General features: G+C 35.5%; 1 long non-coding RNA gene and 1 pseudogene across 9 annotated transcripts; one reads left to right on the top strand and one right to left on the bottom strand.

Moving 5' to 3' along the window:
- Positions 1–7,727: 7,727 nt before the first annotated feature.
- On the bottom strand, positions 7,728–115,812 carry LOC144305908 (uncharacterized). Of its 9 annotated transcripts, XR_013372932.1 has the most exons (10): positions 115,549–115,811; positions 108,495–108,568; positions 106,295–106,394; positions 103,124–103,361; positions 99,256–99,366; positions 88,830–89,006; positions 75,356–75,439; positions 72,915–73,203; positions 72,449–72,588; positions 7,731–7,867 (listed from the first exon to the last, which is right to left on the bottom strand). It is a non-coding gene; the product is annotated as an uncharacterized LOC144305908 (long non-coding RNA). The 9 variants fall into 9 exon arrangements; XR_013372937.1 differs by lacking the exon at positions 88,830–89,006 and having other exon boundaries at positions 7,728–7,867; positions 115,549–115,812; XR_013372934.1 differs by lacking the exon at positions 103,124–103,361 and having other exon boundaries at positions 7,732–7,867; positions 115,549–115,810.
- Positions 97,977–98,732, top strand: LOC144306254 (acidic leucine-rich nuclear phosphoprotein 32 family member B-like; annotated as a pseudogene).
- Positions 115,813–144,179: the final 28,367 nt, after the last annotated feature.

A 144,179-nucleotide genomic window follows, 5' to 3' on the forward strand; every position in this document is an offset into this window, starting at 1 on the left:
TGCAAACAGATTATAAATAATTATTTCTGTAAATGTAATTCATACACATTGCCAAGTCAAATAGATTTTGTAACCCGATGTTATAGGGTACACTGTTCACAAGTGTGAAATCTATATCACAGCTCTTTGGGCTTCAGAATTCACAAGATGACTTTAGAAGTTTAGGACAAGCATGTGCCTTACAGATCTGTATCTTAAGTAGGAGTTTTACAGATCAAACATCCTGCCTAAAGAGACATAATTCCCATATCTCAGAGCAATAGTATAAACTCCCATATCATTCATAAAATCAATTAATATTGCTATGTCTGGTGGTATTTTTTATCTTTACATGTGTCAAAATAACTCACTCAATGAAACATTGATAAAGTTAACCAAGGAAGGAAAAAAATCTGTGTAATTAAATGAATAAGAATTTGATAAAAGAAATTGATGAAGAGAGAAATGAATGTAAAGATATCCCATGTTCATGGATTGGAATAATTAATATAGACTATAAGAACAGAATGGAGAGCCCATGAGTAAACTGTATATGGTCAATTAATGTTTGATAAGAGAGCCAAGAATATTCAATGGAGAAAGAACAGTCTCTTTAATAAATGATTTTAGGAAAATCTGGTTAACCACATGCAGAAAAATGAAATTGGAGATCTGTCTTACATCACTGAAGTAGATTAAGGATTTAACTAGAAAATCTGAAACCACAGAACTCCTAGAAGAAATACAGGAAGAAAATAAGAAAAAAAACTTCTTGACATTAGTCTTGGCAACAATTTTTGTCTGTGACATCAAAGCACAACCAACAAAAGCAAAAATAAATAAGTAGGACTATATAAAAAAATACTTATCCACAGCAAGAGAAACAGCTAATGAAATAATAAGGCAACTTACAGAATGAGAGAAAATATTTGCAAACCCTTATCTGATAAGGGGTTAATATAAGATATATAAATAATTCATACAACTTAATAACAAATTATACAATCTGATTAAGAAATGGGAATCGAATAGACATTTTTCCAAAAAAATACCTCCAAATAGCCAATTGGTACATGAAAAGATGCTCAACATCACTTAACCATTAGAGAAATATAAATGAAAACCATAATTAAATAGCACCTCACCCTAATTAGGATGTTATTATCAAGAAGACAAGAAATAACAAGTGTAGTGAGGATGCCGAGAAAAGGGAACCCTTGTCCACTGTTAGTGGAATATAAATTGTTGCAGCCACTGTGGATGGTCCTCAAAAAAATTAAAAGGAGAACCACCATATGATCAAGCAATCCTACTTCTGGTATATCCAAAGGAAATTATATCAAAAAGAATATGGCTTCTCATGTTTATTGTAGCATTAGTCACAATAGCCAAAATATGGAAATAACCTAAGTGTTCTGTCAGTAGATGAATGGGTAAAGCACACACACACACACACACACACACACACACACACACACACAATGGAGTATTGTTTGGCAACAAGAAAAAAAAGAAAATCCTTCCATTTGTGACAACATGGATGAACCCTAAGTGAGATGTCAGATAGAGAAAGATAAATACTGCATGGTATCCCTGATATATGGAATCTTAAAAAACTGGATTCATAGAAATAGGGTTACATGCTGGTTGGCAGAGGTCAGGGGAGTGGAGAAGTGGGGAGATTATGGCCAACATGCATAAACTTTCAGTTAGAATATGAATAAACTTTGGAGATCTAATGTACAACATTGTGATTATAGTCAACGGTACTGTATTATGTACTTCAAAGTTACTAAGAGACTAGATCTTAAATGTTCTCATCATACACATAAAATTGAATAATAATGAAGGAATAACAATAATGAAGGAATAACAAAGAAAATAGATAATTAAAACATTCTGTATCATCAGATGCTAAAATTACAGACAATAGCTGGTGTTTTAAAAGGATATTTGTGAAATTAAAGATTTTTAAAAATCTATAAACTTGAAATACATATCCTTCTAAAACATGATAGGACAGGGAGAGGTAAATAGATAATTATTTATTCTAATCTCTAGTGTACACTCTAAAATATACTTATGTATACTTTACATATTTGAAAAGTCAGGAGTTTCCATGGGTATTTGTTTTTGGAAGATTTTTCATTGGCAGTTTACAGGTTCTCTACTAAGGATCCATCTTTTAAAAACATTCATGATCCTTTATTTCTTGGACCCTAAGCCACCAAGGAAGCAGGTTTATTTAGTGTACTCTCCACCGAACCCAAAAATAAGCCTAACTGCATTTAAAAAGCTTTTAATGTGTGTTGAAATACACATCTAGGACCATCCTCAATGGCCAGCCACTTCATCTTCTTCTTGTTACCTGAGTAGGTGCAGCTTCTTGTACTTAATGCAACTTTGATACATTGTTTTAAATCAGTTTATTTATACCTAATATTGTATAGAATAATATTATGTACATTATTTCTGTCTCTATATTCATGTCTTGATAGACGCAACATGTATATGTCCTGTACCTCCAAAAATAAAAAAAATGAATATTTTACTATTACCACCTCCTCCTCCATTATACCAAACATTCTTATTGATGACTCAGTGTACGCTGTTTAATTTTTAAAAATAATAAAAATAGTTTATAAATTTGCCTTAATTTAAGCAGAAAATAAATGGAATCAGAATATCCTATTCTGATTGTGTAGCATTCTGGCTACACAAGATTTTGTTATCTCTAAAGCCAAGAAATTTGAGAGTGCCATATCTGATAATTATTTTTTCACCCTAAACTTAGTCTCACTTCTATGACTCATCTGTGGTGAGTTCTCAAACTCCTTAGGGTTAAGCTCAGGTCTGTTCATGGAGGCATGACTGAGTTTCAGGTAGAAAAAGTGACAACCAAATGTGATACATTCTAATTAGATTTTGCTGTCATCCAGGCTAGGACCTCTAGTAGTAATATATACACAAGAAGTGGAAAGTTGAGCACAAAAGGCTAATGAAGGTATCTTAGTAAAAATTAATAAACACTTTCAAAGTGAGTGCAAATTAAGGCTGTTGGGCTCTATTTAATTTTATAGGTACAACATTTTCTTAAACTCCTGCTGCCTTACAATCTGATAATATCATATTTTAAGATAAAAGGACTGTTAACCAATTTAAGATTATAAAATTCCTAGGGTTTCATTTTATATAAAAACCCTATATTCTTCTACATGTTTATTAAAATACCTCCAAACTGTGCCTCGTTAGATTTTCATTTCTGTTATTGTTCTTTAAAAAAATGAGCCAATTAGGCTAGAGTAGGTTAATCTACAAAAGTTTTTAGTAACGTTTCAGAAGCTTTATGCCAATTTGCTTATAATTCTGCCAAAGTGTGAGTCACCTGAAGTATAGGTAATGACTACACCCATTCTTCAGAACAATTTAAGAATGGATAATGGATATTCTGAGGACTCTTTAAAGCAAAGCATACAGCAGCAGAGTTGATGAGAAATGTACTTGAAAATCCCCCAATGTCATGTTTGGCCCATACATTGTCCTTAGATTGTCAGCTCTTAAGATGGACTTCATTTTTCAGTTATTATTTACTTTGCTATTTTTAATGTTTTTCTACTTTTGTCTAGCTCTATTCACATGTCTTTGCTTGCCATAATTTTCATAATGGCCCTACCATTTTGCTAACATTTCTAGAATGTTGAAGTACAATATACTTTTATATAACTACTAAGACTTTTTAAGCTTGATCTTGTAAAAATTTTCTTATAACATACAAATGCATCTTTTTATCAATATTTATAAACTAGGACCCAACTATATTAGCTACTCTAGAATCTCCAGCTTTATAAATTCTTCTAGGATATTCTAATATAAGAATAACTCTAAAGATATCTATCATATCTTGGTATCTGTGCATTTATAAGGTACCACCATCTCAAGTCAAATCTTGAACATTGACATTTGCTTGAAGGATTTTGAATGATTAATCTTAAGTACTATGATGGTTGATTTATGTGCCACTTTGGGCTAAGGAAAGCTCAGATAGCTGGTAAAACATAACATCTGGATGTTTCTGTGAAAATATATTGTGCTAGAGGTTAGGATTTGAATCAGCAGAATGAGTTAGAAGATTTCCCTCACCAGTGCAGTGGGCGTCATCAAATCCATTGAAGGCCTGAATAGAATGAAAGTGGGGAGGAAGGGTGAATGTGCTCTCTGCTTGAGGTGAGACATCCATAGTCTCTGGTACTTGGGCATTCCTCCTCTTGGTTCTTAGATCTTCAGACTCGGACTGGGCCTTACAACTTTTTGTTCCCTGGTTCTTAGACCTTCAGATTTGGGCTATAACTGGCTTTCCTGGGCCTCCAGATTTCAGAAAACAGATGATAGAACTCCTCAGCCCCTATAATTGTATATCTTACTCATTATAATAAATCACTTTCTATGTATTTATATATCTATCTCTATTTTTCTATCGTTTCTTATTGGTTCTGTCTCGTATCTTTGTATCTATCACTTATCTCCAATTGGTTCCAGTAGTAATCCTATCTTTGTTAGGTCCTTCAGTGACACATTTTTATTTCCAGTCTCTCATGTCTTCTATCATTTGACCCTACAAAAGCAAGGACAGCATATATGTTATTAGGCTAATGGTCATAGGTAAATAGAAGTGCTTATCAAAAATTGTAATTAATCCTTAAACAATACAAGAAAAAATAAATGTCTAGGCCTCCCTAGAAAGGAGTCTCCTGTTACATATATTTAGTCTAGGCAAGCTGATGAGAAGCCTAAGTTCTATGTAAAGTAATGGTCTGGGGGCAAATTTCTTATTTAGTAATCGGTGTGCACTGTACTTTTCCTTTGTATATGATTATCACCTTTCAGAATGTCAAGGGGTTGGCTATGGATAGGCAACTTATAAAGAAAGCTAATGCTCAGAGACTCAGATTCTACCAATTTCTATAATTTTTTTTCCAAACAGACACATGACCAACCTGTAAAATAGTTTTGCAGTAAATATTTCTTTAATAAATAAATAGTGTAAAACCTGCAAATCAATTATATCTCTAAGATAACAGATATGCATGTGTCTTGAATAACATATGAGAAATTTAAGCAGAATTGCAAGGAATGGTTTTGCTCATTGTATTTTTCTAGTTTAGTTGGGTTTTTGTCTTTAACCATAGCATATGTGTTTCGGTCATGATGTCACCTAATTTACAGTAAGGCTGATCTTTGTGTTTTCTGATCTTATCACTCCTACATTATGAGGATATGAACAAAGTTCATCCTTAATGAATATTAACTAAAGACACAAAGTCATTTATTAACAATGCATGAAATCAGTATCCTCTATTTCCTTGATCTTATGCATGCATAAAAATATATTCTTGTAGGTTTTTATTAGCATAGGATATATGCATTCAATTAATAAGAATCCAATTATCTAAACTTCCTGAAAAAAGTCATTCTTGTTACATTTAGAGTGCAATATAATGTAAAGTTATCATATAAAGTCTATTCTGTTTCCTGGTCACATTTGCTTTGCTTTTAGGCTGAAACATTTCCGAACTCTTTGATGAAAGGTTTGCATTTTAAACTGAATTTAATTCTGGAACCACTACAGAGTACTCTGTGATGGAACATTGCCAATAAAATATCCACATATGTTGACACAATATAGATACTCCAAAAAAAGTGTAAGCCGCTGTTCCATCATTCTGGTATGTAGTCTTTAGGTGGCACTGTGGTTCTAGTAGTAAATCTAATATTAGAGCCTTTTGTTAGGTTTATGAATAAAGAACTCTATCACTATTTTTGCATTTATTTTTCATAATTATGCCTTGTATTATAGGAATCATCCTGACTTATAGAACTTTTTTCATATATTATTTCACATTATTGTAAGCTTAAGAACAAAGCAAAATATTCATTTTATTCCCCTTTGACAGATGGCAAAAATAAGGTTCAGAGAAGTTAAATGGTGTTTACGGGCTTCCTCATGCCCTGCAGTATATTTTGAAAGAGAAGATATTTTACCTTTCTTCCTGGGCTGCGTCTGCTTCAGTATCAAGCACTTTCCCAAGTCCCCCAGCTCCTATGTGACTGATGCTGACCTTGGTGATGTTTAGCACCTGAAGGTGTTGGGCAGGATACACTCATTTCGATGATTTTTCTGTTAAATAGAGAGCAGAGAAGGTTTCAATATGCCACGGTCCTCTTAATTTTTTCATCTCTTTGTTCATCTTTATATCTCTATTCTAAAAAGGACAGCAGAGTTGAGTAGTAATTAATGAACATAGGACGTAAAATTTAGAACTATATGCTAAATGGGACTTTTCACACAGTACAAAAGAAACATAGCTAACAAGATAAATCTTTCCCTTAATGTTCCTCTGAAAGGATTCCTCTGTATATGTCCAGTTCCTAAATTTATGACTCTGTTTCCAACTTTTGCATTTCTGTTGAAAATATCTTCTTCCTCCAAACTTGAATGCACAGTTTAGATCCAACTGTTGGGAAAACCTAACACCTACCTGTGTAGTTGGTACCCCCACTTCTCTAGAAACGTATTTCTCCAATTTGACATCTCCAACCAATAAAGCATGTCTGGGGGTTTGGTTAGAAATTCTGTAGGTAGTCCCCAGAGCAGTCCATTAGAGGGCTAAGCATTTTTCAAGTTCATGCTCTTTACTGGTTATTCTCTTGCTCTTTCTTGGTTATTCTCAAGTTCTTGGTGTCTCTTGGTTATTTTATCAGAGATAGGTACAGACATGTCTCTGTGATTTCCTCTTTTCTGAGTTCATAACTTAAATAAGAGTCATACACACACATACATCCCTATATTCCAGGACAAGGCAGGTATTAATTCCTAGACAGAGTATCATCTAATCTCCCTCAGAATGAGAGAACTATTTTCCTAATTACCCCCACAACTTTCCAGACTCTCTTTCTTCAATGGAGTTAGTATGTCATCATTTGGCAGAGCATCACCTTACTTTCAAATTGTGCTTTTTGGACTTTTGCTTAGGAAAAGATTTGGGTCTATGTTAATCCATATGATCTTACTCACCCCTGCTTTGACTATACCAAGATCTGACTAATGTTTCCTACTTCCATTTGCAAGTACTCGACTAAATTCTTAGTGAAAGACTCTCCTCTTCCCTAGTCTGGAGAGAAAGGAGATAAAGAAGGTACATTGCTTCAATCTGAGCTGGAACTGATTGATTGCAAACATGAATTATGGAAAAAGAATCCAATGTCAATTTTCTTAATGGTGCTGTCTAGCTCCTCTTCATTCTGGTATCCAAACTTCACTTTTCTCTGAGTTTATGCTATGTGACTCAAAATACTTTCCAAAGTGTCGATTACTTACTGTGGAATGGCAAACAGAAGGCAGAGCCTGTAATCACAGAAAATTCTGGATAGAGGGAACGGTAGAGCCAGACCATTGGAAAAATCTGTCTGACTGATAGTAACTTGCATGTCAATTTTGCAATACCCAGTCAGGTTTCAAAAGTTATATTTGAGTGATCTCTAATTTCTTAGTGCTTTGCTTGTAATTTTCTTAGTGGTTTTAATGTCATGTCATTTTTGGGTCACAATTATATTGTATTAAAATACTTCAGTAAAAGGATAGAATTTTTTATTTTTATCTTTTTTATCATAAAGTCTTTTGTGTTTACACTTACAGTATCTTACTAGTCTAGAATTAGACAGACAAATTTACTTATTTCCACAGTATTTCTCAGATGACTGTACCACAAAGCTTGAATTAAGTCTTACAACAATAACTTTAGATTTCAATGCTCCTTCTCGAAGTTCCTACGAGCACATATGTATATATGTGGCAAAGTGAGCAATTAATAGATGTGAATTTGTTGGATTCCTGTAATGACCAAAAAGAAAGAAATATAAGTAAAGGAATAAGAATGCACATAAATTGTCTTATGAAAGACAGAGATGATACCCATTTTATAGATGAGGAACTTGCCTTTCATGTAAGAAGGACAATCATTTCCATAACTTTCACTACATTTCTAATACAAAAGTCACAGTATAAGAAATTGAAGTAGAACTATTTTCAGTTGTAAGTAAGAAGAGACAAGATTCCTATTTTTCTTTTAGAGAATCTAAACACTTGTGCACATCAGAATTATACAGACAAAAAAATTTCAAAAAAAAGAATTATACAGACATACAGGAGACCTTAATATACTGACATGATTAAAATATGTTGCTTTTTTTTATATTGCCACGGAACATATATTGTTTTGACAAGATGAGACATGTAGTTACCGCACTGTATATAAACCCAGACTTCAGTTTTAAGTTTCTACTATGATCAAAATAGCCATTTCTTTTTCTTTCTTTTTTAAATAGCCATTTCTTAAGAACTGTGAAATTGTGTTCAGAATATGGGGCACCAAGACCTGAAAGGTAAGTGGAAATTTACTTGAGACAATTGCATTAATGCCAAATAACCTAGAGAAAGATTAAAGAACACATGTATACACCTATATACACGTATAATAGTTAATATGCACACATATAAATACATAATGCACATTATTATTTTTAAATTATTGGAATTTTTTCTAGGTTATTATTTTAAACTAATGAAGTAAAAGCCTGTTTATACTCTTAGTGTCAAAGAAAATGAGATTTAGGTTCATAGAGGACTAAATTTCAATCAAGGCTGTGATACTTTCCAGCTAAGTCTTTTTAAACAGTTTCTTAATCTCTTAAAACTCATTTAATTATTCTTATAATGAGTTTTGTACCTGGCTCATGGAGTTGCTCTGAGGGTGCGATGCATAACACATGTAAAATGTTTAACCAGGTGGCATTGTAATGCATAGGAACAACGTAAAAAATGTTAGCTGCTACTTTGAGCTACTATGGTAACACCTTATATCACAGATCTCAAATCAGTTTTTGACATATTCTAAACACATGACAGTTGCAAAGATAAAATATGGTAAATTTGGTTAATGATTAAAATATATACTTTAAGAAGTGCACTGAGAAAGAAGTTGCTTTGTGTTTTAATTTTGTAGTGTTCCATACTAGTTATTTTATTTTATTACACACTTATTACAGACAGTGTGCATTTTGCACACATTCTAAATTTCCTTTAGGATCTACAAGAAGTTCTGATTAATATGTACTTGAACTGTGGAGAGGTGATTTTCATGAACTGCACTGTGAAAATTAAATATGATTCATTTAAAAAGAGTCACGTTTAACATATTCAGTTGAAATCATCAATAGTAACATTGTCTACTTCTTTGCTTGAGTTTAGCATTGCTAACTTTGTTATAGCAACAATTTGAGTAATTCTTTGGTAAACTTCCTACTTCTAGGATCGTTGATGTGTATTCTTTCTCTGTATCCTATTTTCAACAAGGCAGTTTTGGGGACTTTTGCAAAATTGGACAATTTTTGACTTTATGCAAATTCAACATTATGTTTATATTTACATACTGATTAGATGCTCTTAGTAAATTTTCTTACTCTTCTAATTTTACCAATGACCATACCAAAAATTTCAGAGAGTGTACCTAAATGTTTGACCTATTTTTACATGATAAAAGTAAGTTATTTTGATATATCTCTGGACTAATACTAAGATTCTTTAACTTAAGAAGTAGAGTGAGGTTTGCCATCATGTTGAACGCTTATGACAGGCATCAACATGGCCCATGATTTTCAGCTATTTGCACTTAAGACCTGAGATCACATTATCAAAACACAGTGAAAGAAGTAGTATTAGAGCCTCTGGTGTTGTTAGCCCCCCTTCAATATAATCTCTAAAGCCCTGTCTCCACTCCTTCTTGGGCAATCTCACTCCACGCATTACAAGTAATCATGCCCTTTCATCTGTTATTCTAACACACAGTGCACATGACTGCTATGGATTGGGGGCTGAGGATTTGGTGAGTCTATGTTAATATGTGAATTAATTAGTGAAAGATGGTACAGTGAACCCATAAACTAGAAAAATACAATAAATATATTTTATCAGCACCTGCTTGTGGTTGTTGTATTAGAAAAAAGAAATTGACTGCTTGGAAAGTTAGACTGGGTACAGTTAAGAGACATATATGGTAGGAATCTGAGAATCACTTCCACATCCATTTTCTGCCAAGTTTAACATACCTAAAGTTCCCATAGAGGAGGAAAAAGTCTCCTAAGATGATTTGATAATGCAATTCTCTCAGGAGGTTTGGTGATTGGGGTTGTAATGATTGTGACTGTCAAAGTTGTAGGGCACTTCTGCTAGGATGTGAACTGTCACTCTGTCCATTTAAATCCTGTACATCAAGAAAAATCTCTTCGTCATGCAAGTCTTGGGTTGAATGCTCTCCCTCACATGCAAGTCCCTTTCAAAGCTCCGCTGCCCTTACCAAATATGTGTAGTCTCCTCTCCATACAGCTCAGGTGCTCAGTGCTCCAGTCTGTCCCCATAAGTCAGGGCTTCTAATTCCCCTACCATCCTTTTTTGAGTGATTGGGAAGACTGATCATCGAAATTTCCTGTCTCCTCTTGTGACTTCCAGGGAAAATCCTATAGCAGTTTATCTTGGTTGAGATTATTCATTCTAGCATGTATTTCTGGACTTGTTTCTCTCTCTTTCTCTCTCACTCTCTTTTGCCTCAGCACCTACATGAACAGTCTTTACTTCAACCTGTACAGAGAGTAGACTTTAGAGTTTTCCTACCTCCTGGTGTTTTCTTCGACCTCCTCTCCTTCCCAGAAGTCTTACAGGTTCTCCTTTAAGATTGTCAACAAAAACAAGTTGATTAGCCCTTTCTCTCACTCCCAAGTGTTACTTGTCTTCCCTGGAAAATGGGCAGCTGTCGTTTCTTTCAGAATTCCCTAATTCCTTTTCTTGAAAAAGTTAAAATTCTTAGTAAATGATCCTCTTTCTCCTACAACCAAACCACCAGTCCAGCCAACCAAACAAAACACCTTCACCGGGGTATCTCATAACTTCCTCCTCATTTGAGACATATTAGTTCAAATAATACTTTGTATGTGTTGAACTGCCTAGTTTTAAAATTTCTTGACTACAGAAATTAAACCATATAATTATTTGCTTTATTTGTGTGATCGTAACTATTTGTTTTAGAACAGCATAAGTGTAAAAAAAGTCTCTGTATTTTTTGTTTGTTTGTTTGTCTTGGTTTTGTTTTTTATGAAAACACACGACCTGGCTAGACTCAGGTACCAAAGCTATAGAGAACTGATGAAATGAGAGTAAGCAACACACATCTGTGTCCTCTAAAAGTTACAGAGCTCTCCTTGAACTGTGATTCTGGATGAATATGTAAACACACTATGTCAGCGTAACTCAGTCAAGCTATTATATTGTATAAGGTAAGATGAGAGAATTTCATAGGAGACAATTTCCACATTATTTCAAGTAAAATATTTACCTTCTCTTCTTAATTCCTCACACTACACATAACTTCTCTTGAACTATATAGCTTTCGGTACTACTGAAAGAAAGCAAAATTCCCTTTTAATCATGATCATATTTCCTCTCTCTAGGCTTCCAACAAGACAGACTTTCTTTTCTATAAAGATGTTTAAATCCTCAAAATGTCCTTTGTGCCTCTGGTTTCTTAATTTCCAAAGTGCTCTTTACAGACTAAAAGACACTGTTATTTAGCAATAACATAGATGCTAACCATAATAAGATGTAGTTGAGAGCTGACAAAGCATTCTGGGTAATGGTATAAAAATTAGCACATTAAGCATTTTTTATACTTGCATTCTGATTAAAGCTTATAGAGTAAATCAGTGGTGCTCCTCGTCATTAAATTGAGGCTACTAATAAAATGATAAATTGAAAAGAAAAAGAAAAATCGTTAATAGTGCTTGATGGTGTGATTTCTCATACATAACCAGTTCATTGCCAAAGAGGTGTAATAAAAGTCCTACCATTTGTGCTGGGAGAGTGAAAAACTTGAGTTATAAGCAATTAAACAAATTCCAGTTTAAAATAAGTATACCAGCAAGTTGCATATTTACATGCCTGTTGTTTTTCATGACATGATTAGAAAAGAGAAAAGAAATATTTTATGTTTATTTCTGATGCAATAGTAGCATCTGCTCTTACTGCTGCTCTATGTTTATAGAATTTCTTTCTGATATCTATTTACTCCTGGGCATTTCAATCATTTTGAGGAAAATAAGCGTTTGGCTTCCCCCCATCTCTCCCATATGATGCTTGAATGAATTGTATATGAAAAAAAAACAGTTAGTTTTATTTAAGAACTTATTTTTAACTAATTATACTTTTCACAAAAATTACTTTTAGAGAATAGATGCAGTTACCAATTATTGGTCATATTTAGTAGGTACTTTGTTTTTTTGTTTTTTTTTTTAATTTTTTAAAATTTATTATTATTTTTTTTATGATAGTCACAGAGAGAGAGAGAGAGAGGCAGAGACACAGGCAGAGGGAGAAGCAGGCTCCATGCACCGGGAGCCCGTTGTGGGATTCGATCCCAGGTCTCCAGGATCGCGCCCTGGGCCAAAGGCAGGCGCCAAACCGCTGTGCCACCCAGGGATCCCTAGTAGGTACTTTGTATTTGATTTCTTTCTCAAGAACTTTCATATTTTAAAATCTCATCTCCAATCCACATAATTTGACTTTTAATACCACTTGCTCTGCATTCTTAAAAGTTATTGAAGGATAATGATGATTATGGAGCCTATATTTAACCTACCTGGATGCATTTCAATGTCATCATCTGCACTCAGTATAGACTCTAACTGGGTTTATTAAAAAACAAACAAACAAAACCTTGCTGAGATACTCTGTTCCAGCCAGGGTTTAACGCTTCCATGCATGTATATTTCTTTGCCTGTAGTAGCTACTTCTCTACACATTCATGACATTTACTGCCTTTAAGCACTGATTGGATATCACCTCCTCTGTGAGGTCTTTTCTGAGCAACCCTGTTTTTCCTCAGCGTATTCACTTAACATCCCATTAACATTTAGGCATATAATTTCATAAGACCATTAATTGATTATGTTCATGTTTCTTGTACATATTCATTGGGCTTTATCTTGTGTTAGTCCTGTTATTTTCATTAGGAATATGGATTTTCAGATATTGTATGACAATAAGTTTTGAGGAATCAGTGGTTTACCCCCCAGATCTTCTACCTACTGATCCATAAGTCATTATTTTTTCTGTAATTAGTGTCTTGGATGCTGTCATAATTTTTTATTAGAAGTATTAAGCTTGGGATCCCTGGGTGGCGGTGCAGGTTAGCGCCTGCCTCTGGCCCAGGGTGTGATCCTGGAGACCCGGGATCGAATCCCACATCGGGCTCTCGGTGCATGGAGCCTGCTTCTCCCTCTGCCTGTGTCTCTGCCTCTCTCTCTCTTTCTCTCTCTGTGACTATCATAAATAAATAAAAATTCAAAAAAAAAAAAAAAAAGAAGTATTAAGCTTGAGGGGTGCCTGGGTAGCTCAGAAGGCTAAACATCTGACTCTTGATTTTGGCTCAGGTCTTGATATTAGGGTCATGAGTTTGAGCTCCACATCGGGCTCTGTGCTCAGCAGGGAAGTCTGCTCTGCTTAAGATTCTCTAACCCCTTCTCCTTCTGCCTCATTCCCTGCAAACACTTTCTCTAAAATAAGTAAATAAATAAATATTTTTTAAAATTATGAATCTTGAAGGATTCCATATGGAATTTAGCATATATGTTTTATATACTCTGCCTTAAGTAGCTTGTCTCATATCCTAAAAGATATGTATGTTGACATGAAGTAGAAATTCGAAAAGTGAATACTTCATAAGTATTTTATAATACTTAAATGCCTAATCATTTATTTTTAATCACTAATGAATTTATTAACTCAAATGATTTTAAAACAGGACATAGTTTAAAACTCATTCCAATGCCTCATTTACAGTTGAGAAAAATTGAAATCTAGCAAATGTTAGGTGACTTACTTAAGACCATTTATAGGAGGCAATAGTTAACTATCCTACTTCAAAAGTTCATACTTTTCTTATAACCCAGTATTGTATGAGTGCAAGTTATTTTTCTTTAAAGTAAGACACGGAAAAAAAATCTACAAAATCTCATTATTAACTGGTATATATTTTTTCAAGATTTTATTTATTTGTTTGAGACAGAGAGAAAGCAAGCATGGGGGGAGGAGCAGAGGGAAAGGGACAAGCAGACTCTCCACTGAGTATAGTGCCTGACATAGGGCTTGATTCCATGACCCTGAGATCATGACCTGAATCAAAATCAAGAATCAAATGCTTAATTGACTGAGCCACCCATGTGCCCCTAGTATGTGTGTGTGTGTGTGTGTGTGTGTGTTTTGCTTTTGCCCCTAGTATATTTTTAATGAATGAATGAATGAATGAATGAATGAATGAATGAATGAATAAAATAATTACTACTCATCTTTAGGTCCTAAATGAATGCATATTTTGAGATATGTCAATAAGGGTGTCCACATTTATGAAAATAATTACTATTTTTTCAAAATAGTAATTTATAACACTTTGTGAAAGAAAACTTATGGCATATCTAAATTATGTTGCATAAGTGGAAAAATATTGAATGTGGTCCCCAGATAGTTGTTTAGTGTTTTTATTAGGAAATATTTTATTGGCATCACTTGGAAAATGTATATACCTTTATAAATCTCAATCAGTCAAGAAATCAGAAAAAAAGAGAACGTATTATAATCTTCTTGTGGAGTGTAAATCTGAACAATCAACATAAAAATGTTACTGGTTAGGGACACCTGGGTGGCTCAGCAGTTGAGCATCTGCCTTTGGCTCAGGGCCTAATACCAGGTCCGGGGATTGAGTCCCACATCGGGCTCCTTGCATGGAGCCTGCTTCTCCCTCTGCCTCTGTCTCTGCCTCTCTTTCTGTGTCTCTCATTGGTAAATAAATAAAATCTTTTTTTAAAAAGTTACTGGTTAAAAGGAATTAATGGAAGTCAAGTTAAAAATAAGATCAGAGAATGTCAACATGCAGTCACAGGGTAAAATCAACAATTCCAAGAATGTGAGATTTAGTCAAGATCTATTCTCATCAGTCAATCTTGTTTGTAGCTCTTGCCATGTTATAAGTGTGTGTTCTGAGGTCTATCAGCTGATAATGCTAAGTCAATCTTGGAAAGAAAATAAATATTAATTAGTTCATGTGTACATTTTAGTGTATTTACATAGCATAATATATTTCACATAGATCACATGAGGCTATTCCAAAAAATACGTTTGGAAGCAAAATAAACATTTAGCAATTTAATACATAATTGATTCTGCATAGCACTGTTGAACTCATTAGTAGGTCCTAATGCTATATTTTTCAAATAATAGCCAATAGTGTTCTCTGGTATTTTTCAGTGTTTCATTATTTGCTATAGGATACAAGAATTATACATATTGCTAGATCCTGTAGCAAATAATCAAACACTGAAATATATATATTTAATTTCAGGAATTCTCAGTAATTTCAAGAATTCAAACATCTTGCTTCCAAATCCCAAAGATTAATATTTGTAAGGGATCTGGCAACATTAGTGTTGTTTATAAATAGTTAATCACTTCCAGGACTAATTGTACTATTAAATTAGTTTGTGCTCAGAGTTTTAATCAGGGATTTTAGACTAGGGCAGGGTATATATTTTCAGCACTTGCTCTTGATCTCAAATGTATTCAATATCTTAGTCAGTGTAGTGTCAGGTTGTAATTTTATAAAGTGTGAAGATGAAGAGTAGATGGTCAAAATATCAATTCAATTTAACATGATAATTATTAATTAGTCATCTTCCATCTGTAAGATCCTGAGGGATATTCACAGATAGTCAAGGAATTATTCTATTCTGTGATAAGTGTGTAACATAATGAGGGAAGTGAACACATAAATAATCATAATGCATCAGTAATAGATGTATAAATAATCTGCTCAGGCTCATGCTCTTGGCTGAATATTTTAGAACTGGGAAACAATTTTGAGTGTCTAGAAATGGCACAGGCTCCTTATTAAGTGCTTAGGTGTCTTGTATTTTTAATATTTCCCATTATATATATACATTTTATTCTTTACACTATGCAGGTAGTAGCAGAGTGTAAAGACCTGAATAACTACCTCTATAACTATCTCCATAATAACTACCTCTAACTACCCTCTACTGAATAACGCCTCTGGGGTAGGCATTATAATATGTGATTTATGTTTATTATTACTACTCATAAGACAAACCTGCAAAATATATATCATTATCCCTATTATTATTTTATAGAGGAGGAAACAGATTCAGAGAATTTAAATGACTAATGACTTACCTAAGGGCTCAAAGCTCTCAGCTGGGGAAGTCTCAGTCATACGTGTGTACTCTGAAATTTATTCGAAGCATTATGTAAGACCTAGAGTCTCTGTTGCAAACATGGGGTGTGAGCTTGTAATGGCGGAAAAATCCGTTAATAGTCCTATAATTCTGTGTTTGAATTTCTAGTGTGTCTAATCCTAACTGCATGACTTAATTTGAGTGTTATATATATAATCTATAAAATGAATTTAATTGGAAGAAGAAAATTGATTGATGTTCATGGAAACAGACAGAAGCAGGAAGTGTAAGAGAACTATAGTGTTTGAGTAAAGATAAAGTATAAAACATATGAAAAAGTATTCCTTCCACTAAGTACAACTAAAACTCCTGGGCATTATATATTAATTGAATCTAAGAAAACTTTCAAAGATGTAGAGAAGAAGGCCAACTGGCTGGGAACATCAGTCCTGAAGCAATGATATAATGGTAAGTTCCTTGAGTTTTTTTGTTTGTTTGTTTTGTTTTTCATTTTTTGTTTTGCCACATATATCTCTTATTTAGAGCTGAAGAAACTAACAACCAAGAAATCTTGTCTTCAAGACTTCTAGATACGAAGATCAGTGAAACAATAGAAAAACTAGAATTAGATTCACACAAATATACTCTACTGATTTTTGACAAAGATGAAAGACAATTCAGTGGAGGAAAGATTGGACGTCAGTAGACAGAAAAATAAACTTCAGTCTAAGTCTCACACCCTATATAAATTAACATGAATCACAGACTTAAATGTAAAATGCAAAACCATAAAAGTTTTAGAAAAATAATATAGGGAAAAATCTGGATCTGGGGCAAGGCAAAGAGTTCTTAGGCTTAAAGTCAAAGCAAATTCACAAAAGGAAAAAAAATGAAATTATCAAAATTTTAAAAATTTACTTTGTGAGAGATTCTGTTAAGAGCATGTAAGGACAAATAACTGACTGAGAGAAAATATTTACAAAGCTTAATTATGACACAGAACTAGTATCTAGAAAATATTTTTTAAATCTGAAAAAAAAAATCTGAGAATGCAGTAATAAAAAAAACAATCTAATTAAACATGGGCAAAAGTCATAGAGATTTCACTGAAGAAGATATATAAATGACAAGCACATGAAAAGATGTCCATCATTATGAAAAGATGTCCATCATTAGCCATTAGGGAAAGGAATATTAAAAACACAATGAGATATCACTACACATGGTTAAATGGTTAACGTAGAAAGGTTTAAGTAGAATGGTTAACGTAGAAAATAATGACAACACCAAATGGTGGTTGTCTTGCAGAGAAACTAGATCACCCATGCATTGCTAGTGGGAATGTAAGACGGTACATCCACTCTGGAACTGCAACTAACATACAAACCTGCCATTGCACCACTAGGCTTTTATCTCAGAAAAATGAAGACTCATGTTCATGCAGAAATCTGTACATGAATGTTTATAGCAGCTTTATTTGGAATAGCTAAAAATCTCGAAACTACCCAGATGTTTCTCAGCGGGTGAATAACAAATCCAACTGTGGTACATCCCTACCATAGGATACTGCTCAACAATAAAAGAGAGTAGTTTATATATACATACAGCGACTTGAATGAATCTCCCAAGAATTATGCCAAATGCACAAAGCAAATCCCAAAAGGTTCTATACTGTATGACTCCATTTATACAACATTCTTGAAATGACAACACTATAGAAATGGAGAACAGAATAGTTGGCTGCTAGGGTTAAGGAGATTATGGGGATGCGAGCGACCTGTGTGAGGCTACAGAAAGGCAACATGAGAGATCCTTGTGTCAATGGAAGCATCCTGTGCGGTGAACATATCAATATTAATACCCTGCTTGTGATGTGGTGCTATAGTTTGCAAGAAACTTCCATTGAGGAAATCTGGATAAAGAGTAGAGATGATCTCTGTATTTTTTCTTATAACTGCTTGTGAATCTACAGTTGTCTCAAAGTAAAAAAAGCTTCAGTTAAAAACATGTGAGAGAGAATTACAGTAGATAAAACTAAATGCACATGGAACCAGATTATTAATCATTTTGAATGCAGTGCCTCAAAACGTCTAGACTTTAGACTTGGTTTTATAGATGAGGAGGCATCATCAAAATATTCAAGATACAGAGTATTAATAATTTGGGAATGCACTACCTCTCTTGGTAGTAATACAATGCAGTAATAATGTAGTAATTATTAGGACATTGTTTCACTTTATTTGGAGAGAGTAAAATATCAATAGAAAGACAAACATTTTTTCTCCTGAGTACAAGAGTAAAAATATTTAGACTGATTGGAAGTCTAATTGGTGAGGAAGGGTATCGAGAATGTAAAATCAAACCTGACTTTATAATTTCTAGCCTGAGTGGCTGGGTGAATAGTAATGTCATTAACTGAAATGGGCAAAGCAGGCAAAGCAGCAGGCTTGTGAAAGGGAGCATGAGTGATGAAGGTAATAGAGATTTGGTGTTGGATTTTAATTTCAGGTATGCTGCATTTAAGATGAAGGTAGGAGATCCAAGTGAGATATATAGGAAGCAGGGGGGGGTATGGTCTGGATTTCTGGGGAGACAGTCCATAAAAGTCTTTCTCAGGCATTGACATACAGGTATGAATTAAAACCATGGAATGCAAGAAATAATTAATTTCCTTAAGAAATAAAGGAAACTTAGATGTCAGCAATGTTTACAGAGCAGTTGAAGAAAAGGGAAACAACATGAGAAATTGAGGACAATTATCAGAGATAAAGGATAATCAGAATTGTGTAGTTTCCTGGAAGCCAATGAAGGAATTGTTCAAGAAGAGAATGATCAATAAAATCATATATTGCTTAAGATTTTTGGAATCTACTGTTCAGTTTGCAATGAGGAGATGACTTAAGAACTTTTGAGTGCTACTTGAATTTATAGCAGTAAGAATGAAAACCATTATGACAGTGACAACGAAAGCAAGGGGTTGGGAATAAGCAAAAAGAGGAAAAGAGGCAGGAAGGCTAGTTGTTAGAGCTGGAACAAGAAATAGGAAAGAATGGGAGAGAAGATACGAGATATAAGATAATTGGAGTGATTTAGAGATATAAGGAGACTTCTTAGAGGAAACAAATGCAAGATTGGGGGCTAGGATGACCATCAATCTCCCAGCTTAGTTACAAAACACACCCATTTTAGCCCTGAGCTCTCAAATGACTTTTTCTGCTGAAGATTTGAATATAAAAGCAATAGGCTTACAAGGCAAGGCAGGCTGTTGATGAAAGTTTTCATTGAAATTGGCAGGCACCTTGGGAATCAGCTGTTGGTTATAGGTGGATCATTTTAAAGTAGTTTAAAAATCTAATGGTTGATTCTAAGTTTTTGTGCTTCAGACCATGAGAATTCCCTAAGTACTTGATCCAAGAATATTACACATATTTCAGATATAGAATTACCAGCTGCTGTGTAGCTATTCTTCATGATGTATTTTGTTAGTGAATTGAAAAAAAAAATGTGCATTATGCAGTTGGTTACTATAATGATTGTTCAATATGTAGAACATGGAAAAGGGGAATCCTGACATTTTACTAGCTATTTCACTTAGCAAGTTGGTAGAAACCCATTGTACTGTAATTCCATGTTATATTGTTATTATAAAGCCCCAAACTTAGAGGAGACAATATCCTTCCTTAGATGTAAGGATAGAACTCACTTGGATCGCAAGCAGTTATCTGAGGATCCTTGCAGAACTCTTCAGTAAAAACCAGGCCTCTGCAATATCGCCTCCAGGTGTTTTCACTTCCATGGACAGTCCATTGGAGCTCTTAAGTTCCTTTGTACCGGTGGCTTCACCTCAAGAACACCAATGACAGCACTTTGCATATTTGGGGCACTTTGACATGAAGAGTTGGGTTCTGGAATCAGACCCCTTGGGTTAAGGTTCTGCTTCCAGTATCTAAGCTGCATGATTTGGGGCAAATCATTGAAACTCTCTGTACCACAAGTTCAAAATAGAGATGCTACACATATAGAGATGCTTTGAGGATTAAATTAGGAGAGCCTGAGGTAACGCATAGAGCACTTAAAATGACTCACAGAACTTTATGAATTATAGTCACTATTTAGTGGTACGCTTATACGTCTTACTCTTGTAGATAATACTTTCTAATATCTTAACTGGATATTAAGTAAATGATTTTAAGATATAAATACATAGTGTTCATACATTGTCTACTTGTATGAGATGGAAGAAATCTGAACTGTTTTGGTGCTTTGTCAAGAGATCTAACCAATTTCTAAGAAGAAAAGGAATTATCAGCTGGGATTTTGACCGACCTCAACATTTTTTTTCCCCTTAAATTACACGGAATAATTACCTGATAACTGCAATGTCATGATTTTTTCATTTGCACATATTTGAAATTTGAAAATATAGAATTATTTAAAGTTCCTCATCTTCTAAATGATTTTAATCCTTAAACAAGGTGAGGATTTTCTGGTTCCCATTTTGAACCATCTTGCAGGCTCCTAGGAATTCACACAGAATATCCCTACCATACTTTGCAGCAAGAAGACAGAATTTCTAGTGTCAAGAATGACAGAATGGCATTCGGACTGGGAAACCCTCTGGGTAATTTCATTTTCATTTACTAGTGAAGCAGAAAAGTCAACATGTTGTGTGTCAGAGTACAATGAGAGATTCTCCTTGGCAGTTTGAATTTTAGCCATTGGTGAGTGGAGAAATGTCTAGAGCTGGCTGCCAAGGTGTAAGTTCACATAGATAAGTCTGGTTTAAAGTAGGCGAGTAGTGTGCATTTTGATATTATCAGAAATAGAAAAGGCCCTTTAGCTTGAGCCAAATGCTGTAGGGAATTCTAGCCCCTGTGAAATCTGATGCTCTGATGGTTGATCGTCAACTCTGAAATGACATCAAGGCTTAGTCTTTCCTTCGAACATTTCTACCTGGCTTGGACTTTATAAAGATAGAAAAAGGAAACTGTGAAGGGAGAAGAGTAGCTATTCTAGAATTTCACACGGAAGTAGAGAATTTTTCAATTAAAAATACTTTATTATATGACATGACAATTCTAAAATTTAGTAGGTTGACTCTTTTTTGACCTGGGAATATTGTTTTGCATATGTATTTTACTGAATGATAAGCTAGGACAACTTAAAATAGATCTCCTAAATGCTAAAGTCAAACAGCTTATCCTTTCTGTACTGTTTTATATTGTTTATACTTTTGCAGAGCAGGATTCGTTACATAATGATGAATGTAAATAAAATAATTCACGGTGAAAAATGTTATGATATTAAATGAAAGTATATTTCCATCATCCCTGGGAATCCCACTCCCCAGAGCTAACCACAAATAGACGGTTTGGTGTGTATTCTATAATGAACAAATATTTAACAATACCTGTACACACACACACACACACATAAACATGCGGAAAACAGACTTTGTTGGCAAAAATGGTACGAAGAATCTGTACAGAGTATTAGGTGAATTGTTATTTAAGATAAAATTACATTTTATATTAACATGTGGAAATGACATATTTACATTAGAGAGTATTACACTAATTAAACAGTAATTTTAATTAAGCTTACATATTGCTAACTTTTCTAGGAGAGAGACACGTATTATTGCTGCAGTGAACATGGATAGTTCATGTGTGTAGGGAAAATCTATAGCATTGAAATCGTTGGAGCAAAAGGAAGCATACTTTTAAAGTTTTTATTTAAATTCCAGTTAGTTAACATACAATGTAATGTTAGTTCCAGGTGTACAATTTAGTGATTCAACACTTCCATACAATGTTCATCACAACTGTGCCCTCCTTAATCCCCAGCACCTGTTTAACCTACCCCAACCCCGTCCACTTCCCTCCTGGTAACCACCAGTTTGTTCTCTATAGTTAAGAGACTGTTTCTTGGTCTGCCTCCCGCTCTCTTTTTTCCCCTACGACTTTTTTAAAAATATTTTTAAAAAATATTTAATTTATTTAATAGTACTAATAGGTTAAGTACTCTTTTTACTCATGTTTGTCTCTTCAATAAACAGCATATACTTAGTTACATAGCAGGTGTTTCCCTAATGTTGTATGTGGAATTAATGATTAAATGGTGGGTTAACAACAAAAAAAGTGATATGTAGTTTGAAAATCAAGAAAGACTTCATTCGGGGATCCCTGGGAGGCTTAGAGGTTTGGCACCTGCCTTCGGCCCAGGGCATGATCCTGGAGACACGGGATCAAGTCCCGTGTCAGGATCCCTGTATGGAGCCTGCTTCTCCCTCTGCTTCTCCCTCTGCCTGTGTCTCTGCCTCTCTCTTTCTCTGTCTGTGTGTGTCTCATGAATAAATGAATAAAATCTCAAAAAAAAAAAAAAAAAGACTTAATGAAATAGAAAGCAGAAAGCATTTGACATGGAGCCTAGTCAAGAAGGCACTATTTTTGATACTTTACCTTTGCTGGGCAGGGATTGCTTATAGTAGAGAGAAAAGAATGTATGAATGAATGGCAACTGTTAAGTCTAAGGGTATCTGGGGAAAAAAGTAGTAGTTAGATTGTTTTGAGCTTAGAGCACCAGCACAGTAGAAGCATCCTCCCAAAAGGAAAATTACTTTTTAAATAACTGATATTTTTAAAAATAAAAATATTCTGGAAAAATTGGCATCTTCTGGGCCATTATGTCAAACTCTGTTGCTTGCCTTCAGTGCAGACCTTCCTGCTCCACCTTGCTGATAGAGTTAAGTCCTTCACTTTCTTCAAGTCTTTATTCAACTGGCTTGATGACATGGTCATCCCATTAGTATTTGCAACACCCCCACCAAGCACCCTCAATCCTTCTTATCCTAGTCTTTCCCTAACACGTATCTTTCTTCCTCCATTACATTTAATCATTTTAAATATACTTTATTCTTTATTATTTAACCCATATTTACTTTATTTCTCACATCAGAAAGTAAACTCCATGAGGGGTGTATTTGTTACCTGTGTTCAAAAGATATTTACCAAGAGACCAGAACAGTATCTAACCCATGGTAGACATTCAGGAAATATTTTGGTGAATCTCCATTTAACGTATGAAGAAATTGAGACTCATAATAAATTATTTTTTCTTATTTTCATACCGAAGAATTTTCATGCTGAATATGGGCTCAGCCCTGATTTTTATGTCTTCAGAAACTCAGTTTTTTAGTGCCATCTGTACAGCCTTCTTTTGAGAAAATCATCATCTCCGAGCTGTCTTTATTCATAAGCCATAAATTGAATCCATTACCCTAATATAGTTGTTTAGCTTCAATCAATGACCCATCAAAAGGAAGTCTATGGCTTAGCTGGTGGCCAGTGATGTGCACAGATTAAGAAATAGATAATTCTTTACTGGGTGATGACTTACCGACCAGTTAGGTATATTCTTTTGTGAAATTTGCAAAAAAAAAAAAAAAAAAACAGAAAACAAACCCAAGTTGGAGTTTGTGATGGCAACCAAAAAAACTGATAAAGGAAAAGATATCTGAATTGTCATTATAATGGGTAGTTGAATAAAGAACAGATTGTACTTGCTGCTGCTGTTGTAAAGGCAGGACAAGACCACTTGTTCTGTGTGTTGAAAAACCATTTACTTCACTCAAGCTGGGCTGCTCCTCTTCTGGAACGCATTCATTTGTTCTTACAATAACCCACAATTGGCTTTGGAAATCATCACGTCTATTTGTTCTTTGTAACTCCAATGAACAGTACAATCCAAAAAATCATCTTAGATGTCAGTTATTTAAGGATAGGCAAGGTCATCTTTACCTACTGTGTCTTTCTTCTGTCCTGTTCAACTGTTTAGTGAAATTAGTCCTTCACAAAAATCTTACGGGAGCTATAAAATAGTTATGATATTTTCTCTTTATCTTGGAAATAAATTTCGCATTCTACATTCAAAGAACAATACATTTTTGTTTTTACTTTTCTGAAGTCAATTTACCACACAAAAACTTATTTTATGCCCATTATGCTACAAAATATAATTACTTATTCCTCTAAGTGGCTAAGAAAAACACAAATGTATAAGCATATAAAAATAGATCGTTATTGCCATCGGTTTTTATTTTTGTTGAAAATCTATTCTGTAATTTTTCATCATTGAAGTTATTGTGATTGCTTTCATTTATTATTTGATTAAATCTATCAGGATTTGATTTTTTATCCCTTACTCGTCATTCAAAGCATTTATCTATTTTCTGCATGGATTTAAAGACATTCACATTTCAGATCCTTATACATCATTAAATTGCTTACTATTCTTCATTATGGATTCCATCACAATGATACAAATATATTTCTTCTTTTGCATATCATTTTACCAGCTCCAAATAGATTCTTAACATTTTCTTCTCAAATGATCATGTAAATTTTATCTGTTAAATGTATAAATTAGGATAATTTTTATACTAAAAGATAATTTCAGAAGTCATTATGTTACTTTGTTTTCTTTAAAAATTGTTTCAGTCTCTTTTATTAGGGAAGAAATACTAAATGCATGAGGAGTTGGAAAAGGAAAAAAAATAATTGGAGTTTGTGCCTTTAGTAGTATTAATATGGTGACATTCATGCATATACAGCATATAAAATTATTTTCTGATTGCCTTCTCTTTAGGACACAATGCATGAAATCTTTTAATCATGTTAGAAACTAGACCAGACACTAGAGATATGATTGCAAATGCTTTTTTCCCTCCACCCTTAGTATTAAGAGTAAACAGTTGGGAGACCTTCCGCTTGCAAGCCTGTGCCATTTATGGTGATTTGCATTTACATTAATTCATAGTTGATGTTCCTATGGTACTTTTCCACTATTTCAATGAGGAGATTATGAAGAATGATATAAATGCTGCTATTGTCATTTTTTGTAAAGAAAGTTCTTCATTTTAGGAAGGCCTTGAAAAACAAGGAAGATAGTAAGTACAACAAAGAAGCATCTTTTGTTTTTCATTGTGGAAAAAATATAATATTTACTGAGGTATGTATTTGTGGTTGTCCTTGTATTTTTCCCTTTCCCTATTTCAGCAGGTAATTAATATCAGCGCTGCATTCACTGTCTTGTGGAACATCTATAGAGGCAAGCATGGAAGCTGAGTTTGCATGAAGTTCTTTCTCAGCCCTCGTTCTTTCTCCATTTCTCTCTTACTCTTTTCTCCTCTTTCAATCCTAAAATGATTGAAGAGATAACATTAACTGTCAAAGATAGGAGAGTGACCGAAGATCAAAAAAGGAAGACAGGAAAGGTCTTCCACAGATTTATATAATGAAAATAAAATTTTATGACTCTTTAATCCCACATATTGCAGATGATTCTGTTACAGCCTGGAAAGTACAGCATTGGTTCTTAGTCTCCTCTCACAGCAAAGAGTTCAGGCAAGAGACCAGAAAGATTATTGAGTACTCTGACAAGAGAGGTGAGTGGGCAGCTTGAGAGAGGCTCAAGTGTTCAGAACGGAATTGATCCCAGGGTTTTTGTTGACTAGGAGGTGAAATATTCATTACTTGGGGAAAAAGCAGGGTCTTTTCTTCCTAATTTGTGTCTATTTGGTTTGATCTGGTTTCTTGAGGAGCTCCGTCTGGCCTCTCACCTTCCCCATAGCTGACCATGAAGGGAGGTCTTGGCAAGCCTGTGTGAAGCTCTTTTGTCTTTTACCTAGCATCCCTGAAGAAAGGCTGTCGGGGGGAGTTTTGGCAAACCACAACGCTAACGTGCATCCTGTGGGCTCTATATTAGAATTCTCCTTGGCCATCTGGGCAGGATATGCCTAATTGCAGGTCTCTGACATCTCCCTCCCAACATCTGCACTCCTTCCCCACCCCTTCCTGCGGGACCCAGGCCTCACACAACAATCTAACTGCCCACCACACTTCCACCCTGTTATTTTGGTTCAAAATGACATCTAAGATCAGCATTTATTATCTATAGTATTTATTTGAAACTCTATTTCAAGATCTTTGAGTGCAAGTACTCTTGTCTTACATTTTGAGTCTTCAGCAGTCAGGCTAGTATTAATAAAAGTTTTAGCAGTGATGAAAATATTCTATACCTGTGCTGTCAAATATGACAGCTACTAACCACATGTAACCATTGAGTCCTTGAAACGTGGCTAATATGAATGACAAACTGACTTTTAAATATTATTTAATTTTTATTAATTTGAATTTAAATAGACACATGGAGTTCTGTACTATATTGGATAGCAGAGACCTAGACCAGTGTTCTTACATGCAATATTTTTTTAATAAGTGATCAGTGATAGTGATAGAAATTTGTTCTTATTTTAATAGTAAAATACATCATTCTCTCATATTTTTCTTGTATGGCATTAGTAAGGGCATCTGTAAAAAAAGAATTGTTAATATTTTATATAAATTTGTAAGTGAACTGATACTAATACATCTGGGTTTCCTCTTATCTCATGCATCACTATTAAAAGGGATAAAACACACAAGAAACATGAATATATTTTTCTGAAAAAAAACTATTTTTCCTGAAAAAAAGCATGCTTAGGGCACATTGTTTAATGTTTAATTATAGTATTTGTCATGTCTATTTGAAAATAATAATAAAATACTGGCCTATATATTACACATGGAATAGAATCCTATAGATTAAGCATAAGTTATGAGTTGCACTATTATGTCAATGCATTTCATTTCCATGTGCTAATTAATTACTATTTTATACCGTCAACTTTTGGGACTGAAGGCTTTATTAGCTAAAAGGAGTTCTTCTATAATCTGAAACTAAATAATGAACAAATTTAATGAAGGTCACATAGTTTTCTTCATGTTATAATAGGTTAATTGTAAAATTAATTAGATCCATTTGTAACTTTGATATGAGCAATATAGATTCATTTAGAGTTGACATAAAATTTGGAATTTTGAATGGTAATGTATGTGGTAAATTTTAAATATATTTCTATAATATTTCAATAAATATATAGTTCTGAAAATTCAATTTGGCAATCTCTGGGGAAAATAATATTTTCATTACATGTGTAATGATACAATTTCTCTTAGTTTTTAAATCTTGTTCTTTTTAAATATTGTATTTTTAATAAAACATACAGCATAAATAAGAAGAAAGTCCAGCTTAAATAAAAAATGACATTTCCACTTGTAATCGATAATAAAGTCCTTTTCAGATATATAATCTATGTATATTTTAAAAGTTGATCAATCATTAACATTTTTAACCTCAAAATATACATATAAATCGAAATTAAATTGTATTTCAATGGGGAAAGCTTCTTCCCCATTCTTGATATTACCTTCCTAGGAAAGGATATTAGTCAACATTATCCCAGGTCTCTGTTTTTTTTTTTTTTCTCCCTTGAAAGAATAATCATTTATTGATAGGTAAATATGCAGAGAAGAACAAGACTTCCTATGCTTTCTTTGCCTGTTCTCTTATTTCTTTGCAGCTGCCTGAATATGTGCTCCCTCTTCAATGGGCTTGTGCACTCCTTAGGATCTTGCCCTCCTTTAGAATTTTCTGGATGTGGGTGAACAAATCTGCTCATTAATGTCATTCTCTAATATATTAGTTTTCTATTGCTGCTATAACAAATTACTACAATTTTAAACCAATAGTTTTTTTGTTTGTTTGTTTGTTTTTCCAGTTTCTGTTGATTGGAGGGTTGTCTGGTTTGGCTTGGCTGGTTTCTCTGCTCCTTATTTCCCAAAGCCAATATGAAGGTAGTGGGCCAGTGGGCTCTTACGTGGCAGCTCTGGGAAGAATCCTCTTCTAAACTCATTGAGGTTGTTTGCAGAATCTAGTTCCTGTGGGACTGAGATCAGTTTCCTCACTGTCATTCAGAGACAGTCTTTGTTCAGAGAGGTTGCCTGTATCTCTCCTTATGTATTCCATGTGGGCTCCAATCAGTGGCTTAGGTTCCTCTCAGGCTTCAAATTTTCCAAATTGTTTATCTTGCCTCATCTCTCATTCTAGCTGGAAAAAGTTCTCTGCTTTTATGAACTCACGGGATTTAGTTGGGCCCACATGGAAAATTCAGAATAACCTCTCTATATGAAGATATATGGCCTTAAGCATACCTACAGTGTCCCTTTTGTCACATACTGTAACTTATTCAGAGGTTCTGGGAATGACAGTATGGATATCATTGGGGAAACTTTTTCACCCATCACTAGTATTATCAGGCCCACTCAGCCAAAACACATAGAGCCACATTTCTTCATCTTCTATAGCAATAAATGTAATGGATTGGTTGCCATATTAACTCTTTCATCTCCTCAGTTGTTGAGAACTCAGGAGGGAGAGAGGTTTCATATTTATTGGGCTTCTTCAAGGACTCAAACACTTTCAGTGAAATTTTATTATAGAACTTCTTCAAGGGAGAAAACAAAAATCTTTCACTTTACATTTTAAAACTATGTCTCAATAAGAAATTTCTCTGGTGCTCTGTGCTCTATTACTCTCTTTGTATGCTCTATTACTCTATTACTGTGCTTTCAAAATAGTGAATAGGTGTTACAATAAGAGGTCTCATTCATACCAATATAAAGCATAGTCAAAGTTTCTGATGATGCCAAATTTTTAAGTAAATTTGAATGTTTTCTTGGAGATTGTTTGCTATTCCATTTCATAGGATATAAACAAGAGAAAAGAGACATGAATGCTTAAAGGTCCATCAATAGATGTGTACAATCAGCTTAGAAATATTGAATAGCTATGATATGATTCGGGAGGAAAAATCTTAGGAATATAATAACATAAAGGGAATTTTCCTTTGTTGAGTAAGATCCGTATTCATATGTCAACCTCAAGTACATTTTATTTCTCTTTGTTGTCTTGAAATGCTCCCACTTTGCTATTGAAAAGAAGTCTCAGAGAGATTTAAAAATTATTGAGCATTTTATTGCATTAGAGCAGATAATCATAAAGAGTGTTTGAGGGCTAACAGACATTAGAAAATCATTGAGGTTATCTCTCTCTCTCTTTCCCAGTGATATTTTCACTCTTTTGATGATTTTCTTAATTCCCTAAAATGTATGGCTAAATCAGGAGATCCAGCTGAAGACAATTCATATTTATGACCCACAGAAATAACCAGCAAGGAGAATCTGATTCTAAATATGGGAACATGTGCATGCACATGTGTGACATATATTATATATATCTAATATATATAATATATATCTACCACCTGAAAGAGATGAGTTTATGGAATCTCTCCCATTGGAACAGAAATCATTTTGTTCTGGGTATTTTCTAGAAAGAATTTATATTCACACTTATTCAAAGGTAGAAGGTATTTTTAAAAGAGACTTTAGAGTACGCACTTGTACTTTTGTAGCTTAGGACAATCATTGTAACAGTTTGAATATAGCAAAACAAGTACAGAAATAATTAAAATAACAAAGAGGTAATAAATTCTGTAAATAGAGCTAAGGTCAAATACACACTGAACACAGAAGATCTTTTTTTTTTGCTTATGGCTGAGTAAACATTAGGACAAATAGATCTTTCAAATAATATTGAAGAACAAGAGAAAAGAACAGTTACAAAGGAAATACTTGAATTAATATTCAGAAAAAAGGAAAGCTCTTGACATTTAGTCAAAAAGATGAAAAGAAACTTTTAGAAGACATGCTTGACGTTCCTGGGACAAGTATATAATTTATCATATCAAGTGGGACACCTGTGAGAATGAAAAGGGGCACTGTTGATAATTACATAGGATAGCATCCAGAATCTAGGTCTATACTGGGCAAACCGAGATGTATGGCCATCCTAGCAAATAGAATATCAGAAAATGTGTGTGTATGTCACATAGACAGCCAAGATGACAGAATAAGAAAAGGAGAACAAGTAGTACAGACAAGAAACTGAGATTTTTAAGAAGGATGGCCTGAGATAAGAAAGAGTTGCAAAGAACCTTTAGTGATACCTGAAGTATAGGGGAGGAGAACATTTTCCTCAACCCTCTTAGGGTTCTTGGCTGGTTCTGAAAAAAACTGGCAAAGACAGATCAAGAGGGGAAAAGCATACACATTTATTTAATATAGGATTTACATGACATAGGAGATTCTATTCGGAAATGAAGACCCAGGGGATCCCTGGGTGGCTCAGCGATTTAGCGCCTGCCTTTGGGCCAGGACATGATTCTGGAGTCCCAGAATCGAGTCCTGTGTCGGGCTCCCGGCATGGAGCCTGCTTCTCCTTCCTCCTGCCTCTCTCTCTCTCTCTCTCTCTCTCTATGTCTATCATAAATAAATAAATAAATCTTAAAAAAAAAAAAAAAAAAGGAAATGAAGACCCAAAGAAACAGTTGTGTATTTTCATGCTAGGTTTGATGAAAAGTGGACAATTGTAGAGGAGTATGAGGTAATTGTAGTAAAGTAGAGGAAACTTAGCAAGCCCTTCATGTTAAGATTCTTCCTTGTGTCCCTTTGTTTTCAGAGATGGAGATGTTTTTTCCTGTGAGTATAGGGAGGGCACCTTTCAAATGAGGATTTTATGGCCTGTTCCAGAGGAAAAGGCCGAAGGGGAAGGAAATCGGAGTGACCTTTCTGTTTCTGTCATTTTCTCAAACTCTTTCAGCTTAATATATTCAGTATACCAAGGTGCTATATTTTGGGGTAGCACGTCCTGAACCCCATCAGTAAAATTGAAATCTCTGCAGGAAAGGTTAAAAGCAAAAGTGACATAGATCAAAATTGAATCAGTGTGGTTGAGAAAGCTTGAATAACATTCCCAGAATGCTGACCAAAGGGAGCAAGTAATGAGCATGATATATGTTATCTGAGGAATGTGGAGATTAAACCTTAGAAGAAGATTAAACCTTAGAATTACAAGTATTCATGAGAAAGAAACAGTCATGATTTGGACAAAAACTTTAAATTAAAAGTACTTAAAGAAAACTTTCTGCAGCAAAGAAACAGACACGTACAAAAGTGAAAGGGCTTCTCTGGGATGCAAGGAAATTAAAGAAAAGAGATTCACAGCTGTTCAAATTTTATCTTTGTTTGATTATTAAATGAGTGCAAGAGGTGTAGGAGTTTTTTTGGATGGAATTTCAAAACTAAAACATAAAACAAATCAAAAATTAAAAAAAAAAAAATCTTGCCCAAGAAGTAAAAATATTAAGCTGGACTCCAACCTCTAAGTAATGCTAATCATCAGGTAAAAATGAAATGTATAAAGAATGAATTTGAAGAGTGAAAGTTGTATCCCAACATTAATAAGAAGATGCTTTATTATTCAAACACTCAGAAAATAAAATATACCTTTGTATAACTCTTAAAGTATCATTTCAATATATACCCTGGCCTCTTTATACAGATTGAAAAAATCAGAGCTAGAGATAGGGAAAGTTTCATAGTCATCATGTACAAAACACTGTGCAGAAGCAAAGATGAAGAAGATGAAGACATTGCTTTCAAAGTAGTTTAGACTATCCAGAACAAGCTAATTGCAATCAATTCAGAACAAAAATAGCACAATAGTAAGTAACATAGTTGTGTGACTTAGAATGAAGCCATGCTTATTGTGTACTATGGGCAGGAGGAAAGTCTACTGAGCTAGTAGCATGCTGGACCTTAAAAAAAATTTACAAGTATCAAAAGTTAGAACGGTTATTCCTTTTTGTTTGTTTTTTTAGTTTCCAACATCATTTTATTTTCTTTTATTTTTTCTTTTCTTTTTTTTTTTAATTGAAGTTCAATTTGCCAAGATATAGCATATCACCCAGTGTCATCTGTCAACTGCCCCCCTCAGGGCCCGTCACCCAGTCACCCCAACCCCCTGCCCACCTCCCCTTCCACGACCCCTTGTTTGTTTCCTACAGTTAGGAGTCTCTCATGTTCTGTCTCCCTCTCTGATATTTCCCACTCATTTTCTCTCCTTTCCCCTTTATTGCTTTTCACTATTTTTTATATTCCCCAATGAATGAGATCATATAATGTTAGTCATTCTCCGATTGACTTACTTCACTCAGCATAATACCCTCCAGTTCCATCCACGTTGAAGCAAATGGTGGGTATTTGTCGTTTCTAATGGCTGAGGAATATTCCATTGTATACATAAACCACATCTGCTTTATCCATCACCTTTCGATGGACACCCAGGCTCCTTCCACAGTTTGGCTATTGTGACATTGCTGCTAGAAACATCCGGGTGCAGGTGTCCCGGCGTTTCATTGCATCTGTATCTTTGGGGTAAATCCCCAACAGTGCAACTGCTGGGTCGTAGGGCAGGTCTATTTTTAACTCTTTGAGGAACCTCCACACAGTTTTCCAGAGTGGCTGCACCAGTTCACATTCCCACCAACAGTGTAAGAAGGTTCCCTTTTCTCCGCATCCTCTCCAACATTTGTTGTTTCCTGCCTTGTTAATTTTCCCCATTCTCACTGGTGTGAGGTAGGATCTCATGGTGGCTTTGATTTGTATTTCCCTGATGGCCAGTGATGCGGAGCATTTCCTCATGTGCGTGTTGGCCATGTCTATGTCTTCCTCTGTGAGATTTCTGTTCATGTCTTTTGCCCATTTCATGATTGGATTGTTTGTTTCTTTGCTGTTGAGTTTAAGAAGTTCGTTATAGATCTTGGAAACTAGCCCTTTATCTGATATGTCATTTGCAAATATCTTCTCCCATTCTGTAGGTTGTCTTTGAGTTTTGTTGACTGTATCCTTTGCTGTGCAAAAGCTTCTTATCTTGATGAAGTCCCAATAGTTCAATTTTGCTTTTGTTTCCCTTGCCTTCATGGATGTATCTTGCAAGAAGTTACTGTGGCCAAGTTCACAAAGGATGTTGCCTGTGTTCTCCTCTAGGATTTTAATGGATTCTTGTCTCACATTTAGTTCTGTCATCCATTTTGAGTTTATCTTTGTGTATGGTGTCAGAGAATGGTCTAGCTTCATACTTCTGCATGTGGCTGTCCAATTTTCCCAGCACCATTTATTGAAGAGACTGTCCTTTTTCCAGTGGACATTCTTTCCTGCTTTGTCGAATATCAGTTGACCATAGAGTTGAGGGCCTATTTTTGGATTCTCTATTCTGTTCCATTGTTCTATGTGTCTGTTTTTGTGCCAGTACCACACTGTCTTGATGATCACAGCTTTGTAGTACAATCTGAAATCCGGCATTGTGATGCCCCCCAGCTCTGGTTTTCTTTTTTTTTAATATTCCCCTGGCTATTTGGGGTCTTTTCTGATTCCACACAAATCTTAAGATGATTTGTTTCAACTCTGTGAAGAAAGTCCATGGTATTTTGATAGGAATTTCATTCAACATGTACATTGCCCTGGGTATTATTGACATTTTCACAATATTAATTCTTCCAATCCATGAGCATGGAATATTTTTCCATCTCTTTGTGTCTTCTTCCATTTCTTTTAGAAGTGTTCTGTAGTTTTTAGGGTATAGATCCTTTACCTCTTTGGTTAGGTTTATTTCTAGGTATCTTATGTTTTTGGGTGCAATTGTAAATGGGATTGACTCCTTAATTTCTCTAGAAAGGTTCTTTTTTTTTTTTAAGATTTTTTTTTTTTCATGAGAGACACAGAGAGAAACAGAGGCAGAGACACAGGCAAAGGAGAGGGAGAAGCAGGCTCCATGACGGGAGCCTGACATGGGACTCGATCCCAGGTCTCCAGGATCACACCCCAGGCTGAAGGCAGCACTAGATCGCTGAGCCATCAGGGCTGCCTCTAGAAAGGTTATTCTGAAGAAAACATACAAGAAGAAAATGTGCAAAAAGTTTTGGGAGGCTGAAGAAAAGCACTGAAAATTTAAATATCAATGAATTAAGAGTAAGATTACGGAGACATTGAGGGTAACACTGGGGAGCCACCGTGGAACCACTGAAGTAGAGTGATTTACTATTATTCATGACTTCAGAAGATAAATCTGTTGAAAGTATTAATGATATAGCTGTTATAAAACTAGGAGATCTGTTAGCGAGTTGTAGATTTCTGGAGAAGAGACCATAAGAAACTGAACTCAGTCATGCCCAAAGAAATTATTTTTAAGAATAGAATATATTGGAGAAAAGTGATAGAGGCAGAATTGACAAGGTTTAGTGATTGATTGATTGATTGGTTGTAGAGATACAGGAGATGGATGACTGTGATGTTTATATTGGGAATATGCTATTAATATGTAAAATAAAGAGCTAACAAGCAGTCATAGTTCTAAGAACTTTATGAATATTACAATTAATCACACAGGAATTAATGATAAAGGTATTATTATTACTACTACTATTTTACTGATGAGGACATTGAATCAAAGAGATGACAAAGCTTGGTCAAGGTCACAGAGAGGTGATAGATGGTCTTTGAAACTAGACAGTGTAACTCCAGAGCCTGTATTTGCCACTTTTAATCAACAAAGTATAATTTGAAAGAATTTTAAATGACCAAGCTAATTTCAAATCCAAGTAATATCCAGAGGGATATGTGAATCAGGTGTACATCAGACTCATTAACGATCTCAGAGCTCATGGTATGATATGGATGAAATTAGTATTATACATATGGTATTTGGAATTATGTAAATAGATAATGCTATCTAGCAGACAACATTTTTTTTAGGCAGAGAGTAGATATAGGATAGAAATCATGCAAATCTCTTCAGTTAATATTCAGTGCACCTTAAAGCAATAATGGTATTTTTAGATTGCTGTTTGAATTTTCCAACTTTGTAAACTTTTTATTTTTAGAAAGGAGTATGTAATAAATAGTTGTTTACAGGAAACTTTTCTTGTAAAATGAATAATTTAGCACCTTACTGTTGAGGATTTCTTCAAAGATTTGTGAAGGATATTGCTTATTTATGTCTTGTCTTTCTGTTAACCATAACTAGGAGTCATATGTCATAATAATGTATACAGTATAACTTCTTTGCTACACAAGAATGCCACATTGACTACATAATATGTATATCTATATATCTAGCTTACATGCTTTCATTATTGTTTATAATTGATAATTTAGGAAATCACACACACTAAATGCATTTTTATATTTATATTCATGAAAAGACACTTGCTACATGTTTGCACTCTTAATGAGCATGGAGTGAAGTGGAAGTGACTAAAAAAGGAGCAGAAACGTGGCACTAGTCCTCTGGTTACTGATTATATTTTGAGATCCATGTCTGGGAAGTTTCGACTGTAGTGGTAGCGCTGCCTGGGGTGTGGGAACAGGGGAAGGAAACAGCTTATCACAGCTTTTCTTTTCCTTCCTTTACAACACACCCCACTTTTTAATCCACTCTCCAACACTCTTTTATTTCAATTAATATTAATTATAGTTCAGCTTTAAAGTGTTAAGATATCAATTCACTTGCTCTTTAAATTAAAGGAAATATTGAGGTTCTTTTGAATTTTTAAATGATAGCTGTAGTTTTTGGATGCATTGATGGTTTCTCCATTTCACCCATTATATGAAGGTAATTTCTCAGAGATTCTGAAGAGGGATAATATGTCATGCAGAAGATAAAATGGGACATGCTAACTTAAAAAAAAAAAAAAAGAAAGGGAAAGAAAGGACATTGTAAAGGTACCTCACAATATTTCTCTTTTGATAAAATATATAATATCTCAGCAGTACAAACATAAGAACAATATTAAAGTGGAGGAAATAAGTAATGGAAATATAAGTTTAGTCGAGATCTTACTTGACCATGTGCTGCAAGAAAGAATAGGATTCTCATTTTTATTGTCTGAGAAAATGTGTCCAGAAATTGTATGCTCTATTGGAGAGTTGGAAAGCTAACCCAGGCAGTCCTTTCTGCTCTAAATTTATGCTTCAAATTACATTGTGTTTGTAATTATAATTTTTTTTCTCATTTAATTGAAGTTGACTTTAATTTCTGACTATGTTGAGTTAGATAAGGACTTTCAGTGTTATTATCCAAAGAAGAGATATTTGGGTGGGAGTACCAAATGCATCACAGTTGGTGAGATACTACATGTTAGACAAAACCTATCTAAAGCAAATGATCTCAATGATAGCTGAGCCCTCTTAAAGGCAGGTGGCAGGAAATTAGCAGATCATTTTCTTCTTCTTCTAGTAAAATTTGATGATAAATGTCCTTTGTACAGAGGTATAGAGGCTAAAATAGCCTTGAACCTTAGAACCAAGCTTGAACCTTACAATCAAGCTTGTGTGACAAAAGCTAAAATAGTTCTATAGTAGAGCAGTGAATTAAGAGAGCAGCTAGGCTGATTTTATGTTACTGTGAAAGGAATGCAACTCACCACTGTTTTGTACTCTCTAGTGCTTTTGGTTTACTTAAAACCAACTCCTTGACCCTTTGGTAACTGGTGTTTTATTGTTGCAAGGCTTTATATCACTGTTCAGTGTTAACTGGCAAAGACTTAAAAATTAATCTTTCCATTGGAGTTTACAGTCATTTTTGAAAACCAAACTCATGGTCCAAAGAATTGATCATGCTGCAATTTGAATTCTGTGAGAAAAGGAGGAGATATGAAGTCCTGTAGGGCTCTGAGCCTGCATTGTGTATTAAATTAAATTGAATTAAAATAATAATAATAATAAATTAAATAAGAAAGATAATTTTTATTTATGCCAACAACTTTATTTAACCATCAGAGTGCCAGGTTAATATAGTCTTGTGAATTAATGTCATTGTATTATGAAAAAAAGTTTGTTGAATTTTTATTTTTTTCTCCTGCTATTAACTCTGCACTTTTGTCAGTAACTTATAGTGGGTATTATTTGTACAGAGAATAAAGTATAATTGCAGTTATTAAATAATATATTTCCCTTGTATACTTTTCTCAGTCACTTAGAATGGCAAACTTTACAATACCAAGGACATATTTAAAATGCAAGAAAGGAATAGAGTAGTGTGTGTGTGTGTGTGTGTGTGTGTGTGTGTGTGTATAACTATATTTATGCATTATAGATAAAAGGACAGACAAAGAATATTTTACATCTGGACAGAAAACTCAATAAAAGTTTTTAAGATTTATTAAAAGTAGACCTTCTCCTTCCACCTAAGATGAAATAATAGGGACTGAATTTAACCTCCTACCTAAAACAAATGCTCAGCAGCAGTGATAACAAAACTAATGACATGATTCCTATGGTTCTGCAGCTTATGGCCTTGAGTGAATTTTGAGTCAGTGGCACAAGAAGGGAAAACCCACATGAAAACTAGTGGACTCTGATTGAGGGTGTCTAGGGAAACTAAAGCAGCTACAGTTCACAGCACAGAGTACTAGAAAGGAGAGTGATACCCAAGGCTGTAATTCTGGGGATGGGCAAAAGGTCACTCTAGATAACTGGGTTCAGTACTTATCAGCATATGCATAATATGAGGAACCACTCAAGGATGGGGAAAGGTCAACCCAACAAGTTTAGAGGTTAAATTCCTGGTTCTTACAAAGGATGATTATAGTTGGTTTCCATAAGCAGACTGGAAACAGAGCATCGTATAGAGTACACAGAAGCATTTTATCTAACTCTTGGAGAAAAATGAGTTTTAGAATGAATATGTTCCAGTTTTACCTAACAAATTTTATTTTATTTTTTAAAAATATTTTATTTACTTATTCATGAGAGACAGAGAGAGAGAGAGAGAGGCAGAGACATAGGCAGAGGGAGAAGCAGGCTCCCTCACAGGGAGCCCAATGCGGGACTTGATCTCAGGATCCTGGAATCACGACTTGAGCCAAAGGCAGATGCTCAACCACTGAGCCACCCAGGTGTCCTATCTAACAAATTTTAAAAATAAGATCTCCCCTCCCCCAATTCACATCGTTTCCAACTATATCCCAGAACAAATACTTGAGTTTAGAGGGAAACAAATATGCTGTACCCAAGAGAGTAAAATTCAAAATGTCTGATGTTCAGTAAAAAATTGGCAGTCATGCAAAGAAGCCAGAAAATGCAACCCACAATGAAAAGAAAAATTAGTCAAATGAAACTGACTCAGAACCGACACAGGTATTAAACTTACCAGCCAAGGTCATTTTACACCATATTATCTATATTTCATATGTTCACAAAGTTAGATAAAGACGGTGGGGAATATGTATATATAAACCCTAAGCAGTAATTAGTGGTAAATTTACAGCACTAACACCTGTAGCAAAAAGAGATGAAAAGTCTTAAATCAGTGTTTTCAGCATCCACCTTGAGAAAATAGAAAAAGAAGAGCAAATTAAACCCAGAGTAAAAAGAAGAAAAAATATTAACGATCAACGTGAAAATAAGTGAAATAGAATACAGAAAAATGATGGAGGAAATTAGTAAAAATGCAAGGTAGTTTTTTTGAGAAGATTAAGGAATTTGTTAGCCATTAGCCAGAATGATCAAGAAGAAACTCAAAAAGATTCAAGTTAATATTATAAATAGAATACGTTGTGCATTGTGACTCTTAAAATGTACTTATAGAAGCAAATAGAAAATAAAATAAATTTCACCACACTAGAGGAACTACAGTAAGTAAGGTTAGAACGGCATTGGAGAGAAACAACATAGAAATATATGCTATAGCTTAAAAATAAAGAATCAAAGAAAGATGAAAAAAATGAAAGCAAACAAACAAAAAAATTTGAACCTGAAACATAGGCTGTTAGTAGAGTTTAAAAAATAAGTATAAGAGAACTACTTAAGAGTAAGCTGTTGTTTGTTTAAATTGTTAGGGAATGACTTGTAGTTTTCTCAGTAGCTAATTAACTATAAAAGGAAATAGTTCAATTAGCTAATTATTTAAAAACAGAGAAGGAAGCATTTTATAGGGGAACAAAACTACAAGCCACATGACTAATTGTCTCCCCAAAGCCACATTATAGGCAGGAAGGCAACGGAATGATATCTTGATAGAGCGCTGAGAACATAGAATTCTCTACTCAGATAATCACTCCTTTGAGGATTAAATTATGATAATTACAGTTTCACGAAAAGATACCTGGAACATACCACACAAGGACCTTCACCCAAAGGACTACATGAAGATATTCTTTATGACAAATGGCATTGGCCCCTACAGCTCTCACGTAGAACAAGAAGCAGTGGTGAAGGATCCACCAATAAACCTGGACCCTACATTTAAGTTGAGCAAGGGGAGCATAGTGGGTGCCAGGATGGGAATGGGGATTGTTATAGAATAAATGTTGGTTTGTTAGTTTATGACTGTTGTTGTAATAAATTACTACAAATTTAGTGGCTTTAAGGCAACACGAATTTATTATCTTAGAGTTCTGAAGTTCAGAAATCCAAAAGGGACATCATTGGGCTAAAATCCAGGTGTCAGGAGGGTGGCATTCCTTCTGGAGCCTCCAGATAAGAATGTTTCCTTCCCATTTCCTCCTTCTAGAGGCTGCCCGCATTTTTTGGTTCCTGCCTTCCTTGTGGCAATCTTATCATTTTGATCTATTCTTCAATCAGCATCTCCTTCTCTCACTCTCCTGCCTCCCTCTTTCACATATAAGCACTCCTCTGATACTTTGGGCTCACTCCAGTAATCCAGGATAATCTTCCCATCTCAAGATGTTTAATCACATCTGCAAAATCCCTTTTGCCACATAAGGTAACACATTCACAGGTTCTGGGAATTAGGATGTGAACATCTTTGGGGATGGGAGGAGCATTACTGTACTGCAAGAGGCATTAAAATTCAAAACCACACAAGTAAGATGGGAAGGGGAGGACAGGAATAAAATTGTTTTGAAGTTCCTTGCTTATATTCCTTGAAAAGAGAAAATTAATTTTAAATATTGGTGAATCAATTTTTTTGAGAAGTATTTATGTTAAAAATGCAGTACATGTCATGAAAACCAGTGAAAGGAATAAAGGGGTTTTAAAAAAATTGAGTTATCCAATATTTAAGGAAATAAGAATATTAAAAAAAAGGAAAAACATGATGAAGCATGTCATGAAAACCAGTGAAAGGAATAAAGTGATCTTTAAAAAAATGAGTTATCCAATATTTAAGAAAATAAATAAGAATACTAAAAAAAAAAAAAAAAAGAAAAGAAAAACATGATGAATTTGAATTAATATGTAAAAGGACAAAATCACTGGTGTTTGGACAGGTATATTCAGGTAAAATTTAAAATAAAATGATACATATCTAAAATATAAGGGTATTGAAAGTTTAAAAATAAAATCATGGTAAAAGATATAGCAAGTAGGCTCTAGAAAAGACAAAAGAAAAAGCTGATGTTTTTTATACCTTAGTTGGTTTGCTGTTTATTTCGTCCTAAATGACTGTTAGGAGTGAAAAAAAAATTTTTTTTTTTTTTTTGAAATAAAGTTAGGTCATGAATCTAAATTCAGATTTGAATATTGAAGAATCTATCTCTTCCTATCTCCTTAAAACACTAGTTAATAGCATTTTTCTAGACTTGTGCATTGAAAACCAAAGGGAAGCAACAGCCTAGTATGATGAGCATGGAGAATTTGTCCACTTGCACGCAACCTCCCTTCCTAACAATTCCAAACAGCAGGAATGACTATCCCTGTCAGAAAGGATACACAATGAAATTCTTAGAAAGAATCAGAGGAATCAGCTTCTACTTTTCCTCTAGCTCCTTCTCGGTCAGTGTCCATTTCTGTTCTAGAACTGTAATGCAGATTTGATTTGGGGCATTTGCAGGTTGCCAGGGTGCCCGATTGACTCTCGTGGTCTTCACTTATTTGTCATGGACAGCATCTCTGGCTTTCTGTTTCCTTTCTTTATTTTTTTAATGTTATTTATTTATTCATGAGAGACCCAGAGAGAAGCAGAGACACAGGCAGAGGGAGACACAGACTCCATGCAGGCCTCGATCCCAGGACCCCAGGATCATGCCCTGAGCCAAACGCAGACGCTCAACCTCTGAGCCACCCAGGTGTCCCCCTGTTTCCTTTCTGATAAAGTAGCTTCAATAGAATCTTAGCTCATTTGAAGAATCTCACTGAGGGCTGCAAGAGGGGGCCAAAAATACCCCCAACGTTGGGCAGTTTTCTTTTGAGTCCTCCCAAACTGAACTGAAAAGCACACAAGGTGTGAGAAGCATCATCCGCATCACTGCCAGCTGCGGGGGGACTTTGAGCACATGTGTCTCTGTGACTCCACCGTCCTTCCACCAGCAGGCTCCCACCTCAAGTCACTTTTCCATTGGGCTCCAAATGAAAACTTTACATTTCTGTTGAATTAACTACAACGGCCTCCCCTGTTCTAGGCTGGATGTTGGTGTTGTAACCGTGGAGGGACCTCCAGCTGCCCGGGTAGCTCAGGGCCTCCTGCTCGTGCCCTCAGTTTCTGTGATAAGCTGAAGACAGGGCAGTCATCCCGAGGAGAAGAATGGAGGGCAAGTGCTCTGGGAATAAATTTACAAGTGCTCCTGCTAGAATTATGGATGTTTTAAGGACAAGCAGCCAAATGTGTTCCTAAGGGCACCTAGAGTTTGTCAGGCCCTTAGAAGCTGGAATCCTGGGATAGAGGCTGGAGAAAATCAGGGTTGGAGTTAGGAGCTTCTGATCCTGGGGAGCAGGTGGATTTCTGCTGCACATCTTCCACTCACTGGGAAATAAATGGGGAAATAGTCTTTCATTTTGACTGAGACAGGAAGCTCACGGGGCTACCCACCTTCGCAGGCGGTGTTGTTCGGAGGCCTTGAGCGTGAGGGTGCCTTCTCTTGTTGGGCATTTATTGTCACAGATATTCCAGGTGGATTTTCATGCCAGAAGGATTATCATAAGCTCCAGAGAGCAAACGGGACTGTTTTAGGCTTGGCTGCGCACGAGTGACATATATGACTACTTTTAAAGTATTAATTTACAAATATTTTCTCATATAAAAAAAATGGTTCTCACTAATTACCCTGTCACTGAACTGATGCCTGCACAGGAGCTGGTAGCTAGTGGCTGATTCTGCACAGGAGAAAGTGTGAAAGGAGAGACGAGTGCTATAATCAGAGATCTTTTGCAAAAAAAAAAAAAAAAAAAAGTTAAAAAAAAATTCTGAACTATCCATTTTTTTCATCTATGATGTTGATGATATATAGTGTGAGCATTCATAATTGGCAGCCTACATAGTTCAGTGTCTTAAGACCTCAACATTCGTATCTTGTGAAAATTAAAAGACTTTTGCAAATCCTGCAGCAAGACGAGTCTAGCAAGAGACTGAATAGACAGAGTAGAAGGATTTACTGAGAGATGGGACAATGGTCAGACCATCTATAGAAATAGAACTCTGACCCACAATCCATCCAGGAAGCCAATCTCTTCTCTGTGGTCACCAGCCCAAGAAGCCAGTCTCCCTAAAGTCAGACTTGGAGGAAGTCCTGCTGCTATCTCTACGTCAACCTACAATGCAAACAATGGCCCCTGTCACACTTGGCCTCAAATAGCCAGGACCTAATTAATAACTGGCAGCTTCCTTGATTTTTGTACCTGCTTCTAACTCCCGACCAACTAGAATGAGCCAAAGATGTACCCTTAACCAATCACATAAAATGCCCCATTTCTATAGCGTGCCTACAGCTTCTCTGTACCCCAGCCTTTGATGAGCGCAGGCCTGGAGGCTTCTTCTTGCCCACTCTAAACCTTTCCCACTTCTCTGCCTCCCTTTGAGGCTCCTCCAAAATGCAAATGGTAGTGGCTGACATCTATAGCAAGTCTTGATAAATATTCTTTGCTTGTTCTTATTTGGCTGGTCATTATTTATTACCACACCGGTATATCTCAGACCCCTTTATTTATTTTTTTTTTTCATTTTTTTTCAGACCCCTTTAGAGCACTTTTACAAAGTGAATATAAACCTCCATTTCACATCAAAACTGCAGGTATGCTCTAATATTTAAATTTTTATCCTTTGCTTTCATACAATCTATTGTTTATCTCCATCTGTTTGGTGTTTCAAGTGCTTATTTTAATGATTGCAGTTTTTATTTTTTGGACGTTCAGTTGGCTCCTTGTCATATTTACCTATATTTGATTCTCACGTGCCACGATCCCTTATCTGCGTTATAGATTTGGGATTTTATTTTATAGATGCGCTTTCTACTCTACATATTTGAGAATTTAAAATTATAATTTTAAGGCACTTACAGATTCCTGTGTTATTTCGTTTTCTGTATCATAAAATCCTCCATCTTTCAGGTTTATTGAAAAACTTTTAGTTATTCGTTTCTTGATACACTTTGATCGGGTTTTGAGAGCTTATTGTCTCTTTAGGGAGCTTTTATTTTCTCTCATCTCCTTTTTCTGTTTTGTGAGTCCATGACTGTCTCATACAGAGACTTTCAGATTCCAGAGACAGTATTAGGTTAGCTCAGACTTTCACTCTGAGATGCTGTTGTACTATAATCCCATCAACCCGCATAAGCAACAATCCACTTTCTAGTTCCCAGTTAATGTCCTACACCATGAAAACCCTGTCAGTAGTTGCTAGTTCTTCTGTATTCATTGATGAGCAGGTGAGCAGGATTCTAGTTACTGGCTTCACATAGAAAAGTTGGGTCTAGGGACACCCGGGTGGCTCAGTGGTTGAGTGTCTGCCAATGGCTCAGGACGTGACCCCGGAGTCCCTGGATGGAGTCCTGTATTGAACTCCCTGCATAGAGCCTCTTCTCTTCCCTATGCCTGTGTCTCCGCCTCTCTCTCTGTGTCTCTCATGAATAAATAAAATCTTAAAAACAAAACAAGAAAAGTTGGTTCTAGGTCTTCATTTCAATCATGAGGTGTAATTAGTTTCATTTTTCACATACGCATAAGCTCTATGCTGCTTGCTTTTGGGCTCTGAATCCTTCTGTCACAGTCTTACTCCGTAAGTCGCGGCTTCACTCTGTGGGTTTCTTATTCTATTTCTGTTTGAGATGTTTTTCTTTGTGTTAGAAAGTGGATATGTGTTATTTATTTTTTAAAGTTTATTATTTGAATATAGTTATATGCATTAATATGTGTTAGGTGCACAACATAGTGATTCAACAGTTCTCTATGCTGGGCAATGCTCAGCACGATAAGTATAGTTACCATCTGTCAGCACAGAATATTACATTATTATTAACTATATTCATTGTCCTGTACTTTCCATCTCTGTGACTTATTTATTTTATAATAAGAAGTTTGTGCCTTTTAATCTCCTTTACCTATTTTGTCCATTCTCCAATCTCCCTGTCCTCAGGCACCCACCACTCTGTTTTCTATATTTATGGGTCTACTTACATTCTGTTGGCTCATTTGCTTTGTGTGTGTGTTTTTTTTTAATTACACAATAAGTGAAATAATATAGTATTTGTCTTTCTCTGTTTCACATTTTCTTTATCCGTTCATCTATTGATGGACCCTTAAGTTACTTCCGTATCTCAGCTATTGTAAATAATGCTGCAGTGAACATAGGGGTGCAGATATGTTTTCTAATTACTGTTTTCCTTTTCTTTGGGTAAATATCCACTAATAGAATTAGTAGATCATATGATAATTCTGTTTTTAATTTTTTGAGGAAACTCCATACTGTTTTCCACAATAGCAGCATTGATTTACATTCCCACCAACCGTACACAAAGGTTTTCTTTTCTCCCCATCCTTGCCAACACTTGTTATTCCTTGTCTTTTTGATAGTAGCCATCCTGACTGGTGTGAGGTGATAACTTACCGTGATTTTGATGTGCATGTCCCTGATGATTAGTGACGTTGAACGTCTTAATTGTTATAATTTATTTTCATTTGGATCAGATAAAAGTCATTATAAACTGCATGCTGTAACAATTCACCAACTATTTTATTGTCTATATCAAGTCAGCTTTATTGAGCTACTCTTGACAAATAACAATTATATATCCTAAAGATGTCTTTTGACTGGAGAATGATCTCAAAATAATTGTATGCATTTAAGTGTATCTACTTTGTCTTAAAGTGTACTACTTTCTGGCTGCTAAGTGTAGCTTAGCAGGTTATGATAGGCTTTGGAGTCTCATCTAAGTTTGAGTCCTGGTAATACTGCTTATTAGTGATCTGACATTTGACAAGTTATTAGTCCTTTTCAACCCTCAGCTCCCTTATATGTAAAGTAAGAATAACAACGTCACCCATTTCATAAGATTCAGAGTTAAATAACAAGTATATAGCACTTTCTATGGTACCTGGTACATAGCAAACACTAGATACTACTGCTATTGCTATAAGTGTTGTTCTCAAGCTGAGACCAAAATACGTTCAGTTGGTCTCTATCATCTATCTACCATCTATCTATCTATCTATCATCTATCATCTATCATCTATCTATCATCTATCTATCATCTATCTAAACCAACAGTTGTATTTATCAATTTCCTATCTACTGCTTTGTGTTATCAATGTGGTCATTTCAATCTGGTTATGAAATTGGTATATTCAAAACTTCACTTATAGTTCAAAGTTTTTTTTTTTCCTTTTAAACAAAGGACTACTAATTTAATGTACAATAATTGTTGAAAACAAGGAAATATTTATTTATAAACCAAATTATGTTTTGGTCATCAGGGATATGCATTATAGAAATAAATATTGATGCATACATGTCACATCATTAATATTAGAGGGCGACAGTTTGGAAAATAATACACACCCAAGACCATATTTACAATGGGACTTGATAAATACTCATTTTTCAAAAAGCACTTATTTGATAGAGAGAGAGTGTGTGCACACAAGCACATGCAGTGAGAGGGGCAGAGTGAGAGGGAGAGAGAGATTCTCAGGCAGACTCTGCGCACTGAGTGCAGAGCCCAATGGGGGGTTCAATCTCAGGACCTTGAGGTCACAATGTGAGCTGAAAACAAGAGTTGGATGTTCGACCAACTGCACCAGCCAGGCACCCTGATAAATACTCAATTAATAAATATTATTGTGCTATAGTTTTCCATGAGACTTTTATCTTGGTGAGCAATAGATGACACATGCAATTAATGAAAGGAATTTATATTCCAAGTGATAGAATAATCCAAGTTTAAATCTCATCTTTCGATTGTGAATCTATAAAAAACACAAAAATTATAGCATTACAGGGATATTTGATTTCCTTTTAGCTAATCAAAATCAGAGTTACTGCAGGATTGACATTTGCATTTTTGATTTTATTATAAAATGCTATACTTTTAATTAAATGCTGTAACAGCCTTTGGAAGGATACATTTTAATAAGACTCTAATAGTATCCTGTTACTGCAGGATCTTATGCAATGTTGTAAAATCATGTTACCAAACAGTCTATAAAGTAAAGCACACACATGCACATACACAAACACTCTCTGTCCTTTAGGTTGAGTCTTATTATTGTATTTTCCAGATAAGCATTTGAAAGGGAGTCTACTGATACTATATTTTATTTCCGATTTCAAATGCATTCACCATTTGCTGGTGTTTCATCTTAAACTAAATTGTCATTATTCTGCACAAATAATGATTTTTTTTTTTTTTTTTTTTTTTTTTTTTACTTCATGAGAGTTCATTCAGAGCGAACATATGCTTTTTCTTAAAAACAGGAAAAAACATCTCTCCACACTTTATTTATAAATCATACAAACTATATATTTTTTGCATTTAGATTTATAAAGTAGACAGAAAACACTTTATATATACTCTGTAGGTTCTGCATGTTTTGATTATGTATACTTGTAGCTGTTTAAAAACTTGATTTTAATAATTGTGGTTTTTTTAATAGTGAGTAACATAAAGTCAAATTAATCTTAGTTTTAGTGAAACAATGACCTTTGAGTTTACAGACAACATCTGGAGGAAACAGCTGGGTAACTGATCAGGTGTTTTTTCAAGTAGAAGTGCAATGTGGTGTTCCTGTGGTACTGTTTAGAGATTTTCAATTCTCACATCATGTAACACACAGTGGTGCTATTAATTAGAAACTGATGGAAAGCCAGAAATAAATCCTTATGTCAAGTAGAATGTCTTACATGGAGGAGATTCGAAAGTCATGCAACTTTCTGAAATTGAAATGTTCAGAGTAACAGCAAGGATAACAGGCTCCCTGCTACTAACTCAATGTTTTCCAAAAGCTAAATGTTAATTCCTCTAACACCTAGTTTGTCTTTTAAATGCATAACGTTAAAATGGACTTTCCTATATTTAAAAAATAAGTGATACAAAAAACCTGTTAAATTGTTCAAGTTCCATTGTATATGCCTAATAAAAGAAATTCAAATATTATGCATTTCCTACTACTGCAAGCTTCATAAGATTAATGTTATTATTCCCTTTCACTACAGTGCATTTGCTTTTTTCTTGACCCCTAGTGATGAATATATTACTACATCATAACTCATATATAAATTATAAACTTCAATTTCATCTTTGGCTGGTAGACAGGACTTTTCCCAGAGCGTCTAATAGGATCTGTGCTCCTAATGCCTGCCCTAGTACAATGGATAGTTCCTGGTGCCAGTGTCTTATCTACTTCATTTGTGACATATCTGGCCATGTCAAGCCTGATTCACCATGAAAAATAAACAGTTCATTGCTACTCGGTGTGTAATCTGTGAAGCACTAGCCTGGACTCCACCTGGAAGCCTGTTAAGAATGCAGGATCTGAGATCCTCCCACTGACTTACTGAATTAGTATCTTCAGGTCTCAGGGTGTCTGGATGACTTGTTTGCACATTAAAGTTTGAGAAGCCCTGCCTTGGGGCAATGGTGCTCTGTGTTGACTGCCCATTAATAAGTTTACGAAGCTCTAAACTTTTACCCGAACCCTATCACTGAAATGGAATCTTTGAGTGGTTTAGGGGGTAGAAGGTGGAGTAAACATCTGCATTTTTTTTGGAAGTTCTCAGGTGATTTTGAGGCATAGAGAAAGTTAAAAAGTAATTATCTGGTGCGTGACATCAGAATTAGCTATGTGCCTGTGAAAATGTACATTTCTGGATCTTTCTCCAGAGATTTGTATTCTTTACCAATAGGGCAGTTGGTTGGAAGTCCCAAGACTATCATCTCACAGTCCACAATTAAACCATGGCCTAGTTAAAGCTGTTGTAAAAAATCTGAACTCTCAAACAATTAACTAAAAAATTACAATGCTTTCTGTATGTATATGGAATAGAAATAATATAGGTAGGTAAAAAAGTCTTCATACATATTTAGTCAAAGTTAGGTGCCTTTTTTATTTTTAACAATTCTTTCAACTTTGCCTCCTCCCACATCAATTCATCCTTGGGTAGAAAAGTGCCTTTACCACTTATGGGGGTCACTCATATTGTTATATCACACTAGCTAGAAGAAAAGAGAACAGTTCTTAGAAGTGAGGTTTTTTTTGTTGTTGTTTTTGATTTGTTTTTTTAAGAAGAGTAAAGAAACTTTCCCAGAATGTATTAGGAAATAAATCTTTCATGCTTGTTTTTAAACTAACCATTGTGACCAGGTCATTCGCTTATTGGCTTAAGCCATTGAGGACTTCAGAACTGTTACAGTGAAGTGAAAGGTCAAATCTCCCAAAGAAAAACCAGGGTAACTGGTTGAAAAGAAAGGAACTCTACCTTGGAAAAGAAATCAGCAGATATTTATCCTAGAGTTGTTTTGTTAAATGTACTTTGAAGAATTAGACCTTGTAAATAGCTATGTATTTTCAAAATACAATACTTTGGACTCAATAGAAAGTTTTTAATAATATAGGAATGGGTACTCTAGAAAAAAATTACAAACAGAAACTGTTTTTAATTTGTAATAATAAGTAATCTTTTCTCAGTTTTTTTGAGAGGTAATTAAAGTGCATCAATATTTAAATTTAAGGCATACAGCAAGACGGTTCGATTTACGTATATTGTGAAATGTCTGATTACCACAATTGGTCAGCTAACATGCATCTTCTCATACAAATAAAATAAAAAGAAAAGAAGGAAGGGGGGAGGGGCAAGATGGAGGAAGAGTAGGGTCCCCAAGTCACCTGTCCCCACCACATTACCTAGATAACCTTCCAATCATCCTGAAAATCTACGAATTCGGCCTGAGATTTAAAGAGAGACCAGCTGGAACGCTACAGTGAGAAGAGTTCACGCTTCTATCAAGGTAGGAAGATGGGGAAAAAGAAGTAAAGAAACAAAAGGCCTCCAAGGGAGAGGGGCCCCGCGAGGAGCCGGGCTGAGGCCGGGGCGAGTGTCCCCAGGACAGGAGAGCCCCGTCCCCGAGAAGCAGGAGCTGCACCAACCTTCCCGGGCGTAAGGGGCTCGCGGGGAGGTGGAGCAGGACCCAGGAGGGCGGGGATGCCCTCGGGCTCCGGGGACACTAACAGGCACCTGCGCCCCGGGAGAGTGCGCCGAGCTCCCTAAGGGCTGCAGCGCGCACGGCGGGACCCGGAGCAGCTCGGGGGGCTCGGGGGCGGCTCCGCGGAGGGGGCTGCGGGGCGGGAGCGCGAATCCAACAGCGCAGGCCCCGAGCCCAGGGCGCCGGGACACAGCCCAGGATCCGGCCTCCCCCCGGGACAGGCAGAGGCCGGGAGGGCCCAGGACAGCGAGGACGCTCCTGCCCCAGCTGAGCAGATCAGCGGCCCCGCCCGGAGCCTCCAGGCCCCGCAGACAGGAGAGCTCTGGAGCTACTGCGGGGGCTGACTCCAGGGCTGCAGAGCTGCCGCCGCCACTGGGGCTGTTCCTCCTGGGGCCTCACGGGGTAAACAACCCCCACTGAGCCCTGCACCAGGCAGGGGCAGAGCAGCTCCCCCAAGTGCTCACACCTGAAAATCAGCACAACAGAGAACCCCAGAGGACCCGCTAGACAGACAAGTTCCAGGGGAAGTCAAGGGACTTAAAGTATACAGAGTCAGAAGATACTCCCCCGTGTTTTCTTTTTTTTTTCTTTTTGATTTCTGTTTGCTTCCCCCACTCTTTTTTTCACCTTTCTTTCTTTTTCTTTCTCTTTTTCTTCTCTTTTGTCCTTTTTTCTTTTTTCTTTTTCTCTTTTCTTTCCTTCTCTCTCTTTTTCTCCTTTTCCCAATATAACTTGTTTTTGGCCCCTCTGCACTGAGCAAAATGACTAGAAGGAAAACCTCACCTCAAAAGAAAGAATCAGAAACAGTCCTCTCTCCCAGAGTTACAAAATCTGGAATACAATTCAATGTCTGAAAGCCAATTCAGAAGCACTATTATAAAGGTACTGGTGGCTCTAGAAAAAAGCATAAAGGACTCAAGAGACTTCATGACTGCAGAATTTAGACCCAATCACGCAGAAATTAAAAATCAATTGAATGAGTGCAATCCAAACTAGAAGTCCTAACGACGAGGGTTAACGAGGTGAAGAATGAGTGAGTAACATAGAAGACAAGTTGATGGCAAAGAGGGAAACTGAGGAAAAAAGAGACAAACAATTAAAACACCATGAAGATACATAAAGGGAAATAAACGACAGCTTGAGGAAGAAAAACCTACATTTAATTGGGGTTCCCGAGAGCGCCGAAAGGGCCAGAGGGCCAGAATATGTATTTGAACAAATCATAGCTGAAAACTTTCCTAATCTGGGAAGGGAAACAGGCATTCAGATCCAGGAAACAGAGAGATCCCCCCCTAAAATCAATAAAAACCGTTCAACACCTCGACATCTAATAGTGAAGCTTTCAAATTCCAAAGATAAAGAGAAGATCAGTAAAGCAGCAAGAGACAAGAAATCCCTGACCTTTATGGGGAGGAGCATTAGGGTAACAGCAGACCTCTCCACAGAGACCTGGCAGGCCAGAAAGGGCTGGCAGGATATATTCAGGGTCCTAAATGAGAAGAACATGCAACCAAGAATACTTTATCCAGCAAGGCTCTCATTCAAAATGGAAGGAGAGATAAAGAGCTTCCAAGACAGGCAGGAACTGAAAGAATACGTGACCTCCAAACCAGCTCTGCAAGAAATTTTAAGGGGGACTCTTAAAATTCCCCTTTGAAGTTCAGTGGAACAATCCACAATCCAAACAAAAACAAGGACTGAATAGATACCATGATGACACTAAACTCATATCTGTCAATAGTAACTCTGAACGTGAACAGGCTTAATGACCCCATCAAAAGGCGCAGGGTGTCAGACTGGATAAAAAAGCAGGACCCATCCATTTGCTGTCTACAAGAGACTCATTTTAGACAGAAGGACACCTACAGCCTGAAAATAAGAGGTTGGAGAACCATTTACCATTCGAATGGTCCTCAAAAGAAAGCAGGGATAGCCATCCTTGTATCAGATAAACTAAAATTTACCCCAGAGACTGTAGTGAGAGATGAAGAGGGACACTATATCATACTTAAAGGATCTATTCAACAAGAGGACTTAACAATCCTCAATATATATGCCCCGAATGTGGGAGCTGCCAAATATATCAATCAATTAATAACCAAAGTGAAGAAATACTTAGATAATAATACATTTATACTTGGTGACTTCAATCTAGCTCTTTCTACCCTCGATAGGTCTCTAAGCACAACATCTCCAAAGAAACGAGAGCTTTAAATGATACACTGGACCAGATGGATTTCACAGATATCTACAGAACTTTACATCCAAACTCAACCGAATACACATTCTTCTCAAGTGCAACATGGAACTTTCTCCAGAATAGACCACATAGTGGGTCACAAATCGGGTCTGAACCAATACCGAAAGATTAGGATCATCCCCTGCATATTCTCAGACCATAATGCCTTGAAATTAGAACTAAATCACAACAAGAAGTTTGGAAGGACCTCAAACACGTGGAGGTTAAGGACCATCCTGCTAAAAGATGAAAGGGTCAACCAGGAAATTAAGGAAGAATTAAAAAGATTCATGGAAACTAATGAGAATGAAGATACAACCGTTCAAAATCTTTGGGATGCAGCAAAAGCAGTCCTAAGGGGGAATACATCGCAATACAAGCATCCATTCAAAAACTGGAAAGAACTCAAATACAAAAGCTAACCTTACACATAAAGGAGCTAGAGAAAAAACAGCAAATAGATCCTACACCCAGCAGAAGAAGAGAGTTAATAAAGATTCGAGCAGAACTCAACGAAATCGAGACCAGAAGAACTGTGGAACAGATCAACAGAACCAGGAGTTGGTTCTTGGAAAGAATTAAAAAGATAGATAAACCATTAGCCAGCCTTATTAAAAAGAAGAGAGAGAAGACTCAAATTAATAAAATCATGAATGAGAAAGGGGAGATCACTACCAACACCAAGGAAATACAAACGATTTAAAAAACATATTATGAACAGCTATACACCAATAAATTAGGCAATCTAGAAGAAATGGACGCATTCCTGGAAATCCACAAACTACCAAAACTGGAACAGGAAGAAATAGAAAACCTTAACAGGCCAATAACCAGGGAGGAAATTGAAGCAGTCATCAAAAACCTCCCAAGACACAAGAGTCCAGGGCCAGATGGCTTCCCAGGGGAATTCTATCAAACATTTAAAGAAGAAACCATACCTATTCTTCTAAAGCTGTTTGGAAAGATAGAAAGAGATGGAATACTTCCAAATTCGTTCTATGAGGCCAGCATCACCTTAATTCCAAAACCAGACAACGACCCCACCAAAAAGGAGAATTACAGACCAATATCCCTGATGAACATGGATGCAAAAATTCTCAACAAGATACTGGCCAATAGGATCCAACAGTACATTAAGAAAATTATTCACCACGACCAAGTAGGATTTATCCCTGGGACACAAGGCTGGTTCAACACTCGTAAAACAATCAATGTGATTCATCATATCAGCAAGAGAAAAACCAAGAACCATATGATCCTCTCATTAGATGCAGAGAAAGCATTTGACAAAATACAGCATCCATTCCTGATCAAAACTCTTCAGAGTGTAGGGATAGAGGGAACTTTCCTCGACATCTTAAAAGCCATCTACGAAAAGCCCACAGCAAATATCATTCTCAATGGGGAAGCACTGGGAGCCTTTCCCCTAAGATCAGGAACAAGACAGGGATGTCCACTCTCACCACTGCTATTCAACATAGTACTGGAAGTCCTAGCCTCAGCAATCAGACAACAAAGAGACATTAAAGGCATTCAAATTGGCAAAGAAGTCAAACTCTCCCTCTTCGCCGATGACATGATACTGAACGTAGAAAACCCAAAAGCCTCCACCCCAAGATTGCTAGAACTAATACAGCAATTTGGTAGCATGGCAAGATACAAAATCAATGCCCAGAAATCAATGGCATTTCTATACACTAACAATGAGACTGAAGAAAGAGAAATTAAGGCGTCAATCCCATTTACAATTGCACCCAAAAACATAAGATACCTAGAAATAAACCTAACCAAAGAGGTAAAGGATCTATACCCTCAAAACTATTAACACTTCTGAAAGAAATTGAGGAAGACACAAAGAGATGGAAAAATATTCCATGCTCATGGATTGGCAGAATTAATATTGTGAAAATGTCAATGTTACCCAGGGCAATGTACACGTTTAATGCAATCCCTATCAAAATACCATGGACTTTCTTCAGAGAGTTAGAACAAATTATTTTAAGATTTGTGTGGAATCAGAAAAGACCCCGAATAGCCAGGGGAATTTTAAAAAAGAAAACCATATCTGGGGGCATCACAATGCCAGATTTCAGGTTGTACTACAAAGCTGTGATCATCAAGACAGTGTGGTCCTGGCACAAAAACAGACACATAGATCAGTGGAACAGAATAGAGAACCCAGAAGTGGACCCTGAACTTTATGGTCAACTAATATTCGATAAAGGAGGAAAGACTATCCATTGGAAGAAAGACAGTCTCTTCAATAGATGGTGCTGGGAAAATTGGACATCCACATGCAGAAGAATGAAACTAGACCACTCTCTTTCACCAGACACAAAGATAAACTCAAAATGGATGAAAGATCTAAATGTGAGACAAGATTCCATCAAAATCCTAGAGAAGAACACAGGCAACACCCTTTTTGAACTTGGCCACAGAAACTTTTTGGAAGATACATCCATGAAGGCAAAAGAAACAAAAGCAAAAATGATCTATTGGGACTTCATCAAGGTAAGAAGCTTTTGCACAGCAAAGGATACAGTCAACAAAACTAAAAGACAACCTACAGAATGGGAGAAGATATTTGCAAATGACGTATCAGATAAAGGGCTAGTTTCCAAGATCTATAAAGAACTTCTTAAACTCAACAGCAAAGAAACAAACAATCCAATCATGAAATGGGCAAAAGACATGAAGAGAAATCTCACAGAGGAAGACATGGACATATCCAACATGCACATGAGAAAATGCTCTGCATCACTTGCCATCAGGGAAAAACAAATCAAAACCACAATGAGATCCCACCTCACACCAGTGAGAATGGGGCAAATTAACAAGGCAGGAAACCACAAATGTTGGAGAGGATGTGGAGAAAAGGGAACCCTCTTACACTGTTGGTGGGAATGTGAACTGGTGCAGCCACTCTGGAAAACTGTGTGGAGGTTCCTCAAAGAGTTAAAAATAGACCTGCCCTATGACCCAGCAATTGCACTGCTGGGGATTTACCCCAAAGCTTCAGATGCAATGAAACGCCGGGACACCTGCACCCCGATATTTCTAGCAGCAATGTCCACAATAGCCAAACTGTGGAAGGAGCCTCGGTGTCCATCGAAAGATGAATGGATAAAGAAGATGTGGTCTATGTATACAAGGGAATATTTCTCAACCATTAGAAATGACAAATACCCACCATTTGCTTCCACGTGGATGGAACTGGAGGGGATTATGCTGAGTGAAGTAAGTCAGTCGGAGAAGGACAAACAGTGTATGTTCTCATTCATTTGGGGAATATAAATAATAGTGAAAGGGAATATAGGGGAAGGGAGAAGAAATGTGTGGGAAATATCAGAAAGGGAGACAGAACATAAAGACTCCTAACTCTGGAAAACGAACTGGGGGTGGTGGAAGGGGAGGTGGGCAGGGGGTGGGGGTGACTGGGTGACGGGCACTGAGGGGGACACTTGACGGGATGAGCACTGGGTGTTATTCTGTATGTTGGTAAATTGAACACCAATAAAAATTATTTTATTAAAAAAAAAGGAAGAAAATAATAAAGGGGGAAAATTCTTATTATGCGATCTCTTAGGACTTACACTCCTAAAGGCTTTTCTGCATGTTATTCAGCAGTGTTAGCTGTAGTCCTCATGCCATACATTACACCTCTAGCACTATTTGTCTGATGAGTGGAAGTTTGTACCTTTTGACCAGCTTCCTCCAATTCCTTCCTCCCCAGCCTTGGCCTCTGGTAAGCAGATGTCTGATCATTTTTTCTGTGAGTTGTTTGCTTTTCTTTGTTTTTTGTTTTGTTTCTTTCTTTTTTTTTTTTTTTTTGGTTTCACATGTAAATGAGATCATACAGTATTATAGGGTTTGTCTTTATTTGTCTGATTTATTTCACTTGGCATAATACTTCAAGCACCATCCAAGTTGTTGCAAATGTCAAGGATTCCTCATTTTTATGACTGAATAATATTCCATTCTATGTGCACATGTGTGCACGGACACATACACGCTCTCCACAATTTCTTTCTTCGTCTATTGATGGACACTTAGGTTGTTTCTATGTCTTGACTATTGTACATAATGCTGCTATGAACATGAAGGAACACGTATCTTTTTGATTTAGTGTCTTCAATTACTTCTGGACATATTCACAGAAAAGGAATTGCTGGATCAGTGCTGGATCAATAGAATACTAGTTCTTTTTTTTAACTTTTTGAAGATCCTTTATAACCAATTTATAAGTCTGCCAACAATGCGCAAGGGTTCCTTTTCTCTGCGTCCATGAATCCGCATTGTTATCGTTTGTCTTTTTGATAATGGCCATTCTAGCAGGCATGAGATGATAACTCAATTGTGATCTTAACTTGTATTTCCCTAATGACAGAAGATGTTCAGCATCTCTTCGTGTACTTCTTGGCCTTTTGTATATCTTCTTTGGTGAAGTGTCTGTTCAGGGTCTTTGCTCAGCTTTTAATTGGGTTATTTGCTTTTTTTTCTTTTTTACTATTGACTTGTATGAATTCATTATATATTTTGGTTATTAACCCCTTGTCAGATACATAGTTTACAAGTATTTTTTCCCAATTTATAGGTTGTCTTTTCACTTTGTTGTTGGTTTCTCTTTCTGTGCAGAAGCTTTTAGCGCTGATGCAGTTTTATTTATTTATTTATTTATTTATTTATTTTTTATTTATTTTTTTATTTTGTTGCTTGTGCTTCAAGTGTCATATTAAAAAAGTCATTACAAAGACCTATGCGAAGGAGCTTATTTTTATAATTTTGTTTTGGAGTGTCATGGTTTCAGGTCTTACATTTAAGTCTTTGTCCATTTTTTTTTTAAAGTACAATAAGTATTCATTATTATTTTACATGTGAAATAATTTCATTTTCATTATTTTACATGTGAAAATTGAATTATCCCAGTGCTATGTACTGAAGAGCTCATCTTTTCTTCATTGAGTAGTTTGGCTCCCTTGTCAAATATTAGTTGACTGTAAATGCTTAGGTTTCTTTCTGGGCTCTTGGTTCTGTTCCACTGTTCTATGTCTTTTTTTTTTTTTTTTTAAGATTTTATTTATTCATTCATGAGACACACACACACACACACACACAGAGGTAGAGACACAGGCAGAGGGAGAAGCAGGCTCCATGCAGGAAGCCCCACGTGGGACTCGATCCCGGGACCCCAGGATCAGGCCCTGGGCCGAAGGTGGCACTAAACCGCTGAGCTGCCCAACTATGTCTGTTTTTTATGACAGTACCATACTATTTTGATGATCATAACTTTATATAATATAGCTTGAAATCCGGAAGTGTGGTACCTTATGTTGTGTTCTTTCTTAGGATTTATTTGGCTATTTGATGTCTTTTGTGGTTTTACATATGTTTTAGGAGTGTTTTCTTTTTTTCTATCCCCTATAAAATATGCCATTGGAATCTTGATGAGGCTGCATTCAATCTCTATGGCTTTTTTTTTTTTTAATTTTTATTTATTTATGATAGTCACACACAGAGAGAGAGAGAGAGAGGCAGAGACACAGGCAGAGGGAGAAGCAGGCTCCATGCACCGGGAGCCCGACGTGGGATTCGATCCCGGGTCTCCAGGATCGCGCCCTGGGCCAAAGGCAGGCGTCAAACCGCTGCGCCACCCAGGGATCCCTCTATGGCTTTTATAGTACTGCTATATAGTATTAAAATTTGATGAACGACCAATACAATATCAGATGGCTTCTATAGTATTGCTATTTTAACTATATTAATTCTTACAATTCCAAATATGAGATGTCTTTCCGTTTATTGGTGTGTCTTCAATTTCTTTTATCAATGTCTTATAGTATTCAGAGTAGATCTTCTTCATGCCCTTAGTTAAACTTATTTCTAAGTATTATTTTTGATGTTGTAAGTGAAAAAGAAAATCCTCTTTTTCAGAAAATTTGTTGTTAGTGTATAGAAATGCTACTAACTTTTGTCTATTAATGTTGTACCTTACAACTTTACTAAACTCACTGATTAGATCTAACAGCTTTTTGAGTCATTCTTTTTTAAAGACTTTATTTATTTATTCATGAGAAACACACACACAGAGAAAGGCAGAGACACAGGCAGAAGGAGAAGCAGGCTCCATCAGGGAGCCTGACATGGGACTCGATTCCAGGTCTCCAGGGTCATGCCTTGGGCTTCAGGTGGTGCTAAACTGCTGAGCCACCCTGGCTGCCCTGTTTGATTTTCTATATATAAAATCATGTTGTATACAAAAGATAAATTTTTACTTTTTCCTTTCCAATTCTGATACCTTTTATTTCTTTTTTCTTGCTTGATTGCTCTAGCTAAGACTTCTAGTATTATGGTGAATAGCAGTGGTAAGAGAGTGAGTACCCTTGTCTTGTTCCTGAACACAAAGAAAAATACTGTCATCCTTTCATAACTGAGTATGATGTTAATTCTGGGCTTGTGACATGTATGGCCTTTATTATCTTTAGATATGTTTCTTCCATGCCTAATTTGCTCAGTTTTTATCATGAATGGATGTCAAATTTTGTTGAATGCTTCTTCCTGAATCTGTTGAGGTGATCATATGATTGTTTTCCTTTTTCTATTAATATATATTATTATTAAGTATATTAATTATCATATATATATGTATATATATCACTGATTGATTTCCATATGTTGAACCATTCTTATATCCCAGGGATTAATCCCATTTGATTATGGTGAATGATCCCTTTAATGTGCTGGTAAATTTGGTTTGCTAGTATTTTGTTGAGAATTTTTACATTCATATTCATCAGGGATATTGGTCTATAGTTTTCTTTTCTAGTATCTTTATTTGGTTTTGGTATCAGGATGATGCTGGTATCATAAAATGAGTTTGGGAATATTTCTTCCTCTTCAAGTTTTTAGAAGACTTCGTGAAAGATTGGTATTCATTCTTTAAATGCTTGGTAATAATCACCAGGGAAGTCATCTTGTTTTGGTGGGGTTTTTTTGTTCATTTTGGTTTTTTGTAGTTGTTGTTGTTGTTGTTGTTTTTTGAGAGGTTTTAATCACTAGTTATTTTTCTATTCAGATTTTCTATTTCTTCCTGATTCAGTCTTGGCAAGTTACACATTTCTAAGAATTTTTTTCATTCTTTTAGAATATCCAGTTCGTTTGCATGTAGTTGTTCATAGTAACCTCATTATCCTTTGAATGTCTTCGTTGTCAGTTATGTCTCCTTTTTTTATTTATAGTGTTGTTGATTGATGTCCTTTCTCTTTTTCCCTTGGTTGGTGTAGCTAACGGTTTCTCAATTTTGTTTATATTAAAAAAAAAACAAAAACAATTCCTATTTAGTTACTCTTTTCTCTTGTTTTTCTGATTTCTATGTTAATTATTTCTGTTCTAAACTTTATTATTTCCTTTCTTCTACTAACTTTGGACTCAGTTTGGACTTCTTTTTTCTAGTTCCCTCAGGCATAGAGTTAGATTATTTGGAATATTTTTTGCTTATTGATGTAAATGTTTATTGCTATGAACTTCGCTCTTAGACTTGCTTTACTTGGATCCCATAAAACCTGATCTGTTGTGTTTTCCTTTCCAATTCTCTCAGAAACCTTTTTTTCACCTTTAAGTTCCTCTTAGCCTCTAGCCTCTACTGGCTATTCAGAAGAGTAGTAATTTCCATTTTTCAACTCTAGGATTTTTTTTTTTTTAATTCTTGTTATTTCCTTATCAAACTATTTGTTTTGTTTGTGCATTGTTCTCCTAATTTTGTTAGTTGTCTGTGTTTTCTTATAGTTCACTAAATTTCCTTAAGAGGATTATTTTAAATTATTTGCCTGAGAGCTCATAGTTTTCATTTCTTTAGGGTCTTCTATTAGATCTCTATTAGTTTATTTTGATGGTATAATACTTTCCTGATTTTTGGTGATCCTTGATTCCTTACATTGGTATCTGTGCTTTTGAGTAATTTGGTTCCTCTTCCAGATTTTACAGGTTTGCTATTGTAGAGACAGTTTTTCACCAGTCAACTCAGTTTGGGCTTCTCGATGTGTCTGCTGGTAATGTCTGCACAAATGGAGCTTCCTATTATGATTTATTTTGGGGTGAGGCACTTGTTTTAGCTCTGCAGATAGGAACGAGGTGAGGGTTTGTCACTGGTTAAAAACAGTTGGCAAGGACTACTGGCTTGGATCCCTACCCAAGTGAGGCTGTAGGATGGGCTCTGCAATTTCTTGAATTATTTGGTCTGGTTTACTAGATGGTTGTTCAGTAATAGACGGGGCTGTGAATTAGCTTCCTTGCCCTGGCAGGATAACAAGCCAGGGCTCAGGGCCTGTACAACCTGGATATTTGGGAGCCTGAATCAGGCCTGAGTATGCACAGAATCCCCTGGTCAGGAGGCCCCTGGTTTTGCTCTACAGACAAGGGAAGCCAGGTCTGCGGTCTCTATTCAAGTGTGACTATATGTTGGGCTATTGAATTGACTGTGCAGTGTCCTGTGTGCTCTTGTTAGCTTCTCTGGCCAGATAAGCTGAAGGCTGTATTCTGTGATGAGCAGGAATATAAATGAGATTTCCTGCGTGGGCACAGTGGGAGAAGCAGCTTTAAATCTGGTAAAGTTCTTAGGTTGTTGTCTAACTCAAGCCAACCTGCACCTTCCAGTTTTTTGGCTGAGCAGGGCCACTGGCTTTGCCCTGAGGGTGATCAGCTCTGTTTCCCTGACTCTGGGCTCAGGTGCCACTGAGCTGCTCAGCTTCTAGGAATTGTCACAGGTTTTCTCATCAGATAGGGCCAGAAGACTTTCACCACAGCGGGCGGGTCTATGTCTCAGCTCCCTTGCCTAGGAATCACAGGGAGAAGACACTCCAGGCTACTCTTAGTTTTCCAAAGTCTCTCTTGCTGGGAAGGGCTAGGAGCTCCCCTCAGCCTTGGCTGTGAATTAATCCCCCTACCTGTGCAGAGTACAGGAGTCTCCATGTGAAGTACCGGCTTTGCTTTGGGACATATCAGTTCTGCTTGTCCGCCTCTTGGCTCAAGGGTCACTGAACTGCATACTTGAGGAGTTGTCACAAGCTCTTCTGTTCAAGTGGGGCTAGGGGATACTTTCCACAATGAGTGGTACTGTGACTCAGCACCTTGCCTGAATATGGACAAACCAGACTCTTGGGCTGACAAAACTCTCTATTTGAGGATCCAAATGAGGCAGATTTGCATTCTGCTGAGTTCCCTGGTCAGGATATTCCCACAACTTGTTTCTGCTGATGGGTGAAGCTGCTGGTAGAACTACCTGAGCCCTAAAGCTATAAACGATCTACCAGGATCCCAGTACTGGTTTTCGGAACACCTGCCTCTTCCCCCTCACCTGCCAGGCAGATTCCCAATGGGAGGATATGAAGATTCCTTGACAGTCCCCATGGTGCATAGTCGGAGTAAGGGCCACCTAAGTAAAGTGACCCATAGTGCAGGGGGAGGCTGGTTCTCCTCTGTGTTTTCTTTTCCCAGGGGAGGAGCTAAGGCTCAGGAAACCTGTCTGGGTGGTGGGGTGCTGGCCTGGGGGAGGGAATGTGGTCACTGTGTGGCTAAATTCTCTTACCCTTCTAATACAGTCTGTCATGTCTCTTAGATGAAGGGGTTACTTCAGACTCAGCCCCGTATTCTAGGATTTAGTGGTGTCTTGTTTTGAATAGACATCCATTGCTCTTCTTTGAGGGGAAGCAAAGTCAGGAATGACCTGGGTTGCCATCTTGGTGATATCACTCCCTAAATAATACTGAAAAATAAAATGTCTTGACTAAAGTCCTGAATGTCATATCTATCTCTAACTGGTATATAGCCAAGTAAAAAAAAAAAAAAGAAAGAAAGAAAAAGAATTGTTTCTCAAAATTTTGTTCATTTTCATGCAATGATAACTGTTTTTGCTTCTTTCAGTTTATATTTAAATTCTAGTCACAGACTCAATTTCACCATATGAAATTTTATAATATGAATTCCATGTTACATTCGAGATAATCAATCATGTTTCAATGTAATCCACATTGCATAGGAGACTTTTATTATGAGCATTATCGTTGTAGTATAGTAAAGTGCATTGTTAATGAAGCATGGAAAAGGAATAATTTCAACTAATAGGCATATATGTCAAATTTCAATTAGGACTATGTTGGAATTCAAAAAGAGATATGAGCATGTAAATTTAAACCTTTGACCTTCACCATAAAGAACAAGGTCTGAGAGAGAAATTAAACTATTTTGATGTAGCATACAAATTTAAATAAATTAATGTGTCCTGAACTCTTTGTAATGACTCTCAGACAGCATATGATTTTTAAGATTTTTATGTACTTGCAATTTATGACTTTGCACTATTTACTTTTACTCTACATATTTAAATATTAATGAATAAAATAAAATAACATTCAACAAAAGTTTGCTGTGTAACTACTTATTAGACAATATACTAATACTTAGGTGACACATCTTGAATTAGTGACCAGTGAAACATATCAGGCTTATCATATTTTTTCCCTAAAGAAACAATAATTCCTCCGTATTTTAAATATTCAGTGAATTTTCAATGAATTTTCTTTATGGGGGAGGAGAATTGTAGTTGGTTTATATGAATCACAATCCAAATAAAATTCACATATCAAATTTAGCTGATTTTTCCTTTAATTCTCTTTTAACCTATTGGTTACCTTTTCCTCCTTATATTTTTTTTTATTGATGAACTCAGTTCTTTTTCCTATAAACTTTCCTGTTATCAGTTGTTTTGATTGCATACTTGTAATACACTTTAAAAGTTGTCACTCTGCCCATGAATTTTTTATAATTAAATCTGGAAACTTCTGATTCATTTGATTATTTTTAAGAATACTTTATGAGGATTCCAAGGTCACAGATAATTTTAAAAATGAGTGTTTTACTCAACATCGAAAACAGAATTGCTGTAAAATATGAGAATATATATACACACAGTCATATATACATATATACACACATATTTGGGAAATCATCTTCCTTAATGAAACAACCCACAGATATTATTTGATACCCAGTGAGCTCTTTCAATTATAATTTTCCATTTAAAAAAGTTCTGAAAATTTTTCCTCATAGTCTTTCTACCTTCTGCTTTAGCAAAAGCATCTTCAGCATACTCCCTTACATTTAGGAGGACATTTACTTTTTGCTTAAAAGTGGATTTTTTGCCCCCATTCTTAGTCTTAAAACCTAATCTTTCTCTTCTTCTCAAGTCATTTTTCAGAGCTATACATATAAAAGGCAATTTATTACATACGAAATGAGATAAAGGGCATAAAGTTTAGGAATTGAGATGGATGACATGTTGTATATTGTTCTGAGCTGAGGTAACCAAGGTCAAACAGAAGTAAGATTAAATGGTTATGCCCTGGATTCTCAAAGCCTTTTCCAAAAATTGTAGGAATGAGACAGAGAAATTTTAATTCAAATGTCAACTGAGACTTAGTAATTTATCTGAAATGCTGAGATACAGAAAAAGATCAACACAGTTACAGTAATGTAGCATGCTACAGACAGTTGATAGAACTGTCTCATAACTAATCAACACATATGGATTAATGGTGAGGGATATATTTGCTTAGTTAGAATTTAAAACAATATGATATTTACATTATGTAGGTTTTTTTTTTTAAGATTTAATTTACTTATTCATGAGAGAGAGAGAGAGAGAGAGAGAGAGAGAGAGGCAGAGACACAGGCAGAGGGAGAAGCAGGCTCCATGCCAGGAGCCCGACGTGGGATTCGATCCTGGGTCTCCAGGACCACACCTTGGGCTGAAGGCAGCGCTAAACTGCTGAGCCACCTGGGCTGCCCCACATTAGGTAGTTTTTATCTAGAAGAGTGACTGATCCAGAGCAGGCTTTGCAGGATTTTAAAAATGGAGAAAAACAGGAGCTATTCTCTATTACAACAATAGCTTTGAAGCTATATCTTTAAAGTTGCTGTGAATAGGGGTGCCAGGGTAGCACAGTCAGTTAAGTGTCTAACTCTTGGTTTTGGCTCAGGTCATGATCTTGGGGTCATAGGATCAAGCCCTGTGTCAGGCTCTGCCCTCCCTGGGGAGTCTTCTTGGGACTCTCTCTTCCTCTCCCTCTGCCCTTCCCCACCCTGGAGTGGGTGCATTCTCTCTTTCCTGCAAAAATAAAATAAATGATTAATTCTTAAAAAAATAATATTTTAAAAATTAAAATTGTGAATAAACTGAAATATATTGTTAAAGAATGAAATATGTATTATTTTATTGTGACCTTAGGTTCCTTAAACTGAATTTCTTTCATTTTAAAGACAAGGAAAATGAAGCCCAGAAGGCTTGGTTTGAGTGAGCTCAGAAAATAACCTAAGAGAAGGCCAGAAACTTGAAACTTGATCCTAAGTTTGATGGAGCACTGCTGTTGTATGTGTAGTTGTTGTTGTTGTTTGTTCTTTTTTTTTTTAATTTTTATTTATTTAATCATGAAAGACAGACAGACAGAGAGAGAGAGAGAGGCAGAGACACAGGCAGAGGGAGAAGCAGGCTCCATGCAGGGAACCCAACGTGGGACTCGATCCCTGGTCTCTAGGATCAGGCCCTGGGCTGAAGCTGGCGCTAAACCGTTCAGCCACCAGAGCTGCCCTGTTGTTTGTTCTTAATAGCACCTTAATAGCTCTGATTTCATTTTCTGGGAAAGCTTCTTCTATCCAATATAATATTTCCATTAATTTGTTGTATAGTCTAGTTTTAAAACAGCTATTAATGCATCAATTTTGTAATATATATAAAATTAAGCTTTTTAAAGGACAGTGTTTGTGTTTTTCATTGTTTAAATAGAGCTGTTTATTTCAATACTAAAACAAGTTTTATGTTTTACTCTCTTTTAGGTGAAAAACTCACTAAATACTTTTACTTGGAATTTTACATATGGGAACGACAGCCATAATGCAATCCAGATCTTCCTGAACTTACTATGGAGTTACATCATGATAAACCCATCATAAAGTGAAAATACAGTAAGTCAAAAATGCATTTAATACACCTAAACCTACTGAATGTCATGGCTTAGCCAAACCCACCTTAAATGTGCTCAGAACACTTGCAGTAGCCTACAGAGTTGGACAAAATCATCTAGCATAAGTTTTCAGAAAGTGTAAAAAGTGTTAAATATCCTTTTTTTTAAAAAAAATATTTTATTTATTTAATGAGAGAGAGGAAGAGAGGGTGGGGCAGGAGAAAGGGAGAGAAGGATAATCTCAAGCGGACTCTGAGCTGAGCTTGGATCCCAACTTGGGGCTGGATCTCATGACTGAGCTGAAACCAGGAGTTGGATGCTTAATTGACTGAGCCGCACAAGTGCCTCAAAAGTGCTAAATATCTCATGTGATTTCTTGAATACAAGTGAAAACAAAATAATTATATGGGTACAGAATAGTTTTAAGTATGTTAGTCGTTTGCCTTTGTGATTGTGTGGACACCATTATGCAATTTAACAAGAATGTCATACTGCATCTCACGAGTGCAGGAAAAGATGAAAATTCCAAGTATGATTTCCACTGAATGCGTACTGCCTTCACACCATCATAGACTCAAAAAATCATTAAGTTGGGAGCTGTCTGTAATTGCCATGCTAGTAATAGTTTATTCATCTGCCCTGAGAAATTATTGAATACTTGGTATTTCAGCCTTAATATATTATAATTAATTGGTTAGTAACTACATTCCATCTTGCTTACTAAGGGATATCAGGAATTTGCCCACCAGAGCCCTTGTCTGTTTCTTATGGGCTTGTGTAAAATCTTTATGTTTACATGCAAAAAAAAAAAAAAAAAAAAAAAAAAAAAAAACACACAGAAAAAAAAAAAACAAAACCCAAAAACAAAAACAAAAAAACATAACCCCAGGATGGTAGATTGCATAGTAGTGGTCTGATTTCTTTGATTTTATAGTTTATTCTATGGTATTATGTCTTACAAAAACATCTTACATCTTGCTGATTTACTTTAGCAATGCAGAAAATATTGACACACTTCATATTTCACTGAAAGGGCAATTTGATTTTAAACCATGCAGGCCTTGGTGGAAAGATGCTGTGAGAGCAGGTGGTGCAGGGAATCTTATCATCAATATGGTGATTTTGTTTGAACTATTATTTAACTTGAACTGATGTCTCGTTTTAACTTTAGAATATGATGACTATTTCATCAAATTAATGATTTTTCTGTGACTGGAAATGCACAGGAAAAATCCAAAGTGATCGATAACTTCTGCAGAAACCACTAATGATGCAGGCCACACCATTATGGCAATTCCCTGACTATATTCTGTGGCCTTTAGGACTACTATATGTTTGTATCTTTTGACTGTTCCTCTAATCTTACATAGCATTTAAGTTTATTGCAGGAAAGCTATGTCCAATAATAAGTGAAATTTTAATTCCAAAGTTTCAAAATGGAAACTAAATATATAAGGTAAGTTCATCGGTGTAAAAAAAAAAGAGATACCGTATTCCATTATTCAGATGATTATGCTTATTAGTGCAAAAGTCACTTGATGTGTATGATAAGAAGGTTTCTAACAGATGTCTCTTTGATGTAAGATATAAAACGGCACATACCTCATTAAACAACACATCAAAAGCATAAAAATGCAACCATTAATCTATATTTCATAATTTCCCCATAATAACTCTAAGCAAAACTCATTGAACACAAATGAAAGAGCTGTAGAAGAAGGTGATATTAAAATTCACATATGGTTCAGTCCTGTTCCTTTGAATTCTATCAGGCATGTGTTGGTCCAAATTGAATATAAAGAATGAAAAACAGCTTAATAGATGAGCGATAACTTAGGAACTTTTCCAATAGGAAAGATGCCTACTTTCATGAGTTCATCAAAAATGTATATGTTATCAAAGAATGTTAGACTTGGTTGAGGTACTAAGTACCATCAAACTCAATTCTTATGCTTTTAGATGAGTCAAATGAGCCACATAGCAATTACCTAACTTGCTATAACTCATCCAATTAATCATATTAGAATCCTGATTAGAATTGAAGTTTTTGGACAAATGTGTCAGAGCAAAGAGCAGTGCTCTGCCACGTTCTTAGAAGTATACTTTATATCTTGGAGAATCTGCATTTCTTAGGGTTGGAGAACGCCTACCTTAGAGATATGTGTTATTTGACAGCATAAACAGAGGCCCAAAGCAGGTACTATATGACATACAGAAAGGGGTATCATCACTGTAGAAAGCCTCTTTGTTCACTTAATGCCGACCTAGCTTTATCACTCTTTGGTTATGGCAGATAGAACTTTCGTACACACGTCTAACACTGGTGTTTCTTATTTCCGTCACTATTATCCTTGTCCTCACCAGAAACCTGGTGGGAAACCTTCTATCTATGCACTTTAAGTCAATTATATGTCTAATGATATACATAATAATATAAAAATTATATATATATATATATATATATATATATATATATATGGCTTTCTTCAACGTTTACCTGACTCTAAGACCTATTTTCTGAAACCCTGAGGCCAATTTGTTTCCCTTCCGTGGCACTCCACAGTGACCTTTCCTAAATCAGTCATCCAGCAATTATCACACCAATCTCAGCTTGATTTACTTGCCTCATCCAGTGTATGTGCCTTGAGCCTGGGAATTGGATCCAATTCCTTGTTGTATTTCCAACATCTAGAATTGTGTCTGGCTTATTGTATACACACACACACACACACACACTCACACACACATGCATCACACAAAAATACACACACCTTTTTGACCAGATGAAATAATTAACCCATATTTTGAGAAAAAAAAAAAATCCCTGATTACTTATTTTCAGTTTCCAATTTTCTCTGAAGTGTGTCTGTCATTTTCTGGAGAGGATAACAAGTTCCAAGATTTTAATGGGGTTTAGGCAATTTATTGTGTTATAGTTGAATGGATTGCTTTTATGTACTGGTGAGATGAGTTCATTCCCTAGAAAATCCTACTTGATCATGAATAATTGTCCTATCTTTTTCTGTAAAATACAATGTAGTTTTTTGGTCTCCCCTATCCTGCTAGATCATTAATGGCTAGTTGGAATTTATTTGTGGCAATCTTTAGTGAGGAAATAACCAATGAGCAGTAGTTTGGTTTGCTAAAAGAGTGTCCTTGTGAATATCTTTATTTTATTAATAATGTCCAGGCTTTGATTATCTATAAATATAGTTGCTATCGTGACAGTTAAATACTCATATAATACCAACATATAATAGAGTACAAGGAAGAATCATATCAACAAAATAAATTATCTACCCTTTACCTATACCTTCAGGGTCTTGAAATCATGCAACATATATAAATTGTAATATAACCTTACATGAAATAGTAAATAAAATAATTGTTAAGAAGTTTATCAAAAACTCGTATTCAAATTCTTATAAAGAACTGTTTTATTGCAAACACATTGATATTGATTATATTATGTAGTATCTTTGTTATATAGTAAGTATGCCCACAGATTCCTCAATTTATTTCTGTAAGAGGAGGGAATAACTTGCATAATGCAAATTTATTTACTTTTCTCCTCCCCAGCTCTATAACCTGAATTGAAGCCATTGCCAGCCTTCTGCATTTGGATGAATAGAAACTTTTACTCAATGTTTAATTGCAGATATTTAGACTTCAAACTATTCATTACAATTTTGGATACATTTTAATATAGCTATTTATCATAAAGTAAGTGTGTTCTCTGGAAAATAAACATAGTTAGAACAGATAAATCATTAACAATTTTATTTACATTTTGAGTAGATTCCTCCTCTGTTGCATTTTGTTCATTGCTCCATACTACACAGAAATAAAGTTATTAAAAATTCAAACTGCACAGAGATTTTATGGACAACATCTATAACTACGATAGCATTTGGTCTCAGTCTAAATTTATTAAATCCTTTTGAAGAAAAATAGTGCCAGTTAACAATTATTTATTACTTATCAGTGTTTTGCATGTATTATACTTCAAATCCTATGTCCAAGGAGTTTGGTACTATTTTTATCCTTCTTTTACAGATATGAGGAGTAAAACACAGAGAGGTTAAGTAACTACACAGTTTGTAAATAGAGGATCCAGATTTCAAACCCAGACAATTTCTCAGCAGGCAGAGGGAGAAGCAGAGTCTCTGCTGAGCAGGGAGCCTGATGCAGGGCTTGATCTTAGGCCCCCAGGATCATGTCCAAACCCAAAGGCAGACACTTAACCAAGTGAGCTACCCAGGCACTCCACTCTTCTGCTTTTCTAAAGAAAAATATGTTCAGCTGTATCCAGGTGGATAGAACTTTAATTGTCCTGAAATGATTTTATGGTTAGTTTTAAATATTCTGGTCCTTTTAAATATGCTTGAAAATCAAAATCAAATAAGGAAATCTTTCTCTCTTTTTTTATTTTTAAAGATTTTATCTATTCATTTTAGAGAGAGAGTGTATGTGGGAGGGGCCTAGGGAGAGGGAGAAGGAATCTGAAGCAGATTCACACTGAATACAGAGCCCCATGTGGGGCTTGACCCCACAACCGCAAGATGGACCTGAACGAAAACCAAGAGCCGGCTGCTTAACCCACTGAGCCACCCAGACGTCCCAAGTAAATCTATTTCTTGGAGCAAAAATGGGATCACAGTTATACTTCTAATACTCAACTTTTTAGTATAAGAATACCATATTTACTAGGTTAAAGTAATTCTTTCCAGAGGAAATGATTTGGACTTTTGGGTTCACTGAGGCAAGTTACCCAATTGAAGTTTCTCTTAACAACCAGTGATAGTTTTAAATTCCTTCTTCATGAATTTAAATGTGAAAAGAAGTTTTGATAGCTTTGTTTTCTTAAACCGATTTATTTTAACAGCCCAGCAGGATAATCTGCCTCACAGAGTCATCTCTAGTAGGTTACAGCATCATAGTATTCAGTAAAACCTTCCTGATTTGATAATTTACTTATCTTTATCAAAAGATAAAGTCTTGTCATCAAGACTCAAAACAATGTTTAAGTTGCTGCAATTTGAAACACAAATTATCCACCTTAAAACTTCATTTAATAAAATAGCAAAACATTTTAAAAGTTACAGTTTTGCTTGGATTTATCTACAGGTTAATGAGGAAACTCCAATATATACTAGAGTGTATGTGATGTGCTGGTGTTTGGGAGAGGGTAATCTTTGGAGAGGTAAACAGTAAGAGAAGAGAGGGTGTGGTCCAAGGATTATAAATTGAAATACCTACAAGGACCAGGCAGGAGCAGAAAAGAGAAGAAAGGAATGAGGTAAGGGAGGTAGCAAACCAAGAGATGTACCCGTTTAAATATGGTAACTCCAACCAATTGTTGACCTATAGGGAAGAGCCAAATCACTAGAGCCAAATCACTAGAGCCAAATCTCACTGTTCCAGAGCCACAGATGGACCATGCTATTTACATGAGTTATTTTATTCTCATCATAATGTCCTGAGGTGGGTTTCATCATTTGCATTTTTCCCATGGGAAAACTGAAGCTAAGATAATTTAATTGCTATCTATCTCAACTAATAAGCAGTAGAGCCAGGCTTAAATCCGAGCATCTTTTGGCTCAGTAGTTTACTGTTTGTTTGTTTTTTTTGGGGGGGTGGGGTGGTTAAAGGATTTTATTTATTTATTCATGAGAGACACAGAGAGAGAGGCAGAGACACAGGGAGAGGGAGAAGCAAGCTCCATGCAGGGAGCCTGATGTGGGACTTGATCCCAGATCTCTAGGATCAGGCCCTGGGCTGAAGGCGGCGCTGAGCCACCCGCGCTGCCCCATAGTTTACTTGTTGAAGAATGTTGTCCACCCCTAACACATATGTGAACAAATTTGATGGAAACAAGACATGTTCACAAAAAGAAAGAGAAAAATGCAAAACAGTATGAGTAACATGTCAAATAAATGACTAATGGGAAATCAGGGATTAATCCTGGACTTATCAATAGAATGGTTAAAAAAGTTAGACTTGTTTGAGATCTCCAAGGAAAGAAAGACCAAGTGAATTAGGTAGTAATCAGAGTAGAAAATGTACAAAAGAAGAAATATGCAGAGGTTTTCATGAAATGTTGAGGAGAGACATTAGCCTTGGAAGGGGAAAAGTTACTCTGGGGAGTAAAGGGAGAAATGGTGGAGTAACAGTTTAGATGTACAGCAGTGATTAGATTGTTCTCAAACTTTAGTAATCGATTTGGATTATGAACTGAGAGAAAATAACATGAATGGCAATATTTTTGTAGAAGACATGTACTTGATCGTTTCTCTAATTTCTAAACATAATCTAACAAAATACAAATGCATAGACACACACAGAGAGACACACATACATACGTGCACGTGCACACACACAAGGGTTAGAGGATTTTCCCAAAGTGGAAAGAAAGGAAGACTATCTGCACATGAACATCCATTACCCTCTATACATGTAAAAGAGAGTGGAAGGCATGGTATGGTGTAAATCAACAAGATAATTTTACACACACACACACACACACACACACACATTATATAATTATAGGTAAATAAATATTTAGGGGGCTGAGGAAGGAAATGGTGGCCATTTGTGGTCTCTTCTTGCTTTCCAAACATACTGCCACTGCACAATAATAAAGCAATAGAAATGCATGTTCACTTTTTTAGTGCACTATCCTAAGAAAAGCAGTATCATCCTACCACTCATAAATTTAAGGACTCTCTTCTTTAGTATTTTAAAGTAAGAAGAGTCATCACTTTGAATCCTGTACTCAAGATACATATATATATATATATATATATATATATATATATATATATAAAATGCTAGTTAGTTTTGAAATGATTCATTCAAATGTACTGCAGACATCTCAAGCTTTAAGGAAAAAAAAAATCGTGAAACCAGTATCGGATTTATATACACATCTGTAATTTTAGCCAGTTTACAAAAACATGATACCATTGCCATGAATTTTTGAGAATCCATTCATTTAGGAAACCCAAACGGCATAAAGAAGTGAAATTGATTCATAGTTGGGCAAAATCTCCACCTTGCAAATATTCTCAGTTTTGACATTTTTGTTGAGAATCACTCTCTCCTCCAATCTCTTTCCTACCTCCAGCACACAACCATTTAGGACATTTCACCTGCCTTGTTTCAATTTTTTAAAAGCAAAACAACGTCAACAATGCGTCTAAGAATGACCAGGCCATAATTATATAGCTGTATGCTAGGAAAACCATTGTTTCTTAAATGATTGTTTTTCCATAGTCTTATCTAGAATTGTAGAATTGACTGTTCCTCCATTTTAAACCTGAGGTCGAGTAGAATTTTAAAAGCCTATATATCTAGTATTTTTTTCTTTGAGTACATTTGCATTTACTTCTCTTGATTTAAGACTAAACCAGAGAATAAAGTGGAATCATACACATGTTAGGTTCATTTATTTGTGTAAAAAAGAAACACATGGTGATAGGCTACCAGTGATCTGTAGATGACAATAACAGCTCGTGTCGAAAATGATTCTATGTAAGTAAGAGTTATTCTCAAAATAAGGCCATATATAAAGTATAAAAATGAGAAAGACAATGCCCACAGGGAACTATCTTCTACACACTAAACCAGCCATTATTGCATCATTAATCTTAATTTCTTTCTTACCTATGAAATCTGCGTGTTTCTTATGAAAGCCTGTTATGTTATCTGCATCAATATTTTCTGTGTAGTTTGCAGTTGAAAGCCAGTTAAGTGCAGAGCTAACTTTTTCACTTAGTAGGGAATGTGCTATCATTTCCTTTTATCTGGAACACAGGAGACAAGCATAAATATTCATCTCATCTAGAGAATAAGAAAGATTGCCACTAAAAAAGATGATACCATAGAATTCATTGCTAGAAAGACATGTTAATAATAAGTCCTATTTTTGTTTCACTTTACGGCCATAATGTGGTCATGATGATAAGAGTGGAAACATCCTGCCGGCCAACATGCTTTTGCTAACACGCTTATTCTGAAATTTTATAAAATCATATTTTCTTATATATACATGTATTTTACCCATTTATTTGAATTTGCTCTCCTATACTGAGAATGCATTTAACATAATGGTTTCCCTACATTAATTCACCTTGTTTTGTGGCTTTATTTCCTCCTTTCTTTGATAAATATCTCTAAATATCTCACATTTGATCCTGGGGATGTAGATAATGGACTAAGCAATTGCAAAGCCCTCAGGTTAGGGCATTCAGTCAGCACAAGACCTCTTTTTCTTTATCACATTGTCTTTGTTTTCTCTCTTCACTGGATTGCAGAACCACTCAGCATTCCTCCTCCCCATTCTACTTTATTTCCCAGGCGGGGATATTAGGAGAGGCATGTGTCTTCCCTTTCCGATCAAATATGCGAAAGCAGAAAAACTATGAAATTAAAAGGAAAAGAAAATCTGCTTATAAATATATCATTTGGTCCCTCACAAATAGCCAGTCACCCATTGCAAGGTTACTAAATGTGTGTCACTCACAAGGCTGAACACCGGGTTCTATTTGTTCCTAGCAGGATAGACTTGCTCCAATGAGAAGGGAAGTGTTAGGAGACTTGGATTTGATTAAACTAAAATTGCCAAGTAACTCTCAATGAGTCCCTGTTTTCCAGTACATTTTGGCAAGGTTGTTTGAAAGACTGATGCAGATTTGTCATAAGCAATGGAGAAACCAGAGACAAGAAATTCAACTTACAAAGTCCCGTTCCACATCAAGGAATTTAGAGAGAAGAAGGAAAAAAGCCATTTTTGTTGAGGTGCAAAGAGCTATACCAAGACTAATTTTAGTTGGAGAGTACAGCTACAGCCCATAATATAGCTCCCGTAGGAGGAAATGGACAGTTTTGTTGCTGTTTTACTTTTCCTTAAACAACAGGCTTTGCTTTTTCTGACTTTGAGTCTACAGCTTGTTTCATAAGCCAGGAGAGGACATAGAGTGGTATGAATTGTGTTAGCTCTATTCACTTATTTTAAGCAAAGCACCTTCTGTGGCCGGCCAGGGGAGGGAATGGGCTGCTTTTCCTCTGGAAACTGGTAAGAATAGTAATCAGATTCGAAAGTCTGCACAGCAAAATCTGACTTGATCAAGTGAAAAAGGAAAGCCAGCCTTACAATCAACATTATTCATATTTCCGATAATGCTGTAAAGTAGAAAGATCTTTTGTCTCTGTTTTGCTGTTTCTTCTTTTTAAATTTTCATCCGATAAATGATGAAAATGAGGATCAAATTATGTGCTTAATGTTATGTAACTTGAAAGTGGATAGCTGGAATTCAAACTCCTGCCTATATGAGTCTAAAATATTTTCACTTCGATATGCCTAAAAATCAAGGATCTGCTTAGAAAGACTTTATTTATATAGAAAGGGATGGGTATTTATCAATTATGTACCATGCACAAGCTCCAGGGTAGGTACTAGGAACAGACAGGCAAATAGGACGGATTACTTGCTCTCAGTGGGCTCCGGTAATAAGCTAAAGTGATTCTTATGACAAGCCTTCAGAATGGACTCTCTCTCTCTCTCTCTCTCTCTCTGTATATATATATATATATATATATATATAAAGGAATATAAAGGAAATGTGGCTTAAGGAAAATATGGCTCAGACCGGCTCAATAACTAAAGGAAAGTCAAATGGAATAAAACCAAAAATTATGATTGAATTTTTTTCTTTTAATTTTGACACCATGACAAACGAGAAGCTTACTGGAACAGGCATTTGAGGCATAAAAGTGGTAAATAGCCATTTTTACGTGACTTATTGAGTTAGGGATAAATGGGGCTAGGCAGGGCTAGGTAGGGGGCCACGGAAGCAGGCTCACAAAAATCCCCAAAAACGCTGAGGGGTAAGGAAACCAGAGATGAGGGAACAAGCCAGACCACCCTGCCCTAGGTGTGGGCGGGGAGGGTGTCTTGTGATAACAGCTACTTGTAGCCAACAAAAAATCACCAGACTCTAAAAAGGGAAGTAAGCCATTAAAGGTGTTATCACTAAGCCTTACTCAATGGTGGTATCAGTAGATAATGTTAAAAGGATGTAGGTTCCCTGGTTGCCTTCCAATAGAAGGCCAACCCTACAAGGCCAACCCTACAAGGCCTCAGTGGCAGCATGTCGTGTCGGGACCCCTCTCACTCCTGAGAGCTTTCTCTGTATCTTTCCTTAATAAACTTCTATCACTTTACTCACTCTCCTGTGTCCTCGAGATTCATTCTTCGACTCTGTGAGACAAGAACCAAGCTCTCCTGTATCATTATCATAGAATTTATGCCTTCCATGTCCTGTGAGTAGGTACTATTTTACTCTTACTTTTAACACTCATATGAAGTCCTCTTTATTTTTTTTTCACTCCTTTATTTCTCCACTGTCTTTTTGTTACAGTTTTTAGTGTTGTTGATATTGTTTCTTATTTTCTCTAATTGTGTTTATTTTTCCTCTAAATCCCAATTCGGGTCACTTTCTTGGTAGGCAATGATTCTTTTGGAATAAAACTAAAAAAATACAGAATCCAAATAAGAAAAATGTAACTTACTATTTATTTCCACATGATGAAATGTTTTCTTGTTCAAGGAATTTTATGAACTGATCTTAAAAAGCATCTGGAGGTGGAAAGGTTCTAAATAAACAGAAATTATAACATGTGATAAGTTGTTTTCATTTGGGAAATAGTTTTTTGTTTATTTTAATCCACTCCAATTTTCAAGTATCTAACTGCTGGTAAAAAAATTATAGAAAAACATTAAAAAACAGAGGTGGTGGGTGGAGGGATGGGTGAAGCAGGTGATGGGTGATGAGCAACCTGTTGTGATGAGCACCGGGTGTTGTGTGGAAGTGCTGAATCATTATATTGTACACTTGAAACTAATATTATACTGCATGTTATCTACACTGGAATTAATATATATATATATATATATATATATATATATATATATATATATTAAAAAATATGTCGCAATTTTTAAAAAGCTTTTTGGGGGGGTGCCTGGGTGGCTCAGTTGGTTGAGTATCTGCCTTCAGCTCAGGTCATGTTCTCGGGGTCCTGGGATCTACCCTTACATTGCCCTTCCTACTCAGTGGGGAGTCTGCTTCTCCCTCTAATTCTCCCCCCTTGCTCATACTCTCTCTCTCTCTCAAATAAAAAAAATCTTTTAAAAAGCACTTTGGAATGAATTATGCTTTGATACTTTACTTTTAGAGTTTGACAAACTAAACACACTAAGAATTGAAGCCTAGATATTTATAAATGATCCTTTACTATTTTTTCTATTATGCTGAAACATATATTTAAAATATATCATTAGTCATTACCCCACTTTGTTTTTGAAAAATATACGACTTGGCTTTGCTTTCATGAAGAAATATTTATGCTTAGAAATACAGCTTCATTGTAAAATAATTTTTATTGTTAGAAAGTTTCACTGGGCAAGCAGTTTATCCTAGAAAAATTAGAAAATATAGATGAGTTTAAGGGGAAAAAAGGAAAAGGAGCTTAAAACCACACCTTTTGTTTCATTCAACATTTAACTATTTTCATCCATATATTTCCATTTGCTATTTCTACGCATCTTTCATATCTATTTATATAAAAACTATACTTTAAAATATTAATGGAGTTTATATACATCGTATGTACTTGCGCATGTCTGTATATGTATGTGCTTAATGTTGTAAATCTTTGTATAAAAAAATGTGGTCAGGAAAATTGTTACTCTTTCTTGCTTGAGGGACCTAGGATATGCTGCCAAATATTGAGATAAGCAGGCGATAGTCTTTCCTTTTTATGTGATGTATTAGAAAACCATCAAGCAACATAATTATATTTCTTTCTTTCTTTCTTTCTTTCTTTCTTTCTTTCTTTCTTTCTTTCTTTCTTTCTTTCTTTCTTTCTTCTTCTTTCTTTCTTAAATAAATTTATTTTTTATTGGTGTTCAATTTCCAACATACAGAATAACACCCAGTGCTCATCCCATCAAGTGCCCCCCTCAGTGCCTGTCACCCATTCACCCCCACCCCCCGCCCTCCTCCCCTTCCACCACTCCTAGTTCGTTTCCCAGAGTTAGGAGTCTTTATGTTCTGTATCCCTTTCTGATATTTCCCACTTATTTTTTCTCCTTTCCCCGTTATTCCCTTTCACTATTATTTATATTCCCCAAATGAATGAGAACATATAATGTTTGTCCTTTTCTGAATGACTTACTTCACTCAGCATAATACCCTCCAGTACATCCACGTTGAAGCAAATGGTGGGTATTTGTCGTTTCTAATGGCTGAGTAATATTCCATTGTATACATAAACCACATCTTCTTTATCCATTCATCTTTCGATGGACACCCAGGCTCCTTCCACAGTTGGGCTATTGTGGACATTGCTGCTAGAAACATCGGGGTGCAGGTGTCCCGGCGTTTCATTGCATTTGAATCTTTGGGGTAAATCCCCAGCAGTGCAATTGCTGGGTCGTAGGGCAGGTCTATTTTTAACTGTTTGAGGAACCTCCACACAGTTTTCCAGAGTGGCTGCACCAGTTCACATTCCCACCAACAGTGTAAGAGGGTTCCCTTTTCTCCGCATCCTCTCCAACATTTGTGGTTTCCTGCCTTGTTAATGTTCCCCATTCTCACTGGTGTGAGGTGGGATCTCATTGTGGTTTTGATTTGTATTTCCCTGATGGCAAGTGATGCAGAGCATTTTCTCATGTGCATGTTGGCCATGTCTATGTCTTCCTCTGTGAGATTTCTGTTCATGTCTTTTGCCCATTTCATGATTGGATTGTTTGTTTCTTTGGTGTTGAGTTTAAGAAGTTCTTTATAGATCTTGGAAACTAGCCCTTTATCTGATAGGTCATTTGCAAATATCTTCTCCCATTCTGTAGGTTGTCTTGTAGTTTTGTTGACTGTATCCTTTGCTGTGCAAAAGCTTCTTATCTTGATGAAGTCCCAATAGTTCATTTTTGCTTTTGTTTCTTTTGCCTTCGTGGATGTATCTTGCAAGATGTTACTGTGGCCAAGTTCAAAAAGGGTGTTGCCTGTGTTCTCCTGTAGGATTTTGATGGAATCTTGTCTCACATTTAGATCTTTCATCCATTTTGAGTTCATATTTGTGTATGGTGAAAGAGAGTCGTCTAGTTTCATTCTTCTGCATGTGGATGTCCAATTTTCCCAGCACCATTTATTGAAGAGACTGTCTTTCTTCCAATGGATAGACCCCCCCCCCAAAAAAAAAAAAAGCCAGGGGAATTTTAAAAAAGAAAACCATATCTGGGGGCATCACAATGCCAGATTTCAGGTTGTACTACAAAGCTGTGGTCATCAAGACAGTGTGGTACTGGCACAAAAACAGACACATAGATCAATGGAACAGAAGAGAGAACCCAGAAGTGGACCCTGAACTTTATGGTCAACTAATATTCGATAAAGGAGGAAAGACTATCCATTGGAAGAAAGACAGTCTCTTCAATAATTATATGTTCTAATATACGTTACAAATAGAATTTCTTTGTGGTTATTTAAAAATTCCAGTGGAATGTACACCTTATGAACTAGAATATTCATCCATCATGAGACATATACATACATTATCTCCTTTGATGTAATTAAATTACTCATAGATACCTGATTCTGATTAGCTGATAGCTATCTTTGTTGATTTGGACTTACTCTCTTCTGTACAAGGAGAAATTTATTATATTAACACTGGAGTCTTTCTTACAGCTCCAAAATAATTTAACTTTGTGCCTTAACACAGTCTTTAGTCTGCCATCAGATTAAAATAGAATCTAGTTAAAAGTGAAAAAAAATTCACTAGGTATGTGATAGTAAAAGAAATTGTAAGATGTTTGTAAAAAAACCACAGTTAAGTATGTTCAATAACAAAAAACCTTCCCTTCAAGACAAGTTTTTGCATATTATTTCTGATAGTCAAGTATCGTAAAATTTTTAATGTAACTATAACAAGGAAATTTCTCATATGTAAAAATAATGTCTAACATACTTCTTTCCAAATCTTAATTTACTTTATTTCTCACACATTCTCAGTCATAAGTTCTACTTCAAATGCAAAAAGTAGTCAATATTAATAAAAAGTGGAATATGTGAAAACGATTTGATTTGATCCAATGACAATATTAATATGCTTTTTGAAATATGAAGATGAATAATTTCCTTTTAAAAAATTGTTAATCACTGTAAAACAACTCCTTTGTAACAAATATTTCAAACATTTATTTAAAATATTATTTTCATATTTACATAAAATATTTAGTTCTCTAAACAACTGCTGTATTACATAATGAAAAGGATGAAAAAATTATGTTAATGGATTTTAAATGTTTTTTTGAGAGAGAAAGGAGAGAGAGAGAGAGAGAGAGAAAGAGAGAGAGAGAGAGAGAGCGCACATGTATGAAGAGACGAAGGGCAGAGGGAGAGGGATAGAGAGAATCCTAAGCAGGCTCCACACCCAGTATGGAGTGACTTGGGGCAGATTCATGACCCTGAGATCACAACCCCAGATGAAATCAAGAGTCAGACACTTAACCAACTGAGCCACCCAGGCAGATGTAAGTTAATGAATTATTAAGGTATTTAGATATATAGCAGATACCCTGATTCCCATTTGCCTTTTTTTTAGAGCTCTGCCTCTCAGGGGGTATTTTGACTTGAAAGCATTTTCTGAGAAAAGGGATTGTATTCATGGTAAGCTCAGAAAAAGATGTACTTATTTTATAAAAACGTGTCTTCCTATAAGTTTATTAAAACATGTTGAAGATAGTATAGGAGAAATGTAAAGACAAAAGAAAAACATTTCTGAAAGTTAAATCAGATTATTCAAAATGATGAACATATCTCTCTGAATATTTTTAATTTTAATAAGACCATGCATAAATGTGTATGATTGATACATATTCAGTTATAATAATTATTTCAGCTAAAGATATATATACCTTTGATGTATCTAATTAATTATCTCCAAGATGGTACATATATAGCATCTGTAATTGAAAATTACAGTCACCTAACTTTTCATACAATCTTGTTTTCAAGAAATGCCAAATCTAAACTTTTTGAAAAAGGATTTTATTTATTTTAGAAAGAGAGAGAGAGAGAGAATGGGATGGAGGTAGAGGGAGAGAGAGAGAGTGTCAAGCAGACTCTGAGCTGAGCTTGGGGCTAAGTGCCAGGCTCCATCTCATGATCCTGAGATCACAACCTGAGCTGAAACCAAGAGTCTGGTGTTTAACTGACTGAGCCACCCAGTTGCTCCCCAGATCTAAACATTTATTTTCACCTTTCAAAGTTCTTTTTATTTCCTTTCTTTTTTAAAAGTTACTTTAACGGCACAAGCAAATGCATAGCTACTTTAGTTGCTCACAACCACTTGTTAACCTTCGACTTTATCTGAAGTATAAAAGCAAAGGACTTTGGAAAGCTTAGCTCATTTCTAAAGACTTGAGCATAAGGAAGAGGCAGAGAGAAAAAGTATAAAAACAGTCCTTTGTGCTAAGGGTCTTAGCCAGGATGGATTTCCTATCCAGGACCGTGATGCACAGCGATCTTCTTATATACATTTGATGTCGCTGGAAAATGTGGCTTGTTTCTACGTAGATGTTGTTCCCCTCTCCATTCATCTCAGCCTCTCCTTCATCTGTTTTCTGTTTCTCCTTAAGTGTAGACTTTACCTCATTAAGCTTTAGCTCCTTTCTCAGCTTCCCACACAGATCTTTGTTTCTCCAGAGCTTTTTTTATGTTCTCATTTTTATCCTGTAGCTTTTGATTTTCAAGTTTTGCTTCATATTTTACATAGGTCAATTATTTCTTTATTCATTCTTAATATCTTGTTTTATCCCTCATTATTCTGAAATAGTAGCTTATCTTTAATGGATTTTTAATTACCTTATATAATATATTCTAGTATTGTGCCTTTTAATCTTTGTACTAATATGCTTAATTTTTAATGCACTCCTATTTTAGAATAATTTGGATTTAGAGAATTGTGAAACTAGTACAAAGAATTTACATAGACTTCATTCCTTGCTTTCCCTATTATTGACAGCTTACATTAGGATGGTACATTTGTCACAATTAATGAACTAGTATTGATACATTATTAACTAAAATCTGTTCTCAATTCAGATTTCCTTAGTTTTTATCTAATATCCTTTTTCTATTCCAAGAGTCCATTCAGGATAATACAATGCATTTAATTGTCATGTCTTCTTAGACTTTTTGTGGCTGGGACATCTTCTTAGACTCTGCTGGTTTTTTGATGACCTGAACAGTTTTGAGTACTGGTGAGATGGTTTAGAACATTCTTCAGCTGGCATTTATCTAATGTTTTTTCTTATTATTTGGTTATAATTAAAGGTTTTGGGAAGAAGAACACTCAGGTAAATTACTATTCTCATTACATCATATCAAGGGTACATACAGTCAACATTGCTCGTCACTGTTGATGTTGACCTTGATCACCTGGATGAGGTAGTGGCTTTTCAGTTTCCCCACTGTACAGTTACTCTCCTCCTTGCTACTTCCTATAACAAAGTATTGTACTATACACTTTGGAAGGAGGTCACCATGCCAGTTTACACCTAATATGTGGAGAATTTTTCTTTCCATTCTTAAATATCTACATAAATTAGTTGGAATTATCTACACAGGATATTTAATTTTTTTCTTATGCATATTCTGTTTAGTAATTTTGTTAATATGGAAATGTATTGGATATCAATATTAATATTAGATATTTATTATTTTATACTTCATTTTATACTCCAATTCCACTTTATTTATGCTGTTGCAGGACTCCTGAATCCCTTTGATACACTTCCAATATTTTTTGTTGTTGTTCTCTTGGTGTTTCTGTTTGTTTGTTTTACTGATTGCCTCATTTCTGGCATTAAATGATGCTGTGTGTTTTTTCAGTGCAGCAAACTTTACACGATTTTATACACAAAATTTCATTCCTGGCTTTTCTTTCTGCTATTTTACCTTATTTTCTACATTTCATTCAACTTATATTTTATTTAATTGTATTTTATGTAGGAGTAAAAAAACATTTGCATGATAAATCAGTGCACACATAGACAAATGCTAGCACAATGCATACATAGATAAATGCTGGTTGTTGATGACTCATTCCATATCCATTCAATATTCTGAGCTCACATGCAGCTGCAGTGGACAGGTCTGCATATCAAGTTTTTGTATCTTTCCTGTTTCTTTCCTGCTCAGACTATATGACCCAGTAGATACAATTCTTTGGGGTCTCTTGGAATCTTTCAGTAAAAGGTACATAGACTATTTAGACCCCCCATAGACATAATAGACCTTTCATGTTCTGGAGGAAGGCAATGTCTTCTGCAGCAGAGAATCACTGTCAACAGTGAAAATAATCATGTACTGTATGTTGGCTAATAGAATTTAAATTGAAAAAAAAAAACTAACTTTCAAAAAGTAGCTTCTAAACTTGCATTGGGCTCTACTAGAGACTGAGTGACTAACCATGGGACAGTAAGGCTACATGAGCAGTCCTAGTCATCAAGTGATGGGTCTTATTAGATCTACTAAGTCACAAAGTTGAGCAAGAGCAGCACTGAGCCAACATGACATGGAAATTAATTATTCAGAACCCAATTGCAATTAGTCCAGAGATACAATCAAGTTTTATGAACAGGTAACCGTTTTGTGGGTAGGAAAGCTTTTCCCAAAGCTTAGATTTTTTTTTCAAAATATTATATGAATACTTTAACGCAAAAATGCTTAACACTTAAAACTAGCAAAGCTTCATTTAAATTAAAACTCCATTGAACTAAATACAGATGGTTAAACCCAAGAATTGTACAGTAGTTGATTTCTGCTATATAATGCCAGTTCTAATGCAACACAGCAGGAATTGCATCGTTAGCTGTCACTTCCTCCTTCGCTCATCTGAACCCTATGGGGTGAGGGAGAGGGTACTCAAACAGACACAAACAAAATACAGCCAAATAAACTGTGCAGTGATTTCTAATGGTTATAAACCCATTTTGACTAAGCTGTCCAACCCAACAGCTGGGGAATAACTGCAGATATTGTTTCAGAGCTGACAAGAAGACTAGTATCTGGTTCACAGATGGTTCAGCTCAATACATTGATGCAAGCTGAAAATGGACTGCCAACGAACCATAGCTACATGCATGTGTAGCCATAAGGGTAGTTGTAGAATTTCTCAACAGTCTAAACTGTGAGTAGTACACATGTTTATATCACCTTAATATCATGAGAGAAGTTCTTAGAGGTAGGGTATACTCAAAATTTTGAGAAGTGATAAATTGGTTTGTTGGACAGAAGTCTGGAAGGAGCAAGAAAGATCAGAGACTAAGAGCTCTGGAGAAGGAAGAAATGTATTGATGGATGGATAGGAGTGGGCACATGTGCAGATCTTCTTCTTTCTCCTTCTTCTTCTTCTTCTTCTTCTTCTTCTTCTTCTTCTTCTTCTTCTTCTTCTTCTTCTTCTTGTCTCATTAAAACCTCAATCAACAGAGACACTTTATGACTAGGTGAACAAGATGACTCATGTAGATCTGATAGGCTTTGTCCTCAGCCACCTTAGTACTTGTACAATGGGCCCATGAATGGAGTAGACATGGTGACAGAGGTAAGTAGAGTCTAGGCATAAGACCAAAAACATGGGGTTCCTTTTGCTGAGACTGGCTTGTCTCCTGCCATTGCTTGACTGATGTTGAGTTTTTGAAATGGCCCCACTCGGTGATAGGTCGACTGCCTAAATTCCTCTTATATGGAGGGAACAGTGATTTATCACCCCTGAGATTTGAATTGTATTCTGTGGGTTTGTTATCTCTGCCCTAAGGGCTTTTTTGGCATCACTATGCTAAGACTTTCAGAGTTTTTTATTTACTTACATAGGTTCCTGCTAGAATTATACTGGACCAAGGGATGCTTTTAAAGAAAAGAGAGCTTGAAAATGAACCTATGATTATGGGATCCTTGGGTTCTATCATATGTGATGTCACTGACTAGCTGCTGTCCTGAAAGAATGGAAATGTCTTTTTTAAAAACACACTTCAGAAACTATTTTGAGAATGATACTTTGCAAGATTGGTGTCCTATTTTTTAAGATATCTTACATATTTTGAACCAATAACTGTTGTACATGCTAAGTTTCTGACAGATTAAATGAGTCTAAGAAATCAGAGGTGGAAAGAGGCGTGGAACTTCTTGTTTAGCCAAGTGACTCACTTGGGAGCTATAATTTTTGTAATTCTTTTCTCCAGAATTTTGGTCTTTAAAGGATTAAAATGCTGGCCTTCAAGGGAGTATAATTCCATTAGGGCCTCAGTAAAATTCTGGTGAGCTTAGAGCTCCAATTTTCACCTTGTAATTCTGGTTTCCTCATACTAATATACAAGCAAGCAAAAAAGGAGTGACTATAATGGGATGGGGAAAATTGTAATTATCATGAGAAGTGAGGGTTCTTGTGACCTAAAGGGATCCAGGAGGAATATGTCTGAAACTCAAAAGACTCATACAGGAAGCTCTTGGTGCTTCCGTATGTGATAATAAATATACACAGGCAATTACATCTGCTGTATCCTAGTAAGGGCAAGGCAAATGAGGACTCACACCTCACTGATAGAGTTTTGATGACACCTCCCAGAAAGAGATGCAGACCTGTGGAAGGGTTGGCTGAAGGTGAGGGAAATCTAGAAGGGGTGGTAGAGAAGGAAGATGAGGAGTATTAGCTGTGGTTTTGAGGTTGTGGGTTTTAAACAGTAAACATCCCATTTAAGGCTTTTTTTTTGTTTTTTTGTTTTTTTGTTTTTTTGTTTTTTTACAGTCTGTGCTTGGTCACTGTCCTTAGCATTCATAATGGAGCTGACTCCGTTGTAGGCATAGCAAATTTTGACTAGTGTCAAGATTTGACAGTGACACATCTCCCAGTCATTTGACTGGGCATGCATATACACGGTTCCTTCCACAATGTAATTTTCATCTTCAGAACTTCTCAGTATTCTCCAAGAAATAGGATGTAAGCATATGGAGCTATAGAACTTGCCTGTTAGAAAGGAATCATCTATTAGCTAAGACCGGAAAGGGGCATAACGTTGTACGTGTTTGTTGTCAAGTATCCATAAATATATCCTCTATAATTTTCATTTAGAAAATATTTTTCAATAAATATTCCACAAATCCCACAGCAAAATACTTCTGTACAAAATAATGGTCTGTATTTTGTATCATGAATAGTATTACATAATGAGCTAAATAAATATTGGATATAAAACCAAACTGATGGTGACTCAAATAGAATGATTTATGACCAAAACCAGCAAATGCTTTTTAGCTCGAAATTGAGTGATTCTCTGTTAAATAAGCATAATAGGCTTCTGCTATACATTATATCTGACTAGTCAAAATATAAATCTGAGTACTGCTTATGATTTGCTTGGCTTACCTTTAATCTATTAATTAAACATTGTCTAATCTGTGAAAAATAGGACACTTTTGGCAGCTGTGCCCCACAGGATTTAATTCCTGAAATGACTAAATTCCAATCTACTAGCCATCCAATTAATTGTGTTAAGCACTAATCAGACGCTCCACAGATTTCTCTGGTTTCATCCCATTTCCAGAAACGGAAATTGTAATGCAGATATTTATATATGTATACCCAAACTATGAACCTAATCTTTTAAAAGGCTGATCAAGTGAGGGAAAAAAAAACCTCAAATTTTTTAAAATTACACCTGGATTTATTCTAAAATCTTGGTCTTTTTCAAACTTTAATTGACTCCAAATGTACTTACAGTCTCTGGAAGTATGAATCCTTTAGTAGTTATGACTTTTTCAAATATTTTGATTTTACTCCATTTGGCATATGATATTTGACTCAGAGCTCTGATATTTATTTATATATTAAATATTAGCAAATCTAAATTTTCTTATTTATATTATGGTGAAAATAAATGTAAATATAAGTTTTAATATTCGATTTCTTTGTTTCATTTGCTCCCGTAGTAGTATATAAGCTAGAATTTAAGAACTCCATGATATATAGAACTTGCACACAAAATAGAAGATAATTGTATTATTTGCATGATTAAACTTGAAAAATAATAACTCTAAGTGAAAGCTTCCATTACAAAACTTGCATTTATTATTAAATTGTTCATACAAGAAAATGTGCTGAAGCCATAGCATATAAGAATGTGCCTATAATAAGCCTAGACTTTTTAGTAAACAGTTTCTGGATGCTGGAATGTAGTTTTGCTATTTTTCCATAGTTTTGACTGACAGTATCTGCACTAGTTGACAAATTAGTCACTCTAAATAAATACTAAACTGACCTGAATTCTGCAATTAGTAGTGATAAAATTTGAAGGAGATCATTTGGAAGATATGGGAAAAACTTTTATCATTTAAGGACATTTCTCATAGAATCTACATATGAGAAAGAGGTTTCTATTTACATAAAAGTAAATTCTCTCAGATTAAATTTATTAATAAAAACTAAAAATACCTGAACAGATTTTTTTTTTTTTTTTTTTTTTTTACTTTCCGTTTATTGTAACTTGAATCCAGTGGAGAAAAGTGTGGCAAAACATCTGTCTCTTATGTGCCATGAGTTAGAAAACTAAGAGAAATAAGCTTAAGGTTTTGTCACTTATTCAATTTTATAACTACTTTGAGGTTTCGCTTGGGAGTGTCCAGATGAATCTGGATCAGAATGTGGAAGTCAGAAGAACTGGTTCATGGATGGCCTTAGAAGCTCTAGCATAAAGGGGAAGATCTAAAACTCAACTAAAGTTTTATAGGGCCATTACTATTTATATATAAGGGAATACATGATATGCTCTGTGATTCAGACTCATAACTCTTGAGATCGAGGCTGCCTACTGTTGAACTCAAAGTGCCCCTACTTCAGCTGCCATTCTCTGCTCCACCTTCTTAGCCTCTCACCCCTTGCCACTTAAGAATTATCCTGTGATGGAAAAGTAGCATTAGGCTCACTTCAACAAACTTCTTTCTCTTCAGAATACTGGCTCCTCAAGTCCTGGCTTCCTTGGTATCTCCCTGATGGCTTCTGACAGAAATATGCCTGTTAATTTATATTTTGCCCAGATTTTATTGTTGCTTGATTTTGTGAAAAAAGGATAATTTACAAAAATTTTCTCTAAATTATCGAGATATTTACCTGGAAATCCCACTTTGACATTTATTTCTCTATAGATTCTGAAATGGGCAGAGAAGAGATGTGTCATTTTTTTAAGGATCCCCTAAACATAATTTGGAAAAGTAGAGATGGAAACTATATAGAGTGAGATGAAGAAAAAAGTAGGTGGAGAAAAATAGACAGGAATGGGCAAGATGGAGCATTTAGTCAGATATGAAAAAGGAGATTTCTGGCACCTTGATGACATATAAGAGCTATCCATGGTAGAATCAATTGTCCTCATATGAAGGTAAACTTAATGGTCTTAAATACCTGTAATATAATAGTTTTCCATGCTAAGTTAAAAAAGTACACTTTCTATGTAAGTAAAATTCAATCTGTATGTAAAATTTATATTTTTGTATATGTTAAATATTACAATATTTAAGAGTATTTCATAAGGTACCAAAATCATATTAGAGCTCAATCACCAAAGGGAGGGGGAAATGGAAACTTCTTTTTAAAGATCTTATTTATTGGGGATCCCTGGGTGGCGCAGCGGTTTGGCGCCTGCCTTTGGCCCAGGGCACGATCCTGGAGACCCGGGATCGAGTCCCACATCAGGCTCCGGTGCATGGAGCCTGCTTCTCCCTCTGCCTTTGTCTCTGCCTCTCTCTCTCTCTGTGTGTGACTATCATAAATAAATAAAAATTAAAAAAAATAAAAAATAAATCTTAAAAAAAAAAAGATCTTATTTATTTTTATTATTTGTTTGAGAGAGAGAGTGAGAGCAAGTGCAGAAGAGGGGAGCACAGGGAGGGGGACAAGCAGGCTCCATGCTGAGTGCAGAGCCCAAGGTAGGGCTTGATCCCACTACCTTGAGCTAATAACCTGAGCCAAAATCAAGAGTCCAATGCTTATCTAACTGAACCACCAGGTGTCCCCAAACCAGAACCTTCTTAAGGTCAATAATAATTTCCCAGCAAGGTTAGTGTTAAGATGCTTGATATAATTATCACTTTGGACTATGTTGGCTTCACAAAAATCATAATTTCCTACAACCATGCGTAGCTAGGATATATCACATGAACATTGATCCATGTTCCTAAGTTTTGGAATACTTCGCTATTAATTTAATTGGATTTTTAAACAATATTTCTTATAGAATTTATATTATTGATCAAAAATTTAGCAGAAATAATTAACTGTATGAATCACTGAACATTTGTTAAGGTTGTTGCTGCTGAAAATGCTGGATAAAAAGCATAAGCAGTCCTTGGTTTGCTTATTGCAGAGTCAAAATTTTGTGTATGCCTTAAAGTACAAGGTTCTTCTCATCTGCAAGTTTTGTTTGACCCTATAAGTGACTAAAAAATAATGAGAGTAATAATACCCTAAAAGATTTCCAAAGCTTTGATGCATCTTTCTGGAATTCCCAGAGATATTTTATGAGCCTCTGCTGCATCATCTAGGAATTTTTGACCAAGATGAACCTTAAGGAAGCTGCCGTGAATTTGAGTGTCTCTCCTATGTAAAAAGAATATGTAAATCAAAGCATTACTGAAATGCATTAAATGCTCCATTGCAAAACTTCATGAATCAAACATGGGCTAAGTCACACTGAATTCTGTTTTATAATTGTGTGGTTTACTTACTCTCCTAAAAAGATAACAAAGAAAACCCCTCAAGGTACTTTAAAAAATCATTAATTTACAAATCCTCAAACTTAGGCCTGAGAAAGAATAGTGTTACTTTCCAAATAATATACAATTTAGAAAGGAAAAGAACAAACACCTTGGTAAGTGATTAACTTACCTAAGACCAACTAATGTGTTAACATTGGAGAAAGAAGCAATACCTTGATCTGTGTTTCCTGTGCTGTGTTCACTTGAGCTGATTATATGGAAATGGCAGGACAGGAAAATGAAGAAAAAAATCAACTTTTCATTTCAAGCTCCAATGACACTTTTTCCAGAGGCACCAGGCTGATCTTTTTTAGACATGTAGTTAAACCATGTAGATTTAATCCAGCATCCTAGGAGTAGTCATTGATTGAAAGTATGGGGCATGTGTCAGAAGTGAAAGTAGCCAGGAAAAAAATAAATGTTCTCATTAATGAAGCACAGTGTTGTACACATTTTTCAGCTCTCAATTTATATCCCATATTATTATAAGATTATATTACTTCAGAATTAGGTATGTTATAAAACATTGTCAAGCTCAACCTTATTTCATAAAATATTATATCTGGTATTTCAAGAAAGGTTTGTGAAACTTCCTTATTTACTCAGCATGTGGTATAGAAAGTTCTGTTTTAGAAAGCTTTCCAAAAAACATTGTTTTGGTATTGACATATATATATAAAAAAAAACAATATGCCTTATATCTCCTTGCTTATTGGCTATATTATCTGTCTTGTGTCTGGTTATTTACGTGCAAATCTGTACATTTGAGAAATACACTTCTATTTCCTTACAGATAGTTTGTTAAAAACCTGACATAATGCATCCCAGCAAAACTAACTGTATGATTGTCAATTCACATAGGATAGAGCTACTATTTCTCACTCCTCCAGATGCCTTCTCTGGGTCACCAAGAACTCCTTTGTCCTCAATCTTCCATTTCAAGACTGAGGGTATCGGAAGGCATTTTTTTTTTTTTTTTTTTTTTTTTTGAGGCTGAAGGTATTAGAAGGCAGTTTTCAGATAATTGAGGATTTCACAGTTAAACTATTGACCAACATAATTTGGAGACTATCTCATTTAAATGGAGAAAAACTCTAGATCTTCCTTTGTATAAACCTACACTGTGGATCATCATGTCCTTTGTGGTAAACATCAAAATCTATATAAGACAAACCCACAGATTTACCCAACCACTTCTGTCATCATCTGTAGCTATATATTTAAAATACAGCTATATAGATATATAAATATCATATATTTATAGCTATATACTTATAAACATATAAAAGTTTATCTAATCACCTATTATCTATCATCTCTCTCTCTCTCTCATTCTCTCTCTCTCTCTCTCTCTCTCATTTCCCTGTACCTACTGAATTTGATCCCTTGGGAGTACATAACAGAGGGCAATCCTCAGGTAAGAGTCATTTGGAACAAACCAGTGCAAACATGGTGAGATAAGACATTTTAAGATAAAGATTAAAGCAGAAAGTTGAAGATAAGGATACATATTTAAGTTACTGTGGAGAAAAAGAAAAGTGTAGGAAGACTTTGATCAATGATAGTGATGAAAAAATGAGTAACTTCAATCAAAAACACCCAAAGCACTTTATAAGCCTGGAAAAATAAATTACTGAAGCCTGGGTAATTTGGATCAGAAGCATGAAAGTACTAATAGATATAAATGAAAAAGCAGCATTGGTCAATCCAGTTATTTTCCGATGATGCAAACATCTTCACTCTACATTTGAAATGGTGATCAAAAAGTACTTTAATCAATATAAATGAAAAAGCAGGATTGGTAAATCTATTCATTCTCTGGTGATACACTAATTTCATTTTTACTCTTCATTTCCAATTATGATCAAAAATACATTGAGAATTAGATTAATTTTATAGAGGTTCATGGTTGAATATGTATCTGCTTATCATTTGAAGCTATTGAAAGCAATCGTGTAATTTTCAGAAGATTCTAGTGTTTCAGAAAAAGTAAAATCATTTTAAGTAATAAATTTATTTATTAAGTTTAAAGCAATATTATTGAGGGTGAAACATTTAAATAAATACATGGAGGCTGATATTTTTTGAACACATTATACATAAGGAACTGTTCTAAGGGCTTTGTGTGTTTCATCCTCTGGACAATCTTAATAAAGTAATATAATATTTTGCCAATTTTATAGATTTAAAAGCTTAGGCTCCTAGTATATTATTTGTCAAAGTACACATACAACCAGTAAGTAGTGAAGCCAAGATGTATACCTAGGGAGCCTGGCTCTAGGGTTTAAGCTCTTATCTACTCTATCTTTCTGTCTATCTGTCTTCCTGTTTATCTGTTTATCTATCCATCCATCATTGTATCATGTATCTATTCTCTCTCTCTCCAACTCAGGTGGAGAGCAGTGGAGGAGCAATTTGCTGAAATTCTCACAGCCCAGATCTAAAACGAGACCTTTAGGAATCTCCTCTCCCAATGTAAAAAAAGAAATAATTGCCATTTCTCTAATTCATAATGCACTGAAAGCTACAGAAGAGAAACTCGAGATAGGGTTTAGAACCATATGTAGTAGGAAAATAGAATTTAAAAACAATAATCAGATATTACAGTAAGAGATAATAACTTAAACTAGTTCATTCAGTTCTTACAATTTAAAACAAGCTGATGAGGGTAATGAGTAGCCAGATTTTATTTGGAGTAGCCATTGCACGTATGATCCCGTGTAGGGTCAGGGTGTCTCAGCCTTGACACTATTGATATTTTTGACACAAATAACTATTCTTTCCAATGTGATATCCAAACATGGCTTCAGACATTGCTGAGTATTACACGGAGAGGCAAAACTGCCTCCGAGAACCAATGATCTAAAATACTGGAAGGGAATGCCCGTGTTTGACATCACTTTGGGGAAGTTTGCTAACATCTGGGAGATTTATAATTACTCAGCCCTTTGACGGAAAGTCTGTATAGCTTTGACACAGTTGCCCGTTTACAAAAAGATCACTCGTAGTGACAATCACACCTTTTTAAGTGATACAGTTTGTTTTGCCCACATAATTGAGAGTTAACTGGCTGTGGTAATTGGTCCAATTGGACATGAATGTGTCCTTAGAAAAAGAAAAATTAAAGTGCTTTCATGTCTGTGGAAATTCCCTCTGAGTATGAGAGTGATGAATAATACATACGAGATAAAACATGCTCTGACTCTGGTTCACAGACCTGAGATCCAAAGAGAGGCACAGCACTATTACAGACTTGCTAATCATTAAACTCAAATCATTTAAGCTTTAGGCCTTAAATAGACCAAAACATTAACTATTAGGCATTAATGACATGAAATTTAACAGGCTGGGAGCTAACAAAAAGTAACAAAAGAATCCATTAAAAAAGAAGGAAGTGAATCTGAAAGGTATTTTGTCTGTGAGTTCCTTTCCAGGATTAAGTTGTATTATGTGGCAACTTGGATCTTTAGGAGCAGTCTTTAAAGTAAGACTTAAACTTTATAATATAATTTTGCTATTCAATTCTATGTAAGATTAACCAGATGTGGTTCCTAACCCATAAGACCCCTCAGTTTTTTAAGATCTGGGCATTTGTGTTAGACATTTAAAAATCTTTTTAAAAATATTATATATTATATTCAAACCAGTTATCGTCTATGTACCCCAATGATATGATGGTAAGTAATATTAGAAAATTAAGGAAGAGAAGCATATTTTATTTTAAAAACTCAACCCAAACAATAATGTTTGAATAGAATTTGAACCGTTTGGAATTGTTTGTTTGTTTATTTATTTATTTATTTTTGATCACACCCTGGGCCAAAGGCAGATACTCAACCACTGACTTACCCAGGGATCCCTGTTTTTGAATTGTAAAAATGCCTTCTGCCTTCCATCTCTATTACTTCTGAGGTATGTGACTTTGAAGGACTCACCAAATACTTTTCTGTAAATTGGTGATAATATTTGTTCTTTGTATTTCACAAGGTTATTTTGGAAATCATAATAAAGGTATAGGAAATCACATTGCCAACTATAATTCTAATTAGTGTTTTGGGGGCACTTATTTCTTGCGGAATCTGTGTAGGGCCACATGGATAGCTCAGTTGTTGGAGCGTCTGACTCTTGGTTTTGGCTCAGATCATGATCTCTGATTCTGGGATCCACCCAACGGGTTCCATACTCATCGAGGTGTCGGCTTCTCTCCCTCTCTTTCTGCCTCTCCCCCTGCTTCCATACTGTCTTTATTTAAAATAAATAAATAAGTCTTAAAAAAATAATCTGTCTAAAACAATTCAGTTGCCCTATTAAAGTGAGTTAAAAATGATTATTGGTGAGCATTTATATCTCAAGGACAATGGGATTTCAAATCAAGATGCAGGAAGATAATAAAGTTCCATTTATGATTTTGCACAAAGATTGATGCTGATTATTTTATACTGAAAGAGTATATATATATATATATATATATATATATATGGCCATGTTTGGTGGAGTGAATGTCTTGTGAATGTTTTCACATTTTGGGGTAGATGTTTTGTTTGCATATTGCATAATTTTATAGAGATTTATTATTGTAATTAAAATTGATGTGCAACTTTGTGTAAATGTGATGGAAGAGTGAGGGACTTTCGGTCTTTTGGGTTTTATTTGTTTTATTTTATTTTTCCAGACTTGGAGTCTTTTACTCAAATAATACTGTTTTTTTTTTTTTTTTTGTATGTCAATTATTTGCCTTTTATGCTACGGTTTTGAGATCTCTGAGAAAGTTTCACGGTATCGTTTTGAACAATTTCTTCCCCATTTTGCATAGAATCTCCCAATGCCAACAGTTGTTGATGTCTCTAGAAACAGATGGTTTGTGGGAGGATTGTTGAGTGAGATATTCTGCATCATGGTCCCAAGACTGCACAGTTGCTGTTGGAAAGGTTACAGAAATGACAACTGGTATAAGAGAAGTTGCAAACCAGAGAGTGAAAATAGCCAGACAACTGTATGGAGACTATCCAAATTAAAAGACTTTTTGATGAAATCTTGACATTTCTTACAGAAGAAAATGCAGCAATTGCAGGAAGTTTGGATGGTATTAAGGTGGTTGACATATTGGCAATGCTTTTCATATCTGTTCTTTAACAAGTTTCACAGTTCACCCTGAGAATGATGAATATGTGGGAGACTCTTTCTATAGCAGGATTTTTTTTTTTTAATGTCCTTGGGTTAGAGATAATGGATTTGTTCATTCCCACTTGCACATCATGTCCCTAGTTAAACTGAAAGTATTTTTTTTTTCATTCAAAAAATTGAGTGGTTAAGGAAACATTAAATTATTCTCTTTCACTTGATGAACTGAGACATTCTTTATCAGAGAAAATAGGAAGATTGGGAAAGTGAGATACTAGTGTGACCCTTGAGTTAAAGTAGTTATTCCAAATATGGGGAATTTAGGTTTGAGTTAACAACACACGGGACACATTTCTGGGATTCCTAATGTTCAGTAGCATCCCTCATGAATGTGTTTTAAGTAAGTCTCTTTCAAATGTCAGCTTAGCACATGTTAACCTAGAAGTGTCAGTGAATATGGCTTGATTTTCTCTTAACCTTTTTTTTCTTATTTACCTCCTACTCTTGCTCCCATCACTAAAATTCCCACAGTGAATTACATTGTTAACAACTCCCTTCAAATATATGAGTATTTAAGAGTAGAAGAGGGTGCTCGGTAAACATACTATTTAATTATCTTATTAAATATGTATTGTTTTCATTATATGATGTCAACTGAATTTTTTTTGAAAGATTTTATTCATTTATTCATGAAAAACACAGAGAGAAGGCAGAGACATGGCAGAGGGAGAAGCAGGCTCCCTGTGGGGAGCCCGATGCAGGACTCGATCCCGGGACCCCGGGATCCCAGCCTCAGCCAAAGGCAAATGCTCAACCACTGTGGCACTAAGATGCCCTGATATCAACTGAATTTTACAAACTTAGGTTTCAATCTGCAGTGAAAAAAACTAGTGATGTTTGGATCAACACATTTTCTAGAATAATAAATGAGGACTCCTACAGATTCAATCAGTAACAACATAGCCTAACCAGAATGAGGAAGACCCCTGCCATCTTTTCCACTTGATTCCTCCCTATCTTCTACTTTTTGTATCACTTCTCCTTTCGTTTTCTTTTTCTTGTGACAAGGACTTTTCCCTCTTAGCAAGTTTCAAATATACAATACATAGCGTTAACTATAGTCTCCAAGTTGTATATTACATTTCCATGATTTATTTTATAACTAGAAGTTTTTACCTCCTGACACCCTTAAATCATTTTGCCCACCCCCACCTTGCCTCTGGAAACCAGCAATCTATTTTCTGTATTTATGAACTTGTTTTGTTTGTCTGTTTGTTTTAGCTTCCACATACCAGTGAGGTCATATGGTATTTGTCTTTCTGTCTGACACACTTCATTTAGCATAATATCCTCAAGGCTGGGCACCCCAGTGGCTCAGCGGTTTAGCTCCTGCCTTGGGCCCAGGGCGTGACCCTGGAGACCCGGGATCGAGTCCCACGTCGGGCCCCCTGCATGGAGCCTGCTTCTCCCTCTGCCTGTGTCTCTACCTCCCTCTCTCTGTGTCTCTCATTAATGAATAAATAAAATCTTAAAAAATATATCCTCAAGGTCTATCTATGTTGTTACAATGCAAGAGTTAAATCTTTTTTGTGTCTGAATAGTATTCCACTGTGCATGTGTGTAAGTGTGTAGTGTGTGTGTGTTTACCGTGTCTTCTTTATCTGTTTATCCATTGATGAACACTTATCCTTTTCTTTCTAATAACCCCAAAAGACAGGGCCAAACACCATAATATATATTGAAATCTGAAATACATAGATTCAACATATGAAAGAACTAAACAACAACAACACTCCTGCCCTCAACCTCCCCCCCCTCTCAAATCCATTATGGGTCCCTGGTCATACACGGCCTGGGAACATGTTGGAGGACAAGTACTCTGTAGACATCAACTGTTTCAGTCAGTACAAGATGGTTTTTAAACACCTGTCTGATCATCAATTGATTGGTTTCCATCAGGGAGTTATAAATGGGGATCTCTGCTCATCACCCCTGCTTCACGAACCACAATGAAATTAAATGGACAGGCCAACATGATGTCTGTTAACAATCTATGTTGACAGAAATTCTACTTGAGTATCTCATGAGATTTGGGCCATTTCATTTCATAGCAGACTTTCAACATTTTCTTCTCCACATATTTCTACATTAACTTAAGGACAGATACACAAAATCACAATGAAGGAAAAAGAGGCAAGGAAGAGGGAGGATTTTGTTTCATTTTGTTTTTAAACAAATAGATTTTATTTCTTAGATCACTATTAGTTTTAGACAAAATGGAATAGAAAGTATGGAGAATTACCATTTATTGCCTCTCCTCACCCTGCCATATCTTGCCACACCATCCAATTTCCTCTGTCGTTAACATCTTGCGTTAATGTGGTACCTTTGTTACAGTTGATGAACTATTATTGACATATTACTACCAACTAAAGCCCATTGTTTATATTAGGATTCACTCTTTGTGTTGTACGTATCTAGAGATTTTGCCAAACGTATATAAAGTCATGTATCTACCATTATGTTACCATACAGAATCATTTCACTTCACTAAAAATCCATTGCACTCCATCTAGTCATCTCTTCTCCATGACCCTCAGCCCTGGCGACCAGTGATAATTTTATTGTCCAAACAGTTTTGCCTTTCCAGAGAAAAGATTTTAATTCAAATACCTTTTTATGTTAAATGCTTCTTTTTCCTGAAGGATATTTCAATTTTGAATAGAAATGGCACATAGTTCAAAAAATTATACCATGAATGCATTTGGGAGGACCAGCTGTGTTAGCATTTGCTTAAGACTTAAATGTGGAAATTTGTGTGGCTAATTTATTTTAAAAAATAGAAAATATGGACTAATGATGATAATATAGACTTAAAGTTAATTGTAGCAATTAAAAAATCTTTGCCTCCAGGAAATGCCTTCATTTTCTTGGTTGTTTTTGAGTGATTCTTTAGTAATCTAGATACAACTTACAGTGGCAAAGGCTGTTTCTAAACTAAATGTAATAATTGCTACATTTAGTTTATGGTGGGTCCATTTGGAGAATCAATAGTGATCTGAGAAGAGGAGTTTGGGGCCAAAGAGATAAGTGGCAGATGGTCACAAAATAGTTCCTTTATAATACTGAATGGCCGAGCAAAGCGACGAACAGCCATCAAAAGCAGAAGGATTTTTAGATGGGAAACAAGCAATGTGATGCTATTTCAAACTCACAACTGATTGCTTCTTTTATCAAGTAACTTCTAATAATTCTCTAAAGAATTTTAAAACCTCTTAAAATCCCCTTAAATATTATATCACGGAAGGAGGCTATTTTTGCATTGGCAGAGCTTCCAAGAATGATAGTTTGGCAAGCTAAGCTCTATTTCCTTACTATACAGTACATGGTAATGTTCATTACAACTGTATTGAAATGATCCATTTAGCATAGTACTAAATCTGGTCTAATTCAAAAACGATTTCAAATTTCATAAAACCTAACCGTAAAGCCGAACATATATTTTTCTTTTATTGTTAATGGTCTTATCATACTTACATTGCTTTTTTATTTTTATATATAATGTTTAAGGATTTGCCACCACTTCTTTTCTAAAGATTAAAAACATTTATTATGTTAGAAAATCAATTAGGTTTTTGCTGTATCGAGGATTGAAATTCTACAAGGTTTTGCATGTTAGCTATTTTAAATTTTTCTGCTTTACACTACAGATGATATCTGTCTATTCATTATAACATTAAAATACTCCCTAATTTTGTTAAACAATAATGCTCAGCTCCTTATGATTACAAATCCATTTATTTAACAGAAAATAATCAATAAGGATCCAAAGAAATACTTAAAATTCCCAGTGGAAATAAGGTTTTTATATACTTTTTTAAGAAGTGCATTTCAGAAACCAAACACATATATCCTATTTTATTAAATGCTAGCATTTGAAAAAATTAAATATGCCATTTCTTTTTAGATAATCACAATGTAATTCCCACAATTTTATATGGTAGAAAACCCAAATAGAAAAGTGAACTGGGCCTCTTGGGGCTTCCCTCACCTGCCTGCACACCGTCTGTGACTGTGTAGCTGGCCTCTGCTGCCAGTGGACCCCTCCCAAGGGCCATTGCTCTGCAGGCCAGGAAGCCTCTCGTCGCTCTACCCCCACCATGAAAAGTTAAGTTTGAAAAGAGATGGAAGGAAGAAACATGGACACGAAGAGGAAGATCCATTGGAGCTGAGGGACTGGGCCCTGGTGGCTGTCTGAGAACTTGTCCTGGACAACTGTATATCATATGATGGGAAAATAGGGCTTAGCAGCTGACTGTCTGAATTTAGGATTCCTTAGTTTGATAAATATAGGCTTGATTTCAGGTTCACATCTCCCCAAGCTATCTAAATTGAAAAAAAACTTGAGCTTAGTGACAATAGAATCTTTGGAGATCTGGACATGCTGGCAGAAATACTTTCAAATCTCACCCTTCTCAACTGAAGTGGAAATAAACTGGGAGATCAATATCCACTTGGAGCCTTTGAAAAAGTTGGAATATCTGGAAAGCCTGCCTCTGTTTAACTGGGAAATAACGAACCTGAACGACTACTGAGAGGGTGTCTTCAAACTCGTGTCCCAGTGGACCTACGTGGATGGTTCTGACCGAGACGATCGGGAAGCTCCTGACTTGGATGCCCGGATGGATGTGTGGATGAAGAAGTGAAGGATGAAGAGGGAGATGATGATGATAAGGATGGGGAGGAGGAAGGATTTGATGATGAAAAGGACAAAGATGGAGATGGAGAAGGGGAAGAGGATGAAGGTGAAGTCAGTGAGGAGGAAGAAGAACTTGAACATGAAGAAGTTGATGAAGGTGGAGTCAATGAAGATGAAGAGGCAGATAAAAGGGGGAAGAAATTAGAAGGATGAAAAGAGGAATAGAGAAACAGACGATGAAGGAGGACATGAGTAAGCCCCTGAATAACCTGTAGAAAAAGGAACTGTTCAGTTTTGGTTGGACTGCTCATATGGATTTGGTAGCTGTTTTGAAAAAAAATGTAGCTGTGATACAAACCCCAGGACACCTATCCACCTAAAAAAAAAAAAAAAAAAAAATCGTTCCTATGACATTGCATCTTCCTCCATTTAGTTCCTCTGGGAAATTCACCATCAAGCTTGAAGACTTCACTCCAACAGAATTGTTAAGTGTTGTTAGGTTTTCACGTAAGACTCTTGCCGTAGCGTGGAGAGCTGTGACTGGTGAGTCAACTATCTGTGGCTACTGGTTACACCAAGACTCTAACAGCTTTTTTACTTTCTGTACAACAAAGAAGCTTTCCAAATAAAATCTTAGCATTTTGAAAAAAAAAATTGTAATTGAAACTGAGCTGAATGGAATTCCAAAGCTAGAGTTGGAACATCATTAGCTTAAGCCAACATTACATACATTTATTCTCCAAAACTGAAGCTTTTAAGGTACTCAGTGGAAGGGGTACCTGGGTGGCTCAGTCAGTTAAGCATCTGCCTTCAGCTTAGGTCATGTTCCCAGGGTCCTGGAGTCAAGCCCCGAGTCGGGATCCCTCTGCTTGCGCTGTCTCGCTCTCTCTCTGTCAAATAAATAAATAAAATCTTAAAAAAAAAAAAGATACTCAATGAAAAATAAATTTGTGTGTGTATCTGTTTAATTATATGTATATATCTGTATATTAAATATTAATATCTCTGTGTTTAAAAGTATTCAGTAATTCTCCCTTGTAGATTAATGTAAGATATTAGAATATTAACCAGTTTAAGAATGATATTTCTGAACAAAGATTCTCTTGACAAATGTCAGTGGCATGAATATATGGATAGAAAGAGCAGACATAGGTGGTATTCGAATAAATCAAATAAGGTTTACTCATCCAAAGGATGAAGAATTTAGGTTACTACATTCAAGATGTACAGAAAGAACGAACATTGTCTATGGGAGGTAAGAGGTTTCTAGCCCCTAAACCTCAGCAGAGGGAACACAGTTCCAAATAGTGACTTCCGAGTGAGGGTCATATTAGGCATTTGGAAATGACTATAACTGTTTTTATATGTCTTGAATAGACTAGCACGGAGTTTTGCCTGGATATGTGGTTTAGGCCATGTTGCATGAGTCACACCAATATATACTAAGGTATGGTGCATGGTATACTCAGGTATAGACATTTTTCATTTGTCATTCTCAATCTTCCTGTGATGATACAGATTCATTCAAATAGGTTCCAAAATACTTTCCCACTTACTCGTTCAATTATTGTTCACTGGTTCCAGTTATTTCTTTAGTCTCAAACCATTCATTGTCTGTCTTTGCATTTATGGACATGTAGATAATATAAATTTGGACATGCACCTGAATTTCAATTTTTCATTCTTGCTTGATGGACCAGGGTGTTATATGCCACTCATTTGTATAATTCTGTATGTCAGGTTGCCTTTCCTTCATACCATCTGTCTATGTCATCTTTTTTGGCTGATTTGCATATTGTCCAAACACACTAGTGTGGGACCAGCCTGAAGGCCTGGGAGCCTAGCCCTGATAGAGCAAGTTCTAGAGCTACCTTTGAGTGCCTAGCAGATCTTGCTCAGCTTTGCCAGCGGAGAAGTGATCCAACACGTTTTTCACAGCAACCTGGCAATAACTTCAATTGCTTTGCTTGTGCTACCAGTTTGAGAAACACTGCTTTAGGAGTGATACTGAAAAGAAATCTTAATTTTAGTTGAGAGCTTTGCTGTTCGCTATGTGTAAACAGCAGAAACAAACAAACAAAAACGTAGTTTTGTACTTTGTCCTAGATCATCGAGGGCTCTTTATCTATAGGTGTTTGCCCATGCGAAAATGAAGCATTAATGCACGCTTTTGAGAGTTTGGGTGCAGATTAAGAAAATGACTCACAAGATGTGAATGTCTGCCACTGTTCCTAGCACATAGCAGATGTTTGTTAAACATGAATCTGCTCTTGAGATCTTTAAATCTACCTGAGAAGTATGATAATTTCTGATACTGAAGTCATTATGACTTCAGCTGTTTTTGTTGTAACTGTTCTCGCACATGCCGATGGCTCTCAGTCCTCGGGTCTGAACATTAATTAGCTACTGATGATAAAAATAATACCCAGAAGAAACTTCTTTATGAGCATTCAGTGCCATAGACATATCCTAAGCAATTTAAAGACACTGTGGCATTTGATAATGATAGCAACATGGACAGGTAGGGATTGTTATTATTTCCATTTTACTAAGAGAAAGTGAGAATTCGGTAGCTAAAGGATACTCTAAGTTCATATGCCAGCGAGTGTTAGCATTACGTGAACCTATGTTGGCTAATTCTGAATTCCGTGCTCACATCCAATAAGCACTGCAACAGGGCCACCAGCCAAGAATTAATGGCTTTTCAGGGAAAGAGAAACAATAAATCCGAGTTGCCTAGGAAAAATAAAACTTCTCAAAACTAAAATGTCAAGCAAGTCAGGTTTGTTTAGAGAAAAATTAGCTTAGGGTTTCAAAGCATGACTTGAAAGAGATTCTCACTTCTACTTCATTTTTAACATTTATTATATAATGTCCTCACAGGCATTATCCATTACTGGCAATTTTGCATTCTTTTTTTTTTTTTTTTTCATATTCTAGAGTATAAATGACCCCTTTAGAACTTATGTCAGTGATAAAAAATAGCCTTTGTGGCTTTTACATCTCCAACTTTGATGACTTTAGTTTGTTTTTGTTTTAAATGTATTAGAGGCTTGGAAGTCTTGTATTTCTAGGTTAGATAACAATGTTTATCTTCTCTATCTATCCAACGGCATATGTACCTGTCATTTATCTGTCATCTTTCTCTCTCTCTTCATTCTTTTACCAAATGTAAGTGATAGCACTTATTCATTTAGTTGGTTTTGGGGATCTGGATTGGGCAGCCCTGGCTTCAAATTCTGATTTCCACACCCACCAGATGTGTGAACATTGGCAGATGTATTAATTCTATTGCCGCAAAACAAATGGCTACGAATCTAACAGTTTAAAATAAAACATATTTATCATATCACACTTTGTGTGGGTCAGGAGTTCAGGCACAAACTATTTGGGTCCCCTGTTCAAATCTCAAGGGGTCTATAGGCCTGGGGACTCATTCCAGTCTCAGGGTCTTCTTAATAGCTCACATGCTTATTGGTAAAATCCATTTTCTTGCTGCTGTAGAACTCATAGGTGCTGACTCCGTCAAGGGCAACAGGAAAATCTCTCTAACCTCAGGGAAGGCCTAATTTTAGGCTTGACTTTCAAATATGTGTTTTCTGATTTGTATATAGATATAATGACATATACCTCCTACGGTTACTTGTATCAAATGAGACAATAATATAGCAATGTCTGACATATTATAAATGTTCAAATATTATTTATTTTTTAATTAAAATCCTGCGTTTTTCATTATCATCAGAATAATCATGTGTCACCTTCCATTCTAGGTTATAGTTAATACAGAATTTATGCCTCTCAGTTTTTAGGCAAGCTTTATTAGAGCTTGGTTTTATAAATTTTACACAGAAGGAGGTTAGAAAATGTGGCTGCAGATGGAGGTAGGTTGCAGATTTTCTGTAGAAGTAGAAGCATTTTTAGTGTCATTGTTTCTATTCTCTCAGTTTGGTGGAGAAGATTATGGTGAGGTAAGATATACAAAAATGCTTTGTTATCAATGAAAGGTAACATAAATATTAGCAACAATTTTTTTTTAAGTTTATTTATTTGAGAGAGAGGGGGTAGTGGGGAAGGGGCAGAGAGAGAGGGAGAGGGAATGAGAATTCTCAAGCAGAATCCCTGGCTGAGCACAGAGCCTGATGTTGGGCTTGATCTCAGGACCCTGAGATCATGACCTGAGCCTAAATCAAGAGTCAATCACTTAACCAATAGCCACCCAGGCGCCCCGGCAAAAAATGCTGATACAGACTGATGAAGACTTGGTCTAGAGTGAAGATAGAGGAGGAGAACAAGAGAGAATGTTATGAGGAAAAATCAGACTTGGAACAACTGAGTACCTGTGTCATAATATATATGAAGGGTGCTGAGATAAGCAGGGCTTCAAGAGATTGTCACTTAAAAGTTTTCTACTTTTTTTTTTTTTTTTCTGTCAGCTGGACACAAGGAGTCATCCAAAGGACAGATCAGAGAAGAGCAATTTTGAATGCTCCCATTTGTTGTGTAAATCTAAGGATGATCAATCCTGTTGCCCTAGGAATCCTTCGTGATGGACCTTTTATGATTTGTGATGGTCTTTTTAGTTATTTTTGTATTGACGCAAAGAAACTTCCTTAGAAGGAAAGGAGATAGACTCTGCCTCATTACCTTTTGAAGCTCAGTGTTTTTATGATCTCTCTGATGGAGATGATCCCAACTTAATTTGACTGGCTGGAAAGACACCCAGTTCTCTGTTGGGGAACTCATCCTGACAGAAAGGGGAATCTGGCTGGTGTCTTCAGCTTCATATCAAGGTCCGACAGGCGGCACAGGTGAGCTGGGTTTGTCCCAGACTGTGGCTAACGCTGGTCTTCCTCGTGGCTGGCGGAGACATCCCGTCGTGAGGCTGTATCCGGGAGCAAGGGTGAGATGTGAAACTGCACTGGAATGTTCCTACTTTAGTGCCCACCAGAGAAGATTCAGCCAATCGAGGGAGCAGGATCACATTCCTCACTCACTACTATGTTTCCCAGGGAATATGGCTTAGTAAAAGGTTTATGGAAGAATAGATACATATCAAAAGGAGTAGCACTGGTATTAAATGTGACCCATGTGGCAGTACAAGATGCAAGAACAACTAACCATGGGTATATGTATTAGGATTATTAAGGTTCTGAAGCAGATCTCTTTCTTCCTGGTGTTTGGGAACAAAATTGGCTTTGGGCTGATTAAAACTTCAGCACTGTTTTTTTAAGTTTTAAGTCTCAAGAATGGGAAACTAGACGTTCTGCTAATTTGGGCAGGTTGTGGCTCAAGTGATTAATTTGAATTAAAAAAGCTGATGGAGAAGGAAAACCAGATGTGCCTATAAAAGTACTTCAAGGTCTTATTTAAATCAATGCCACCATTCAGCCATTTAACAATCATTTAGCAAACATTTTTTATAACTCCTGTGTGTCTGCAACTTACTATTATGCATCAGAAGGTCAAAAAACTTCTTTGCAACACCACCAGACCGTATGAGAAAGTAAGAGACCTGTATTTATTTCAGAGTCACCTTGCAACTAATAATGAACAGAAAGTAGAACTCTATTCTCAGTATATTTTCAAGGTAAACCAAGCAGTCACCCATGATTATTTTTCACATCCAATCTTTTAGGGAGTATGAACTTGCTTTGTTCCAGTTTGTGCTTTTTCAAAGCGAAAGCTCTGCATTAAAAATACACGACTGAGAAAAATGTGTATTGAAAAGGAAAAAACCCAGAAATGTCAGGTGAAGAACCTGGAAACAAGAGAGAATACCATGGGAATTATTTGAATCATAGTGTACTTTCAAAAGCTGAATGATAGGCTTAGAGTTGCTTTTGGCTTCTGAATTATTTGAGTTTTGCTTTTAAACCAAGGATAATTTAGTATATTCTATAGACAAAATTTAAAAAACGTCCATGTAAGATAAAATGTTTTATTGTCAAGCTGACCACATATTTAGTCATGAATTTTTAAAGTTCTGTGTGGAAATGTTCATCACTTAACTTTTCTTGGACTCAGTTTTCTCTCATGTGATGTGTAGAGTAGGGTTAGTTGACCTGTCAACATCCTTCTAGATACAATATTGTGCCTGATATTTAAATATATGCAAAAGGGTTAATATAAAATACATAATACCTATGTCTAGGAACATAGCAGACAAATCTTCTAAAATATTAGAAACATTATAATTTAATATTAAAATACTGGAAATTAATGTCAGGTACAAAGGCAGAAGTCTGAAGTCATTTAGTTGGTAGAAAGCCTACCAGGAGGGAATCAGCAGTTTTATTTACCTTATATTTGCTATTTCAGGAAATCCTTAAGGTTGCAATTGATTTTTACTCAATTTGATATAAAGCTATCAAAATCAACATATAATTAAGTTTTACTGGTAGTTTTACTCTTCCATATTTAATAAATGTTTTCTTTTCATTATTATGTGACCAATGAATCATTAGTTACCATGTTCCTGTCTTTCAATAACATGGCCACTGATTAATATTTTTGAGAAGATACACCTTTTGTGACCCACCAAAATATAGTGGATCCCATCACTTGTGGATTCTGTATATGTGAATTAGCTTGCGTACTGAAGTTTATTTGTAACCCCAAAGTCAATATCCATAATGCTTTTGAGGTCATTTGCGGATATGTGTGGACACGTGCAGAGCAAGGCAAAAGTTGAGTTGATGTGCACATTTCAAGCTGAAGTCAGGCAAGGCACGGGGAGACACTGACTTCTTGGGTTAGCTCCTACACTATAAATGAGTGTCCTTGTGGTGGTGTGATGTCTTAGCATTTTTGTGCTTTCTGTTGATGATTCATTGCTTGAGGTGTCCTCCAAGCATACTCTGGTGTGCTGACTGGTGTCCCGAAGTATAGGAAGACTGTGATGTGCCCACAGAGAAGGTTCATGTGTTAGGTCAGCTTAATGTAGACATGCATTATGCCTAAATGTGTTGATGGCCATGATTTCAATGTTAGTGAATCAACAATACACATGTAATAAGAAACACACCAAAAATAAGGTTATATATTGATTGATTAGCAAAATATTGTGATCAGAGGCTTCCAAAACCTAACTCTGTGTTTCTCCTAGGAGCAATGATCCAGTATTAGCTAATCCAATATTCATGGCAATTTTAAAGAGTGGTTCCACTGTGCTAGAATGAAAAGAAAATTTAACATCTAGACTACTGGAGGTGATAGACAAATATCCATGAGTTTGTCAAGAGGCAGTGGGTAGGAGTGGTTTTTCTTTGTGATAAAATTTCCCACAGCCTCTCAGGAATCACAGTAACCAAAATCAGACTCAAAGATTTATGATTCGTCTTGCACATACACCAGGATGAATGTTATCTAAAAAGTATGCTAATTGACATGAATACAGAAAAATCCTGCTCTCACGGCATGGAGCAGTTTTGTATTTTACCTACACCTAACAGTGGTGGCAGTGATGTAACAGCTAACTCTAAAATGTGTGAGAAGAGTTTGTTCATTTCTTTCTCGAACAGTTATCGTATCCTTACTATTGGCCACATATTATTCTACTCACATAAAAAAATTCTCACAGCCTGTGGAATAGCAAATAGGAGATTGCATCCCAGTTTCTGAACTTGAAGGTCATTGGTGCATGAGAAAGGAAGCAATCAGAATGTTTTGTCCCTTTTTTAATTGAAAAATAATTAACATATAGCATTTTATTGGTTTTAGGCAAATAACATTATGATAGTTTTATAGAGAGATAAGTTTCTGAATAATGAGGAAGTCTTTTTCAGGGTTTAATCTAAACAATAACCTTGTACCCACCTGAAATCAGCGAAGCTTCCAAAGGTGCTGGGTGCAAGATATTTTCAGAGTGATACTTATAGTCACTTTCAAGTTAGAAGACATAGGTGGAGAGTCACACCTGCAGAATTTACAGTATTTCATAAATTTATGAATTTTCACATTGAAATAGAAATAGCTAAATAGTATCAGTAAATTGATACTATTCAGTATCAATCAGTAAATTGAATAGTATCATTCAATTAAAAAATGAATTTAGAACATTTGAAGACCTATAGAATGATATTTTTCTTCCATCAACATATTATCTCCAGTAAAATGAGGTTACCTATCTGACATTGACAGACATGAACAGATACAGGGCAAAGAAGCAGTTTAGGTATGTTCAATTTGGGAAAAGTATGCGTGGATCTGACAAAAATAATGAAAGCAGTTTGTAGGCCACTTCCTGCTCATAGTTCTCACCAATGCAGTAAGGAAATACTGGTATTTAATACCATATCCACCTTTATTTATGAATAAATATTTCAACAATCGGTTGGTAATTTTGTTTAGTTTAACCAAACAGTAATCAATTTGAATTCCACATATAGAATATGTGAGTTTCCTCAAGTAATATTTTTTTGCCAAACTTTCTTTTAATAAGTTTAAATCTTGCATCCAGCCTTGATCCTTGACCCCTCCCAGGTGCTCTATCAATTTCATCCATGCCATTTCCTCACTTCCTGTTGATACGCCAGTCCTAGCTGGATCTTTGTCTTTTCTGAATTTTAAACATATATATCCAAAAGTTGGCCTGACATTTCCACTTGGATGTTTCAAAAGACTCTCAAAAGCAAATGTGTCCAAAAAAGTTTTCTTTCAAATATGTCCTTTTCCTATGTTCCCTATTTCAGTGAAAGGCATACACATTTGTCTAATTATGGAAGGAAGAGACCTTCTCCTGCACTTCACATCCCATCTAAATAAACTCTTGTTGGTTTTAAGTTGCATGTTCTCTCTATTGCTAATACCATAGTTCATGCTACCTTAGTAGCTAACAATCTGGTCTCCTCAAATCTCCTCCTCTTCCTGTCCAAATGCTTCTCTCAGTCAATATGAGTTCCAAAAACTGTTGGAATAAACAGGTTTCAAAATTTACTCTTTGAAATTCATCCCCATTGCTTCATCCCTTATGTTTTTGTTTATTCCTCAGTTTTTCATGTTCTCAGATCTATGTTTCACGCTACCTCAGAGCCTTTGTATTTTCTCTTGCCTTTGCAAAGCTCTTCCCACTCCTCACCCTCATCCTTATCTTCTCATCTCTTGTTCATCCTTCAAATCTCAGCTGAAATATCACCTTCTGATAAAACACTCCCAGACACTACCTCCCTTCAATTGGATTAACTTTTTTATAATACATGTTCATAGCGCTTTGTGTTTCTCTTTCACTGCTTTTATCACTGCAATTATAAGCTTCAGCATTGAATTTATTTTGTTTTTTTTTTGTTTTCTTAAATATTTTGAGGAAATATTTTTAGAATTAACTAATTAGTTAAAGAAGATTTTGGCATATTTTAAAAACAATTAAATATCTCTATCCTTTTGGCAAGCATTATCAGCAATCTGGAAACAGCATGGGACTACTTGTCCACTCTGCAGCATAGACTGTTCTGAGACAGGATGTTGGCTAGACCCTCTCTGTAAGGTCTGTTTCCAAGATAATGTTTCCTTTTCTAAAGATGTGAATCTAACCTAGACACTTCATTTTATTTAAACCCAAAATATAAATTAAATCTTGTCCTCTATTTGTTACCTTTCACCAAAAACAAAACAAAATAAAACAAAACAAACCTGCAGCCAATAGAGCAGGCTATAAAAACAATATATGCATATATATATATATATATATATGGTTCTGGGACACTATAGATTTTATTATGGATATTTTGAATCATTTCTTTTCCAAGAACAAAGAATAATGAGACAGATGTATTATATCCAACAAAATGGAAATGCATATATTATTGATAAAGGAAACAGAACAAATAAGTAAGAAAACAACATAACCAGCTTCTCTGAATTCAGTTTTAGTAACCTATTCAGAGAATATCATCATTCTCCTTTCTGTTTATTCTGAATAGTTGTTTTTGATATTCAGTACTGCTGGCTTATAGAGTATCTCTCAATGTTTATAAGGGTTTATTGGGTAGTATTCAAAGGAAATTTTCATCACAATTACCTAAGTAGCATTTTTAGAATCCAGATACCAAAGCTAAATCTTCTGAATTGGAATTTCCAGTTGTGAGCTCACACCTGTATGATAAATACAACAGAAAAAGTTTTTACCACAAGTCATCAAGGGGAATCACCATACGAGTTGTTACGCACATTGGGAAGTTTTTAGCTTTTAAATGTTTTCTGCCTGAGAATTTCTTTATACTTTCAAATATACCTAATAAATCAGTTTAGACTCACTGACTTTGTTTCCTAAAACTGTATAACTTGTGTATAACTTGAGGTTTAAAAGCGGGTTTTATTTTAGATCTTTCATTATAATATATTAGGTCTATAACAACCAACATGTGGGATGAAGAGTAGCCATTTGTGTTAAGATTGGAGTAAAATGTACATAATATTAGAGTGTATAGGATATGGATAAAGAGAAACTTATCTGAATTTAAATGTGGTTGTACATTGTTATAGATATTCAAGACAGTGCTAGCATTAGAGCTATAAGTCTTATCCTATCTGGAAATACTTTAAAATGTCTTTAAATATAGACAGTTCTGTGGTCAGTATTTTAACACTCTAGTAGGCATTCTCTCTTTTCTTTTCTTTATTCCTTTCCTTTCCTTTCTTTTCTCTTTTTTTTCTTTCTTTTCTTTCTTTTTCTTTTTCTTTCATCTCTTTTAAGAGAGCAAGGGGGTGAGGAGGGCAAAGGGGGAGGGAGATAGAATCTCAAGCTGACTCCATGCTGAGCACAAAGCCCAACATGAGGGTCTATCTCATGATCTTGAGATCATGACCTGAGCTGGAATCAAAAGAGTCCAGTGCTTAACTGAGTCACCCAGGTGCCCTCCAGGTAGCCATGTTTCTAGTAGAAACATCATTTCTGGAATACAAAGCAAAATCAAAGGTACTTGGTTCAAATGGTCAACATTCTAGGTGAGAAGATGGATGAGTTACTCGACAGGATATCCAGGGTATACCTACAGTGTACAACAAATGAATATTTATATAAATCAGAATACTGTTGGCTGCATAAAGCTAAAGCCAATTACCTTAAACAAAGACAATATACTATTTTACATGATTCATAAACTTCACAAAATCATAAATGACAAGTTTATTTTTCTCCATCTTTCTGTTCTGCCATTCTCAGCATGTTAGTTTTAGTTACTCAGAATCAAAAGATGCCTTTCGTAGCTCCCAGGATCCCACATTCATAGAGCAATTAGCAAAGACAGTTAAAGAGGAAACAGTCTGAGTCTTTTCTATGTATGTCATTAACTAGAACGATTCCATATGTCTGAACTTATAAGAGTTATAAAACCAACTATGTTAGCTTAAACCATTCATAATTCATTCTCTGGGGATATTTTTCACCCCTGAGGGACAAGTCTATTCAGAAGAGAGTGAATAAACCAAGCTTCTGTTAGCAAAGATGAGGAGTGAGATGATTATTGGGCAGGTGACAGTGGTTTTTTTAATGATATCTGATTATTAGTATAGCTAATAATAAAACATTTGAACAAGGTTTTGTATTTAGGAGAATTGAAACTAGATAGCATTCAAAAACTGGGAGATAACAATAAAGTGAACTGACACTGATAGTTTTGAATGAGTAAAGTTCTAACTTTATAGGAATTTTTTTATACAATTCAGCTAAAAGGCAAATTTTTCTTGTGATAAAAGCAGCATAGAATTTGTAGGCCACTCCTAGAAATTGAGTATGAGGAGAAGGGGTGACTTGTTCTGGTCCTGCCTAAATTTCTCATTAGAATATATTGCAGTTTTGCACACACTATGCATGATCAATAAATTATCTGAACTGATTAGTTTGCACCTGTATTGGTTTCTCATAACAACAACTGAGAGCATATACTGGTCTTACGATAGCAAGTAAGAATTTCATTATAAATATCACAAGTAAAAGGCATCATATTGCTTTCTTGTGCTAAAGTGGGGAAAAGGGTCTCGTTATTTATTGTGCCTTGGTGACATTATATTTAATTGTTAACAACTCAATTTTATATTTTGGGAAAAATAATATTACCGAGAATTATCATTGTAAAGAAAGAAGTCAGGGAACTCAACAGGGGTTGGGGACCTGACTTGAAGATCTCAGTTTATGATATTAAAAACATTGCTTTTGGAAGAATTTCCCATCATAAATACTAAACTTTAAACTTTATGTGCTGTATTCATTGCATATCAGAATTGCAAAATAATTGATAGCCAGCAAGTTCAGTAAGATTGCTTGGAGTTTACAAAAGAACTCAATAATTCAACATGCACACACACACACACACACAACCACACAAGTGTGGATTTAAAGTCTAATAGGCTCAGGTTTATTTAATGAAATGTTAATATTTCTTCTCATACTGAAAAGGTATATTGAGAAGGAAGCTATGATCCTTTTACAATGGATGTAGAGATTATAGGAAAGCACAGGAGGATAAGAAAGGTGAGCCAGTTTAAATGACCTTTATTCAAGCTCCATTGAAACAAATGAATAAGAGGATTTATCTAGCAGACTATAAAATAGAATTAGAAAAAAAAGATCCAAATACCAAATGAATACACTTTCATCAAAGGAAGCTTATAAATGTGTAATTATATAGAAAAGTATTTGCTCTGGGTTTTTAAGTCAAAAACTAGTATTCATTAAAAATGTTATGCATGATTCTGTTATGCATAAATTAAAATATTAACAAAATGTATTTTGTTACATATTTTAGAAAATACCCAATTGCTCAAATATATTTATATGTTTACATTCCAGAGAAAATTTCTAAAAAATCTAAATGTTTAGATTAATTGTCAGAAAACCATTAAGTTATTATTCTATGTGATCCTCTGGTATCTTAAATAGCTGATATAGTCTAAAATGTTTAGATGTAGTAACACTAGCAAGAGAACAACCATTCTTCTCTTAGCATTTGTGCATTCAGACTTCTTCATTGTAATAATTTATCAGTATACTAGTGAATGATCTGAGTTTTATTTTCCAAATAATGTAATTTAGTGGTCCCTTAAAGCAAAGAATCTCCTTTTAGAAAAATTTAGGCAGAAAAATTTAGAATCACATTTGCAGTTACCTCTGGAAAAATTTTTAGGGCAGAAATTAAATAAGTGCTCTAAGAGTAAATTGGGGATAGTATGTATAAACATATGGAAAACCTCAAAATCAGTATTTGTTTCTAAAAAATGCTTCTCTTTTAGATTATGAACTCCTCAAGTAAAAAATCCTGTTGGTATTAATGTATATGTGTGTGCGTGTACAAATTTTGTTTTTAATGTATTTTACCCATTATGGTGATTAATTGACAATATTTGCTAAATGATTTGCACTCCTATTCCTTTTCTAAACATTATGGCTTAGTTTTTTACTTGAATTCCTGTTCTTACACATCTATTGTAAATGTTTTCTTTTATGAAACATCTTATATTTTTGAGACATTATATTATTAGCTACACCAAGGTTGAATCTACAGGCTCTACTTTCTACCTTGGTAACTATGATTCACATATGGCTCTTTGAATTTTGATTAAAATTATTTAAAATTAAATAAGTTGAAAATTCAGTTACATTGCACTAGCCATATATCACATATCCAATAGCCATATGTAGTTAGTGGCTACCATAACAATGACAGAAAATTTCTGTCATTGTGGAAATTTCAACTGAAGAGCACTATAGTAGATTATGCTGTGTACTGGGGACGATGGGCCAATAGCAAATTTATTGCTTTACAAATAATATATGGCAAGTATCTCTATAAGTTGACTACTGATCATTTTAGTACTCTCTAGAACTTTATGGGTCTTAGCTGTATCTATAAAAGTCCCAGTAGATCATGACGCCCAACCATGTTGGTGAAAATTTGATATATCAGAATCTTGATACTGGGAAAAGTAGTGTGCTATGGTAGAGGAAAGAATGCAAGTCCCTGAAAATTATTGTTCTCATTGTTAAATGTAAATGTAATTAGACTCTGTTTATAAGTTAACACATCCAGGCCACGTGTCAGAAGTACGTCTGTATTATGGTCCAACATGATAAGTAATGAACACCATATTGGGAAAGAATCAAGAGTAGAGATAATATATCTTTTTGAAGAAGTAAAAGTGTTTCACAGTGTGGTTCACATTTAGGCAGGTGTTTGGAAGTATGAGTAAGGGTTTGTTCAGCAGAAAGAATGGAGAAGAATATTTTAGACAAATATACAGCATGAGAAAAGTCATAGACTCATAGAGCTTATACATTTGTAAAGCAATGAGAAAATTAACCTGACTGGAACAGGAGGAATGGGGGATAGAATGACAGAAGAAAGGACTGGAGAAAGCAGTTTCTTTTGAGTTTTGTTAGCATAATTTTGTTTCGTAGTGTCTAGATAACTCTTGATGAATAAATGAACTTGTCTTTCCAGACGACAGAATTGAGGACTTGACCCAGGCTGGTTAAGTGAGGCTGCACCAGTGGGCCCACACACCGTGAGATGGCTTGAAGCGGTCAGATTGCTTCTCACCTGTTTAAAACAGTTGTTTATGTAGTAGAATAATATCATTATGAATAAAACTCATTTCATTTCCAAGGTAGCCCAGAATTTAGATCAAATGGTATTGCCTTTTTGTCAGAATATTGCACTAAAAGGATATATAAGAGTTCCTTACTAGGCATATATTTTTAGGTGCATGATTGATCTTCCCTTCATCATTGTTGCTAAACGTTTAGTTCGTACAGTTTTATTTATTTGGGGGGCATTCTCAGTAATGTTATCACTAGGAGAAGTAGATATGTTTAATAAACTGTCCCATTATTTCATGACACGTGAAATGGTGTGAAAAACATAGGTAAAAACTGGATCACGTTTGCAGTTACCTCTAGAAGCAATACTAAGATTATATTCCTGTGAAAAATAGAAGGTATTTGCAAATACCTTGTTTTTCTATAAATAGTACTGAAATTTGCTGGAAAAATCCCACAAACTAAACAGAAAATAGACTAGTTCACTGTCAAGGAATTTAACTACAACGACAGATAAATGTCTGGGAAGAAAATGTGAATTGATTCAAATGAAGTAAGAGATACAAAAGAATCCTACAAAGGATAGCTTCAATACTAATAACAACAATGGGATGAGCCCTGGGTGTTATACTATATATTGGCAAAGTGAATTTAAATAAATGAAAAAAAAACAATGCAGAATAAATGAAAGGAAAAGAGACTCAGGTAGAAAAGGGTTAGGGATTTAAATGAGTTGTTTCCAAAAAGAATGCTCTGCAAGCAAGAAAAGTGGGGGAAAAATCTTCAGAAACAGGCATATGTGAATATAACCCTGGGTTACCTAATTCATTTAACATTTCTAAAGAAGAAAATATTAATGAATTGTTTCACTTAAGAATACAACCAAATATGTTGACATTTAGATCACACAAATACAATAAATCTGGGAATATTCCTGAGTTTATTTCCTTCATTGAAGAATTCTCAAAGTTAAAGAAAAATCATGTGATTAGAACCTGCACAAATTTTACAAATTGTTTAGATTTATTTTACACTATTTTTTTTTCTTTAGAAGTTATTGTGCTATTAGAAATCTAGGGAATTTTTCTTTTGTCAGGAATATAAAACAACTTATTCTTCCTTTTTTTAATTGGGAGTTCTGTTTAGCTTTACATATATTGAGTTAATGGCAACAATGTTGATTTATGGTAAGAGAATGATTCACAGCTGTTCAGTCCACTGCATTAGTATAACTATGGGAATGATTCCCAAGAAGACACCGAAGGGGCAAATCACAACTTGAATTCTTGTTTGATAGAAAGTAAATAATTAGCCTGACTAATGATGATCCATGACATTTTATCCAGCATATACTAAGTAATCAGCATTGTTCAGTCATAAGGAATACAGGTGGAGTTGAAACGTGATTCTTACCTACAGTGAGTTTATAAATGATTTAAAAAGAGAAGACTAGCATATTATTGCAGGCAAATTTCATATTGCACTCCATTGGATACTATGCCATTGGAGTTCAAGACAGTCTCTTGGAAAAAATAAAGTTTAATTTCGACTTTAAAAGATAATTTAGATTACACGAAGGGGAAAAAGAGGGAATTTGTGGAAAGGACCGTAACCTAAAGCAAGGTACACGATATATTTATGCATCAATAAGGAAAAACAAAAACAAAATACCTGATTAAAAAGAAGGCTATGCTAAGAAGCAGGAGAGCAGAGGGAGATACATATTTATATTTAACAATTTTTACAAAAAGAGATGTAATTCTCACATTTGCAGAAAAGAGATGGACTTGCCAAATTTTAAATAAACTTGAATATCAAGCCATTATACTTGGTTTTAAAAAGGCATAACATAGAAGCAATGAAAGTTTATAGTATTGTTTTTTTCTTCAGTCATGATATGACTGATTAATTGACTAATTAATCATCTGCCTCTGCCTGAGCAGAGGCAGATGAACTGTTAGGTTAAAGATTATTTTCTTTGAAATCCAGATGAATGACAATAAGGAGGTGGATTAAGAATAAGAAAAGTAAGATGAAAAATGTTATGAAAGAAGAAAAACAGGGCATATATGAGAAGGCTCTGTGACTAAGATGACTGAACTTGTTTATTCTTGGGCCTAGGAATAATATGGGAGCCATAAATTAATAAATGTGATTTTTGATACAGATAGCCTGAGGATTTCAGAGTAATAATTTCCTCTCAATTTTCACTTGATTGACACTGTGACCTGCATAAGAATATAGTAGACAGAGTCTATTCGAAGGACAGAGTTTGAGACTCTCTGTTTTAAAAATTTTAGAGTATTTTATAAAATTATACAAATTAATACCAAACTATGTAGTGAAACTCCCACTCAAAGCAACTGTGTGCTTGGCAGACGTAATAATAATCACGGTCAATAGACATCCTTATATAACTATGCACATTTTTTGCATATACCTTTTTTATTTGTATTTGGATCTGAAAGGAAACATATACATATTTTCCATAAAATATTATTCGTGTATTTCTGAACCTTGTTTTTTCAACTTTACCCACCTTTGAGATCTTTCTGTGATAGGATGTGTAGACATACTTCATAATTTTAAAAACTTCATTGTAATCTGTGGTAGACTGAATTATTGATCTCAAATCTTAACTCTCCTCAAATAGAATTTTGGGTCCCCATCCTTGCTCTGGCCTCACGGTGATTATAACATACTCTCCAGTCTCTTGACTGTGGTCTTGATTGTGTGACTTGCTGTGGCCGATGGGATAGTAGTACATATGATAAAAGCAGAGCATTTTTGTGGTGGGGCTTACTCCAATATGTCATTGCCATTGTGATGTCAAGAGCATACCTCAGGGACCCACTGCCTCTTCTACTTGATCTCAGTGTGACACGTGGAGTAGACCCACAGTTGAAGTGAATCCCTTATAATCCCTAGGTCCTCAGTCTGAAACAGAGATCTGATATGAGCAAACTCAGACATGTTAGGGAGAAATAGATGCTTGTTTTCTTGTTTTTGTGTTTTACATAGACGTGTTTGCTCTAATGTACCAATAGATAAATAAAATATATTCCTAATTTATGGTAGTATATTTATTTTACCATTCTATTGTTAGGCATATATATTGTCTACTATTAATCATAAACCATACTGCAATTAATATATGTATATTAATTGTGCACATGTGGGCTTGTATTTGTTAAGGATTTTTATTTTCACTCAGTAGAACCTACTGTGCTTCCCATACGTAGAAGGGAATTTATTAGAAGTATATTGAAGACTCATGAAGTCAATCAGCTGCTTGGAGGAAAAGCAGCAATTAATGCAGTTCCAGAGCAGGAACTAGAACAAGACTATATCGAAAGAAAACTTTGACAAGGCTAGTAAATCCCCAACAGCCCCCTTTTCCCCCCGGTGTTGAAGAGTCATTTCCTCTGACTGTAGGGAACATCTGATTGGCTTCGCTTGGATAGAGGCTCTATCTCAAGTGGAAGACATCACAGTGTAGTCAGGGGAATTGGAAAAGGATCAGCCATTTCCTTCTCTTCTACCTTCCACTTCCCAACCCCCGCCAAAAAAAAAAAAAGCAAAGGATCATTGTACTGGTTTGTTCTGAGTCTACTTAGCTAATCTGGAACTGTGTTTGCAGAACCCCTTTCCTTGTGCAAGACTTGGAAGGTAAAAATGAAGCAAGGAGCCAAGTGTCAGATGCCTAACCTCTTGTTTATATTTTTGCTGATCTAGATCAACCAGCTACCACCAGACATCTTACTTCAACTTCTACAAACCTGAGCTAAGTGTGCTCGCAGCTCTGTGGCAAAGGATGCCAGCTGCTTCTCGAGGTTAATCACTACATGTTACGTTGGCAATAGACACAGATTCTGGTTTTTCACTCTGTATTCCAACTGATTTCAGCTGTCCTCATGGATGATCCCGGTGTGTCTTAGTATGTTTCAGGCGACATTATGAATCTTTGCTCTTCTTCTAGCCAGCTCTCCTGACTGTTGCTCAGACCAATCTGTAGTACATCAGGATTGATACTGGACTCAGAGCTAACAGCTCCACACACTGTCTTTCAGCTCCCGTAATTTTATAAAATCTAATTCCTATAATAATTCCTACATTCTTTATCACTTATGGCAATTATGCTTTTCTTTTTGAATCCCAACTAGTACACCCAAAACTGAAATAAAATTCTAGAGAGTATTTATTAAGATGGAATTGATAAGTGAAAAGTTTGGTTTTATTTTGACAGATACAGCTAAAATATCTTCCCGCAATGCTGCACCCAAATACAAAATTAAAACCTTTGTTAGTAGAGTTTTGGGAAAAAAAAAATGGTAGAACTTCATTCACCACAGCTTTTATGCATTGATAAGAAGGATAAGTAATTCTTGTTGGTTGGGTAGTTTCCTAGAGTTCCCTGATTCCTATCATATGTTTTTAAGTTTCTCTGCATTGTGAAATAATGGAAGCTAAAGAAAGTAAGACAGTATTTTATTGTCTTCACTTAGAGATTATTATTGCTTTTTTTAAAAAAAAAAAAAAAACTCTTAAAAAGATCTTTCCTGTTACAAAAGCATAAAATATTTCCAGCACCCTGAGTAATATTTTGATATGTAATTCAGGTCATCTGTTTATTTGCTGATGACCTTCTGATCATGTTTAAGATATCAGCCAGCCTTTTTGTCTTGCTGTAAAGAGGTCCGCATAATTTCAACCCTACCTTATTCATCTTATTCCAGGCCTTCCACAGTCATACACTGACTTTCTCTTTGTTCTTTTAACATTCAAAATTATTTTATTCCCTTTTTACTTTGGTATAAAGTGGTCCAGAGTATTTTTTATGGCATCCCAACTGCCATTATATCCAAAATTTGTCCAATTTAAAAAATTGCTCAGATTTTCTTGGAGTTTCCCTTGCTAAGCCTACCCTTGGCATTTTTGGATCCCTGTTCAGGGACATCTGGTTTCCACTTCAGTTGATAGGTTTAGATATGAAAATATGGAGAGGAATAATGATTTTCCATTATAACACTTGATATCATTGTTCAGCTCACTGTTAAACATTCTGGTTTGATAAGTGACAATATAGGGCACCTGGGTGGCTCAGTTGGTTGTGCATCTGCCTTTGGCTCGGGTCGTGATCCCAGAGTCCTGGGATCAAGCCCTGCGTTGGGGTCTCTGCTGGGTGGGAAGCCTGCTTTTCCCTCTCTCTCTACCTGCCACTGCCCCTTCTTGTTCTCACTTTGTCAAATAAATAAGCAAAATCTTTATAAGCCAGAAAATATCCTCATTGGCTGCCCATATAATTTGCCTCTGGAAAACAACCATACATCAGCCATTGCCAAAGTTCCCTTCAGGTCTTAAAACCCTTTGCCATTTCTGGTCTTGCTGTCTGGCTTCTGATTGCTAAGTATCACTCTTTGGCCTCTGATACCCCAGAACCCTCTTACCCCACGGAAAGAAAGGAGCCAGTTCACAGAAGCATGTTGTATGCAGACTCTGGAAGATAGCCCTACTGAGAATCTCAAAAACACCAACATTCCACTCACCTAGAGTATACAATATCACTTCAGTGAAGAGAGTGTTTTTGGGGTTACCCAGGAACACTATGACCCAGTTGATTCCCTGGTCTTACATAGTTAACCCACTTTGGTATCCCCACTTCTTGAGCTCTCTGGCCTCATTCTTAATACTCTGACAAGGCAGTTCCAACTCCACCTTATTAGCTACGGTTGTATCATCTTCTGTGAACTAAAATGAGCCATTGCAACGTCATACTAGGATCAGCTTCAAGTGTCCTGCCAAATGTTAATGTTATATTTGGCCTGTGTTGGTTCAGCACCCTCAGTAGACATGCCTATATATGCTCTTGGTTCCTGCTGATAGATATTTGCAGGTTCAGCAGCTCTTTTGAGTTAAAAATCTATTTCTCCTTGTACCGCGATCTTGATTTAGGCCACGCTGAATACTGACCGTAGTAACTGGTCTGGAAATAAAATTTGAGAAAGAAAAGACACACTTGATGCAGACGAATATCATCTTTTGAGGCATTCATATCAGGTGCTGTCTTTCCTTAATAACCAGCCGCTGGTAGTGGTGGTAGTGGTGGTGGTGGTGGTGTCAGGGAGGTAGTCTCCACTGGCAAGGGAAGGGGTTGCTACTGACAGCCGGGAAGTATTACAGGAATTGGGGGGAGTTTTAGCTATTCAAGTGAATTCATTCAAATGTCCCCATCCCAGTCCTCAGGACATCAGTCCTTCATTACCTCACTATTCAGGCCTTGATTCTAGCATAAGTGATTGTTAGGTGGTGAGTGTTTTCTATGTAATTTTTATCACTCTTACAATTAAATTTTCAATTTTATTTCCAGTACGATCTGTACACCAGCAGCAGGAAATAATGTATCTTTAATTGCTGCCATGGATCTCTTTTGACTTAAATGCTGGCTGAAGCTGACCATTGAATATTGTCTTAAAAAAAAAAGTAGTTAAAAAAGAGAACTGAATCTCCAATTATTTTAACTCTATTGGCCTTCATGTCTTTCAGGTGTTAGACCCTGTACATGCCAATGCTTTTCTTTTCACTTATACCTCATCACAAAGCACCCTAATGAGAATTCAGATAAGAGATAAGGAGTGTATTATGGATATTATTCCAAAGAGCTGAAATGGAGGTGGAGTCCAGGAAGGGAGGGAAAGTCAGAGGAGTTGGCATTCATGATCAGGGTATCCAACTGAGTTTAATCTTTATAGGAAAATCCTAAAACTCTATTTGCAGAACACACTTCAAATTTGTCCCACCAAGGAGCAAGGAAGCTGGTGTGTCCTCAGTTTTTGAAAGTTATTTCTGAGGATGTGAACTCACCAACTATTCTGGCCTGTTCTAAGCCCTACCTGCAGTAGCTTCTAGAGCCAGGAAAGCACAGGTACTTAGGAAGCTGTAGGAATAGTCTCTCAAACAACAGCTGCCATCGGAGATAGAACGAGGAGATTGAGTCATTATCATAAAAGTATGACAATGATGCAAATTAGTAACATTCAGAAGTTTAATTTATTTTTGTTTAGTGTCTACGATCATGTGTTTAAAACCTGGAGATTTTACTAGTCAATCTACTTTTCGGCTTTATATTTATGTGTAAATATTAAGGAGCCATATATGACTTAAATATTTCAAGTATTTTTTTTTTACCAACCTAACAGTTTTCTTTAAAAATATATTTTATGAGTCTTAATATTTTAGTGAATATTTCAAATGTTTGGCAACCCTAATCAAAATTAAAACATAAACATGGGTAACAAAAAGTTGTCTCACATAAACATAGGTAACAAATTAGATAATTTATTTACTTTGATGTTTCCTATGTATTTATAACAGCAATATAATTCTGGATCCCAGAATGTCTTATTTGAAGAAATTTGCTATTGCTGGTTTTCAAATTTTAAATAAATTATTTAGATTAATATGTTGAAATAACTTAGTTTTATTCCAAAATTGCTTTTTCATTATTGTTTCATATAGTTTACTGTTTAAACTTTAATTTTTGCTGAATATTTTGTTTATTTTCACAGCAGCACAGAAATAATCACAAAATAACATGAAATTTATAGTAGAGCTAGAGAGAATTATTTGCTTTGTTTGTTATTAAGCATTAAAATTGATGTTAAACTGAAGATCGAAAGAAATGCAAAAAGATGATTTGATCAGGGAATTGGAACAAAATAAAAACCAAAAAAACATCTTATTGTATGTATTGATAACAACTGAAAAAAAGTTTAAATATATGTATTTTTTTTAATGAATTATATTGTTTAGATAAATCATTCAGAGGACAGGCAATAGCAGTAGAATTATTTGAATAACAAATTGATGTACTTATAGATTGAGAAATATGATAACATTACTGGTCACAAGAAGGAAAATAGGTGAATTGTATCAACTTTAGAAAATGAATATCATATTAATATAATGATTTCATATTGTCTAGCAAATTGATGGATCTTGCTCATAAACTTGTGGTTGGTACGTTATTGCATATGTGGCTTATTTTAAGCATGGGATTAAATTATATCCACATTTCTCTAATTGTGTTTCAAAATGAAGGTGCACTGGGTAAATGAGTATGAAGTTCATCACCTACAATAGATAGTAAATTTCTATTAAGCAAATAGGAAAGTTACTGTTAAAAATTTGATCCTAAATTCACTTTAGAAATCTAGAGCCAGGTATTTTCTGAACATTTCCTCTTCTTTATACTCCCTTTGGATTTTTGTCTGTATATTAATTTTATTTGTAATTATATAAATGATGGTAATATTAATTTGCCCAAAAGGGACAGACTCTTCAAAGAGGTTCTGCATTATGGCAGCTTGAATGTGTTCATACTACCTCTCATTTCCCAATTCCCATCCTTCTACCGCATACCCTTCTGAGATAGAAATCTTTGTATCTCTGGCAGATCCGTGAGACCTGGAGAGTTTGAGTCAGTTTATGGTTTAGAGAGGTCTGGGTAGGAAATGCTGGCCTGCAATATTTTCCTCTTTGGTCAGAAGAGTGCCTACCTAGGGACCAGCAGTAGGGAACCTTAAGTCAAAGCTAAAATGTTGGATTCTCCAGAAAGCTTGACTGAGGCAATTAGGGACTCTGAGAATACAGATTTTAGCTGGTTTGAGATTACTACTACCACCATTCTTCTCATCACATATCACCCTTAGGTTTGCTCTACTGGTCCTGTGTCTCATATATAAATGGAATCATGGCCACAAAATGGAAAAGAATTAGTCACGAAAAAGTTGTGGATATCTAGAATGACAGTGTAAGATGCTCAACGGATCTTTTCCCTAGCAAAACAAATAGTAAAAATTATTTTTGAAAACTTGTATTTTACAAATGAAATAATTTAAATTTTGAAACATTTAACACCATCTTAAGGGCACACAGTAAATGGATAAAGATTTACTCAAGAAAATCTACTTTCATTAAGAACAGTTAGCATCTGTGGCATTTGAACAATAATTTTCCCATTCCCACCTCTCTACTCCAACTAAATGGGATAGCACCTCTATTCTGGATGCATGTGGTCAAGAAAACAAGACTTCCCCCCCAACCTTCAGGCTATTACTATGGTGTTACCCCAAGAGAGACAGGCCACTGACATCTCTCATGCTTTATTCTAGATAGGCATGGATGAGAGGGAAAGGACCAGAAACATCCAGCCCCATTCAGAGAATGTCTACCTCTAACCAAGTACATCTAGTTGAGAATATTTGGGCCCAAATGCCCCATCCCAGGTTGTTCATAGGTCACAAATTTTATGCTAGGAGGGCCAACTGGAGAACAATGCTACCATTCCTATCCCTCAAACTGTAGAGAAATAGTATTACACAGGGAGAGGTGGCTGCTGTCCCTGGCCCTAGCTTCAGTGCAGTGGCTCAGAGGCTCAGGCTAGAGAAAGAAGCAGACTGTAGAAACAGGTTAAGTCCATAGCTTGCCCAGCATGAAGTCTGACTAGGAAAGAGCATGGAGAAGCTTATTAAATGTTGTGTTGAAAACAAGACACATTTTTTGCCATTGAGTAATGAAGCGAGATTGGTAGCTCCATATTATCACAATAGAAATAATGGTAGATCATCTAGACACTTAAGAGAGAGAATCAGGGAAAGAGACGAGTAAGAAAACTGCCCCTCCAGTCAGAGGAATGTTTGGCAACTGGCTGTTCTCTGCATTTGCAAAAAGGGTCAACTCTAATTGCATTCGACTATGGAGCAACTGATAACCCAGGGCACTGTCAAATACAATAGAGAGAGAAGACACCAGTTAGTAGATGTTACCATATAGATTCCCTAAAACAGAAGACCAGAAGGTTAATGGGAAAAGCAAAAAAAAGAAAAAAAAAAAAAAAAAAGCTACAGTCAAAAAGAGCCTGGCAAAATGGCAGCCATCCCTCATCCCTGTTGGCCAACAAATCTGTTCACGCACCCAAGGTGGTGCTCTTTAAGGAATGACATTAGGAAAAAAAAAAAGAAATGACATTAGAAGCTGCAGGGGAAATAGGGTTCACTGAACTAGTCCAGTGAAGTCACTATATGATAATAAGCTCTAGAGTGGAGGAATCTATATCTAGAGTTGCTATATCATCTAAAATTCAGAAAGAGAAAGAAAGAAAGAAAGAAAGAAAGAAAGAAAGAAAGAAAGAAAGAAAGAAAGGAAGGAAGAAAGAAAGATAGAAAGAAAGAAAGAAAGAAAGAAAGAAAGAAAGAAAGAAAGAAAGAAAGAAGAAAGAAAATGTAAGACACGTAAAGAAACATGGGATTTTCCATAAAGAAGCTCAGACATAAGGCTGAGAAATAAAGGACTTTAAAACAATTAACTAAGTGCCTAAGACAGTGCCAAAATAGTTTGCTTTTGAGGGTTGCTCATTCAGAAAAAGAGCGCTTCAGTCCCAACACTCTAAAAGTTGAGAAAAGAATTAACATTTAGCAGATATCTGTAAGTTGGCCCTGTTAATCTCACAAAATTACAGAAAAATACATAAAACAGTAGGATATAGTCAGAGTCAGACCCCAAACAGACATCTCCGAGTGTTAAAAGGCTGAAAATCTGTAGCAGCAGATGTATTTGTATATTTGTCCTGTATTTTATTTCACCACATATGGTTCCATATTACCACTGAACATGATTATAGTAGTTCTGCTCATGTTGTTAGAGTTAAGGCAGTAATGCCATTTATAAACATTTTTCCACCCAGGTGTTCCAATTATATTTAACTTTATATATATTTTTATGACTTTAATTTTGTCATAAAGTTAGGTCACCGAAAGCATAAATATCACAGTGGAAGATTTCTATTTTACTTCTTTCGATAGACTCAGGATCCGAGAGTTATTAAATCATGTGTATCTCCAAACACTGTCAGTCTTGCTGAAAGATTTTTAGAACAGGCAAAACTTTACCTACATACATACAGTTGGCCACGGCCCTTGAGAATCCTGACATCTACACACTCCAATTTCACATTCTTTTCTCCCCTGTTGCCCTTGGCTTTCATTCTCTAATTTTCAGAGAAAAATCAGCTTTGAAAACAGAAGAATCCAGAATCAACAATCAATGGAATTGGCTTCAAGAGGTGACAGTTACCATATTCAGAGGCTGGAAAACCTTTCTGCTTGTACAGAACAGAGAGTCAGGGATTGAAAAAAAATGCTATAATTTATTTTTGTCCCTATACGATGAAAATAACAGCACCCAAAAAGGCACTGTATTCTGAAAGTGTTCAATATTAGTTGATAGATTTTAGTTGGAAAACTTCTTTAGGCCATTTGTTTCAATCATATCGCCTTGGCCTGTTGTAACTTGAAATCAGCACTGCATCCTCTTGTCATGTATGAGGACCTTTGAAGAGATCAACCTTGGACGTGAACTCTCTGTAAGCCTGCTCTCCTATCCATAAATTAATAGGTTGGTGCATAATGAGAATAGATCAGAACAGTATAAAGCAACCAAAAACTTTGCGGCCTGTGTCCTATGTGGCTTATATTAGCCATCTTAATGAAATCGTTTCATTTTGTTAAACACAAAAGATGGAGTGTTGCATCTGATATTCTAAGAGAAGCTGGTGTGACTTGCTGAGATCTCTGTAAGTAGCTCATATCTTTATTCCTCAGATTGCTTCCTCTCTTACCTGCCTTATCCATTTTGTGACTGAAAATCACACTCCAAGAAATCCACTTGAGATCAACCAATTTTTTTTTCAAATTTCTTTAGAAACATATTTTAAAATTTAACTGCCAATAAATAGCTATAATTAGAGCCTGCTTGGGATTTTCTCCCTCTCCCCATTGCCCCTCCCCTCACTCTCTCTCTCAAATAAATAGGTAAATAAAATATTTTTTTAAAGAATGTAAGGTAAACACTGATACATGGGAATAAACACAAAAATAATGTTCACAGACTATTCCAACACAATTTTTGTATGTTAAATTGAGAATAAATTAAGAATATAAATGCCTGATAGTCGAGTTTTAAAATTTGAATAGATATAGTTAACTTCATATACTTAATTTTGATAATATATGCAATTTATATATAAAACTGATTACATGTTTGACTAAAGTAAAAAAAAATCTGAAAAGTGAGATGATTGCAATACTGTTTTGAATTTTGTATAATTCTTTAATCTTTAAAAACAGTATTTGTTGGGATGCCTGGGTGGCTCAGCAGTTGAGCGTCTGCCTTTGGTTCAGGGCGTGATCCTGGAGTCCCAGTGTCGAGTCCCACGTCGGGCTCCCTGCATGGAGCCTGCTTGTGTCTCTCCCTCTCTCTCTCTCTCTCTCTCTCTCTCTGTGTGTCTCTCATGAATAAATAAATAAAATCTTAAAAAAAACCAATATTTGTAATTTACAGATATCTTTGTCTAAACAATGTATTTTTAAATGTTTATGGACTTCATAAAAGTGGTATCTAATTATATATATTTTTTCCCTAGGACTTCTATTGCTTTTACATATAATTATGCTTATCAAAACCCAATTTGACAAATGTTAAAATTTTTTAAAAATGTTTTAAATTTGTAAACATAAAAATAAATGCAAGGGAATATTAAGAAATATAATACAGAAAACCTATATAATAAATAAGTAAACAACTTAATAAATTTAAAAGTTAGTTCTTAAGAATTCTAATAAAACAGACAAAATTCTAAGAAATATGATAAAGAAGGGATCAAAGTGAGAAAGACAAAAACAATGAGAGAAGCAGATAAAAATACAAATGAGAGAAAATATCAGTGATCATAAATATAGAGAATTTTGTTAATCTTAAGAAAATATTATATATAATTACAATTCTAGTTATAACAAGTGCATTAAATACTATTGAACAGAAGTTATCTACCTTAGTGGGCCACTCGCTCCTTGCTCTTCACCTGAAAAGAAATGGTTTCAACATTCCCTAATTAAGGAAAAATTTTATGGCTAATCTTCATCAAAGTTAGTAACATCCCCTTAAACTCCTAAACTTCTAAGAATAAATTTTAATCTTTATCCATTGCTTTTATGCACTTTTGATATCATTGATTTTTGTCTGATTTATTAAGATTATGACTTATACTTCCTGATTTTCTGATATTAAAGTTGACCCTGCATGCCTGGTATAAACTCCACATATTTAAAGGGTGTTACATTTGATTTCCTAGATTTGTTTAGACTCTTTGCATCTATATTTCCAAGTGAGATTGTCCAATAATTATTATTTTCCTTCCTGTCTTTGTGATGGTTAAATTACGAGTCTTAAAAAAAAAAAAAAAAAATTACGAGTCTTATACAATAAGCTGAGGTGTACTTCTTTTTATATAACCTGTGGTAGTTTGTAAGCTTGGAAGTTTATTTCTTTCATTTTGGTTACAACTCATTGATAAGACCATCTGAACCTGGATATTTCTTTTGGGAGAGATTTAAAAGTACCTTTTCAATGTATTTTGTTCAGGTATTGCATTTCTTCTGGAATAAATTCTGTATGTTATATTTTTCTATGAATTTGACCATTTCTCCAAGTTTTCAAATATAGTGACATAATGTTATTCATAATAAAACTTCATTTTAGCATCCGTGGCATCCAAAGCCAAGTGCTTTTTACTTTATTGACCAGTTGCAACTTTGCTTTTTTTCAAACTTTCCAGAATTTTATCATTTTATTGATCTTTTTGAACAAATTCACTCTCTGTAGCTCTCTGTAGTATATTTTCCATTTTATTAATTTCTCCTATCTTTATTACTTACCCAATAACTTTTTTCAGTTTTATTTTGCTGTTCGTTTTTTATATTCTTGAGATAGATGTTTAGTTTGTTAGTCTAAGTATTTCTTCTTTTTGAATATAAGCCATCAAAAATGCCCCCATTTAAGTATTGTTCATCTGCACCATCAAAGTTTTGATGTGTACTGTTGTTTATTGTAGTTACTAAATACTTGCTAATTTTCATTTAATGGATTCCTCCTCCCTTAATATATTTGGAATTAAGGAAGTCAATAATTATATGGGGCTTTCCTGCTTCTTTTCTTGTTACTTATTCCAAATAATACTATTTTGTTGAATAAATATAACCTGTATGATAATAGTTTTTTTGAGTTTGTTATGTATTATTTTATGGTCCGGTATGATTATTTTTCACAAATATTCTATTTTTTAAAAGTATGCATATTCTGAAGTTATCATAGATTCAGTATTTTATATATATGCCCAATAGAAGCAGTCAATTAATTATATTTTGGAAATCTTCCAAATTATTTTACCTGCTTGACGATGAGTAATACAAAGTCTTTGGATAGATATTATCATCTGATACTGATATACTTCTCTTTGGATGTGCTTTAGAGGACCTAGAACAACACATGAGTGGCGTACCATACAGCCAAATGTCCATAAATATTTTCTCTCAAGCAAGGTTTTGAGAACTGTTAAATGACAGTGAGTCTGCTACAATTCTTCACAAGAGAGATATATAATGCATTTGGTCCATGCTACCAAAAAATAACAGAAAATTCTGTATTCAAATTTAACATTGAGTAGAAAGAGTAAAATAAAAAATAAAAAATCAGAAATCAGTAGATGTAAGAGTTTTGGACTTGATTATTACATAATAGTAATTGTTAATAAATATTTGTATCAGCAAGTTATTGATGTAGTAGTGCTGTTTTATGAACCATTTCTTAACTCAGTGTCATTATTTATTCTCACCTCATTAAACTGTGGATCAGCCACGATGGATAGACACGGGTTATGTTTAGCTGGGTTTGATTCTAAGCTTCAGGTAATTCCAGATCCACTCCATAGGACTCATCTTTCCTGGCTTCCTGGCTTCCTGGCCCAGTTTGTTAGCTGTGGCGGAAGTCATGCAGGGGGGATCAGCAGAAACTTTCAATGTGTTCAAAGTGTAGGCCTGAAATAATTACTTCTGTCCTTATCCCATTGGCTTACGTAAGTGAGGTGGTCAAGCCCAGTATCACCAAGGACACAAAATACTTTCTCCCTGTAGTTGGAGATGCTTCTGCTACGATGATGTAGCAGAAGGCTTGGGGACATGAAAGGGTAAAGATCTGGGAACAGAAAGCAATTTGTCACAATACTCTTTATATCCTCAGACTCTGAAATCTATTAAAACTTAAAACTTTTTTGGTTTGAGGAAGAGAAAGCCTTCTGTGCAATGCTGTAAATGCTGTAAATATAGCTTCGAATCATGAACTAAGTAGTGTTTATCTATCTTAAAAACAGGATAAGACAATCTGACAACTTTCAAATGTCAAAGTGCTTTTAGTCTATGTTTGTAAATGACAGAAGTAGTAAAGTTTCAAAAATTAATTTCACACTAAAATCATTTTTTAAAAAAACATATACGTAGTCAATCGTTCACCAATATAAACTTTTTAGAGTTTCACTGGCAAGTGAAGTTTTACTTAAAACTAAATGAATTGTTTTAAGTATAAAAATATATAATAAAATTCTGATTAGAGATTATCTGTTTTTCCTTTTCAAGCTTTTGTTGAAATTCTAGTTAGATAACATATATGGTAAAATTGGTTTCAGGTGTAGACTATAATGATTCATCACTTACCTATAACACCCAGGGCTCATTACAAGTGCCCTCCTTGATGCCCATCATCCATTTAGCCCATCACCCACCCACCTCCCTCCATCAAGCCTCAGTTTGTTCTCTATACAAAAGAGGCTCTTATGGTTTGTTTGCCTTTTTTTTTATCTTCCCCTGTGTTCATGTGTTTTGTTTCTTAAATTCCACAAGTGAGTAAAATCATATGGCATTTAAGACAAGCAACTTCATGCCCTTAGGAGCTCATCCTGGAGATGAATGGGAGACGGGTAAAGAAATTTAGTCAGTGAAAAGTATGAGGACAGTAAAAACAGATGTGATAGGAAAAAATAGTGTGGGGCATCTTCAGATAGGGTGACTGGGGAAGGCTTCTCTGAGGAAGCGATGTCAGACCTGGGACCTGAGTAGCACAAAGGAGCCAGTCATGGAACACTCTGAGGAAAGCATGCTCCAGGCAGAGGGAATAACAAGTGCAAATGCCCTGAGGCTAGAGTGTGCTTGATGAGAATGAGGCAATGAAAGGCCAGGAAAAAAAAAAGGAATTATCTTTTCAAAATTCTTGAAGAGTAAATTAACTCTTAAAAGTGTACTGATGGTTGATGACAATGTACGTTATATGCAAGGTTGTGGTGAACAGAAACACATGGTTAGAGAAAATTAATCGTAGGACAATGTGACAGCACTGGGATAAATTATAGATTGTAATGGGTTCAGTATGTACCTTAAATAAGGAATTAAATCTAAAGTGCATTCACTTAGGGCTATTTCTGATGTAAGAGTAATATGTAGGGAGGGATCAGAAACAATCCAATTTTTATGATTAAGTTTCGTGATGCTCACTTATTATAGCAATATTTAGTGTCATTCCAGGTGCTCTTTCTGCAGTCTTTGCATGTATATCCTGCAACTGACTCCTTTCTCTTACATTTAATTTTCTTCTTACTGAAACACATTCTTTAGTAGTTCTTTGATTACAGTTCAATTTGCTATTTGCTATATTTTCCATTTATCCAATAGTGTTTTTATTGTGTCCCCATTCTTAGAAAGAGCTTAGATGGTTATTAAAATTATAGATTGACCTGTGTTTCCCCTTAGCACTTAAGGATACTCATCTATTTCTTCTGACCTGCTGTTACTCATTATAAGATACTTATCAGTTTTGTATTTTTTTAAATAGATAATGTGCATTCTCTATGTTTGCTATTTTAAGGAAAGCTTTATTGGGTTATGGTTTGCATACAGTAAAATTAATTTTTTTTTGGAATTCAGGTTGATGAGTTATCTCATCAACTCAACTAATAGTGGTGTTCAGATAGAGAATTAAGATATTAATTAAGATATCTATTAACCACCACTATTAAGATAGAGAATATGTCTGTTAAACCAAAAAGGTTTTTTGTGCCCTTGTGGTCAGTTCTCTTCCTCCATTCTCTTTCCCCACCTCAAGCTTATTTGAATTTTGTTCTCTAGTTTGCATTTTCCATATGTCATGTGTCATTTAATGGAATCATGTTTTGTGGGTTTCTTTCATTTAGCACAGAGCATGTGAAATTCATTCATCCCATTACAAATATTAATAGCCCATTTATTTTTTACTTATTGATAGAACGTCATCATATGGGGTGTTTATTCCATCCCTTGGTAGATGGACATTTGAATTGTTTAAGCCATTGACAAATATGAGTAAACTTACTATTAACATTCAGATCATTCAGATCAAAGTCTTTGTTTGGGTATGTGTTCTTATGTTTTGTGGGTAGATGCCAAGTAGTAAGATTTCTGGATTGTATAATAACTGAATTTTTTTTCAAAGATTTTATTTATTTATTTATGAGAAACACAGAGAGACAGGCAGAGACACAGGCAGAGGAAGAAGTGAGGGAGCCCGATGTGGGACTCGATCCTGGGACTCCAGGATCACACCCTGAGCCAAAGGCCAAAGCTCAACCACTGAGCCACCCAGGCATCCCAATAAGTTTAACTAGATAAAATACTTCCCTAAGATTTTTCAAGCGGTCTTAGAATTTTTCATCACCACCAGCAATATCCAAGAGCTCCATTTGCTTTTATTCCTCCCTCGTAGTGGGTAGAGTCAGGGATTGTGTGTGTTTGTGTGTTGCCATTCAGTAAGTATGGAGTGCCAACCTATTGTGGTTTCAATTTGCATTTCCCTGAAGTTTAATAATTCTGAATATCTTTTCATGGGCTTATTTGCCAGCAGTATAGTTTCTGTGATAAAGTGTCTGTTCAGATCTTTTGCCCATTATTTAATTGGATTGTTTATCTTTTATTGTTGAGTTGCAAAAGTGCTTTATATATTTTTAATGCAACTTATTTATCATGTGTTATGCAAATATTTAATCCTCGTCTATGGTTTGTCTTTTCATTTTCTTAGTGTATTTAAAAGAGTAGATTTTAATTTTAATGAAGTTCAATTTATCATTTTTTTTTAATTTTATGGTTTTTGCTTTTTGTATCCTTTCTAGAAATCTTTGCTTAATTATAGGTCACAAAATATTCTCCTATACTTTCCTCTAGTAGTTTTATAGTTGTAGCTCATAAGCTTAGCTTTATGTTTCATTTCAAGTTAATTTCTGTTTATGGTGTGAAGTAAAGGATAGAGGGTTTCTTAGTTGTTTTTTTGTTTGCTTTTTAACAAATGCCCAAATATTAAAGCACTGGCACTATTTGGATATCATCTTCATTGTTTTACTTTGGTACCTTTATAGAAGATAAATTTGCTGTGTATATGCATGTATGTCTATTTCTAGATTCCCTAGTCTATTGACCTTTATATCTATTTTTATTTTAATTGCAAATTTTGTTGATTGTTGTAAATTTATAGTAAGACTTGTCAGATTGTGTAAATTCTTTTTTTTTTAATTTTTATTTATTTATGATAGTCAGAGAGAGAGAGAGAGAGGCAGAGACACAGGCAGAGGGAGAAGCAGGCTCCATGCACCGGGAGCCTGATGTGGGATTCGATCCCGGGTCTCCAGGATTGCGCCCTGGGCCAAAGGCAGGCGCCAAACTGCTGCGCCACCCAGGGATCCCATGATTGTGTAAATTCTTTAACTTTGTTCTGCTTTCTCAAAATTAATAGCTTACTTTAGAAAATTGTAGAAGAATTGAATCCAAATTCTGAGCACAAGCTCCCTAAATCCTTGATTTGTGTGTACTTGTTTTCTCTGGACCACAAATTTGAAGATTCAGATTAATTCAAATTAAAAGGAATTTATGTGGTAAGAGTGGCAGAGATAAACAGAAAAATAGATTTTCTTTTATATCTCCATTCTCTGCCTCCATTAAATGAAGAGTACCTGGGGCCAACTTTGATGAAAACACTGAGCATCAACACAAGCTCATCAAAATCTTCTTTTGAGAAAGTTTTATACAATGACTGTGTAGAATCTTAGAATTCGAAGCTGCCTGAGTTCTACTCCCATTTTTACTCAGTAAATATTCCTTCTTAAATATTTTGATAGATGATTTCAAGCCTTTACCTAGAGCATTTAATATTTTGTAGCATAGTTTCTTCCATTTAAATTGTTCAGGTGGGGTTTTTCAAAAATTAGAGCTGAACTAATTAGAGCTGTACTAGTATTATATGTCCCTTTGTTACAGATTTCTGGGTAGTGTTCCTGCCTCAGATGATTCTGGAAATACGGTACATTACATGTGAACACATATATTAAAATATATTCAACTTAATTGCATAGAGTTAAGTATTTTATTTCTGCATTAATCATATCTACCAACTTAAATTTTTCTAGCATTTATTAGAATTCAAATTGACCATTTTTCACAACAATTGGTGGCTGCATTCTTGAGCCATGCCTAGAACTGTTTGAATTGGTCCTGAAATGTTCCAAGGATACAGATCCTCAGGACGGGGGAATATATGCACAGGGATGTGGGGATCTGAGAAGAGAAGAAACTTATGCTTTTCTTCATACCTGGCACTCTGGACAGGGGAAAGCTCCCAGGATGTTGGAGGAAAGTCAGCAATTCTGTGATCGACTGTTGCATGGAGGTCCTAAGGAGAAGGACCTGATGAGGCAAGCCAAGAGCATCTCACTTGAGCCCTCTAGTTGAGCCCAAGTTGTGAAACTGAAAGCTGCCTCAGAACTTAGTGCAGACTTTAAAGCCAAGGATCACTACTCACCTTTCCCTGATGCTCCTAAAACCCTGAAATGTATATATACTTCCGTGGAGAAGGAATAAAAGAGATATCCCAGTCTTCACTGGAAGGAAAAGAACGAGTATGGTTTAAATTTTAATCTAAGTGAATAACTTAGATTTGGGTTAAGTTTAACCTTCTGGCAAATTTGGGGTTGAAAAAATAAATTTATCCAGGTATGGGGAAAATGAAGTTACAGATGAGAAAACTCACATTAAAAGTCTCTGAAATTGTCACAGCAAATGATAAGGTAGTTTTTGAAAGAATTTTAGCATGAACATATTGTCCTTGGCAAGAGTTTGCTCAACTCCTTTACTGTTTTGTTTCATTTAAATAGGAAGACACTTTATGTTCTTAGAAAAACCCTCAGAAAGGCATCAAATAAAGAGTTCTTTGCAAGCAGATATACTCATTCTTTACTAAACCCACACAGTCATAAGCAGGCACTGAAAAATTCATTTAAAAATATTCCGAACTGCTTAAAATGCAATTCTGTATTTCTTCTTATTGACATTTCAAATTGTTAAGCTTAGACTTTTCCAAAGTTAAAGTAATCAACTGTTTGTTTCTTCTGTTTATAACTATGTACACACTTGCACCAACTAATAACCTTTGTGTTGGAATGAAAGATTAAACATTCATTTAATTTAGCTTAGGTTCCGTTTGTTTTCAATTAAGAAGAGAAAATCCTTTCAAGTACAATAGGTTATTTATATTTGTTTTGCTTCGTTTATAAAACCAAATAAGGCTTTCATGTTTATAGTCATTAATGTTGAAAAGAAATTGTATTAAATGAATGGGTTGAAGAGAAAATGAAAATAATTTGAGAGGTCAAAAAAAATTTAATTTAGATGATATATTTGTCCTCCAATTGTAATCTCAAGTTGGTAGCAGTGAAAGCATTATCTTAGAAAAAACTATATAATTAATTAAATGTTTTTCATTTAATCATATATTAGACATATATCTTGGTTAAATTCTATGTCACCCTCCAAGGCACAAATATTTTATATATATATATATATATATATATATATATATATATATATATATATAATATAGTATTTATTTAGATATATATAAAAATACCTAGATCTACCAAGACTTTATTTTTCTGCCAGGTACCACTATTTCACAGATAATATTTCCAAAGCATGCATATAGAAACTATAGTTCGTTAAACATCTGTGTGATAAGCAGAGTAATTCATACTCTGGAAACTGTGAATGTTACTTTATCTGGCCCAAGAGATTTTGCAGATGTGATAAAGGTTAAGGACCCTGACATGGAAAGATTATCCTGGATTATCTGAGAGGGCCTACAAATCACATGAGTCCTTTAAAACAGATAACTTTTCGTGGATAGGGTCAGAAAGATATGACCACAGAAAGAAAAGTCAGAGCCAATTGATGATGCTGGCTTCAGACATGGAGTAAGGGTCCTATTACCCAAGGAATGCGGGTGACCTCTAGTAACTAGAAGAGGCAAGGAAATGGATTCCCCGCAGAGCCTACCAGCACCTTAATTTTAGTCCGATGAGACCTTTGTCAGACTTTCAAGCTCTAGAACCATAAACGATAAATTGGTATTATTGTAAATTAATGAATTGTGGCTTTAAGTCACTAAATTGTGGTCGTTTGTTACAGAAGCAATAGAAAACTAATACAATATACCATATTTCATGCAGAAATGCTTTTCAAATTAGTACAGATTTTCATAAGATGTTTTAAACCTTTTGCGATGTTTTAATGAAAAATTTTAAAGTGAGAGAAGTAAATGTTATATGAGGCTACATTGCTTTTTTTACAGACCAATACATTTATCCTACAGTATTTCTGAAAATCAAACATTTATATAGTCAACACAAATACTCACTAATATTGATAATTAAATCTCCTGAATTCTACTATGCTTAGCATGTCATACACACTATTAAATTTCTCTGTGACAAGATTTTACATATACAGTCCACACTTAACCCAAATACTCCTTTGGATATCGATCTACTCTTATAAACAGAAAATTTTTCAGGAGATTAAAAAATGCATATTAAAGTTGTGGGATCAGAACTTTCACTCAAACTATGCCACTATCAGGCTTACTGTATTTCCAATTCTGTCTCTATTACAGACATTTTGAATGCTGGAAAAGGGTTGCTTTTTTTTGTTTTGTTTTTCTTTTTTTAGAGAAACTTTGGTGGCATGGAAAAATATCACTTTGCCTCAGCTTCTGCTTTCTCTACATCTAGTTGAGGTTGTGAATAAAATCATATTCCTGAATTAACTTTGCAAACAATAGTTATTTTCTGCAACATTTCATAAACTTCACTCAAGTCATAGTTGTAGAAGTGAAATCAATGAGTAAAAGGCTGTCAAAACAGGAATGAATTGAAGATTATGATTGGACCTATTTTTTTTTTTTTAATCAACAACTGAAAAATGCAAAGTGGATAAAATCTTATACATGGTTTAAAGGTGACTGCTTTTGGCTTTATTAATTTGAAGTAAGCATATAAAAAGTACATTATTTGCAAGACAATACCGATTGCTTAGAAATCATTAAAGACAATTTTGTTTTGTTTTTAAAGATTTTATTATTTTATTTATTTTACAGTGAAAGAGAGTGTGTTTGAATGAGAGGAAGGGTAGAGGGGAGGGAGAGGGAAAGAATCCCAAGCTGATTCCATGCTACCTATGAAGCCCTACACGGGGCTTAATCCCAGGACACTGAGATCATGACCTGAGTGGAAACCAAGAGTCAGGCCCTAAACAAACTGAGCTACTCAGGTGCCCCAATAAGGACAGTTTTTTACAGCACTCAAGCACTAAGTTTAAAAAAAAAAATTTATTCATTTGAGAGAAAGAGAGAACATGAGCAGGGGGAGGGGCAGAAGAAGAGAAGAAGACTCCCCATTGAGTGGGAACCTGATGTGAGACTTGGTCCCAGGACCCTGACATAGTGACTTGAGTCAAAGTCAGACACGTAACCTACTGAGCACCCAGCTGCCCCAAGCACTAACATTTTTGAGCCCTGATTTTCATGCTAAAGAGGCAATTCAAAAATTAAACTTTAAGTCATTCATGCAGTATGCAAACTATGGTGATTTATTTATTTATTTATTTATTTATTTATTTATTATTTTTTAAATTATTTTTTTAAAGATTTTATTTATTTATTCATGAGAGACACAGACGGACAAAGAGGCAGAGACACAGGCAGAGGGAGAAGCAGGCTCCATGCAGGGAGCCCGATGTGGGACTCGATCCCGGGTCTCTAGGATAATGCCCTGGGCCGAAGGCTGGCGCTAAACCGCTGAGCCACCCAGGGATCCCCAAACTATGGTGATTTATGATTTAAATTCAAAGTAATGGAACAAAGTGAGATTTAAAGAAATTGTGGAAAATGTTTTCCTATGACTGTTTACCTATATTCACTTATAGATGATATAGGTACATAAATACATAATTTGTAATTACCAAGAGCTATGATTATTAGTACATGTACTGCCTTTGTTAAATTACTAGTATCATCCATTTTCTATAATTCATTTTCCATTTTTATATGGTGAATAATTTTATTACATGATGTTTAATTAATATTTAAATATCTATGCTAAGCTCACTAAACACTTCCCACATTTTTTCATGGCCAATTGATAATTTTGCTGTGAGTGCAATAAACATTTGTAAACTTTTTGAAAGGAACAAAATAATTTTTAAGTAAGTTTTTTTTTTTTCTTTAAACCTGAATTTTCCCCATTTTACTTTGGCTATCTGTGCATTTTTATCCTTGTCATATATAATATTTAAGGAGAATAGATGACATCTAAAGTAGAGGTCAAGCTGCCCAATATGAGAGGCATATATAGATCACATGATCCATCAATTCCAGTTTGTCTTACCCAGCCAACTTCCCTACTATTATTGATTCCATACCATAATAGTTACCTAAATCATGAAGTCAGTCTATGTGATTATGTATTTTACCCCAATGACTTCTACATCCTTAGAGAAGAAAAGGCTTATTCCTGGGAAACCATTCCTTTCCATGTGATTTTATTAGAAACATTTCCTAGGCTAACACTTTGCAAGTCTTTGACCCTAGTTCATTGCTTTCCAGAGGGAAGTGTAGGCACCCCAGGAGACATTCATAATGTGGGACTAAAATACTAGATTTTACCTATATTCCGTTTCATTTGTTTTACATTTCAATTTCTATGCATATATTTTCGATACACATATATATGAACCATTTCTTAACATCTTAAGAATAAATAAGACAAATGTATTTCGAGGCCATATGCTTAAAATTTTTGGCTGGTAGGGGTATAAGGTCAATAAATTGGGAGTTTACCCTGGCTGGCTGTAATGAGGAGAAAGTCTGGCCCTATTAATTACTCCTGACAATTGTGTTCTTAGAAGCTGAGAAAAATTTTTGCTTTCCTTACCTGAAATCACCTTATACCTAGAGCTGCTCTGAACTTCACTCCAAATACCTAGGTCTATCTTGATTCTTTAACTTAGAGATTGGCATTTTTTTTTTAAATCAAAAGAAAAAAAAAAATAAATCAAAAGAGCCAGGTAGTGGGACGCTTGGTTGTCTCAGTGGTTGAGCATCTGCCTTTGGCTCAGGCATGATCCGGGGTTCCTGGGATCGAGTCCTGCATCTGGCTCCCTGCGGGGAGTCTGCTTCTCCTTCTGCCTGTGTCTCTGCCTCTCTATCTGTGTCTCTCATGAATAAATTAAAAAAAAAAACAACACATTTTTTAAAAAAAGCCAGGTAGTATGTATTTTGTCAGTCATATGTTCGCTATCACAACTATTCAACTTTGTAAACTGGTGTTATATCATGAAATAGCCATAGATGGTATGCAGACAAATGGACATAGCTGTGATCCAATATTTTATTTACACAAACAGGTGTCAGGTCAGATTTAGCCAATAGGCCATAGCTTTCGGATCCCTGCTCTGCTATGCTGCTAGCATCCATTTGGGTTTTCCATACTTCTGATCAAAAGTTATTCTAAGAATGCTCACCTTTTTCTGACATTATTATTAATTTTTTTCACAATTACTTCTTGTGTGTTACTAGTTAATTCCATTCTCTTGTCCTAAAAAAAAAAAAACCTACATATTTATTATGCTCCAAATCGTCTTCTAAAAAATGAAAGATGAAAAAAATTCATCCCTTCTAAATGGGTACACTATATCTGCGTAAAGATGATTACCAAGAAAAAATAATATTTTTATATCTTTGTTGTCTTCTTATATAAACTCAGAAGAGGTTGCAAAACTTTAACAATGACCAGGTATCTTATAGGAAATGGGAAGCAGCTTGTTTTGGAGATGGTCACATTGGAAAAATGGTTGTCTGCATCTCAGTCACCCCATAGGTTACTCCTCTACTTGGAACCTCCCCTATATCTGGTCTCCCCAAAGCTTCTTAATCTCTGCTTGTGAGGATGCCAGGAACACATCTATTCACTGTGTCAATATGGAGTGAAACGTTCTAAGCATTGTTGACAGTCTTTGAGGCTTAGAGGCTGTAACCTAAAAATAATAGCCAATAACTTCTATTTCATCAGTATTTGATTAAGCAAAGATGTTTCCTCAGGAGAAATTTATGTAATTGACCATATTTAATTCCACCTCTGTCCAAATTCTCAAATCTGAAGACCTAATGAGGAAGATGAATAATTATAATTTTAAAGAATTCTTGTCAATAAGAAATATTGAATTGATACTGAAATTTATATATGCATTTCTGTATGTAGCTCTGTTTTATAAGCAATTCTCTGGTCGATAAAAATAGTTTTTCACCTTAAAAATAGCACTACAGGAATAAAACATACATATTTCTTGAATTAAAAGTAATATTCAAAGATCACAGGGTATGAAGAATTGTCTTCCAAATTTTTTCTGTGTATTTACATATCTATATTTCTACCTATCTAGAGATTTTTATGGTGGCATTACTGTGAAATGATTTCTCTTGAGATGCTTTTCTAAAGTGACGAGGATACATATGGCTATAGTCATATGGGGAATATAAGAAATAGTGAAAGGAATTATAAGGGAAAGGAGGGGAACAGTGGGAAAATTAGAGAGGGAGACTCCTAACTCTGGGAAAAGAACAAGGGGTAGTGGAAGGGGAGGTGGGTAGGGGGATGAGGTGGCTGGGTGATGAGCACTGAGGGGGGCACTTGACGGATGAGCACTGGGTGTTATGCTATATGCTGGCAAATCGAACTCCAATAAAAACAAATAAAATATAAAATAAAATAAAATAAATAAAATAAAATAAAATAAAATAAAATAAAATAAAATAAAAGTGATGAGGATAGAGAAAAGGAAAAGGATAAATGTGATAAATTTGTTTTTGAAAATTTTGATAGAATAAAGTGTTAAAAATGTGCATATTAATATATTTTAAATAAATAATTGCTTGTTTTCTGCCAGCAGAGTTTTGATCTGTTGTTTGTTTTTTTCTTTAAAAAAAAATTCCTGCCTAAGTTCAAGTTCCTTTGGGCTATAAAAACAAGACACAGGTCAAAGAATATAACAAAAGCAAACAGACCCAAAACAAAATAAACAAAAAGACTTGAGACTGAGTCAAGTGTCTTTAAGAGAAAAAACAAAACAACACAGAACAAAAATCTGCAATTTGCCTGGAAAAAAGACTAAGCTCTAGAAAACAGAGATAAATCTTTCTCCTCTCAGGTAAAAGACTTAATATTAAATCTCATTTATTTTTTTCCAAAAATCTTAATTTCAATATTAGGAATAAAAATAAATTTTAAAATGTCAAAAGGTGATTTAAAAATATATTCTAAAAAACATATGATGCTGCCAGACAAGCAGGCAGGGCACCACGAGAAGGGGGCCTTCTGTGAAAGTGGAGTTTAAACTCCAAGAATTGGGGAATTCTTTGTTTTATCTTGAAGATATTATACAGGTGAGCACATGGTGGTCTGAGGCTTTAAGGGACTTTCTCAAATCTGCACAGTTAGCAAATGCTGTACTCGCTGCACGAGGGTCTGTTTAATGGCAGAACCGATGCAGCCGCAGGGTCACCAGGTCTTTTCCAAAGTGATTGGAAGGCCCAGTCTGAAGCTATGTTTCTAATAGGACTGCAGCTGGCAGGCGGGGGGAGGGGGGGCAGGAAATGGGGAGAGGCGAGAGAATGAGAATGGACTTATCAACATCCATTATTAATGGGGGGGGAGCATTAGATGGTGTGTACGTGAATATTTCCAATTTTTCTGAATTAGATAAATGGAAGAAAAGTGGTGACTGATGACAGAAGTAACAAAGTCTGGGTGAGACCTTAGGAGAAAACAGTTAAGAGTTTGTTTTCACTTCTGTTGAGTTCAGAATGACAACGGATCTCTAGGTCACAGCAGATGGTTGTTCAATTGGAAATGCAGTCCAGGAGATTTGTGAATTTTCTCTTTGAAACGAAGCTGTGGTATTCGATGAGCCATCTGAGAGGGAGGGCATAACACAAGTACAATGACAAGCCGTGCGTGCGTGCTGCTGGAGGCGAGCTACAGGTAAAGACAAGGGAAGCAGAGCTTAATAAAATAAAATTTAACTTTCAGGAATCTGAAACTCTCTCTCTCTCTCTTTTTCTTTCCTGCTTTCTAAGGGAGCCAGTCTTTCTTTTTTGGCTGGCATTTCATCCTCTTTACCTCTCATGAAACTTCAGTGCCTCTTTTGAAATGAAAACGTTCTTCGAAGCAAATAACTCCATTTCTGACTGCTTACCTGAAGGTACTTATGTAAGTTATTGTCTGTTTTGCCCCCACATCACTGGATAACTGCCAGTTCAACCCTTTGCATTATAAAGAACTGCCTTACATCGGGCACCCCTCTGCTAAAAGCAGCTCTTAATTTAAGTTTTCTCTTCCCATCTTTGATTTCTTTGTGAGCTCAGTTTTTTTTTTTTTTTCTAATGTGGATTTGGTGCACATTTCATCATACAGTATTCAATCTTAATACATTCATTTAGTGTGAAAAGGTTACTATTTTATATTCAGTCATCTATGAAATGTAATTATTCTGGCTACGTACCCTCCAACAGCAAAATTACAAGTTAGCATGATAAACTGTGGTATGATCTTGGAATAAAAGATAAAATCATGTGAAATATATTTGCATAAAGGAGTCTCAAGAATAACTTTGGATGTCTCAAACAGAGTATACAACCTTGGTCATCTGGATTGATTTTCTCCTTTAACTGATTTATTCAAGTATCCATATTTTCAAACAGTGTCTGATATACACCACTCTGCAAATAATTATTTTCTGGTAAAAAAAAAAAAAATTGTGACGATGCCCAGGACTCTTTCTCCATGGTATAAATTCAAGGAATCTGAAGATGCAACTCTATGAAATGGATTAGTGGCATATCGTGAAATGATCTCTTTTGAATCTCTTTTCTGGAATGGTACAGATATAACTACATGCACACATACATATAGACATACACATACACAGGCCATTGTGTGATGTTGACCTACAACTATGGTGTCGAGACATGAATTTTTTTGTGGTTATACTCACTGCTGGGAGTATAATAGAGAAAGCTGTAATATGGCACTTATTTACTTTTCTTGAGCATCCATTGTCAGATTTTGCTTTTGATTTTTGCCACCATCCTGGCAAGGACTCCCAAGGGAAGTTCTTTTTTTGATTTATTTATTTATTCAGAGAGAGAGAGAGAGAGAGGCAGAGACACAGGCAGAGGAAGAAGCAGGCTCCATGCAGGAAGCCCGATGTGGGACTCGATCCCAGGTCTCCAGGATCACACCCCAGGCTGCAGGCGGTGCTAAACCGCTGTGCCACCAAGGCTGCCCAGTGCCACCAGGGCTGCCCCCAAGGGAAGTTCTTTAAGAGACTGTCCCTGAGCATGACCTGGTCAACTTTTGTTCATATTTACGTCTAAGAAAAAAAAGAAAATCTTAGATTAAATTTTATGTCAAAATCCATGTTAAAATACTGAGTATTGGGGGATCCATGGGTGGCTCATTGGTTTAGCGCCTGCCTTTGACATAGGGCATGATCCTGGAGTTCTGGGACTGAGTCCCGTGTCGGGCTCCCTGCATGGAGCCTGCTTCTCCCCCTGCCTGTATCTCTGCCTCAATCTCTCTCATGAATAAATAAATAAAATATTAAAAATAATAATAAAATACTGAGTCTTGAAACAGGTTGGTAGAGAGGAGAAAGAGGAAAAAAATTATCAGGCACCTTGTTACTCTCTGCTATAACTTACTGTTCAGAGTTTACCCCCTGGATGCTAACTCCCATGCCCTTTCAAGTTATGTCATCAGACTTTTCTGGCAGCTGCTGAGAAAACTGAATGCCATCTGACAGCAGTACTAACCTCCACAACATAAGTCATAGAGCAGAGGGCAGTAGGCAGGAGCCTAAGAGCCAGCAGCACCCTGCCTGCCTCTCCATCACAACTGCGTAACCTGCTCAGTCTAGCAGAATGCATGCATGTGGGCATTGAGCATAGCAGATGACATGTCATACTGCCCAAGCAACGGGAACACATTCAGTTAAGAGGTGGGTGGTATAAGGCACGAGATCAAGCCCTGTTGAGTTATTCCACGACCATGAGAGCAGCTCATGATGCTGCTAGACAGGCGATACTACGACAATGGAGCCTTTCATAAAAGTGGTGTTGAAACTCAAACTTTCTTCAAAGAAATAGAAATATTCTCTCTGTGGCCTGTGAGAATGTGGTTGATAGCAGAGTACATAAGTAGCAAAAATTAGACTGCTATGGCTAAGTGCATCTAAGGAAGTACATAAGCGGGGTTCACTCTGGCAACGGGAAGGATGAGTGGGAAGGGTGTTGCGAGAGACTTGTGTGAAAGATGAAGAGCCAAAATCTAGAAAATGACTTTGAACAAATAATGAGGAGCAAGTTAAGAAACATTTTTTTTTAGTTAGTCTCCACTTAGTTAATGTGGAGAGACGAGTGAAAAGGGAGAGTCCAATAAACGAGAGTTCCTTTGCTTGAATGAGTGCATGAGATGAATTACTTAGACTAAGGTGGGGGGTTTTGAGAATATGAAACATCTGGTTTTAGATATAATGCATTTGAGATTCATGTGGTGTTTATGGTGAAAAAAGGAGGACAAAGATGGAGGGGCGTTTTGAAATGAAAGTTAAGAAAGAAAAATGTTAGGTTTTTTTTTTTTTTTTTTTTTTTTTTAATATGTTTGTAGACATCAACATGCAGTATAATTTAAATGGTGTTAGGAAATTGCAAAATGAACCCTGAGGAAAGAGGTGGTTAAAGCATGGCTCTGGGCTCACTCTGGAGGCAGCAAGTTTGAGCCTGAGAGTCAAATTCAGCTTTTGCCATGTACACATAAATAAGTTTCTTAATTTTTTTTAAGCCTCAAGGGAAAGCCATATTTAAGTCAAAACAAGAAGGTGAGCATATGTTCTGGGAAGAGAGTGAAGATATAGATGATTTTGCTGATGACTCACAGTAAACACTCTCTAGAAGCCAATAAGGGTGTGAATTAAGATCAAAAAAGATCATGGACATGAGCCATTTTAGATTTTAAGAGATGGCCTGGAAAATCTGAGTTTCTTATGAGTATAAACAAACATATGACCTACCCTGTATGTTAACTAACTGAAATCTAAATTAAAACTTAAAAATAATAAGGACGACCTATCACAAAAAGGATAAACATCCTTGTTGGTCTGAAGGCAAATAGCATTAGTGAGGCTGTGTGTGTCACAGTGATTAAGGACTGATGAGCCTGTTACCCTGAGAACCCCAAAATCTATAGATCCCTCTGCTTCTGTCTTTGGATTCAAAACTCAGAATTTGGATCCACTATGCAATATTTCTATTCTGTATTTTCTCATTACTGACTTTCATATATTAGAAAGGTAGAGCAAATTGTTTTTTGTTCTTCTCTCTCATGAACTTTTTGGCTGACTCTACCTATGGGAGGTGTAGGTATTAGATATTAGAATGGTAACTATAATCTTGATTTACTAACATCTTGGCAAACTCCTGGTGACTACTTTAAGTGGGAATTTTTTTGACTAAACTGTGTGGCTCAGGCCCACCTGAAAGGCTTGGCCAACCAGCATCTGGAAAAGGAAGAGCACAATCAACATCTATAGATTCAAATCTGAAGGGTTGTAACCCCACTCAACACGAAACATGGACCAATGGAGGTCTGCACTTCTGAATAGTAAGGAGCTAGAGAGGAACACGGGTTGACAATTTGAGTTGTATGCAGGAGCGTTCCCTACCAAGGAAGAAGCAGAAATGCCAGGAGAGTGGGATGGCATTTGCAACAGCCCTACATCATTCATTTTCATGTTTTCAGCATGAAAACATATACGAACATCACCAAAT

Source organism: Canis aureus, chromosome 36 (assembly GCF_053574225.1).
Source record: "Canis aureus isolate CA01 chromosome 36, VMU_Caureus_v.1.0, whole genome shotgun sequence".
Classification (NCBI taxonomy): domain Eukaryota; kingdom Metazoa; phylum Chordata; class Mammalia; order Carnivora; family Canidae; genus Canis; species Canis aureus.